General features: G+C 32.7%; 1 pseudogene; it reads right to left on the minus strand.

Moving 5' to 3' along the window:
* Positions 1-1,068: 1,068 nt before the first annotated feature.
* On the minus strand, positions 1,069-92,390 carry LOC124371587 (annotated as a pseudogene).
* Between the last annotated feature and the right edge of the window lie 51,789 nt (positions 92,391-144,179).

Raw genomic sequence — 144,179 nt, forward strand, 5'->3', positions numbered from 1 at the left:
ATAGTTCACTCTAGCAGATACCATATATACAAGTAGACAATCCTATGTTTACAATTCGAGGGCCGGCGAAAAACAGCGCGGCCATAGTTTCACTCTAGCAGTACCATATATACAAGTAGACAATTCTTGTTACCAATTCGGGGCCGGCGAACACAGAGCGGCCATAGTTCACTGTAGCGTATCTATTCTGTAAACAAGCCGTATTTCAGTCCAGTCAAATAGGAATAGAACCGAACCACTGTCCCTCTTCACCGCCCATCATATATTGTACGCGCCGGAGAGCAACTTGTACCCTCTCCCTCCTATCACACACCTATCATAAGAATACCAAGGCGTCTTCATTGCATTGATGGTCTCACCTTGTAGGAAACATTTAGAAATGACGCCATTTTGGATAGGATAAACATTTTGACGTCCGGTCTGTGACATCGTTTTATACTAAAAAGTCCTTTAATTGTATGTACACCTTGACTTAAACTCTCATTGTAGAGTACTCATTTATTAGACTAGGAAACTATCTGACCGATCATTATGAAAGTTTGTATGTATACGTATTATTTTTACACATAGAAGGTTTATATGCTATGCCTATTGATGTAACTCACCACCAGGCAGCCGCTGCAAAATATGTTTAAGTGCGCCTGTATACTATAAAAACTGAAATTACGAGACAATTATTAAATTGCGCAACACTAATCGGAAGCCGCTAAGTTTTTTGATGTATATTTATTATTAACTTAATTTCTCGCTGAACTTAAAGTGGTCTACCACTCAAATACAATAAAATACATGGACGCGTACAACGGCAATAAAAATACACTTTTGACATATGTTCTTGATCATGGCAACAAGGTAAAAACTTTACATCAGCGTTGGAAATATAATTCACTTGAACCAGAAAGTGCTCATATCACGGGCAAAGCTTACGAAAAGCGTGCGAATCCGCGGGAAACAGCTAGTATATAATATAAACTAACTAAAATTAGACCATGTGAACTAGCATGCTTTGAGATTACCTTGGAAACAAGGGACATGAAAGGTAAATAGAAAGAAAGGACTGTACTGTACCAGCCTGTTTGGCGGGCAGTGTTGTTGAAGTCCTGGCAGCGCTTGCTGTGCTCACCCAGGCAGCCGATGTAGGCGATCGCGTGAGGGAATGAGGCTGTGGTCCGGGGTTGCCGCTGAAGAGGTCGGTTGGCCAGGGGTCCCTGGGCCTAGGACCGGGACATCCTCCACCGGCGTGGGTCGCCCATTGCCGAGGCGCAGCGGACCCGTGGAACGGAGTTGACACTGGTGGTGTTGGCGGGGATCGATCTTGGAGCAGCGTAGCCCGGACCGTTACCATACAGCCATGGTGTAAGGAGGACAAGGGTGTGCTCATACGGTGGACGAAAACTGTGTCGGCGCGCGCGCATGACGTCACTCAGTCCGCAACGACACGCTGGCTTCCTGCTCTCTATTACCGTGCTCCGCAGTGGTTTCTCACAGCTGTCAGTTAATACAAGATTGTATTCTTTTGTTATATTGAAATTTGTTTTTAATATTAAAGTTTTTGTTGAATTTAGTCTTACATAGAAAAAGTTAGGACATTTATTAAATTAAACATTAAAGCTACAATAAGTTTAAGTTTAAACAATCCGATTCTTTAAAGGCCCCAAATAGTTTCTTTATTTTAAAATATTTGATACTGTTCACTTAATTATATAATAATTATATCCTCAAATTATCGGTATATATTATTATTTCATAGTACAAATATTCGTATTATTACTAAACAGTTTGCTACGTAAGTGAAACGTTAAAATACAGCTATGACAAAAAATGTGTAAAATAATTTCTTTATAAAAGTATTTAACATAATTAAGATTCTTAACATGTTAAGCTTTATTTTCATTATTCCTAATAAAATGTTAAAAATATCCGTGTTCAAAAGCTGTTTCACTTATACCTATTTTCTATGAACTCAAATATTAAATCTTATAGTTTCATATCAATAATGAAAATTTCGCTTTATATTGTTCTGATAGCTGACAGGTCTTTGAATGAACAATCCTTTTTTACAGATATATAAATTTTAATTGTTTTATTTTTATAAATTACATACTGCATATCAAAATACTTATGAAAAATAAGTGTTTATTGCAATAGAAAATCATGATACAAAACAGAAATATAACTGTCTAAAATGTTTAAATAGTAAATAACCTTCATGTCAATAAGAAATAAGAAACACTATGATAACACAAATGAAACATAAATTAATCACACATAGTAAAAATTAAGTTTTTAATTTTTTAACTTTTTTTTGAAAATTTCTTCTGGACCTCTTCTTTTTTATTAAGATCATATTTGTTTATGTGACGCAGTCTTATATATGTTCTAACTAAAATTAAACGACTTACAGCTTCATCAGGGATTTTAAGGTGACTTATTTTTTGGTCAGTAAGATTTTTAACTTTTTGTATTACATTGCATTCCTTACGCAAGTTTTTTAACCCATGAAACTTATTAAAATTTTCTTTCCACAATTTTTGAACACTCAAAAAAATTCATTGCTTGGGGTATTTAAGCCATCCTTTGGACATTTGTTTCTATCCACGAAAATTCTTCTGTAACTTGACTTGCACAGCTGCCTTTCGTACCTAGTGCGGGATACTTCTTCTGCAGTTTGAATGCCACCATACCCGGTTACGTATTTCAGACTCTCAATTTTCATATTATCAGAGTCTTCATCCAATTTTATGGCGCTCTCGGACTCTACTTCATCATGTGTAACGTATAAATCCCATGAGCCTTCTTCCTCTTCGTCATTACGTTGTTGGATAAGCGGAGCAAGTAGTTTAGCTGATGCACATTCTTCATCTGTTGCATGTGTTGTGATGTCACTACTGGCCAAATACTCTTCATTGTCGGGTTCAGTGTTATGTTTCACTGACATCACTGTTGTAGAATGCTTTCCCATAATAAACTCACCGCATTCTATACATAAACTGAATAGCGTCAGGATGGTCATGTGTACGGCCCATACTTTCGGTTGAATGAAAAGAAGTTTTTTTCTAATACATCTTGATTAAGTTTCGAAGTCAACAAGTATTGAAAGTTTTGTGACTCACCTAAATAGCTATACAAATCTATCAGGGATTTTATTCGTTACCAAAAGTCCTGTCTGAAAAAGGTAGCTTCTTTTTATGACCGTTACACAAGAGACTGCTCAATTAAAATTGGACATGTCATCTAGAATCTTCTTTTGGTAAGGTAAATGTACACCAAAAAGCGCATTTTTCTTTTAGCGATGTATATGGGGATACTAGAGTTCATTACATCGAACCAATCATTGAACATCTGTAAAATATCGGCCGTATAGTTCCAGTTGCCGTTTAGTAGGCCTTTACAACCATTAAAAATCGTAAGGCATTTGCATTTGCATTCGATAACAGTTGAGCAGCTAGTTTGACATTTTGTTTGTTCTTAGGAAAATAAATGTTCATTTGTTAGTTTGAATGAAATTTTTAAACCAGTTTGTTGTTTATGTAGTAATTGTTCAAGACATGACTTAGTTATGTGTTCATTGACACATTCCTACAAAGCCCTTTTCCAATAAGTGATTCCTTGCCAATTTTAAATAAATGTGGTACAATCTGCAAAAAACAAACACTTCTTGACGCGAACCGGGTTTTTGAAAATGAGTTACTTGTTGGGATTATTTGTTAAATCTTTCCATAGAGATCGATTTTCACCGCCCAAATCAGACGTTTACTGCAATGACTTTAAATCCAATTCCTTTCAACGGATTCTATTATTTCGAACAAGGACTGCTTTTGGTCATGGGTTTGTCGAAATCGTAGTAAACAGGACTTTTCCATTTTCCAGTCAACCCCTCGCCATTACGACTTGAACGTGATTATAAGGTCCAAAAAACACATTCGGTTTTCCGATCAAAACATACTTGTTTACTAATACTCATTTCATCATACGATAAAACAACAAAAACTGCTGTAGTTCAACTTAAATTGCTTTTATTGTGTTCCATAACCAATAAAACTTCTTTCAAAATTCCTGGTTTACACTCAAATGACGAAACCCATCTTCGTAAAGAACTCAGACCCGGCAAGGGATACTTTAATTTGTTCCTTAAGTACCGGTAGGCCTTTGCGCTAACGCCCCTTAATGCTATCGCACAACAAATATCTTCGTGGATCCATTTTATTTTACATTTTTTACTCGTTAAAACCTTTATTTGACCAGGCGAAAATACTTTACTCAAAATTTCTTTGGCACTGACATCAACATTGTTGGATATTTGAACATCCTTTAGTTGACAGTAGACAGAAGCCTTTTCAACTTCAAGCTCCTCGGTTTTAGTTTTTAATTTTAGAATTTCATCTTTAAGTTTACAGTTTTCTTCTGCAAGGATTTTTAATTTTTTTTCAATATCAATACAGTTATGTGTGATCTCAACGGGACTATCAGGATCGACATCGACAGAACTACCAAACGACTTTTTACTATTTTCGCATGGAGACTGATTATTTAAATTAGAAACATTTTCCAAAACTACTTTGATTATTTGTTTTCTCTCTTTAACCTTGTATCGCTGCTGCCGAGCGGAAGTATCCTCAATTGTGTCAGTACTCGGAAGATGTAGTGTTGGTATGGCATCACTTCTCAAATTTCGAAAGTTTGTAGGAGAATATTGCAACAACTTGTGTTACAATTGTTGAAAAAAAACAGTCACCTCTAAAATGAACTGAACAAATTCTGGGCTCTTTCAATATTTACCTTATCTTTCCTCCGAAAAGCCTGCATCCACTGCCTTGCCAAATCCTCATCTTTAGGGAACGTGTAATACTTCAAATCAGTTCCTTTTGTAGAGCGGTAGTAGTTATTGCAACCAAACACTGCACACCCAGGCATTATAAAGTTAATGTTTTAAAATAAAAGTAACATAAACATTGAAGAACGAACCACTAAAACAATATTGACAAACACCGTACAAACTGCAGTAAACAAACAACCACGTGGAACGGAGTAGGCCGGCACGTGGCGGCTAGTGAGATCTGCGGACATACCATACAGCAGGGTAGAGTAAGGCAGGCCGTCCATGTCTGACACCTTGGTGTCGGTTCCTGCACAAAGAAGGTCATCACTACCCAGACATTTGGTGTATGTGATGTACAAGTATCATGCACAACTACATATAAACTGTCTATTACCTATTTAAATACGTTAATTGTATTGAAGTTTGATTACATTTGACGTAGATGAAATTCTTATTACAAGAACCCTAATAGTTTAAGAGTTATGATTAAACAGATAAAAATATATTTAAGGTATCTCAATAAAGCGTATCTCAATGTTTCGCTCGATTCATATTGTTTAGTTAAGAAAGTAAAGGCTAGACTCCTATCCATGTCTAGCAGTTAAGTTTTCAATTATTTCAGCCATCAGTCAGCGCCTTGTTTGGTAGATATTGTGTAGTTAAGCAACACAACGCTATACTTTCATACGTTGCCAGCCATTACTTTCGTACTGTTATAGCTCTTACATATTTCAAGCATCAGTCAGCGCTTAGGGATTTATATTGTCCATTTAATCACTACAAAGCTATGTTTTTGCATCCACTGAAAAATTAAACCTTAATATCACATAAAAATCATTTCCTCCCAGGAATAAACAAACAGACTGCGTTTTGCGTGGATACTGAAGTAAAACATTCACGTTCAAATGATTAGTTGTACCCAGTTAAAACTGGAAGCTTTACTCAAATTAATTTTATTAATTTATTATGAAAATACGTGTTAAATCAATTATAATCTCAACAATTTCATATTTTTAGTATTACATTAATAACATTTCCCACGTCACGGTTAGTGTTATCATTTAATCACATTAAAATTATATTTTAAGAAAGTATAATTTCCTCAGTATTTCTTATTCAGATCTCTTTCATCAGTCGTAATTAGTTCTGTTATAATAGGCAACATTAGGCGATGATTACACACATAGCATTCATTTGAACAACTGCAGTCCAAGAAAATTCTGACGATTTAATTCAGAAAGTTATGTATTTGTGATTCAGTATAGCATTCTAATGTATTGAAAGCTTAGCTCACCAAGATATTAAACAACTGTTCAATCTACCTCTTTAAAAATGTGTTTTATCCATTATAATAATTTATAATTGTAAATTTATAATTAGTACCTACATATATTATAAGATTTAAGACTGTACTCTCCATATGTTAGATTCGTTTGTGTAATATATTTCACATGATTCATGTGATATAAACCAATAAATCACACAGATATTTCGTGACACATTCAATGAATCCACTACAAAGAGACTACTGCCAGTATCAATCTGTACCTAGTATGGGGTTGCCGAGCGGAGTGGACAGTCCACCGAACGTAAGAACGTGGGAATGGTCTGAAGTGACAACTGTAAGAGTCTCCAGCGGGTCCGTGACTGACAGGACTTCTAGCAGCGAATCCTCAAGCACCAAGGTCTCCTCTAGGGCTCCTTAAGAATTGTTGTAATGGTGAGCGTGATCGATCCTACTACCTGCAAAATCACTTGGCTCACTACAGATAAAACTTAAACTTGCTCATTTTTTATAGACAGTGGATAAGGTTATTTCCTTATTCTTTTATTTTGCTACATTAAAAGTTGTATTAACGTAGTTTGATAGAAAAGATTGTGGACTTTATATGAGTTAGATGAGTAAAATTTAGTTAATCTGATATTGTATTTATCCTCTATCTTGATGTTATCAACATCTTGTACCAACACCCTTCAAATTGCTTCTTAGGATGATAAAACAAAGTTACAACTCAAAGACGCCTCTGTTAACTATAGAATTAGGCCATCTCTTCTGAAGAGCATTAGTCTATGACCTCTAATAATCAGCAATTTGCCTAATCCATAGTTTTGAAATGAAGTCAACGTAACGCAACGGAAACTTTATCTCTTTAAAAGGAAAGTGGACAGTGAACCAATAATAAAGAGGCCCATTTCCGTTTCCTTTGTTACCCCCAACTTCTGCCTTGAACGGTTGTCGTTTTAAAATTGACCTTTGGTCAGTTCCCAGTGGTTCAGTCGCAGACCTGTTGTGAGCTATTTAGTTTGATTTTAATAGTTTTTTTATTAAGTACATGTTTTATAGATAAGTGGGCTTGGAGTTGACACACAACATAATTGTTATGATTCCTGACTTATGCGTGTCAAAAGCTTTGGTATGATTTGCTTATTTTTAAGTACATTGTAATTACATGTTAGGTTAGTAGTTCACCTGAGCAAGAGATTGTATTTCAGATATCGAAACTTATTGTCACTGATTTAATATATCACTAAATGATGGCAAATTGTCGTAGAATTAATTGTTGTTACTAGAAATCCAATACAACAACAAATACAAAACACAATTTTAAACTCTCAATCGTTCACAAATGAAGAGACTTTCATCCGGTATTTATAAAATAGAGTCATTTAAATAGATTTCTGGCTAATGTCTGTGATATTTAACATAATAAACTCTGAAACTGTAGAAACACCAACTTACTGAGAACGGTTCTGCTGTAGAGGAAGGTCTTCATTTTTTACATAAAAGGGTGTACAGAATAATAATTTGTTTCCTTTCAACATTATTGCATTTTTAATACTGAATTTTCTTAAAATACCGCCCCATACAGGACAGGCCACATGAGATAGTTTTCAAAGTGACACAGCCTAAATTCCAAATTCATTTCTATTAAGACTATTTATTTTTTTTCACCATGATGTAAAAATCTACAATACAATTTTAAAAGTGTAAGTTTTACTTTAATTTTATTCATTTTCAAATCTGTGTGCATCCTTTGCGATTGGCAAGATAAGAATATTAATAGTTGGATTTTGTTTTCATTCAACAATGCAGAATTAAAACCACCACGGGATAGATATAAAACGAATAGATATAAAAATTACTCAATTTTCATTCGATAACGGCAGTAGTAAACATTAAAATCTTCTCTCTCTTTAGACATTATCTTCTTAAAAATATTTTCAGGAGAAAAAAAATGGAAATCTCTTGATTTGAAATGGTTGAAGATGAGAATATGGAATTTTTTCAGATGTTGTTGAATATGACCGAAGGGAAGCCACGTTTTTCTAATTAAAAGTACATTCATAAATGAACACATAGTATATTAAGACTTATATTATATTTCAATTTTTATTTATTTAAGGTATAGTTCATTCAAAATACAATGTTTATCCATAAATCTTGTCTCCCAATATAATAATACATAATAATATATTCATACACAAACCTCAGGTGCAGGATACTCTGTTTCTTTACACATACATAATAGAATAAATTGTAAGTACATTAAACCACTTCACAAAAAATATATAAGTAGCTATTTTGATACAATTACGTAATTATTTTGAGTAGCTATAAGTTAGCTACATATAAGTAGCTATTTTGAGACAATTATTCAATTATTTTGAGTAGCTATTTGTTAGCTGTTCAATAAACCCAATAAGCCAAATTACAAAGCACATAATTTATTTATAATAAATTACTCGTAATTATTTCAATTATTATATCGTTTCTAAATATCAACCATAAATTTAAATACTGTCTGTGAGTAAAGTAAAAGATAGTGTGTGGGAATTACACTCATAGAATAGGTGGTCTGTTTATTTATTTTGTTTAAGATGGTGGATTGTGACAGGTATTTTAGGTCTGAATTTCTATGCATATTTTGCATTCCAAAACTCTTTAATTATACAATGTAAACTTCAAACTCCACTTGACAATATATTATACATACAAAGGATGGACAGGAGAATTGGATCTAAGAAAACGTATGGCAAAAATAGAATCGGATATAAAGTCGCTGATAACGTTTGAAACATTTTGGAGAACAAACTTTTATCTATGACAATTGCTAATAACAGTAATTTTATTTTAAAAATTAAATACAATATTTTACTAAAATCGTTTGAACAGTTTAAACTAATTTACTATTTTGTATAATAAACAAAGAAGTGCTAGTAATATTGAAAGCACAAATACAGGAATCGCTGACATAGACACTTAAGTTTTAAAACGTTAGAGATAAAACTTTTACGTATAAACAAAGACTAAAAACAATTGACTACAAAAACAATACTACATGTGAATAAATTATATTCAGTTATTTATTTCAAAAGAAAAATAATATACTTAAAACACAACCAACTCATTAGTAATAACACAAAAAAGGAAAAGTTATTAATACAATCATTTACTCACAATATATAATACAAAGCGTGCATTTAATATTATAGCACTGGAATACCTACTTCAATCTTAACTATTACTAGATCACCCCACTGCCACTTTGAAACAATTTTACACAATTAAAAATATTAAGATTATTTCAATATCGCCATGTTCAGTTAAAGCATGTTTAAAACAAAACTTACATCTGGTTTGGCACAATACTCACAAAACATCGCACTCGGAATTTATGGTGTCCCTATGGAAAAAATGAAGATATAGTAAGTGCAAGCGAAAGAGACAAGAAGGCAACTGGATTTGAACATTTGTGACTCGATGGTGGACGCTTGAAACAGAGTGGGAAATAAGCTAAATTGAGGCAAACCATCCGGAACAATAGTACAGTTCGAGAGGCATGCGGCAAAAGAGGAAATTCATCCAAAAACTGCTAAAGGAACGTAACTCCGGGTATGGGCCACATACGAGAACAAACTCACTGTCGGAGAATTCTCGCCATGACAAGGGCAGCCTGCAAAAGAAAAAAATACAAGTTTCATTATGTCCCGGAGTGCACAAATCTTCTTTCGGAGAAAATGCAGCCGTATATCTAGTACATGATCAAGCTGATTTTAGTAAACTTTAAACCCCACAAGGGTTACAATAATCTATGTTTGAATTCACTGTATTGTTTAGATTTTGGTTTTTTCATGTAAATAGATATAATTAACTTGTATATATGTTTAGTTAAAAACTAGATTACTTTATCTTTCATTGTGCTTAAACGTTTTACGTAATATAAACAAAAACACTGAGAAAATAGTAAATAATTAAATAATCATGATATTTCAATATGGTACGTCAAAACATAAGAAGAATAAGAAAAGATTTCCATATTTTTGTAGCTGAAATATTCAAGGCAAATTTAACTCGAGCAATAATAGTTATAAGGGAAATATGGATTATGCAAAATGAAAAATAGTTCTTTTGAATACCGAACTGTGTAAGTTTGATACAGTGTTAATAAGGTTTTAATAAGGCTGGGGATCATTTTTATAATATGTGAAAACAAATATTACGAAATCAAATCAAATTAGTGTTAGTAAACGGTATCTTTCAATTGCTTAAGTTTTTATTTAATTCGTTTCTAAAACGTATGTAATATTCCTTAGGATATTTTTATTTCGGTAATTAAATAATTAGAAAATGTTTTTTGTTTTCAATTTTGGAAGAAGTATAATAATTGGCCCACAGATAAATTATCTTCAAACATATATCTTCTACACTAATTACCTTTTTACTTTTATTGTCATAAATTCCTTCTGTGATAAAGTTAGTAAAATTATTTAAACTAGGAAATTGATTAAACGCATTCATACCGATTTTGAAATAAGAAACCGAAACTGAAATAAAACATGAACAATTATACGAGCCTTTTCGACTTAAAAAATCCAAATTAAAACAGCCGTACGCACTATTACAATGACTAGTCACCTGAATCGTCATCTTTTGGTAGGAAGATCTTTCCCATCAACCTCACTGGTACCGGTCATCACTGTCACCCTTTAGCAGCCTCCCCGTCCCCAAGAGCCGCCTCCTCGCTGGTATTAGGTCCTCGTTCACATAGATATAGTTGTGAGCCGTCCTGTTACCCATCCGATTATACGCATCAAACATAGAGTCCACGACGTCCATGCCCAAGGCCTTCCCAATCTCCTTAACTGCACTCAATACGTCCTCCTGAGGTTGCATAGGGACAACATATATTTCCACGAAATTCACTCTCGAGTACTTTCCATTCCCTTTATTCGTTTTTCCAAGAAACCCACCCTATTGCTCAGCTTTATATTACGTTTCAGAAGAATATCAGTGTATTCAAAAATCCCATTGAGCGCGTCATTTTCTACTTTGATCAACCTTGTATTGCTATCTAGATTTTCATTTAACAAGTCAATTTTTCTGTTAAAACTTTCTTCCTGACTTTTCTGATTTGCTTCAATTTTTGAATACTTTCTTAGTGATGTCTTCCAGGGAAAGCTTACCTTCCTGGCCATCTACATCGACTCGCCGGCGCTTCCTTTTCTGCTCAGGACAGTTTATGCATTTCCAAGTACCAGCCGTTATACGCTCCATTTTGGCTTTGTTTAAATCTAGACAATTGCAATGAAACTCCTTACCGCACTTACAGCATGCCAATGTCTTCTTTTGTTTAAGGGGCTTCATACAAATTCCACAACTGGCCATTTTTCTAAAAGGAGATGAAACTGAAAAGGTTTCAAAACCCACCACTTAATATTTCACCTGATCGCAAAAACTAAAGGCTTTATAAGTTCAAGACAGGAGCACGATCTCACGACTATTCTTATATGAACGCCGCCTACACAGCACTGTAACTAGATGCATAACCGATATAGGTAATGGGAATTTCATTACAGTTTTACTTCTTCTGCCGATAGTGGAGTATTGTGTTTTACCGACGATGCATGGAATTAATTAACTCACCTCTTGAACGAAGATTTATGTGCCATTCAATGGTGATAACGAACCATATGCTATTGTATCCAGAAGAAACTAAATTTATCTACTTAAAAATGGACGTACATGTTTTAAATAATATCCTACAAAAAATGTGCTGATTGTTGCTTTAACAGACACATTGTGCTCAGTATGGTTATATTAACAATACTAAATAATTATGAATTATTATTGATCAAAAAATAAATGAGAAAATCATGTAAGAAAAATCAAATAGCCATAAGACATGTTTTTATAAAATTATTGTACAATGCAACAAAGCAGACTATTTGATTATGGACTGTTTTACTGGTGTAGAACTAACTAAACTAATATGAATCCAATATTCATTCAAACTAAAGATATTTATGTATATTCTAAAGACTTTTTCCATAATTTTCATGTATGTTTTATGACCAAGAGCATTTATCTGTTTCCAAAACTACACCTAACTTTTCATAACATTTTGTTTTTGTTTTTTGTTTGTTTTTTTGGGACAAACATATTATTAATCGGATTCTAACAGATGTAAAAATTAAATTTATCTATTTATGAAAAGAATTCACTTTTCGTTTAAAATATTAGTAATGCTCATTTTCACATTAATTACAACGCATGGAATCTCTAAATAGGCATTTCTTTTCTAGCTGCCCTTATAATTTTCTAACATTGTCATAATTTAATATAATAGCAATTTATAACTAAAATTATGAATATCGTCTAGGAAATTACGGTTCAGATATCAAACCTTAATTTTGGTTTGACGTCTGACAATAGATTTAATACAATTTTTTTTATTTCGGGCTTATTGTAGAGGGTCAACTTAAATGAGAGTCAAGACGATAGCCGGTTGAGCCTAAAATATAAAGATTATTCGAATTGGGTTTAATAGTCACGTGACTTTACTAATTACAAAAAATCCTACAAAAACAAACAATCCTGCAAAACAAAGTTCAACGATTAAAATCTAATTCATATATTTGGCAGGGTTTATTGTATTGCTAAACAACATGCTTCATGAGAAAACAATAATCGAGAATTCCAATTATATGTTGCTCCTCCTGCTTGCAAAACTTTGCTACATTAATCTGGTGATTACAAATATTATTATTTAAGTATTAAAGTACATACTTAAGGTGTCGAGTACATGTTTACAATTGTAATTGTACATTTTCCTAATCCATAGTTTTCTCAACCCTATTAATTATTATCGTTTAATTTGATTCCATTCTAATTTTATTAACAAAATATAATACAATCTTTTGTTAAGTTTAGATCATAGGTAAAGATATAGTGTGTTGCTTGAACCCCTCCACACCCCACACACACACACACGCACGGACACGCACTCACATACACACAAAAGTTTTTGATGTCGTCATTTAATAGTTATAGAAATTATTTTTAAATCATTCTATTATTACCATGTACGATGTATCCTTTAAAAACAATGAAATTTGTGTTTATTAAAGTAATAACATTGATATTCCTACATAACGAAATATTTTTATACCTTATAACAGAAAATAAATATTTAGTTGGGATATTTTTCTTGATGAAAGCAAGCTTCATTACTAAAAGGAAAAATTTTCATTTATAAGTAATATATAGAACTGTTATAATAATTAAATAGATGGAAAAACTAAACAATTAATACGACAGTAAACAGCAATAAAATACTTAGTTATATTTTTTAAAGCGCAAAACTACATTTATTTCATAGAAATTAATTCTTAGCAATAAAAAATAGAAAAATATTGAAAGCATATAAATAAGCTTCACAGACCTAAGATGTCTGCCTTGTCTTTGTCTCTTAAAAATATCATACACGTTAAAAGTTCGCCCTGACTAGGCTAGACAAGTTTAAAGTGAAGCACCGCAAATTAAATTTCAACATATAGTGTTGGCTTCCGTATGAATTGAAATGAAGTCACACATCGGAAACCTCATCTCTTTAAAACGAATATGAACCAATAATAAAGAGGCTCATTCCCGTTTCCTGTGTTGCCCCCAACTTCTGCCTTGACGGTTGTCGTTTACAATTGACCTCTGGTCAGTTCCCAGTGGTTCAGTCGCAGACCTGTTGTGAGCGATATACTTCAGTTTGATATTAATAGCTTTTTTATTAAGTTCATGTTTTATAGATTAGTGTGCTTGGAGTTTACAATTGACCTCTGGTCAGTTCCCAGTGGTTCAGTCGCAGACCTGTTGTGAGCGATATACTTCAGTTTGATTTTCATAGCTTTATTATTAAGTTCATGTTTTACAGATTATTGTGCTTGGAGTTTACAATTGACCTCTGGTCAGTTCCCAGTGGTTCAGTCGCAGACCTGTTGTGAGCGATATACTTCAGTTTGATTTTAATAGCTTTTTTATTAAGTTCATGTTTTACAGATTATTGTGCTTGGAGTTTACAATTGACCTCTGGTCAGTTCCCAGTGGTTCAGTCGCGCAGACCTGTTGTGAGCGATATACTTCAGTTTGATTTTAATAGCTTTTTTATTAAGTTCATGTTTTACAGATTATTGTGCTTGGAGTTTACAATTGACCTCTGGTCAGTTCCAGTGGTTCAGTCGCAGACCTGTTGTGAGCGATATACTTCAGTTTGATTTTCATAGCTTTATTATTAAGTTCATGTTTTACAGATTATTGTGCTTGGAGTTTACAATTGACCTCTGGTCAGTTCCCAGTGGTTCAGTCGCAGACCTGTTGTGAGCGATATACTTCAGTTTGATTTTAATAGCTTTTTTATTAAGTTCATGTTTTACAGATTAGTGTGCTTGGAGTTGGCTAAAGGTTTAGTATGATTTACTTATTTTAAATTACATTGCAATTATTTGTTTAGGTTAGTTGTTTACCTGAGCAAGAGATTATATTTCAGATATCATAACGTATTGTTACTGATTTATTATATCACTGAATGATGGCAAATGTCTGACAAATTGTTATTACACAACAAATACACATACAATTTAAAACGCTCATCCATTCCTAAATGAAGCTTCAGTTTGAACTTTCAGGACATCCAGTATTAAATAAAATGGAGTCGTACAAAAATATTCTGGCTTATGTCCGTGATATATAACACAATAAACTGTACCACTCTAGAATCACACCTTACTCAAAACGGTTCTGCTGTAGAGGAAGGTCTTCGTATATTTACATAAAAGGGTCCACAGAATAATTTAAACTATGCATGGAGACTAGAAGTGTCTCCTCACTTTAACGTATTCGGTACATAAGGCTTTGTTTATTGTTTAAATATTCCGCAGTGGAGGGAGAGTTAACTCACCCTAAACCGGATATCTCATTATCAAAAGTCAATCAGTAAATCTAATCATATTAATAATGTAACTCGATTGTGATTCCCTTGTGTTATCTCCTGTAATGTATTTAATCAATGCTTTGATTATCATAACTAGATAAACACTCCCTACCAGTTAAACAAAATAATAGTTTGTAGAGTAAAACTCGTCATATCCGATCTTGACGGCTCCGAGCTGTGCTCGGAACAAAAAAAATCGGATAACTCTAGGAGCGAAACGTCATATTTTAAGAAATTTCGTGTATATATTTGACGCAGTCGATGCTTATATTAATGCACAAAAGTGCATACATTATTGCAGTTCTAGATTGTTTCTGATTTCTTCTACCTTGGAAAATGCCCAGATAATTTGGTTTCCTTTATAATGTCAGAATTTTTTATTTATCATCCGTATACAGGTTGAAAATGGGACTCGTCACGCCATTGCCAGAATTAATCAATTGCGGAGCGCGGCGTAATTGCATGAACTAAAGAGTACGCGATGGGCTTGGATGTTAAGAAATTGGCCCGTTATCGTACTAGAACTAGACAGCGCCGTTATCATCCATCAAAAGAAGCCGTTAAGGTTCTGAGCTAAGTTTGTCTGAGACTGCGTGAGCTGAAAACTGGAGATTGTCGTTTGTCACTCTCTTGTCTTCTCCTCTCTGATTGACAACTGAGGTGAGCAAAGTGAAAATATTATCTTTATTACCACTTCACTATATTAATAGTAAATACATTTCATTTGAAATGTAGATCAACTTAATTTAAAGGTTTAATATGTGGCTATTACGCTTAAAGCTATACAGAAAATCAATTTAGTTTGGAGTCTTTAATTGAATAAAATCCTAGTTTTATCAAGAGTGTATTAATGATACGTAACTAATTATTTACTAGGAGTTAAATTTAATCTAAGTAGATTAAACATGATTTAATTTAATTTAATTGATATTAACGTCTTTTCTTTGTTTGAAGGTTATTTTTGACGATGGAAGGATTGTGAAGGAAACAGGATTTTTCCGGACATTTGCCATCGTTCAGTGAAACAAGCTTGCTGTTTCCTTAACGTCTTTTACTTTCGAATACTATGCTGTTTAATAGCAGCTGTTTAATAACATAATTAATAAAATTCGCGAGCTTTATAATGCACTGTTGTTAAGTCGTGCTTTGAAACTGAATCTGGAAATACATTTCTTGAAACTGTGCTTTCACCCTAAGAAAAGGTTATGTTCTTTTTTTTTTAAACTTTAAGTTAAAACTAATTGTTTTTGTATTATTTTACTACTTATTACTATAAAGCTAGTTGTGTACAAAGATATTTTTAATGTTCATTATTAAAAGTTTAATAACCTATCTTATTAACTCTTCTAATGATAATTAATTTGTTAAAATAAGCGAATCTGTTATCATGAAAATATGTGGCTCTGTGGTAATTATAAATTAACTTTTAAGTGTTCTGGAGTTTTGGTACCCTTATAATTGTACCTGTATCATCCTCACAGTTACAATTAATGAGGGATGTACATGTGTACCGCTATCGCTGTATCGACCTATCATACAACAACCGATAAGTATATTAATGTAACGCAGCATATTATATGATTACGATTATTATCTATGATTAAATGAATATTCAAAAATCGCGAGAATCCGTTTAAAACTTATAATAAATTGTTTCTAGAGGGAGTTTGTGAACCTGTTACTGAACTGACAACTGTCAACCCTACGGCTTCTTTTATTGTGCAGCTTACGGTTAGAATGTTTAGGTATTTATACAATTTATTTGTTAGTGAATGTTATTGCAGTATTTATTATGTTTTGGTGGCCACCTAGTAGATATATTAAACTGAAAAATTTAATATTTATTGAGATATTTAATCTTTACAAGACCTAACGATCGCAATTCATTACAATCTAAGGAATTTTGCCTATTTAAACAACTATAAGATTTTTTACCTTTTGGCTGGAACAATTTTTTTAAGTCTTAACTCTGCTTTAAACCTCTGTCTATTGTTATTATTGATTTTACATCTGTATAGGTCAGTTATATAATTGATAATTATTCGACTATCAGCAAAGCTCAATTTAATCCAATTATTTCATAACCATAAAACGATAAAATAATCAAACAGATTGCAGTTCCCGTGGGTCTAAATTAATTTATAAAATCTACGGACGTCCGTATTCATTAAACATTCACATTCAAGACACATAAAAACATATACTGAAAAGCCGATCTAAACCGAAATCAATCTTTACGAAAGTCCTTTTACATCGCCGGCTACAATAAGCTACCGTAAACTAACTATAGACAGGCGGAGACAATTTCCTCATTCTCACCACGAGACACACTGCAAATGAGGTGGCGCCTTTTTATAAACAGCTATAAATACTTACAAAAATTCCAACAGCTGTCTCTTTATTGTGGCCTCTAGCAAAGAGTACAATATTCTCACAATACGCTTCAGTAATAAATGTGTAAATCTTAGACCAATTCATGCGTTTACTGATATTAAAAACGCGAAGAAAACCTGAGGACACGGCCTTAACCATAAGGGTAATGTCAAATGATTCGAGATGTATAGTTCTACAGTTTTTGCGATTTATAGAAATACATCATTTCATTTTTCACTCATCTCAAACATAGTTAATTATTTTTCGGTTATACGGATATTGTGCCTTTTTAATAATCTTGGTAGAAAGGTTTGAGATTCTAAATGTAGGGAAATACACCACGCACAATAAAATCCACATATACTGCAGTATTTAAAATTCATATTTTCTATCGCTAATCAGTTTTAAACTTTTATTTCGGTCACAAGCATATTTCTAATTATTGACATTTGTAAAGTTTGAAGGTTAAACTAAAACAAATTCTGAGGTAAATTAATAACTCTGTATAATACTACTACTTACCTTCTAGGAACAGAAAGAATCCTGTGGGGTGCTTCATGCATACAGAAAGGGCGGTCCTTGTCATGTCTGCAAATGAAGGGTCGCCCTCGGCCGTTCTGTCTCGATCGGCCTCGAACTCCATGTTTGAGAATGAGAACAAACCTGGAAAAAATAAGAAAAGGTTTACCAACACAGCAGTGTTATTTACTCCCTCTTGTTCACTTCATTGAAATTTAAATTTACTACAATCATCATGTATGTGCAGTAAGCGGCCTGAGTGGATGTATTTGTTCAGCGGGGGGGCGGGATTGGTGAGGGGTGAAGTGGAGGAACGTAAGTAATAGCAAAAATTATTGACTCAATTCTCAGTTGTTTATTACTCACAATTTCCGCGTTTTTTATTGTAAATTGTAAAAGATCGTCTCTGTAATGATGAAATATTCCTTACTGTTTGTAGTTGACACGATTATATTTTCTCACACATAGCGTATGTGTGAAGGGTTCATTCAATGTGAATGTTGAGTTAAGCTCCTTTTCACCTTCCACTTAGTGCAGCGTCTGGAATCTGACGCTGTGAAAGTATTGATTCTTGGAACCGAAGACATCCAAAACAATTTGGTGACCAAGAAGCTTAAGACGAACTTTTTACATCTTTCCTACACAGATAGTATCAAATAATATGTAATCTAGATAGAGGTTACAATTATACTTTATTAATTTTTTTAGAAATCGGGTTTTTCATTTTTTTCTTTATGTGGACAACTTTATGGTGATATTAAAAATATGTAAACAAATTAAATAATAACATGATAAAGCAACATTGCAATTTGAAGACTTCTTGTTTTTTGTTTTGAAGATATTATATATAGTATCAACGCAAAATAAATAAGAACAATCTAAACTTATATAGAACAATGCTAACTTAAAAAGTCCCAAAATCGTTTCTTTTTAATTCAGATCCGTTTAAAGATGATATTTTCTAGTTGTTTTTGATCATTTAAAAGTAAAATAATTGTTTTTTTTATGATGAATTATGGAATATTTTTAAGAAAATAGTTTTTATAGGAATTATTTATTATTATTGATAACGTATTACCAAACGTTAGTTTTATAACATTTGTATTTTCATTTAGAATTAAAAAACATTGAATATCATATTCAGTTGTTTAATGACGCTACACATGCAATACGACGGTAAAATACATCTCCTTAAAAAAATACAAAACGTGTACGCACACACACTTAATACACGTCACGTTTTCTTAACGTAATTCCTAGTCAAACTGGACACAATAGAATTAAATATTTATGCTAAACATTTTTGTTTATCTCTGTGTTTAAACGTTTTTTGTGGCTATGAATTGCATTACCAATGAATAATAAACTTCCCCATAGAGTTCCTTTTTCATTTCAGCATTGAACTAAACTATAGCTACAGGAATGGGTTTTTTATATCTAAATTACCTTTTTTTGATATTTTAAATATATTTTTATGTTAATTTTTTATTTTGTTCTGTTATTCGGTTTAAACATTACGTATGAAACAAATATATATGTCAAATACAATTATCATTTCTTTCTAATCATATTTAGACATTTAATTCGTTTCGTACATGCACACCAATTCAGCCTAATTCTTCATAATTCGTACCCCATAATATGATTTAAAATACGTTTAAAAGTACAAACATTCTTCAAGTAAAAGATTTCTAACTTATCACATAAGTCTTTAAAATCCAATGAGGTCACGCAGATTTTACACGATATACAGTATTTTAAATACTTCAGTTATATTCTTGTGGATATTTTTATGCCCCGAGTAATCTACAAATTCTTTATATTCCTTAAACTTAGCTTCTACCCAGAATGAAAATTAAACTAGTTAATTTAGTAATAAACTTTTAAACCACCGGTTAATTTCTAGCCCGAACAGAATTTGTTCATATATTTGGGTATTAAATCATCTTATAGAATAACTAACTTGCACTTATTTTATGTTCAAATATTCGTGTGGTAAATTATTAACGTTTATTTTTTTTATTATAGGATCTCCGATTTTTTATCGTTTATATTTACAACTCATGAACATTTCTGTCCCCCATCCACGTGTGTAGTCTTTGTGGGGGAAACATTCTCTAGTTAAGAATGTTTAAACATAGCGTTTAAAACTTTTGTTCTTAAATAATTTGTTTATATTAAATTAAAACAAATTATGTTATTTAAAAACTAACTGACATAACCAGTCTTAACTGATAGCTTACATACTGAAGTTTTAATAGTGTTTCTCAACGATTACAAATAAAATACATTATAGATATGAAGAACGTTAAACGGACATGGTTCAAAGGTTCCGTCCTAAAAATGTAAGAAAATTCTTTTTTGGTGCATTACAATTACAATGTGTTCTACAACATAGGTTCTGTATGGTTTCTTAAGCCTTGGTATAAGGGATAAATGAGAAAACTATTTATAACCCTAACATGAATGTTAATTATTAATTATGTTTATAATACACCAGTATTAGGTCTTTAAGTTACGTATAGTCTGTTTCACCTTCCTGTTTGAACCCACTCAATGAGGGACTCCACCCTCAGTGCAGTTTCCGGACTTCCCTCTGATGTCCAGGCCGACAGTCCAGTCTCGAAGTTCGCCTTTAACAACACCGCAGAGGTGTGCCGTAGCGCAGGCGGACGACTCGCCGATCTGAGCGTCGAGATGTTACGTCTAAAAATAGAGTAGTATAAATAAAGTCTTATAATGCAATTACCGGGAAGAGTTTTAATTTCGCTCTTATCGTTATCCTCCTCCTTAGAATATAATACATCCCAGAACCTAAGATGAAGTAAAGTAGGACCCCTCATATCCGACCACACGGCGTGACCGACTCCTCGGGATATCCGACCGAATCCGATTGTTCCCGGTATCAGGCGATAACTTTATTCATTAGTCCAATTAAAAGTATCACATTGCGTTTTATTTATTTTCATAGAGATAATATGAAACTAATATAAAACTAATATGAATTGTAATTAAAATCTAGTTCACCCCCTCAAATAAAAAGGAATATAAATAAAAATTGAATTTCCAAATATCATACAACATCATGTAAAACAATATTTCAACAAATTAAATATTCTTTCACGAAATGGTATACTTGGTTTATAAGGTACAACGTTAGGCATTGTTAAAGGATTTTATCGAACATCAATTTTTTAAGGTGTCTGTGCATTTATTTTTAAATTATAATGCAGAATAATACATTAGCTGATCCACAAGCTAGTGTAGTGCATAATCTATTGTGTTGTAGGAGTGACGTAGTTCATTTTTATGGAACTGCTCACTATTTATAATAAATATTAACTTCATACTTCAAAGGTGTATTGGGATAGAAGAATAAATTTACTTTTATGTATGAAAAATTGAATTATATGTCTCTCAGGATCGGAGTTTAAACATTATTTTCTGTAAGCATATAACTTTTGTGATTTTCATCAATTAATACTTTATACAGTACGCTGTATAATTTTATTTTAGCTGAAATCATTGCACTAATGATGAATATACTGTTACATACATTACTGTATGAGTGTTTATCTTTAAATATATGCACGATTTTTGCTATGGTTTTCGCTCATAAGGTTTCTCTCCGACGATGGCTCAGTGCCGTCAAGATCGAATATTACAACTTTTACTCAACAAACTGTTAGGTTTTTTTGGCTGGTAGGGAGTGTTTATCCAGCTATAATAATCAAAACGCTGATTAATTACAATTATAGAGGAGATAACACGAGGAAATAAATATCGAGTTACATTATTAATCTTATTTTATCTATTGATTGACTTTTGATAATGAGATATCCGGTTTAGGGTGGGTTTACTTTGACCCCCACTGCGGAATATTTAAGCAATAAACAAAGCCTTGTGTACCGAGTACGTTAAAGTTATGAGACGCTTCTAGTCTCCATGCACAGTTTAAATTATTCTGTGCACCCTTGTATGTAAATAAATGAAGATCTTCCTCTACAGCAGAACCGTTCTCAGCAAGTTGGTGTTTCTAGAGTGTTACAGTTTATTGTGTTTAAATATCACGGGCATTAGCAATACTCTCTTTCTACTACTGCGGTTTATGTATAATGGATGCGCTGAACGTTCCAACTGAGTATTATTTTGTGAAAGGTTGGGATTTTTTAATTTTATTGTGAAGACGTGTAGAGACACATTAAGTATTTTTTTCCGGACATTTTCCATCGTTTAGTGATATACAAAGGTAGGAGATCGCCACACCAAGTGTCGTAACAGACTTCGCTAAGGTTACATGCATTAATTCAAACCTGTAGCTCATTTTAATCCCGAGATGTTCGGCGGACATATTAATACATAGAAGATGTTGACAAAACATGACGCACCATAGAATTTATTCTTATAGAACTGTATGTTCATACAATAGTTAGAGTCTACATAGGAAAGTTTTACTGGCATATCTTGCTACAAGATTCATTAAGATTTTTGTTCAATAAATTGTGTTTTATATAAGTTGTTTAAATGATAGATGTATACACACAAATTCACTATAAAATAATTCTGTATGTGTTAGATTAGTTAGGCTGCAAGTGTTAATATGTCTCTAATGTTTTGAATCTCTTATGTTTTATTGAGTTTGTTTACACATATATTTATTTTGCTATTTTCTCGTTGCAATCAGCATTACCCATTAGACAAATGTAAAAATATTTGCCAACGCTCAGCAAAATCCCATTGAGTGACATGCACCATCACCGAATACAGTTTTCCACTTGTAGAAGTGAAGGTTCATACAAAATTGTAAGTCTATAGATTAGTTCGTGTATGATATATCGTGTGGGCAGAACCACGAGTGATAGGCTACGCTAAGGCTCAGCAAAATCCCATTGAGTGACATACACCATCACCGAATACAGTTTTCCACATGTAGAAATGAAGCTTCATACAAAATCTTGTCTTTAGGTCAGTACGTGTATGAGATATTGTGTGGGCAGAACCACGAGTGATAGACTACACTAAGGCTCAGCAAAATCCCATTGAGTGACATACACCATCACCGAATACAGTTTTCCACTTGTAGAAGTGAAGGTTCATACAAAATTGTAAGTCTATAGATTAGTTCGTGTATGATATATCGTGTGGGCAGAACCACGAGTGATAGGCTACGCTAAGGCTCAGCAAAATCCCATTGAGTGACATACACCATCACCGAATACAGTTTTCCACTTGTAGAAGTGAAGGTTCATACAAAATTGTAAGTCTATAGATTAGTTCGTGTATGATATATCGTGTGGGCAGAACCACGAGTGATAGACTACACTAAGGCTCAGCAAAATCCCATTGAGTGACATACACCATCACCGAATACAGTTTTCCACATGTAGAAATGAAGCTTCATACAAAATCTTGTCTTTAGGTCAGTACGTGTATGAGATATTGTGTGGGCAGAACCACGAGTGATAGACTACACTAAGGCTCAGCAAAATCCCATTGAGTGACATACACCATCACCGAATACAGTTTTCCACTTGTAGAAGTGAAGGTTCATACAAAATTGTAAGTCTATAGATTAGTTCGTGTATGATATATCGTGTGGGCAGAACCACGAGTGATAGGCTACGCTAAGGCTCAGCAAAATCCCATTGAGTGACATACACCATCACCGAATACAGTTTTCCACTTGTAGAAGTGAAGCTTCATACAAAATTGTAAGTCTATAAGTCAGTTCGTGTATGATATATTGTGTGGGCAGAACCACGAGTGATAGACTACGCTAAGGCTCAGCAAAATCCCATTGAGTGACATACACCATCACCGAATACAGTTTTCCACTTGTAGAAGTGAAGGTTCATACAAAATTGTAAGTCTATAGATTAGTTCGTGTATGATATATCGTGTGGGCAGAACCACGAGTGATAGGCTACGCTAAGGCTCAGCAAAATCCCATTGAGTGACATACACCATCACCGAATACAGTTTTCCACATGTAGAAATGAAGCTTCATACAAAATCTTGTCTTTAGGTCAGTACGTGTATGAGATATTGTGTGGGCAGAACCACGAGTGATAGACTACACTAAGGCTCAGCAAAAATCCCATTGAGTGACATGCAACCATCACCGAATACAGTTTTCCACTTGTAGAAGTGAAGGTTCATACAAAATTGTAAGTCTATAGATTAGTTCGTGTATGATATATCGTGTGGGCAGAACCACGAGTGATAGGCTACGCTAAGGCTCAGCAAAATCCCATTGAGTGACATACACCATCACCGAATACAGTTTTCCACTTGTAGAAGTGAAGGTTCATACAAAATTGTAAGTCTATAGATTAGTTCGTGTATGATATATCGTGTGGGCAGAACCACGAGTGATAGGACTACACTAAGGCTCAGCAAAATCCCATTGAGTGACATACACCATCACCGAATACAGTTTTCCACATGTAGAAATGAAGCTTCATACAAAATCTTGTCTTTAGGTCAGTACGTGTATGAGATATTGTGTGGGCAGAACCACGAGTGATAGACTACACCAACGCTCAGCAAAATCCCATTGAGTGACATGCACCATCACCGAATACAGTTTTCCACATGTAGAAATGAAGCTTCATACAAAATCTTGTCTTTAGGTCAGTTCGTGTATGAGATATTGTGTGGGCAGAACCACGAGTGATAGACTACGCTAAGGCTCAGCAAATTCCCATTGAGTGACATGCACCATCACCGAATACAGTTTTCCACATGTAGAAACTAAGCTTCATACAAAATTTTAAGTCTATAGGTCAGTTCGTGTATGAGATATTGTGTGGGTAGAACCACGAGTGATAGGCTACGCTAAGGCTCAGCAAAATCCCACGGAGTGACATGCACCATCACCGAATACAGTTTTCCACATGTAGAAACTAAGCTTCATACAAAATTGTAAGTCTATAGATCAGTTCGTGTATGAGATATTGTGTGGGTAGAACCACGAGTGATAGGCTACGCTAAGGCTCAGCAAAATCCCACGGAGTGACATGCACCATCACCGAATACAGTTTTCCACATGTAGAAACTAAGCTTCATACAAAATTGTAAGTCTATAGGTCAGTTCGTGTATGAGATATTGTGTGGGCAGAACCACGAGTGATAGGCTACACTAACGCTCAGCAAAATCCCATGGAGTGACATGCACCATCACCGAATACAGTTTTCCACATGTAGAAATGAAGCTTCATACAAAATTGTAGGTCTATAGATCAGTTCGTGTATGAGATATTGTGTGGGCAGAACCACGAGTGATAGGCTACACTAACGCTCAGCAAAATCCCACGGAGTGACATGCACCATCACCGAATACAGTTTTCCACATGTAGAAATGAAGCTTCATACAAAATTGTAAGTCTATAGATCAGTTCGTGTATGAGATATTGTGTGGGCAGAACCACGAGTGATAGGCTACGCTAAGGCTCAGCAAATTCCCATTGAGTGACATGCACCATCACCGAATACAGTTTTCCACATGTAGAAATGAAGCTTCATACAAAATTGTAAGTCTATAGATCATTTCGTGTATGAGATATTGTGTGGGCAGAACCACGAGTGATAGGCTACGCTAAGGCTCAGCAAATTCCCATTGAGTGACATGCACCATCACCGAATACAGTTTTCCACATGTAGAAATGAAGCTTCATACAAAATTGTAAGTCTATAGATCAGTTCGTGTATGAGATATTGTGTGGGCAGAACCACGAGTGATAGGCTACGCTAAGGCTCAGCAAATTCCCATTGAGTGACATGCACCATCACCGAATACAGTTTTCCACATGTAGAAATGAAGCTTCATACAAAATTGTAAGTCTATAGATCAGTTCGTGTATGAGATATTGTGTGGGCAGAACCACGAGTGATAGGCTACACTAACGCTCAGCAAAATCCCACGGAGTGACATGCACCATCACCGAATACAGTTTTCCACATGTAGAAATGAAGCTTCATACAAAATTGTAAGTCTATAGATCAGTTCGTGTATGAGATATTGTGTGGGCAGAACCACGAGTGATAGGCTACGCTAACGCTCAGCAAAATCCCACGGAGTGACATGCACCATCACCGAATACAGTTTTCCACATGTAGAAATGAAGCTTCATACAAAATTGTAAGTCTATAGATCAGTTCGTGTATGAGATATTGTGTGGGCAGAACCACGAGTGATAGGCTACGCTAAGGCTCAGCAAATTCCCATTGAGTGACATGCACCATCACCGAATACAGTTTTCCACATGTAGAAATGAAGCTTCATACAAAATTGTAAGTCTATAGATCAGTTCGTGTATGAGATATTGTGTGGGCAGAACCACGAGTGATAGGCTACGCTAAGGCTCAGCAAATTCCCATTGAGTGACATGCACCATCACCGAATACAGTTTTCCACATGTAGAAATGAAGCTTCATACAAAATTGTAAGTCTATAGATCAGTTCGTGTATGAGATATTGTGTGGGCAGAACCACGAGTGATAGGCTACGCTAAGGCTCAGCAAATTCCCATTGAGTGACATGCACCATCACCGAATACAGTTTTCCACATGTAGAAATGAAGCTTCATACAAAATTGTAAGTCTATAGATCAGTTCGTGTATGAGATATTGTGTGGGCAGAACCACGAGTGATAGGCTACACTAACGCTCAGCAAAATCCCACGGAGTGACATGCACCATCACCGAATACAGTTTTCCACATGTAGAAATGAAGCTTCATACAAAATTGTAAGTCTATAGATCAGTTCGTGTATGAGATATTGTGTGGGCAGAACCACGAGTGATAGGCTACGCTAAGGCTCAGCAAATTCCCACGGAGTGACATGCACCATCACCGAATACAGTTTTCCACATGTAGAAATGAAGCTTCTTACAAAATTGTAAGTCTATAGATCTGTTCGTGTATGAGATATTGTGTGGGCAGAACCACGAGTGATAGGCTACGCTAAGGCTCAGCAAATTCCCATTGAGTGACATGCACCATCACCGAATACAGTTTTCCACATGTAGAAATGAAGCTTCATACAAAATTGTAAGTCTATAGATCAGTTCGTGTATGAGATATTGTGTGGGCAGAACCACGAGTGATAGGCTACACTAACGCTCAGCAAAATCCCACGGAGTGACATGCACCATCACCGAATACAGTTTTCCACATGTAGAAATGAAGCTTCATACAAAATTGTAAGTCTATAGATCAGTTCGTGTATGAGATATTGTGTGGGCAGAACCACGAGTGATAGGCTACGCTAAGGCTCAGCAAATTCCCACGGAGTGACATGCACCATCACCGAATACAGTTTTCCACATGTAGAAATGAAGCTTCATACAAAATTGTAAGTCTATAGATCAGTTCGTGTATGAGATATTGTGTGGGCAGAACCACGAGTGATAGGCTACGCTAAGGCTCAGCAAATTCCCACGGAGTGACATGCACCATCACCGAATACAGTTTTCCACATGTAGAAATGAAGCTTCATACAAAATTGTAAGTCTATAGATCTGTTCGTGTATGAGATATTGTGTGGGCAGAACCACGAGTGATAGGCTACGCTAAGGCTCAGCAAATTCCCATTGAGTGACATGCACCATCACCGAATACAGTTTTCCACATGTAGAAATGAAGCTTCATACAAAATTGTAAGTCTATAGATCAGTTCGTGTATGAGATATTGTGTGGGCAGAACCACGAGTGATAGGCTACGCTAAGGCTCAGCAAATTCCCACGGAGTGACATGCACCATCACCGAATACAGTTTTCCACATGTAGAAATGAAGCTTCATACAAAATTGTAAGTCTATAAGAACCAGAAGGAAAATGTTTTGAAACTTTGTGTAGTGTTAAAATAAAAATTTTAGTAAAGAATACATTTTTATTTTAGAATAATAATTGACATTACAATTGTATAATATCTCAAGAATTGAAGTAAGTTGTTTTTGTAAGAAGTTAAAAACTAAGTTAATTTCCATATATTATTACAGAAGATTAAACATTTTTACAATTAATTGCATTATTCCTTAAAATAAATCATGTTATTATTATACAATAACATTTTTTTTAATTTCGAATATCTTCTTTGGAAAATTGATTACATAAGAGAGTAATTTTTGTTTAAATTCTAAAAATGAATATGTTACATTGTAATTAAATCAGTATGAATATTTAAACAAATAAAAAACAGTTTAAACGACTATAACACCCATTATTGGCTAACCTGGAGGAAACCTCCGTGAGCGCCTGAGGGTTTTTTCTAATTTTAAGCGCCTGATGGAGGGTTAATAAAACACTTATTATTTTATACATATCTATATTATTAAACGAACTGAAATACAAGTTACTGAATGAATAACCACTGAAAACTAAACAGAGGCCAATATAAATCGATTACAAACTAGAAACAATATTTAGGCAAATATATTAACTGGTGAGACTTTTATAACTGGTCCATTCTAACTGAACTGTTCAAAACCAAACTGTCATTGGTGTGATTTGTTTATTTTATCATAAATCTGTTCTGTTTAGGTTAGTTATCCACCTAAAGAGGAGATCAGAATGCATATCTCAAAAACGTAGTGTTATACTAATTTCTGGCATAAACTAGACAATAGCAGTCCAAAAAATCCTGTTTTATTCAAAATCTACCCATCTTCAAAAACAGGCTTAAAGCAAAGAAAAACTATTAATAACACTTATTATCGATTTAAAAATTACCCCACACTCAACAGAAATAAGGGGTATGGAGGAAAGTTCAAATATTATAAGTACGAAAACCTATCGATTAATCCTCCAAAATAAATGTCTTGATGAGATAAACCACAAACAGAAAAATCCGAACTTCTGATTATTTTTCCAAAATGGGTATCGATTTTAACAAAACTAAAACCATAAATTCAATCAGATTTTATGTTGAGTGGAGTCAACTTGAACTTAAACTTTCACCAGTCTTTTTCTTTTATTAAGACCTTAACATAGTTTGCTAACACTATTGTTGAGCCAAACAAAAACCGTCAACAACCGCAATTTTTGTTGACTTGCCCAAAACCGTATTGTATTAATACAGTTAAACGTATAATTTCTATTGACGTTGCATTTAATGTACTCAACCTAGAAACTATTTTTTACCGATCTCTTTTTTATTGAGACTTTTGAAATTTGGTGTCATACGACGACATATTTTCTTACGTAAAGGAAACAATAAAAAACATCTGGCTCAAAATTCCTAGACAGCCTAATATCTATTTACTGAACGCTTTAAAAAAATTTAGTTCAAGTATTTCTTGATTTCTTCTCAAAATGCTTTGAGGAAAAATACTTTTCATTCATATTTCTATTTTCTTATATTTTGTAGTCTGAATATAAAACACACTTGATCTACGTGGAAACAATGTATTAGTTGACGTTGTTTAGTTTTCCTGCTCAAAACTTTATAAAGGGAGAATAACCAACATTCATTGTACATAATTAGAGATTTAGCCTAAAGTACGATTAAGTTCCTGTATTCTCCGCATTGTTCGTTTAGTTGGGGTTGTTCTGTATTCCTCCTAAAATACTTGTACAGATACATAACAAAAGTACTTTTAAATACACATTTGTTGACCTGAATACTTACTGAAAGATCCATTTCTTGGCTATCCGTAACAAATAATTTACTTATGTTGATATTTATTCCTCCTAAAATGTTGTTAGAGGAAAAAAAGACAGAGATGTTTTATACTCTTAGCAATAAGCTGAGTACACTATTTATTTTATACGTTGTAAAGGCGTTAATTGAGGTTTTATCGTAGTCCTCAAAATGCTTGAAAAGGAAAAAATATTCAGCAATTATTTTGTACAATTTTGATTATTTTGTGCGCATTTAGACTGAGCCTTATGTACATTTGATGCACGTCCATAGCATACATTTGAAGGGGCTTTTTTATTTCTACACAAACTGCTATTAAAGGGACAATTTTTATTTCCTATTGCTTGGTATTTACGTTGGCGTACGATGCATGTTAAGTAAATCTCAAACAAAATTACTTTCAGGTTAGCCTGCATTCCTTTTAAAATTCTTTTAGAGATAATATACATAAGATATTTTACATATTTCTAGGACGTTTGTTTACGTTATTCTGTATATTTTCTCAGAATGTAATTAGGAGGTAAATTACACAAAATTGCTTTCACACCAATAGGGTTGCAGACTATATTGGACATTTTACGAGTACCACCGTTACAAACACTGGTTAAGATTGTCTTAAATTCATTCTAAAATGATTGTGTGAGGAAAAAGCCTAAACTTTTTCACGACGTGCTGGCGTAAATTTCACGTAAATCCTTAAAGTTTCTTTAAAGATCCTAAAAGATCTTTTATTCTTTCTCATAAAGATGGCCGATACATACATTATGATGCTATGTGTTTATAAAACTCATAGTAATTTACCCAGCCAATAAGCTGGCGTTGCTTGGCATCACACATATATTTCAAGATATAAACCAAATTTTACCAGATGAGATCCAATATTCTAATGGATATATTATAAATTTTTCATGATTATAGGTTCAACGTATGATCTAATTTATATAAAATATTTAAAAGTCAGATTACAATGTTGAAATATTATATTATATTATTTATCTTCTAACGAAGATAATCTGGAGAATGTATTGATATTACGGAACGTTCATATTATGGTAATATTCAGAGTTTTGGACAGAATCAGATTTCTGACAGTGAAACAAAAAAGGGGTTAGTTCATTACACAGGTTCGTGGACAGTTTATTAAACAGCATGATATTTCTTAATCCGCCAAACAATGCTGTACATGACAACAGAGCATTATGTAGCATGATTGGACTGACTGCAGCCTGTTCACCACTGAAATGTCTCTATTGTTAACCATGACTTGTGTATGGTTAAAAAACGTTATCTTCTTTTAAAGGGTGGCCAAGTGCCATGAATGTAGGCCTCGATGGTTAAACCCCTGAAATGTTCAGTTTGAACCCTAACTGTTTACAATATTATATGTAGGTATATAACAGCTTAAAAAAATTAACTCAAAGTTTCCTTAGAAAATTTTATATAATTTTTAAAAATTCCATAGATGGTAAAACGTCATGGAGCAGATCATGGCAGTCACAAAACAAGTGTTCTGCAGTACGTCTTGCTCATTACTTAACCTGCAGAGTGGGACTGCTTCTAGTGATACTTACTCTGTGAAGGCCATACCTCAGATATGCATGCCCTGTGATTACATCCACTATACTATAAGACAAAGACTAGTTATTCTAAGAAAACCAGATACTATCCTATTGGTAGGAAGAAAATTCAACCTTTCTCATCCATCCTTAAGCACAACAATGTTTTTCTCTTCTTGGGTGTTCAGAATTCCTCACATTTTGAATTGGATATTAAGTAGTGTAGATCTATTGTGACCTGTATTGTGTTGTTCAGTTTTAATAATTAGTGTTTAGTTTAATTAAGTGTATGTTTTAAAGTTAGTATGGATGGAATAGACACTCAACATGGTTTATGTTGTTCCCGACTTATGCGTGTCATAACGCTCTGGTATTTTTTTATTACTTTAACCTAGATTGTAGTTTTGTATTAGGTTAGTCATTCAAATGAGGAAGAGATCAGATTGCAGATCTCAAAACAAATTCCTGTTTCCTCTATAATCCTTCCATCTTCAGAAACAAACTCCAAACAATGGAATGGATATAAAGACTACACAACTGAGGACTCCACAGAATGGTTGAAGTTCTGTTACTTTTTCACTGAGTTAAGCTTAAAACATACACCATAGCTGTCATTTCCCAAAATCCCCACATAATCTATAACTGAACAAATAGTAACTTTGTTGATCGACACTCTCTAATAAAATAGCTTATACCAATTCTGGAAATCTTTTTACTAGAAATACAGGGGTTCGACTCTTTAAAATTTGCGTGGAAGTTATTGTCTTGCCCTGATACTTCAGACAAAGATTCCCACAAGCAAACTACACAGTTTGGAAAACTGCAGCAACTCATTTGGATCATCAGATAACTAACGTGCTCGACGCCAGCAATTTCCACCATATTCGTCTTTGACCCATTATTGTAAATTATTAAAATAGAAGGTTGTTGAAAGGGAGTCTCTTCATGATTTCTAGCATGAAGGAAGTTGGTAAAGAAGAGTTTTAGAATTGATATCAGATAAGAGGCCATATATCTCTGGGTTGTTGTGCTAAGTAACAGTGTCAACCATTGAGCCAGAGACGTACTAGTGTCCTTCCTGGGATAAGACAGCACTCCAAGGCAGTGACTGAAGAACTTTGTAAAGTTCCAGTGACAGCGGACATTAACCAAGTTAGTTACTCACTTCGACGTATTAGTTAAGGAAACTCGCTTAGCTCAAGTAACAACCACACAACTATTCCTGTGTTCATACGATAGTACTATACGTGTTTTGTCCAAGAAAAATTTTTCATGCCATTCCACTGTGCCATCATGTAACCTGCAGACATATAAATACGATACATATGAAGTTCGTACAGACAACAAAACTGTAATAAGAATAATAATAAGAAACAATTCCTATTCACGTATCATATCGAAACACAATATCGAAGGACTTACTCAAATAACATTGAATAAATATTGCCTACCCAATCTCCGAAAGTGCTCACTGTTTGTCCTGGTGTATCCAGGCCATCGTCAATTTACATTTTCTGTTGGTATCTGTCGCATTCTATATAAGAAGGCAAATTTTGAAAATTAATTAAATAAAATAATTAAAAACCACTCCCTTTCTTACATGTATCGGATGAATTTAACGTTCCTAATAGGAACCCAATATTGAGTTTTGTTTTGTTATTTATAAGTATAAGAGATTCTGAACAGAATGGAGTTTACAATGGTTTTCAATAAATTAAACGTTTTATTCACCAGCATAATTTTAAAATAAATTTAGGATATTTACCAGTTTTCATGACATACCTTTGCTAATGCGACTGCAGAGAACTTCTCCCATACCAGGTGGCTGCTCTCCCCCGGTTGTCCCTGCCGCTGCCCCTTGAAGATCCTCGCTGCCGTGAGTGTAGCCAAACCCAGTCCGTCCCCAACTAGGAGTACCACCACATTTTTCGCCGATTTACGGCGGATCTGCAAGGACAGGCGCCGCTTAAGCCCAGCATTAGCTTCCTCGAACCAGAAGTCTCGGTCTGAGTCGACAAGCGTTTTTGTTAATTTACAACTTAGCGATATTTTTTTGTTCAACAGTACAAATGTTCTGTTTATAACTCTTCATTACATTGTAACTGTTACATCGTTTGATAAAAATCCTTCTTTACAGACTGTCAACTAGCGAGTGATTAATATTAAATATCAACATTTACAAATAACTTAAACTATACACTTGAGCTACTCGTTGTTATAATAAGAGTAAACATGAATTTCACATTTTTAGTCTTGTATCACATCACTGTTTACAAATTTATTACTAATGATATAATAATGTATATATATAATTGATGAAGATTAATTGACCTTAATATTTAGTTTGGCATTTTTAAACCTCCCAATGCTCTCAATATATTGGCTCCAGTTATCGTGTAAATAGTACAGGCGAACGAGAAAATCGGAAAATTTGTTAAAAGTCAATTCTTATATTTGAATGGTAAAAATTTACAGAATATATATACTGTTTTGTTAATTTAACACTATGTTAAATTTAAGTAGGTTGACCAAGGATATTTTGCCACTACATATGCAAACATGGTAAAATTCGAAACATGTTAAGATTTAAACATAATTTTACCAGTAATTACATAAACATACATTTTCGGTACTTCTTTTACGACTTTTTAAATAAACGGCTTTGTCTTTATTTTTAGACAAAAACTATTAACACCTGCAGAGAGAGAACTTAGAATTTGTGAACAAGGTTTTACGATTCCGCTGGTCAAGTATGCAAGTGTTCCATGTACACTTTCCTACAGCTTTTGAACAATCACTGAAACCTACAAACCCAATGATTTGAATCATATGGTTTACATTATAAGAGGTCTTTTAAATAATTGAATTATAATGGAAGAAAATAGTAAAAGTTGAATGATGCTGAATAAATCTTTGATATATAGTTTTTAGAGTTGATTGATTTAAATTTATTTTGTAATTTCTCTTTTGTATATGGCATGCGTCATTTACATATAGCTAAAAGAAAACGAGTAATATTAAAGTACAATATACATACAATGTACAACATTGTAGATATTGATTGCCAACATGAGATACTCAACTAATCACTTTGTGCCACCTTATTTAACCACGGTTAGGGGGGTTTGAAATAAGACACGTATACAATCCGAGAACATTTAATACGTATAAAACATTATAATTCTGAACAGGTACATATATACCTAAGTATATATATATATAAAAGTCACCGATTATTAATTGCTTCCGAGGAGGAACATGTTTTGGAAATAAACTTTCCGTATCGGAGAAGGTGGAATCTAAGTTGAAGTTGGGAATTGCAGAGTTTATAGCAATGAGAATACCTTCGCCATCAGTCTTTTTATTTGTTGCAGTATATCTGCCACATGTTTGAACTGAGTGTTTATAGAAACCAAGTTTACTATCATAAATGTTGGTTAGTAACTAATGTACATTGAATTAACAAGTTTAATTGTATAGTGTTCATTGCTGCAACAATTATTATAAAAGAATAACAATAAAAAGATCCCAGTAAACATTTACTCTTTTATTTAGCACAAGTAACTTGTGCATATGTAATTTTAGTGTAATTCAATGAAAGTAAATTGGAATGGAATAATAACAAGTAAACAAAATAATGAACTCGAAAAATAAAAAATCGTTGATTCCTGAAGTTTAACAAACTCTACACCCAATTCACTTTAGAAAAATCTCACTCACAGCTTCATTTTAACAATTTTACTAAAACTATTTCTGAAATGTAATGGTAATACCACATTGTATTGAGTTTATACAAAAAACATTACTGTATCAGAAGACAAAAACGCTAAAAAGAATAAACTACAACAGTAAGCACTTCATGGAATGTTTGAAATGATTATTTGAAATAAATGGCGTTCAGTAAAACATGGAAGAGAACTCATTCCATTCTACATTAGTTTTAAAATTAAAAACATTCCTTTCAAGTATTAAAGTTTATTTTGGTAAATCAAATGGAATTTTTTCTCTCGAGATTTTTACCTAATCACTCTTTATATATCTTATCAGGTAGTGACCTGACTTTCCGAAAGCATCTCTCCGTTACCAAGGTATTCACAAGAGCATTGCCTATTATTCCTATTAATAATATATTATTCTGTGCAAGTTACGTGTCCTAAAGCGCCTCTATCAAGTCTACTCAAGAGTATGTCAAGTTCGATAGTTCACGTCCACGCTGTGTATTATAGCTGTCGTAAAGCGCCTCTATCAAGTCTACTCAAGAGGTATGTCAAGTTCGATAGGTCACGTCCACGCTGTGTATTATAGCTGTCGTAGAGCGCCTCTATCAAGTCTACTCAAGAGTATGTAAAGTTCGATAGTTCACGTCCACGCTGTGTATTATAGCTGTCGTAGAGCGCCTCTATCAAGTCTACTCAAGAGTATGTAAAGTTCGATAGTTCACGTCCACGCTGTGTATTATAGCTGTCGTAGAGCGCCTCTATCAAGTCTACTCAATAGTATGTAAAGTTCGATAGTTCACGTCCACGCTGTGTATTATAGCTGTCGTAGAGCGCCTCTATCAAGTCTACTCAATAGTATGTAAAGTTCGATAGTTCACGTCCACGCTGTGTATTATAGCTGTCGTAGAGCGCCTCTATTAAGTCTACTCAAGATGTATGTCAAGTTCAATAGTGCAGGTCCACGCTGTGTATTATAGCTGTCGCAATGTGTCAGCACATATATAATTTCAACGCTAACCTCTACTTATTAACTTTCTACAGATTAGTTCTAAGGGGAAGCTTTAACTCATTGTGGTACAGGTATGTTAAATACACCCGTTAAAATTTTTGTACGAATTAACTATTAACTCGCACACGGTGATTTTAGAGTACAATAACATTACATACAAAGATTGTACAGATGGCAAACATATCTTTTATAGTACTTTAATTAATTAATCGAAAAATCGTTAATTATAAAATATCCCTTACCGCGAAACCTATCAGTGGCAGATGCAGCAGGCCTTGTTGCGAACTTTAACATGTTAGTATGCAGTCAGCCTCATAGAAATATATCAGATAGTAATGACATTTGCAATTTATTATAAATATGCAGTTGATAACCTTCTTCAGTTCATGCCAAGTCAATTAGAATATTTAATAATAAGATTAATTTTATTTATTTATTATTTATCATCAATATGTTACGGCAATACCCTTATTAAATCATAGTGCATAGGATATGCCAGGTACATTTTATAAAGTACAGTTGCGTAATACAGTAGTGTTAAAACAAAGCTGATTCACTCACCAGCTGATGGCTAAAGTAAGAGTACCTGTGTCCTGCTAATCTTCCTGCATTTGTCTTTTGACAAACTTGTCTTATTTCGGCTCTCGTTTTGGGGGAAATAGTGTTTAGACTTTTATATAAGAATTATCTAACTGGAGCCTTAAATTGAAGTTTAAATCATTCATACTCCAACGTAGACCTCACATACAAACAGGACATGAGTTTGACAGTGTTACAGGAAACAGATGATCAGTCAGCGGACGGATGAGGTAGCACAATTTGTTTACAACTAATATTCTCACACGTCTCTTTTCTTATCTGTATTTATTAAAAATAATAGAAAGTCGGTAAAGTCCAGGTCATGTCATCATCGCACCTAAAGAAATAGGATAGCAATGGTTTGGATAATAAGCAAAAATTTGAGAAACCCTATGGTTTTTGTCCTTGAACTTAAAATTCCTAATTTTTTACAGTAATGACATCTGAAAACAGGACAATTCCAGCTTTTTATATTTTATTTTATTTTTGTAACGTATAGCTATGGCAAATGTCTGAAGTCCTTGTATACTTTCAAATCTATCAACAATAATGAGTTTTAAACAATAATCAGATTATATTATATTCATATACAATAAGTAACAAATAAATAACTGAGTGGAACAGGACTGCAAGAATCTGCGTCATATCTTAATAGCAAAAATAATGGATTCTACCCTTATCTTATAAGCAATCTTATCTTAATTGTTGCCAATATTATTTATTTAAAATTAGAAAAATTGGTATATACTGTACTTCAAAAGTACAAATTCTACTCATATTTTGTTGAACTAAAATTAGTTTACTTCCAATTTGTAAAACTGTAAAATAAATACTAGTACATATTTATATTCCTTGTAGATCGCTCTCATTTTATATATACATACTCAGTCCTTCTCCGGAAGTCATGAAATTAAAAAGCCTATAGTAACTTTATTTGACGAATAATAAAATAATTCTTATGTTTAACTTATTAATTAAGCTACTGGTTACTTTGTTAGTAGATCAAACTTTAAAATTGTCTGTTGGCCTCAATTTGATGACTTATATGAAGGCTCTCAACGAGATGTCTTTATGAGCTTGGAATTATTGACCTTATCTTTCCAATATATTCTCGATGTATTCATGTACTGCAGGTTCTGATGTCATTTACTACGTATTGTCCACTGGCACATTAATATTGGTAGGGACAACTTTATGGGTTCAGCAACATCGAACAACTGACTTTGAGAAACTTCCTTCCCAGGTTGGTGTCGCACTGGCTCCCTGAGAATATGAAACTGCAAAATTAAAATTATTTCAACGCTCTATTAAAATACTTCTTGGTGTGAAACACATTTATTCACTTGGGGAGTTTACGAGTGCACTGGAAGATTGATTCCCTGGCTCTGTTGCTTTGTTTGCTAAGTGTGAAAGAATTGAATATACGATATTTCTTTCCCGAGTTAGTGTCAGCTCGCTGCTCTTTGAAATTTTAACTTAAAAATCAATTTTTGGACCAAGAGAAATCTCTGTTGTAAGCTTAAAGTCTCTATAACCTTTCTCTCAAGAGTTATGGCACATATGAACAGGCCGACTCCGATTTTAAGAAGATCCTGTTTCGTTCTTTATATCTTATATTTGTCTGAACCATCCAGACAACAAACAATAAACCCTCCGAGTTCTACCACAACACTTTTGTTTCTTTGACTATTGTGTTTCAAAAATTACACAATAATCGTTAAATTGTTAGTATTTTGAGTTGGGATCAATACATCTTGAGAAGCAGTCCTTTCAATCTTAAAAAAATTAGGTTTTGATGAACAAATAATACTTCAGCAGATGATTTAATCTGCAATAATTACAAATATAATAAACATTTGTTATATTAACATTTATTATTTGTTAACTCTATTGAGTTAACTCTGAAAATAATTTATTTTTCTATACAAAATTATTCAATAGTTCAATACCTAGCCTGAATAAATATTTTCACTTCTGTTTGTTTCCAGTGTTTTGGAGAAAACAAAATATAACACTTAAATCCAAGGATCGTAAGTAAAAGCTAATGCAGTGGTTTAATTTTTGGGGTGAAGCCGCAAAACATCGGTAGAAGTGTAATTTTAACAAAACTCAACCTCGTAATAACATTTGCCACCATCTCACTGAAATAACAATGTTAGCTCCTTTTACCTCAGGTTGTGTTTCCAATTTCATCGTAGCTTAACATATTTGTTATTAATAGAGTGTACAATTTTATTCTTATGAAAACATTGTTTCTACCTTTATGATATAATCTATTATACCAACATTTGCTTTAAAATTGGCTCAAACTACACAATAATGATTATAATATGAGACCTTAAGTAAATGTCTAGACACATTTTGCCCTCTAGCAAGCTGTATTCTACCGATGGAGGATCCCATATGATCATTTAGTGACCCTAAATCTCATATTAATTATACTTCATTCAAATTAAACTACTTTATTAATTTATAACGGCTACTAAGCAGCTTAATAAATCTAATAACCAATTTAGTACATGTTATAATTTTCACTTTTTTACGTGTATTTTTTACATGTTTAATTGATTTATTTACAAACCCTTATTATATATATATATAGGAATAATTATTTTATCTTGTTTATTTTGATTTGATAGTTATGGTCAAGAAAAGTGGTGTTTTTCTGTGATGTTCGGTTTTGTAAAATTTAATTTTTATTCAGTTATCACATTGAAGAATATACATTATATTTAAGTATATATGAGTGAATACTCAATCCAGTCATGATGTAATTTAAGGTGGCCGAATACTTTAATCAATTTTTAATTTTAAAATCAATATTTTCTTTATATATTTCTCAGATGTTCATGCTTTATTTCTTTGTGCTTTCTTTTATGTAAATATAATATAGCAAATTGTAAAAAATATGTAAAGTGATGTGTTATTACATGTAAAATCTATATTGATATATATAATGTTTGTTTCGGTTATTTATCAAGTTTGTTATTACGTTTTTTATTAGTTTATAACTGATACAATTTATTTGGAATTTAAATTTAGAATACGAATTTCATCTCTACGTTTGTATTTTTAATTAATAGTTGTGCATGTGTGTATGATTTTTTTTCTTAGATTTTCCTCTCAAATAGCTTCATCTAGAGAGGATAAAAAATAACTGGATTGTAAAAAATGGTTAGTCTTGAATAAAAAAAGTTTGAATTTTAATTTCAATTATATAAGGAAAGTACTGCGTCAAATCTAACATAACGCAAGTGACTTGGGATATCTGTACATTTAGACTGTATTTGACTAAGATTAGATGTCACTTAATAACCTTTTATACTGTGTTTAAACAATTGTACCGTGATCCCCATTCCCTTACAGTGGCAGGACCGGCGCAGCTCAATATCGCCAGGTTTCCTAGATAAATTTAATTTTCATGTAATGTAAAGTTTTTAACACACTATAAGTACTTAGGGAGCACATCAATCGATTTGTTGCAGTTTTTTACATTTATAGAACTATACAGGCCAAAAGTCATCTTAGTTATAAAGCTACACGGCCAGTGCTATAGATATCATCGAAACATTGTTAACACAATTAAATTCTTAGAATATATTTCCCTCGCTAAGGCAGCATTTTCAACAAATATTTAACTGAAAAAAGCTGTAATAGAAACAGGATTTCTCAGGACATTTTATACCATCGTTTCAGTGATACAAGAATTAAGACACTCTGAATTTCGAGATCTGCAGTCTCACAAACTACAACTACAATATTAAAATGTACTGCTAAATACATAACTACAGTTAAAATGAATAATCATAACAAGGTGACGTGACACGTATAAGTCACGAATCAGAACAAATAAGTTTTGTGTCAATTCCATGCACACTAACTTTAAAAATGTATTTAATAAAAACAAAACACTTTTATTATTACTGAAAAGCTATAGAATACAGAATACAGTGTATCTGCACTGACAGACCATCCACTATTAACTGAGTGACCTATGCGTGTCACAACGCGCTGGTATGATTGTCCGTTGTTATTGTTGTTTGTTTCTTTTATCTTTTTGTGAGATGGAAATATCTTGTACTTCTAAAATTCTAATTTTGAATTAACTAATTTCAAAAAAATAAGAAAGTTTTGGAACACAACTTTAATGACCTTAACAATTTTGTTATTTAACAAACTATTTTCAGTGAGTTGGCTCGTACTTCGTTAGTAAGCACCTAACAAGAGGAAGGAGGAAGAATATTATCCACTACTCTATACGGCGTAGTGAGATTATTATTACTTTCAGTGATATAATTTCCTGCATGCATGTGATAATTATGCTGATCTTGTTAATAAAATGGATAACTGAGACATAACTTAGCTATGTTGAGAAGGGTTTATTTAATGCAAATGTTGAGTTTAGCTCTATTTAAACACTTAATTTGAAGTATAACAGTGAATAATCCTTTCCCACTATAGTTACATTATGTGTTGAAAACTCGGTTGCTTCCCCGTGACGGATGGTGTCCAAAACATCGTGATGCACTCAAGTGTGCACTTGTTCAAGTCGTCTCTTCAGACGATGAGAATACCTCGTCATCTAGAGTACACTTTACAGCTGCAGGTGAACCAGCCTGACTTCCATTGTGGTCTAGATGTCTTTCATGTCGAACCTATGCAAACAGTTCCTTTGGCCCAATTGTTTTGGATTTCTTTTGGATAACGTGGACTCCAGAGTCAAGGACAATGTCAGATCTCAGACGCTGCACTAATCACAGGCTGAAATGGACCTAAACTCAACATTTTCATATAATTTAGATGACGAATGTCTTTAGATGTCAATTCAGTTTGCAGTGTTGTTTAGTTATCAATTGTAAAGTATTGTTGTGACTATTTTAAATAATCATTCAGTGTATCAAATCCAAGCAAATTTTTTGTTTTGTTATAAGACAATAATGGCTGATTTTATGTGGAGATGTCAAGGAGTCAGATATTGCTATACTGCAGTAGTCAGGTACACTTTAATATCTATTAATTTGTATTAATTATCCCGTATGTAATCGAACCTCGATATGTTGAGGTGTGTTGTTAGAGAGGGCTAGTGTTATGTTCGTGAATGAGCTTCAGGAATTGTACAGGCATTGTGAATAAATCATATCTGTAAGTCTAAACTCAGAACATTGTACATTTAAACCACGTCGCTTTCCTGTGTCTGACTCACAAAAGGTACTTTAAGGTAGAGCTGATGACGTTTCTGTGTAAACAAACTTGTTCACGTCTCAAATAGTGTAGTAGCATTGTAATTACCGCTGACAATTTTAGCATTAATAATATGAGATTAGTATTTTTATATCACTTCCATTAATGATAAACTGAACTATAATTTATCTTTTACTCTAATTGCACACTGTTGTGCAGCTGGCGCGCCATGGCGTTCAACGAAAGCCTAACTATAAATTTGATCACTATGCTCTTTTATACTATCTCACCGGTTCCCAAACATCTATAACTTTCCAAATACACTCTCATACTTTCTCATAGCCCATTTGACTGATGAGGTCAAAATATGGATCAACTGAGCTATATAACTTGTTATTATTTTGTATTTGAAATTGAAACTAATGTCCACTTCTGGAAGTAACCTATAACTAGAGATTGACAAAAATTATATTATTAGTCTGCCCTCTTAGCCAATGACTGATTGATTGTTTATTTTTTCCGATGCAAATGAAATACTCGTAAAATATAATTGTTTAATGGCAGTATATCAAACAATACATAAAATTGCCTTGTGGTAGGTACCCTTCTCATACAGCAGAAAATAAAACCTGGTTTAGTGAGGCACAGGAACAACTGACATAAAAATATTTAAACATTGATTGGCGAATTAAATAAATATAAATAAGTAAATAATGTTCGCAAAATTACTTAAATAAAGGATATTTGAAAAACACGTAGATTTAATATTATAAATTTGTAGCTTGAAGCAATCCATTATATTCTTACGTATGACGCGCTTAGCACGATTCCGGCATTGTCAGTATATACTTACACATAAATAGTTAAAACGAAATAAAATAATAAAAAGTTCGCCTAGGCTGGTCGTGAAGGTAAAACAAAGTTTAAACATGGTAAAAGACAACCGTGCGACCGACGTTGCTTTGTTCGCGTACATGTCCTTCGCTGGTCTTACTTACGTTGTCTAGTTTCTATTCTTGGTACATGTTAATATTTTGATAAAAACATAATTTTCCTTTCAGATACTACCATTGTATTCTATTAACTCATCAATTTGCTAACAGGAACGCCAATTTTGCTAACAGTTTAAATCTATAACAACCAAAATGGCTGAACACTAAATTCACTAAATTACAATGCAACCTTTGCAACAACAAAACAGCAATGACACAATACAATTTTTAAAAACTGCTTCATATGACAAGAAAATGTGAAAACAAACAGCAACATAAATAAATACAAGTGTTAATGATAGAGCGTACAAGGCACTGCCGGCAGGACGTTACGTTCTCATTTGAGGACGTAATTCAACTGCTTACACGAGGACGATAAGTCCTGCTGGCAGGACCGTTCTTGGTCCCATTAGAAAGAGGGAAATGTAACGAATTAGCGCATGCAAGTCTGAAGTTGGTAGCTCTGACCGTTCAGAAATGGCGGCGATTATAGGAAAGGGTGACGTGTGTATGTTTTCGCTACTTATTTTGATATTCCAAATAGTGGAAATGCATGGAGTCGCTCATCATTGATGATATAAACCATATTTTAGTTTTTTCAAATGCTCATTTGAGGGATAGAAGAAAACCAATTTCGAGACATGAGTTTTTTCAAGTCAATTGGTATTTTGCACGCCATGAGTATAAATATGTTAGGGGTCCGCCGCAACTACTGGTCTACGGAAACCGACGGCCTCTTTCCTGTTCCAGCTTTTGGTTCTAGGTTTGGGATTGGTCTGCATCGTTTTGAAGAAATTTTAATGGCAATGGCATTTGACATGCCTGAAGATGAATCCATGTTTGCTTGGTACGGGAAAGGCAACTACCGTGAAAATGGCATGCCTGCTGTGATGAAAATTAAAAGGAAACATAAAGAAGTTGGTTGTGAAGTAAAAACTATTTGTGATAGCAACATCAAGAATCATGATTGGGTTGGAAATCAATGAGGGGAAAGAAGAAATAAAAAATAAAAAATGGCAAAAGGACTTTGGTGCCGGGACTGCAACAACGCTACAATTGACTGAACCGTGGCATGGAACTGGTCGAATAGTTGTAGGAGATTCTTGGTTTTCTTCTATAAAGACCAGTATTCAGTTAAAGGAAAGAGGTTTGTATTTTTTGGGGATGGTTAAAACCGCCTATAGAAACCATCCGCTGAAGCAAACTGTCCTGAGGTGCCCTAAGGAAAAGGGGTCTTTTATATCAGCTACAGCAAGCTCGGAAAATGTAGATCTTATTTGTGTAGGATGGAGAGACCGTAAGGTTCATACGTTTGTAGGTACCTGCTCTACAAGTTTACCTGGAAAACCATGTACAAAAAAAAAGATATGATGACGACGGAAAACCTTACACCAAAAAAGTAGCACGTCCAAAACTAGTAGAAGATTACTTCATGGGAGCTCCTGCCATAGACATACATAACCACATTCGCCAAGATGGACTAGCACTAGAAACGGTGTGGCAAACTCAACAGTGGCATCATAGAATGGTTGCTTGTATATTTGGTATTATGGAAACTAATGCCTTTTTAGCATATAACCTTCACAGACCTGCCCTTGAAAAGAAGTCTCACACAGACTTCACTAAGGCACTAGCCTTGCAATTAATAAAAAACCAATTTGGCCTTCCACCAGAAACAAGACCTGCAGAAGTAATCTCGCACGTCCTTGTTAACCTTTCTAAAGAAGACGAACGGAAGCGAGTTCAAAGGAAGTGTCTAATCTACTCGAGAGTGCACGGAAAGCAAATGAAAGCAAGCTTCTTTTGCAAGAATGCGGACCTAATGCTGCCATGTGTAGCCCACAAACTGGCAGAGATTGTTTTGAATACCATATAAAAATGGTATACCCTTACGTCTTAAGAACTAGATATGTATTGAAAAAGATGACTATGTAGCTATCAAGATAGAAATCATACTTTTTTGAATTTAGTTCTTTGAGATAGCTAAACATATTAGATAATAAGTCCCAAGATTTTCAATATCTTTCCTAAGTATATGAATACATAATGAATTTTACTAATTAGTTGAAATACTTAATAAAGTTTTCTTGGGTAGATCTTAATTTTTACTACTTATTCTATACTTTTAATTTATTCACGTATTCTCTCTCTGTTGTGTAACGGAACAAATTTATACTTCGTATGTTTATACATTTATTTTACATTTATAACATAGATTACAAGGCAGTTTTTTTAGTAAGAGTCATATTAAACAGTTTTACAAAATTTACAGTAGTTTATTGTTCGCCCAACACCATATCTGAAGTATTATTGCCACTAATGCGCTCTGGTTACCAAAAGTACTGCCGGAAGGACGCGTCCTGCTGGAAGGACAGTTCAAACATTCGCCATAAGTGCCTTAAGTCCTGCTGGCAGGACGCAACGCTGCGTACAAAAGTACTTCCGGAAGGTCCTTCCAGCAGGACGTGGGACTGTACGCTCTATCATTAAACAATAAATACGGCTATGCAAAATAAACAAATCGCGTTTGTGACTATCATAAATACCAAAATTAATTTAAAGAAATATTGATAAATATTTGAGAAGAAAGTAGTACAAATGTACAATGGTAAGGATACAACATCAAAATTTAAAAGGAATAATAATAATTCAAAAATATCTTATAAGCAAATATACGAATGCGAAATCCGAAATAAAGCTATCTAAAATGTCTAAACATCCACCAAAAACATGAACAGATAGTCTTAACTTGCTCTAGGAGCTTTCCGCATTGACCTACAAGTAGAGTTAGAATGGGTGTCACTTTCCAGTATATTTTATGCATTTTTAGTGATGTGTAATACAACATGTAACATAATAAAATATTTGTATATGTATATGTATATCATATATATGTATTTTGAAAAATCCTGAAAAATCTACTGAATTATTTCTAATTATTGTAAATGATTAGCTTAAAAGTTGATAATTTTTCATAAATAAAAAAATATTTTCGAAATAGAGATAACTTTCAAATCCTTAGTTAAGAAATTTTTCCTTTATAAATGGAGCGAAGTAAATAATTAATACAATTGTATTGAGTTTAATTAGAATGTCAATTGTTTAAAAATAATTTTTCATATATATTATTTAATGTTTACTACACAGTTTTAAAAATATTTTAAAAATAAACATGAATCCCGTATTTCGTCTACGTTCGAAGATTCTTCAAATTCTCAATTTATTTTATAGCATTGGATTCATCAGACTCTGAGTAGATAGTATACAAATGTTTTTTTTTTATATTGTTCATAGAAAAATGCATTCAAAAGTGAAGTGAAAATTTAGAAAACAAGTTTACAGTCACTTACTCACCACAGTACGTAGTGGACTGCGTACTTTCGATACTATAAAACTAAAATCAAGAATTTATTAATAATAATAATTTAATAAAAAAAGGCACTGAGAATATAAATTAAGAAAACTGGTTTACTTATAGTAATTTACTCACCAAATCAGGTAGCAGACGAGCTTTTAATACTTTGAACATTGAAATAAATAAATATTAATACAATTGAGTTTAATTAGAATGGTAATTTATTGACACACTTTAAATGAAGTTGATATCGAGAGCTGTTTTATCTGACACCAATTGACCTCAAATGAAAATAGTTTTATCTAAACCTAATTAATTTAGAGGTTGGTAGCTGTTGATCTAACAATACCAACTTTTACTTAAGTGTATCAGAGAATTATATTTTTTTAATTTTTAAATCATTTTAGTATAGCATTAGGTTCATCAGATTCTAACTGAATAAAAAAAATGTTTACTATTAATCACTAAGCAATTCCCTCAAATAGAAATTGTCATAATGATCCTTGCTGGAAGAAACCTTTGAGTCCTGTGGCGGTCCGCTGCTATATTGTGAAGTTGTATACACAGTCTGTGCTTTGTACCAATTAGAGTCTCCAACCGTCCATTTAGTAGAAGATACAAAACCACTCTGTACAGGTTTTCTTTCACCGTGAGTTCTTCGATAATATTCTTCATACGATTCTACTCTCGAATCCGGCCTGCAGTTATGTTGCGGCGGGCGACAATCCACTTCTCGACGCTGCGACACCTGATTTGCTCTTTGTTGATTGTCTGCCATAACTGAAGAAATTAAAAATTATTTAACTTAAGCACACATCACTATAATGACGTCCACGTTCAGTTAAAGTAATTTCAATATCAACCGAAGGTCAAGAAAATAGCGATTTAAACTAACGCGTGCCGATAACGAAAAAGTAAACAATAGTGGCACGTTTTTTATCTCAGGAATACGGAAAATGTCAAAGGTTATCTCCGACATGACTTATCTAAGTGTTTTTTTAATTGGGGTCAAGGTTATCTAGCACGTGTTTATCTCAAAAATGCGGAAAAGTCAAAGGTTATCTCAGATAAGGACCCCCTGCAGAGAGATAAAATTTGTTGAATTAGCTGTCCTAGAAGCTACAATATATTACTACTTAGGTAAGCAATGTCTTTACAGATTTACAGTATTATAACGATAATAGAATGGAAGTATTTGGATAAAAATTACATTAAGCAATTTTTTTTCCAATATTATTTCCTGTTGTAAGACATACGTAATTATTAGTAAAATAAAATTCATAGAATCAATGTACAGATAGTTGCTGGAAAGGAAGTCTTGTATTACAATTCGAGACAAACATCCTCCGGATGTAAGTGGATACGCAAAAAAAATCTAGGGCTGACTTCTACAGCTCTGCTATGTGCTCCATAAGTTCAGTAGTATAAGAAGATTTAGTAAATAATAAACTGTATAATTTCGACACAGCTGGACGATAAAGACATTTGCAAAAGCAAAACTATTTTTTTTTTCAAAATTACCATATAGATATTACCATAATAGCATAATATTCATCATATTTATTTTCAGATATATAATTTTTTGATCACATTTCCAGATATTGTTAAATATTACGTTTATGTTAAAAGGTTTGGTTTTCTAATTGCACGCAATCAAAACGTTCACTCCCACATCTTCTCCCACGTGCTACTCGCCATTTCAGTACACAGTGTGCAACTTGGCAACCAAATTTTTGTTGCAAGGTTCCAATCCATCTGAACTTAAACTACCAAACTTTAAAAAATATTTTTAAATTCCAAGATTTATTTAATTGTAGTCAGTTGGTATAACATTTTTTAATTTACACTTATTTAAAAACTGATAGTAAATAAGGTATTTTGCATTTTAATTTAAATCAAGTCTCTGTAAAGGTGATCAAGATTTTATAAAGCTATCCTATAAATATCATTCACTCTAGGTCTGACTCTATACCTCTGCAATGTGCTCCATAAGTCCAGTAATATAAGAAGATTTAGTAAATAATAAACTTTAATTTCAAAACGCCTGGACGATAAAGAAATTTGTAAAAACGAACTTAATTTTGTCTGAAAATTACTAAGAAATAATGTAGATTATCCTTGATTAAAGTATTCGTAATTATATAAATTAAATTTGATGACTGATCGAGGATGTTTTACACAGCAGACATTGAAACGTGGGGAATAAAACATTAAACAGATGATTATAAGACTAATATTAATGTCCTTGTTAGACAGTATATAGTTTTTGTAGATATTCTTATCTTGTTTTGGGTTCGTCGATACAGTTTTCAGTTTTTTAAGAGGAAAATTAAAAATCGACCAGCTGATTTGGAACGCATTGCACTACAACCCGCAAAACATTAAACAAGAAGAGTTTAACGCAATTCGAATTTGTATTAAACACGGACTTCTAGTGGCTTATATTATATAGTTTCTAACTTTTTTATATAAAAATAGCCCTTTTCCAATGTATTGACTCAATAGTTTATGAGCCTCGATTTTGAGTTTAGTGCCAGTTTATTGGGTAACCCAGGTTTATCCCGGAAGAATTTGGATCTTTAACGCTGAGAAACCTGTAAGTACTTCAGTGCTAAAGCTGAATTTAATATTTAATGAAAACAATTACTATATTGAAGACCCTTGAAGCAATTAAAAAAAAGTGGAAACAAGTGGTCAGTAAAAAAAAAAACGTTTTAAAAATGAGTTATTAAGTATTATTTATTTTCAATTAGTATATCATTTCAAGTAAGTAAAAAATATATTGATGTTGTTTTACCAACTAGTAATTAATAAAATTGATAAACTACAATTTTAATAGCCTATATAACAACGAAGCATTAATAACTAATAAACTATAAACTCAAATCCAGCAATGATGATTATTTATTACTTAATCTATTATATTTGTCAACTCAGTTTTTGTACATATTTACATACATACACATGAGTAGATATGAATATGAGGGTTCTAGGACACTTTTGGGACAGTCAGAAAATCAATGTAAAATACTGTCCATTGAACCATAAACAAATCTGAGAAATCAAACAGGAAATCACGAATGTTAAATAACCGAATCTTTAGCTGTTTTGCTGTTCAATGTTTGCTTCTACATTTATAAGCTGTTTTAATGAAAAAATCCAGAAATCTTAATAAAAAATCTTTACTCTACAAAGTTAATTGTAAACACAGTCTTTATCTTTAATAGTCTTCTTTCCAGTAACAACCAAGTGTAATTTATCATGTTTATTCAATTCTTTAAATCTTTTTTTCATCCAAAACAGTCAAAAATCTGTTCGGTAAGTGTACTTTACAATCTTCCAACTCGGCAATTATTGTCATCCCGAACTTATCTTTCATTTTCTCCAAATTCAAGATTCTATATCTGTTTTTTTCTTCCAATTCCACTAATTTCTTATATTCTTTGAATCTTAGTTCACCAACCTTATTCAACTCTTGTAACAGCGCCGCCATTTATTATAGAAAAATCTTTTAACTAAATTTAGTTAAAAGATTTTTCTATAATAAATAGAACAATCTGAAAACATTTGACCAGAAATTGTGCTGATTTGTGTCAAAAATCACTACTTCTCAAAATTTAATTTTACAAATTTTTTGCTCTTTAAATAGAACAATCTGAAAAACATTTGACCAGAAATTGTGCTGATTTGTGTCAAAAATCACCACTTCTCAAAATTTTAGTTTACAAATTTTTGCTCTTTAAATATGGAGCGGAAAAAGATAGAGTGCCCATACTGCAAAAAAGATGTTTTTGAACATCACTATACTCGGCATTATAAGTCCAAAAATCATCTAAAAAAACAAAGACATTTATGAAAAAGAACTAAATTATTTTGAGGACTTGGGCTAAAGAAAATCAAATTGCCGATCACCAAAACATGTATAATATAGAAAAATTGCGTGAACTAAAGAAAAATTTTAAGGAAAGTAAAAAAGATCTCAATCTATTTAATGATGAAAAAATTCATTCAATAGCTGAAAAAATTGGCTATCGAAACTAACGACAAAAACTAAGTCAGAAATGATCGAAGAAATTGATAAAACGATTAATGAGAAACCTGAAAATATCATTGATGTAGAAGTTTTATCCTCAATACACGGTCTATTTAAGCAATACATTTTAACAAATTTGAACGGACAATTTCATGTCAATTTACAAATATCTTTCTATTTTGCGCCCAGAAATTTAAAAGTTTAATCGAAAAATTTCAAGAAACTGTGAAAAATAGTAAAGGGATATCTCTCTTTAGAATGCGAATACGAACGAACTTTAGTGAACGGTGAAACACAAACTTGTCCAATGTACTTTACTATAAAAGCAGATGAGATCTTTGATGTAAACGACTTTATTTCTAAACAATTTAATAAATTAACACATCGAGAACAGACAAATCATCCAAATCGAGGTTCTGGATGGACATTAAAACGCTGTAAACAATTAGTTTTGAGCCTTAATAAACACGAATTTATGAACGCAGGATCATATATCGATTTACCACAAGAGATCAAGGTAAAGAAAGCTTGTGTAAATATCAAAAATGAAGATGACTATTGCTTTATTTACTCTATCCGATGTGCAATTGAAAAAATCAAAATTTCATCCTGAACGTGTAAAACAATATGAAAAATTTGTAAATGACGAGATATTTTCTGGGTTCGACTATCCTATGTCTTTAAAAGATATACAATTATTTGAAAAACGAAGCAGTAAAGCAAAGTATAATTATCCGAAAATGTCTGTAAATGTCTATAGTTTTGATGAAAAACTCAATATTGTTCCGTTGCAAATTTCAGAAGTTTATGACGCCAAATTAGAAATCAATTTATTGTATGTAAAACAAGATGAAAAATCTCATTATGTTTTGATAACAGATTTAAACAAACTTGTATTTTCCCAGTTATCTAAGTGTAAAAATAAAAAATTTCTATGCAGAAGATGTTTAAGCCATTTCTACAAATCTGGAGATTTAACAGATCATTTAGAAATTTGCAAGCAACACGAAGTTTGTAAGCCAATTATGCCGTTTCCAGGTCAAACAACAACATTTACTAATTATCAAAAGAAATTTTCTCATCCTTACGTTATTTATATGGATTTTGAGAGCATATTAGAAAAAATTCCGACATGCAAGAACAATCCACAAAGATCGATTACAACCAAGATTCAGAAGCACATTCCTTATGGTTTTACTCTATATTTAGTGTCAAATGTGACGAATCGCATGTATAAACCGATATGTTATCGAGCCGAAAATGAAGACGATTTGCCTAATGTTTCCTGCAAAATTGTATGAAGAACTCAATAAAATATCAAAATACATAGCTAAAAGGTATAATTCTAAGAACAAAAAACCTATGAAATTGACCGAAGAAGAAGAATTAGCGTACCAAAATTCTAGTCTTTGTCATATTTGTGAATGTGAGGGTTTTGATAATCAAACAAGAAAAAAAGTACGAGATCATTGTCATTTAACAGGTAAATTTAGAGGTTCAGCTCATTTATCTTGTAACTTGAATCTCAAATTTCCTCAAAATATTCCAGTTTTCTGTCACAATATGTCAAATTATGATACTCATTTGTACATAAAAGAGTTGGCAAAACAGTATGGTAATGTTGATTTGATCGCAAACACCGATGAAAAATACATAAATTATTCAGTAAATTCAGGATATGGGTATGAGTTTGAAGATGATAAACCAAGAAAGTTCATCAAGTTTTCTTTCGTAGATACGTTCAGATTTATGGCATCGTCTATAGAAAAGTTAGCTAAAAACCTCAAAAAATATGATTTCAAACATACAAATCATTTTATACAAGATGGTCTGAACGCAATTCTAGATAGACAACCAAATGACGAAGAAGAAATCTTTAAAATTCTATCTGGAAAAGGCATATTTCCTTACGAATTTATCGACAGTATCGAAAAACTTGATTACACAGAAGAATTGAGAATTCAAGATTTCTATTCACTTTTGACAGACGAGAGCATATCTGAGAAAGATTTTCAACACTACTTAAATGTATGGAACAAATTAAAAGTAAAAAATCTAGGAAATTACTCCGATCTCTATAACATTCAAGATGTTCTATTGCTCGCTGATATCTTTGAAAATTTTAGGAATATTTGTTTGAATTGCTATAAACTTGATCCAGCACACTATCTAACAGCTCCCAGTCTTGCATGGGATGCTATGTTAAAATTAACGAAGATAGAATTACAATTAATTAGTGATTATAATATGTATTTGATGATCGAAAAAGGTATTCGCGGAGGCATTTTCTCAGTGTATTAAACGATATGTGAAAGCAAATAACAAATATTTAAAAGATTTTGATAAGACAAAGCCCGAAAACTATTTGTTGTACGTCGATGCAAACAACCTTTATGGGTATGGACTTATGCAAAAACTGCCGTATAGTGATATCAAGTGGATGGATCCTAAAACGTATACAAAAGAAGAGTGGCAAGAAACAATTTTAGAACTTACAGGAGAAGAAGATTATGGATATATTTTAGAAGTTGATCTTGAATATCCAACAAATTTGCATGAACATCACAAAGATTTTACCTCTTGCTCCAGAACATTATAACAACAAACTTTGCACAACTCTTTTAAACAAAACAGAATATGTTGTTCATTCTAGAAATTTGAAATTCTATCTAGAACAAGGTATGATTTTAAAACATGTGAATAGGGTTATTGCGTTTGATCAGAAACCTTTCATGAAAGAATATATCGATTTTAATACTAGTATGAGAACCAAGGCTATAAGTGACTTTGAGAAGGACTTTTATAAGCTTATGAACAACTCGGTTTTTGGAAAATCTATGGAAAATGTAAGAAATAGATGTGATATTAAACTAGGAAACGAAGAATTTTCAATGAAACAAGCTAAGAAAACGAATTTCAAATGTTTCAATATCTTTGACCACAACTGTATAGCGAGTCACATGTACAAACAAAAGGTTAAATTTAACAAACCGATTTACATAGGATTTTCAGTTCTCGACCTCTCAAAAATTGCTAATGTACGAGTTTTATTACAACAAATTAAAGAAGTTTGATCCAGATTTGAATCTGTGTTACATGGATACAGACAGTTATTTCCTAGAATTGAAACGAGATCCCTTTAAAATTATTAAAGAAAATATAGATGATTTCGATACGAGCGACTATCCAAAAGATCACGAATGTTTCACTACTAAAAATAAGAAGGTAATAGGGAAATTCAAAGACGAATTGAACGGCGAGATATTAGAAGAATTTTGTGGATTGAGATCAAAGATGTACTCGTACAAATATCTAGACAAAAATCCAGTAAGATGTAAAGGAATTAAGAGAAGCGTTGTAAATAAAACAATAAATATCGAAAACTTGAAGAGATGTTTGTTCGAAGATAAAGAAGAATTTAGGGAGATGACAGTAATCAAAAGCTATAAACATGATTTGTATACCATCACCATAAACAAGCTGGCACTGAACGCTAAAGATGATAAGAGAAATGTCCTAGAAAATAAGATCGATACAGTACCGTATGGCTATAAAAATGAAGCAAAATCTGATATATTAGACGAATTAAATAAACTTGGAAACTTTGATATGTAAATGGAAGATGATTTAATTCACTGTCACAAGTGTAAAAAGAAAACGAAAAATATAGATTCAAAAATCGTTCAAACTCAAAACGGGTTGTATAGAATTGCAGCAAAATGTTCAAAATGTAAGACAAACAAGAGTAAGTTTATAAAGAATCCAAATCCAAAACCTGTTAAGCAAGAATTGAAGACTAAAGATGAGATAGAGATTGAAGCTCGAGAAATTCATGCACCAGTACGAAAGAAGTTTAAAAAGAGAAAAAATTATAACATTAGGAATTGACGATTTATGGGCAGCAGATTTAGTTATAATGTCTAACTATTCAGATCAAAATGATGGATTTAAGTATATGTTAAATGTTATTGATACTTTCTCAAAATATGCTTGGTCAAGAGCTATCAAAAGAAAAAACGGCAAGGATATTTCAAAAGCTTTCGAAGATATAGTTAAAAGATGCCATAAGGATCAATCACAAACCTCCAAACCTACTTCATACAGATAAGGGTTTAGAGTTTAAAAATAAAGAATTTAACGATGTTTTGAGAAAATACAACATTAAGATTTATGATACTGAAAACGAAGAGAAATCAAGTATTGTAGAGAGATATAACAGAACTCAAAATGAGAGAATGACAGTAATTTTTGAGATTAATAAAAACTTTAAATGGATCGATATTCTTCAAGAAATCGTAAAGAAATATAACGATACTGTTCATAGCACAATCAAAATGAAGCCTAAAGACGTAGATAAAGATGCAGAAAAAGAGTTATTAGAGTCGGTTTTTAAGTATGTTCCACCAGAAATTCACACGAAAACTAAATTTAAAGTCAATGATCATGTAAGAATTGTTAGTAAAAAAACAAACATTTTCGAACAAATATAAGAACAATTGGTCAAGAGAAATCTTTGTGATTTATCAAATTAATAACACAGATCCTGTAACTTATAGTATAAAAGATTTAAATAATGAAGAAATAACCGGAAAGTTTTATGAATATGAATTGAGAAAGTCAAAGATTTTTTCTATATAAATGGAGGCCCAAAAGAAAATGTTCAGTGTGCAAAGAAATAAAAGGTTTTGAAGCTTTTTATAAAAATAAGATTAAAAAAGACGGATTTGAATATTATTGTAAGGATTGTCGTAAAAAATATGAAAAGAGATTTATACGATACAATGGAAAAATTAACTTTAGAAGAGAAAGAGTGTCACATTTGTAAAGAAATTAAGAATATTTCTGAATTTAATAATCGACATTATAGTAAAGATAGAAAGGACGCTTTTTGTAAGGAATGTGCTAGAAGAATGTACCGAGAAAGTCAAAAGAAAGAGACTCATTGTGAATGTGGAAGAACTCTTCAGTGGTTACCTTATCTTCAAAAACATTTACAAACAAAATTTCATAATTCGAGAGTTTAATAAGATTTATTAACATTTTCATCGTGTAATTTAGATATTCTATAAATCAGTCGAGATTCTGCCATATTTGTAGTAAAATGATTTCCGTTGTATAAAATATTCAAAGATTCTTTCATTTGGTTTATACAGATTGATAGAATTTGGTTCGTCATCAATGAACAAAATCTCTAATTCAGGATAATTTATTTTTAGATGTTTTAATCTTTTCGGTATTTCTCTCTTTTGAGCTCTGATAACGTAATAAGGATATTCCCACATGTGATTCTTCTTAATTAACACAAAAACATGGTGTTTTTTCTTATCAAAATCTTTACAAACAAGGTCTGGTTTCATCAAGTCAATTTTTACACTTTGTTTTGCGATTATTTCCGTTTTGATTTCATCTTTAATTTGCAAGTGTTTTACTTCATCCTCTAAATATTTAATCTTGTTTTCAAGTTTGTACTCACCAAATTTATGAATACTTGGCAAAACTTCTTCTAAAACCCAATCTTGAAACATTTCTGCTATTTTCATTTTAGATTTCAAGATTAAAGAATATATGCCTGCTTCATTAATGAAAACAGCGTTTTTTTGAAAGTTTGAAGGCGGGGGCGAATCACCCCTACCTTCAGAATGTATGTTTTCGAAGCTTTTTTTATATTTTTCTTTAACATGTTCTTTAATTGCTTTCTTCGTATCTTTATATTCTAACACCTCTGCAACATCTTTCGCCTTAAACCAAAATTCATTATTTTCATCAACAATTGTAAAGATATGTTTGCTTTTAAATCTAAGTTGATTATTGAGTAGGTCTACAACTGACTCCATTTAGATAGAAAAGAAATTTAACTAGTAATTTTTATTTCGAGAATAAAGGCTAGATTCATTAACGAAAATAGTGTCAGGATGAAGATTTTGAAAGGGTCTATGGCATAGACTCTTGTAATTTATATATTTAAAGGCTATTTTCTAGTCATTATCAATATTATTTATGATAGCTTGTCTAGTATTTTCATATTGTAAAATTTCTGCAACATCTTTAGCCTTAAACCAGATCACATTGTTTTCGTCTACAATCGTTAAGATATTCGTGTTATCGAATGTAAGTTGATTATTTCTTAGATCTATGACTGACTCCATTTAGATAGAAAAAAATTTAACAAGCTATTATTTGAGTGTAAAGGTCGAAAATAGTGTCTGGATGTAATTTTTGTAAGAGTCGCGATTCGATACCCTTGAAAAATGTATATCTTCTAGTCTTTTCTTGAAAGTTTAAAGGTAGTCTATTCAATAGACCCCCTTGATTCATGTCCGTTGCTTCAACAATCTTAAGTAAATTGTAGTTTTACTCTCATTTTTCAATAAATTACCTTCAGAGTCTTGAACAGTTAAGACGATTTTTTTGAATTCTTTTCATATTTTTCTAATTGGAATATAGTCTATTTCATTCGGTTTTGCACTAATTTTTGATCCATAAGCAACATTTGGAAAGAAAGTGTACAAAATTTCCGATTCTTTGTGAAGATGTTCGGTATGATTTTCAAAACTAGGTTCAACGAGATTACAATGTACTTCAATTACATCAAACGGTCTAAATTTTGGCGTTTTATTTCCTAAATATACCTGATTTGGCTCAATAGTTTCTTGAACAAACCCTAACAAATCTACAATAATTGCTGAAAACATTATTCTTACTGGTGATTTTATTTGAATTTTATTAGAGAGATAATTTTTTTGCATTTCAAACTTGTTTTCGTCAAAGTTTAAAGATTTATCTGATTGTTTGAATGTTTTTAGATAATTTTTAAGGGAATTTTTTATTTGATCGAAAGTATAATATCCTTTGTTTAAACCATAATATTTTGTTATGTTCTTCTCACTAAATCCTATACAATAAGGAGAACTTTCACTAATATTTATTACAAAATTGTCAGAATAAAAACCGCTTAAACCGATGAAATAACTTGATTCTTTGAACTTGTAAATGAATAGAATGTTCCAAGTTTAAAACTAATTTAGAGCTTTCTGAAGTCAACTTGAATAGCTTCATTTTCGCAAGCGTTGCTTCAAGATGAAAATCTTCTATTTAAATGGAGAAATTTTTAAAGCAAAAAGATCAGATAAAACTTCAAACGTTTGAAGAAAACAAGAAAGATCAACCAATCAGATTGTTAATTGTTGGTTCAAGTGGATGTGGAAAAACAACATTACTTTATTATTGAATTTTATCTACAATAGGTTGATTCCTTATTCCAATTTGTATGTTTTTAGTAAATCTTTAGAACAAGACGCCTATAAAAAATTACAAGAAAGATTTGAAAATATTGAGAAAAACTTAAACAAAAAAATATCACATTTTTATAATGCTTCTGAGGACATAGTTCCATTAAGCGAATGTAAACCAAATTCTTTAATCGTTTTCGATGATTGTATTTTAGAAAATCAAGACGTTATTAAGGAATATTTCGTAATGTCCCGTCACAAAAATATCTCTTGTATCTATCTTTCTCAATGCTTTTCAAAGGTTGATAGACAAGTTATAAGAAATAACCTGAATATGTTGTGTATTTTTAAGCAAGACGATCACTATTCGAGAAAGATTTATAACAATTATGTGGGATCTGATATGAGTTTTAACCACTTTATTGAGTTATGTGATAAAATTTGGAAGGAAGACTACGGATTTTTAACTATTAATCTAACTTTGAAGCCTAAAAATGGTAAATATCTGAATAAATTTTCTAATATAAATGCTGCTCAGTGGTCTGACAAATCTACTTGATAAAATATTTGTTACAATTATTTTTATATTATCTTTAATTTTTATTTACATTATGAAAATAAACAGAAAAACGGTAAATCTGTTCACGTTCCACGTTCACGTTCATGTTTCACGTTCATGTTTCACGTTCGTGTTTACGTTTCACGTTCATGTTTTACGTTCGTGTTTACGTTTCACGTTCATGTTTCACGTTCGTGTTTACGTTTCACGTTCATGTTTTACGTTCGTGTTTACGTTTCACGTTCGTGTTGCACGTTCGCGTTCACGTTCTCGGACTTTTGAATGATTTTATCAACAATTTACCTTTTGAATTACACGTACCAACTTATCAGTATCTGGGGCCTGGCACAAAACTCGAAAAAAGACTAAAAAGAGGAGATACTGGTATAAATAAATTAGATCAAGCTGCTATGGAACACGATATTTTTTATGCAAAACATAGAGACACAAATTGCAGACATATCGCAGATAAAGTTTTGCAAGATAAGGCAATGGATAGATTTTTATCAAAAGATGCTAGTTTAGGTGTGAAAGATTTGTTGCGCTTCCAACAGCTGGAGCAATGTTTTTGAAGAGAAAACTAGGAATGGGAATCGAAGAGAACTTGAAATTTTAACTATATAAATGGAGGTGAACGTAAACTTCAGCAAAAATCAGAAAGAAAAAATAAAATCCGCTTTTAAGAAGAAAATACCCGTTAGTATTCAATTTAAAATAGATCAACTAAAAAATGGCGAAGATAAGATATTTTTAACAAATAGACAATACAATAAACTCGAAAAACATAAGAAAAACAATAAAGGAACCAGAATAGAATTTTCTTATAATCAGTTGAAAGAACTCAAAAATGGTGGACTTTTGAAAGATTTATTAGATTTTGGAGAAAATATTCCAGTTGTTAAAAATGTTGTTCCTTATGTTCGTAAAGCTGCTCCAATCGTTAAAAAGGATGTGATTCCTATTGTTCGAAACATTTTAAATTGGTTAGATAAAGAGTTGGAAGATGTTACAGGATCTGGATTAGATGAAAAAACTTTGAATTACGTGAAATCAAACATTGAAAAAAAAATTTAAACCTTTAACATTCGGGGAATTGGAAGAAATCTGCAAAAATATTAAACATTTTAGAGGAATCTTCATGAGAGATACATTACCTGAAAAAGTTAAGAAATTTGAATGTGGAATTGTGAATTTAGACTCGATTATGGGAAGTGGAACGCATTGGATTTGTTATTATAAAAATGATAAGAATGCATGTTATTTTGATTCGTATGGAAGAATTGAGGACAAACCACCTATAGAATTGATTAAATATTTGAAAAAATCAAGCGTCTACTACAATGATTCTCAGATTCAAGACTATAAAGATCCCCCAATTTGTGGTCATTTATGTGTTTTTGTTTTGAATGAACTGAGTACTGGTAAAGATTTTAAAGAAGTTGTTAACAAATTATTACTTAATAAATATGGATTCACAAAATATTTTTGACGTATTTGGAACACAAATTATTCAAAATGTAGATAATAGTTTGAATTTTGATAGTTTGAGAAATGAGTTTGATAACAAGTTAGAAAATGTATTACAAAACCTTCCAGATTCAGATATGTTTGCTGTCGAGATTGAAGATTTTAAAGCAGAATATGATAACAAAACTTGCAAATTTCTTGAGTTCAAATGAAGTTGCTGATAAAATAAAAACATTGGAAAAAGAAGTTGATGATGGTGTAAAAAAATTATTTACCAATTTAATGTCTCATATCGAAAAAGCTGATAAAATTACTGAAGCGATCAAAGTTGAAAAGAATTATGTTAGTTTGGCTAATAAAAAAAGAATTGTCGGTGTTCGACCTGGTATTGACAAACATGATGTTGTTGTTAAAGAACAAATTTTAAAACCTCTAAAATTATCAGAAAACATCGATATTGTTGATTTACATGATCCGAATGTTAAAAATGCCTTAGATTTTAAAGGAAAAAGAATTTGCAGTGTTAGTAAAGGAATTAATCCATTTGATGTTGTTGTAATGATTCAATTAGATGATCCTATTAAAATGTTTAATGAACTAAAACAAAATTATGAGAATCATAAACAGCATGTTAAAGATTTTACAACAGAAGTCTATGACAAGTTAGAAGCCAGAAATAGAAGATCAGTAGACGATGTTGGTGAAATTAATGAAAAACTTACTAATTTTAAAGAGTCTTTTGATAAGTTTAGTTTAGATGCTACGAAAACTTTTGAGAATATTGGTCATAAATTTGTTGAATACAATGATTCTAATGCTGTCAAATTTCAAAAATTAGAAGAAAAAATTAATAAGTTCGAGGAAAATCTTAATATAATTTTGGAAAATATTGATAACAGATTTAATAGATTAGGCGGCTAAGATGACTAATTTTCCCTAAATAAATGGCGCTCATATATTGTGTGAGATGTAAAGAAAAAACTGCAACAAATGATATAAAATACTATGCAAATATCAATGGAGTTAAAAGAGTTTCTGGAAAATGTGCTGAATGTAACACTAAAAAGAGCCAATTTATAAAAAACTTGAAATTTTTTCTTAATAAATAGAGATGGCGGGACATTACAGTGCTTTCGATCTTTTTATAATGCAACACGAAAGAGATTTGAAAAAAGAACATTGGGATGACATTTCTCAAAAATATGAATTATCCGAAGATATGATGAGATTATACGTAAACAAATTGAATTGGTATAACATTGCAAAATATCAAAATCTATCCCCAGAGTTCATTCAAGAAAATATACATTATCAATTAAAAGATCATATGTCTGTTCTTTGTCTCTATCAACACTTGAGTATAAAATTTTTGGATGAAAATAAAGATACAGTTGATTGGAACAATATTATAGATAGCGGTTACTATCCTGTGCAAATTTTATTGAAATATGTGACCGAGATCGCAAAATTTAAGGAAGAGAATCCCGAATATGACGAAGTAGATCATTAAAAATAACTAAAATTTATATCTTTTCTTATAAAAACGTACATTAGATCGATGAAAAAATGATACATGATGTTTAAAATTTCTCTTATTAAATGGCGGACTACAGAAAATATGCTAGTGATATTGAAAGGGCGGAGTTTAAAAATTTCTATCCAATTAGTAAACAACATTTGAATGAACCGAATAAAAGATCTGAGTTTTAATATTGATTTTGGAGATAACTTTTGCTCGTCTAACTTCCAGTTTTATATTTCTGGAACTTTAACAAAACAAGATGGTCAAGCATATCTTGGAACTGATAATGTTAGATTAATCGATAATTTTATACCGTTTTTATTTTCTAAGATTGAAGTAAGAAAACACAATAAATTGATAGAAGAAGTCGAAAACTGTGGTCAGTTAAGCACTATTAAAGGAACTATTTCGTATTCAAAAAGTGATGTATTTTCAAACAGTTTTGAATCAACTTTTAAATTTGGACAATTTGAAGCGGTCGGTGATTTAGCACATTTCGGCTTAGGATTCTTTGAAAATGTAAATTTTCCAATCTATAAAGGTGGATTTTACATTAGTTTCATAAGAGCTGAAGACGATGATGTGATTCTGAAGACTGCAACTGGAAATGTTATGCCTGTTGATGGCAAAATTACAATTAACGAGTTTTTCATTAGAGTTCCGATGATTGATTACAAAACCACGAGTAAAATTCAGTTGATTGATGAAATTATAAAATCTCAAAACATCACGTTTAATTTTCTAGATTGGCAATGTATTGAGCAAAAAGGTATTTCCGGAACAACTTATTCGTTCGATATCACAAATATTTATAGAAATATCTTCAATCCCAAGTTCGTTATCATTGGTTTTCAAACAGATAGACAGAATAATCAAGAAAAAAATCCTTCAAAGTTTGATAGTTTGAATGTAAAAAATATCACAGTAAAATTGAATGGTTCTTATTATCCAGATGAATTACAAAATTTAAACATTTCCGGTGGTCTTTTCAGAATCATGTATCAGATGTATCAAGATTTTAAGAAAGTTTACTACAAAAATATGGAAATGTATTACAACCCCAAAGAATTTATAGCAAATAGACCCATTTATGTCATTGATACAACAAAGAGTTTGACAAATATTTCTAGTTCAAAGAAACGATATAATTATCAATATGGATTTTCAAAATGCTGTTACAAACGCGATTTGTTATGTGGTTGTGGTTTCTGAGAAATTTTTAGCCTATGATGTGATTAAGAACGATATTAAAGAAATTCAGTAAAAATCGTCTTATTTTCTGTTGAGCGAATGTTAGCAAATTTTCATTATTTCCGTTTATAGATTTTTCATTAAGATTTCTGGATTTTTTCATTAAAACAGCTTATAAATGTAGAAGCAAACATTGAACAGTAAAACAGCTATAGATTCGGTTATTTAACATTCGTGATTTCCTGTTTGATTTCTCAGATTTGTTTATGGTTCAATGGACAGTATTTTACATTGATTTTCTGACTGTCCCAAAAGTGTCCTAGAACCCTCATATTCATATCTACTCACATGTGCACATATAAATTCATAAATACATGCATACACATAACGTGAATATTTCATTAATTCATGCAACGTACTTAAAGTAGAATCGAAAGATAACGCTATTTTTATTACCATTATCAATAAACAATATTGCATAAAAACCAATTATTTTAAGGATCTTTTCAATAATTTAATTAAGTTTAACATTATTAACGGTCGAAACTAAGTGTAAATCACAAAATAAATGTAGAATTAAAAAGCGGAAATGAAAGAATAAGAAATGGTTACAGAATACTGGTACTTAAACTAAAGAAGATATTTACCTCAATGCACTAATAAACATTCTATAGTACAAACATTCAAAAAGCCAACGTCTCAATCCATCGAGGAGTATATGTATATTATTTCATTTGTGTCATTTCCAAGGTTAAATTATATAAAACATTTAAATGTGTATAAATAAAACATTGTTCAAAAAGCTATAGGCCATTGTTTCTCTAAATATATTACGGACAATCCGTATGTTTCGTTTTTACTATAAGGTCTAAAATATGTTTACTCCAGTTTAATTTATAATGAAAAATCTTCCTATGCATTTTAAAATATATCTTCTTATAAATAAAAACATTTATAATATTTATTTCTTTTAGTACTTTTTTATTATACACTAAGTTAAGCAAACTTACTTTTCCAGAAAAACATATACATTATTATAGAGAAATTGTATATTTGACTTTTTTGTGATGTGACTAAATGAAATTGGAAGTGGTTACACAATTTCACTTTATGTAACACCAATTGATAAGACTTAAAATTTTTTTCGCAATACTTTTTACAATACAATTTATAATATGTTATAGAAATAAATTTAAATCTTTACAATTGGTTGAACAGTTAGTTAAAATAAATACATATATGTGAGTCTGCACAATATAAGATAGGATTCCTAACAGATCCCTTACAGTACATTTTGGTGGATATTTGGAGCGTATTTAAAAAACAGCTGTGGTCAAAAGAGATAACAAAAAGAATAATATGAAAATGGAGATTACAATAGTTTGGTAGACTACAATGTATAAACTTATTTCACTTACCTGGTTCGAGTAAAATTGAAAAGGATGTTGTCTATTTGAACTTGCAATGTTGAACGTTCTCTGAGGTATGGGAGGTTCTTCTCGAATGGGAAGAATCAGAACACGAAAGTAATAACCTGTCAAATAATATTTATGTACCGTAACAGTTGTGTTCTGCTTTTTCTGTTGAGAACAATGAGTAACCTGTCAAATAACATTTATGTACCGTAACATTTGTGTTCTGCTGTTTCTGTTGAGAACAATGAGTAACCTATCAAATAATATTTATGTACCGTAACAGTTGTGTTTCTGCTTTTTCTGTTGAGAACAATGAGTAAACCTGTCAAATAATATTTATGTACCGTAACAGTTGTGTTCTGCTTTTTCTGTTGAGAACAATGAGTAACCTGTCAAATAATATTTATGTACCGTAACAGTTGTGTTCTGCTTTTTCTGTTGAGAACAATGAGTAACCTGTCAAATAATATTTATGTACCGTAACATTTGTGTTCTGCTGTTTCTGTTGAGAACAATGAGTAACATGTCAAACAATATTTATGTACCGTAACATTTGTGTTCTGCTGTTTCTGTTGAGAACAATGAGTAACCTGTCAAATAACATTTATGTTCCGTAACATTTGTGTTCTGCTGTTTCTGTTGAGAACGATGAATAATCATTGATAACCTGTCAAATAATAGTTATGTTGCGTAACTTGAATAAACTTTTAACGAAGGGAACAGCACTTAATTAACTAACGCCATCCATATATGATTATTTGTGAATTATTTCTTGTTCAGCAATCAAAACCGAAATATAAATCAACACCGATTCCAGTGAAAATGTAGAATGACCTGTTCAATTCGAAAGTAGGCCTGATGTCTTTGATTATGTGTCATCCGACTGAAGGTGTTTTGAGTTCTAAATATTAAGTTCTTTAGCTGTCCTCATATGTTATGACTTATATACAAAATCAGCCTATTGCAAATTTTATGTTCCGAATGGCAGGACCAAAACGTTTCTGCATATCATCACCAAACATGATCTCCATAACCCAAAAACCACCCTTTAAAAAATAATGTGGAAACAATGACTGTTCCAAAAAGAGCACAACCAAGTTGAAACTTAAATATAAATATCCTGGGTATATTTCTCGGCCAGTTTCATATTGCATTTTGTTTCAATATGGCTGCTATTCTAAACTGCAAAATTCAACTCCGATATTTGTTAACCTAGGTAAAATGGATTTGGAAACGCTTATAACACTTCAAAAAGATTTTTTAATTTGAAATTTTGTTGTATCTCAAGCGGTTTTTAAGACAACTGAGAATAAATATATCTTTAAATTGCTATAACATCTACCTACTTTTTCTGACTGAGCCGAAAGGACTATTTAATAACATCATGTTGATTTAGGGTAAGATATGAGAGCCCTTATTCTAAGAGCAGGGCCGTACTCAGGATTGGCGGGCTCCGGAGAAGATATTCGGCCGGCCTAATGTACCGCCGCTCACCCCCGTACAAGTGTAGCGGCCTTAGCAAATGTTCCGAAAAAATCCGATCTGCGTATAGGTCAGATTAAGAGTCTAATACTTAATCCAGGACTAAATAAAATGGCTCTTTTAAAACTACAATAATCTGTCACAGTTCCTCCAAACACCAGATTTCCCATGTTTAAAAATAAAAATGAAATCTAGAAACTGTTTTTTCAGCTAATATATGAAGCTGACATATTCTGCTACACCTTAACGTGTTCTTCTTCGCAGATTTTGGGGTGACAGAATATTGTAGATGGGCCAAAGTCAGGGTTTGTAACCATGGTGGTATGACTGGGTAGTGAGAACTATCTAGATAGATAGAGATATAGAATTCTTTTATTGCACGGAAAAATAACATGTATTGCATTGCAAAAGTTAAGTGATAATTTTGACACGCACACCACAATTTTCTCACTGAAAAATACAAGGATAGTACGAGTACATTCATTCGACTCAACCATTCGCCAATTTTCCAATCAAAGTCCCAGCTACGGAGTCAGTCACCCAAATGGGCTGTGAGTCATGCCCAGTTATATGCCTAAGTAACTAAAGAGCGTTTTTAACGCATTTCTTTATAGAATCTGGTAACCTGTTAATGAAGTGATCACCCGCTTGTGGGGGAAAGTGTTCAGAAACTAACAATATAAAATGCAAATAATAAATAACAAACATTAAGCTAATAAATAAAACGCACAAAGAAGATAGTTATTAAACCCATAGCGTCATAAGAGTTCACAGTACATACATCTGTGTAGCTTGGTCAAACTCGACACATGATACACAAAGTAAACGAACACAAGTCGGAGGGTATAGAACACTACCAGAATACATAGCAGACACCAGACATACATACATAAATACATAATGGAGTCACTGAAAATGTTGTGTGCCCAGTTTGAAGGTGATATAGAAATACATAGAATTTTCTGGTACATAGTTTTCATGGGGCATATGGTATAATTGGACTTCGCGTGCACTGATTTAGTTTGTGTTGATAAAGTAACATTACAATTGAATAATGATTTATTATATTTTATAATCAGCAGTGAATTAATGAACTCTTTTGTTTTACAAAACTATTCCTTCACCTTACATTGGATAAACTATAAGTACATGTTATATATTTTTAATTTAAGTTATTATTGGAGAGGTGAATTTAGAATACAATAGCATTTTGATATTACCCCAGAAATTAATATAATGGGGCAAATTAATATAAGCAATTACAACATTTTGAACTAAGTATTTCTTCAGTTATGATATATTATGAAATTTAAATTGTGTTTCGTTTATATAATTTTTTTTCTATGAATAATTCTGCTATGCTTTCTACAACGACAATCCTAATAGTAACTGATACCCAGTAAAATGATATTTTATATTGTTGTAATACGCATTTTTACAAACGAATCTAGACCTGAGCAACTTTTTGAAGGTTATTCCTTGGAAATTGCTTAATTGCATATAAATACAAGAGCATAACGTACAATTTGTATAATTGTTATTTTGGTGCAGAATATTAATTTTATGTCCTATTTATTTTATTGTTAATGTTGCGAATTTTAAGCACGATTTACCTATATGGAATTGTTTTATAATTATATACAAAACATTAGATTCCCTAACAGAATACATTATTACTACTGTAATTCTTCTGTCACAAAGAATTTATGACTCATAATTAAACAATGGAGACGATAGATTAATGCACACCTCATACCGTCAGTAACTGTAATTAATTGTTTGAACTATAATCTAAAACAAACAACTAGTTTATTTTCACTTAACTATTTAAATATATTTCTTCTCTATAAATTCACAAACACACATTTTCCGTATCAGACAGAAACAATCTGATAAACTTATCAGCGCAAGTCCAGAAGCTCAAAGTGCGATTATAAGTTTCGACAAGGCCATATTGACTTTCCCACTCCCATCCAATTATACCATTTGAATGAAACAAAACAGCTAAAGGACGCACCAGAAGCCGTCTTACTTAGTGAAGTTCTTAGTTTTGTTGTTTCAAGTTTATTGACTTCCCTAGTATTTCGGCAAACTTCAAATTGATTATTATTAAAAATAATAATCTTTACAATATTATATTAACAATGTAAATTGTTATCGCAATTGTCAACAGATTTCTCAATTCAATAGGAAGTCCCTTAATCGATACATTCACACATTCAGACTTACAATTATACATGCATACATTCAACACACAGTCGCACTTACTTCAGATCCATCACTTTCATATATAAGTTAAAGTTATGTTTTATCATTGTGCGATCCATTTTAATCAGTAAATAAGAAAACTCGTTAATATCATCCTATCTTGAGATAGCGTCATTGGTGTATTTTGAACTTACATTAGTCTGAATCGACTATAAAGCGCTCTTAGTTTAAGGTATCGTTTGGATGGATTAATCTCTTAATTTATAAGACTCCTTATTCTAGGTACAGAACTTAATTTCTAATTACTATTCTTACACACAACCTTAAATCCTACTTATTACTATATGCTAGTGTTCTTACTTGTTACCATTCTTGTATTGGAACTTTGTAATACTACACAATATTCGTTTAATGCCTTTAATTTGGTCTATTGCAGATTTTTTAGCATTATTTCACTATCACCAATACATTTAAAACGAATATGTGGGATATTTATTTTATTTTATTTTTGTTCTTGGTATCTTATATGAGCCAGGTATTGCAACCTCTTAAAATAATAAATTTATTGAAAGGTGGGCTACAGTATTATGTACCTCTGAAATCAACTACTAGTTTATCAAATACTGGAGTATCAGTTTATATTCGGCCAAACTAATTCTAAATAACAAACATGTGTTTTTTAACAACAGGTTGCTTGTGAAGCAAAGTTTGAAACGTACAAATAAACTATTTCTTTACACCTAGTAAATTAAATTTCATTATTTTTTCATTTTTGTATCCTTCCCAACGAGACACATCAAAAGGAATAAGGAACACTCTGAAAAAGGATCAAGTTCCTGAACCTATCCATGATATAACCTCTCCCTGAAACGTTACTAAGCACATATTATAGTACCGATGATATAATATATAGATATAGTATATCATATAGTATATATAGATATAGTACCGATGGTTGAGTAGTCTAAGGAGTCAGATTTAGGATCGACGTTAGATATAGCGGAGGTTCAAATCTTTGTATGTGTGCATTGCATTTTTTATCAGTACTATCGAACTTGTATCGATCTATGAGGACGGACAGAATAAGGCTTAAAAGGCCTCAGCTTCTCCTTAAAAATAGCATCACCGTGAAAACGCTATTGCATTGTTATGTAATCTTACGCTACATTTGTTATTATTTAAGAGAAATAACAGAAGAAAAACAGTAAAATTGGGCTGTTAATGCATAGGCGGGGACTCTTAACATTAGAAACTGAATACATTCAACCCTTTAACCTATATAAAACATTTTATACAATATTGTATTACATCGTTAGCATTAATTGAGACTTTTAGGAAAATAACATTGACAAATTGAAATGACAAAAATAACAAAGATTATGTTTGAACAGTTTCAGGCGTATTGAGAAGACTACTATTATGTGCCGAATACTATTAGTGTTAATTGATATAACATTAGCCTGTAACGAATCTATCCCCATGTATCGCACATAATAAGTTGATGTTCATGTTTCCTATTGTAAGTTAGATAGTATCCAATTCCTTATGCTAAAGGGTTCTGGCATATATGGCCAGTCGTTGTCCTGAGAACAGCACTATTTGGTAGTGTTTTGGATATCTGCCTCTTGGCCACCGCTTGGTCTGATCATCTTTGATTGCCCAAATTATGTCGGATTGGAACTTCTTCTGCAGTAATTCCTGGACTTTGAGGCACAAAATAATACGGTCAAAATAATTTGTCTTGTACTGTTCTATATAAAAGCATAAATGACGAATTTTAACATGTTCAGAGTTTTATTACTTTTATTCTAATAAAAATAAGAAACGATTTATAAACTTATACCGTTTTATAATCATACTAGAGAACAGTTATGTAAAATTAAAATGAACGCTTCGATATTATTTCTTGTGAGCTAATTCTATTAATTTCCGGTAAAGCCTAATGGACTCGTGATTAAGGATATAATAATATAAATGTAATAAAATCTAATATTGAAATGGAAAATATTAATCCATCGAATTTATATGTAAAGGAAAATTAAATTAAATTATATTATTTATATTTATTCCAACGCGCGACAAAAATAAAAACCCATCATAAACTCTTATCTGAATTAAAGCAGATAAATATTATCAGTAACGCTGTGTCAGTATTCGTGTTAGATATCCAACTCAACTAATTTAGTGAAGTTGTGTCAAAGATAAATATGTACAGTAAGTTATGTCACAGGATCAGCTTATTGGATCCTTAACTGAACAGGAAGAGTTTGGAGGCAAGCTAGGAACTATCCTGGACAAATAAAAAACATACTACTTAATAAGTGATAAAAGGGATTGATTAAGTTCATACTGTATCAGCTGAAGGTGGTAGACGTACAGTAAACATTGTATCAGTTTGTGACATCACCAAGCTTACTTCATAAATTGGCATATCCAGTAGTATTCATGTAAAGCATAATTTAAGATATTGACACACACACACATATATATATATTTCAATTTAAATAATACAAAATATTAGTGGTTTTTTATTAACCACAATTAATTAATTTTGCCTTTTATAAATGTTTTATCCATAGCATCTGAGGAATTATAAAAGTATCAAAATTATGAATATGAATTTTATGACAATATTTAAGAAGATATATAGTAATGTAAAAACGAACATTGCAAGTAAGCGTCGTATACTTTTACCAAGAGGGTTGGTAGGTTTAGTTTATGAATTTTTACAGATCATCAATTTGAAGATCATCCAGGTATCGCTATAACTCAGCACAAGGTCTTCCAATATTTTTATATACCAAATATAAATTAACTTATTAAACAACAAGTTATACGTATGAACTTCCAGACTTGAATCTACCAACATGACAGCAGGACCAAATTTTGAGTCTGCCGTCCGCAGAGCAAAATTCATGACATTTGACTGTAGTGCTTGTTTTGAGAATGAGGCTGTTAAAATATTGATTTCAATTGTTGATCTCAACAAAATGTCTGTTTTTCCAATAGAGATTTTTGATTTTTCCACTGAAACAGAGAGTTGTGTCATCAGCAGACAACTGTACAACTTACCGTGCATTAGTGATTGAACCTAATGTCGTTTATATAATTGAGAAGAAAAAATTGGACTGAGAATTGGATTGAAGTTTTCGCTTTTGGATAGGTCAACTCGTAGTTTAAACGCACACACTACATTTGTTACACTATTAATTACACTTTCACGCAATTAAATAATCGGATCATCATGTAATTGAAAAAACACAATTATTATACAGTAATAATCCGCTTTTTGTCACGCCTCGGCCAACCCCCTCATTACCGAGAACACCTCGTGCACATGAATTATCAGTGAAAAATACACAATAAATAATCAGTAATGAAGCACAGTATAGTTAATTTGTAATGATATCATCTTAGAACTGTCTTGGTATTGGGTTACAACGTTTATTAAGAGCAGCATCTTACAGGGTCAATCTATCGGTCAGTGCCGCTCGATCGGTCGACGACTGCCGATAGCTTATCTTATCATAGTGCGTCGCGTGTCAAAGCCTGCTATTCGTCTACATTAAAGCGTTATTTAGTGTTTAACAAACTCGTATATTAATTGTAAATAACAATTGCTTAAAATTTCATATCTAAATTGTATTGGAAAACATTTTTGCTTTCATTTACATAAACAGATAAACTCAAATCCAAGATGTAAATTATTGCGAGAACTGCAATTAGATATATCTTATCCGTGAGTTTATTGAAAGTCATACACTGTAATATATAATTTAATTAGGGATGTATTTCTCGATCGGGTTGAGGGAACTGAAAAGTAAAAACCAAAACTTTATATGTAGTATTCAATAGCGTGCTAAAATAGAAAAATTGTGCGTTTCACATAATTTTTTAGGAATACATTTTTATTTGCCATCTTTTAAAAATAAAGTATGTATTAACTGTTTTATACGTTAAAAATTTTCCTAATGTATAACAAAAGAATTAACGCATGTTTGTGTTATTTAGACTAATTAGTACTATAAGTAGTATTAAAAATTGTAGAATTGATATAATAGTGGCATAATATACAATAAAATCGGCTTAGATCCACTTGTTGCACATATGCTTATGTTATGAAGAGGGTAGTAGTTTGTTTGTGTGTTCGTGGTGTGATCCCAGGATCTCCCAATCTCCATGTTAGGCTCTCATGCACATCCGGGCAAGTGGTATATCCTGATTCGAGTCCTGTTGGAGCGAAATTAATTAGTATTGAAATTAAATCTTAATCCTTTATGAAATTGTATATTATACACACACAAAAACGACTATTGCAGTCATTGATTCTCTTTAATGCGTTTCTCTTTTCCGTTGAGATTAACATTTCGTCCAACAAGTTCTTTAGAACATTACCCAATCACTGTCAAACAGCTTTTTGAGGTCATGAGTAGCGTCACGCTAAAGTCGTTTAAAAACTTGTCTATGCAGGCGCCGATTTTTCATCTTCCTCTTCCTTTTCAGTCATAGAACATCAACATGTAAAGTTACTCAAAATCCATTGCACAAGTGATAGTGTGTCTACCATTCTCGATCAGGAGTTCGACTTACCCTGGGTGCAGACATCACCCAAGTTCTCGGGTTCGGCGTTGTGTTGAGCGTCAGGCATATACTATGTTTTAGTACTCGCTGACATTGCCTTTAGGAAGTCAATGCCCGTGGAATTCTTCCTTGTCTTTATCTAGACTCAGCTTTTCCCAAATCTCCACCCGATCGAACATTTGGGTCAGGTTTCAGAACATCTACCACAGCATGGAGTGATGGGTTTAAGTTGTATACACTAAACTTGGTTTTTACCAGTCATGCGAACTCAGTTCAACCGCTTACATGATGTCTCTTAGAATTATTTAGAGGACTTGGACAATGCAAGATTATGGTAAACAATGCACAGCATGAGTGGTAGGTTTAAGTTGTATACACTAAACTTTCTTTTACCAGTCATGCGAGCTCAGTTCAACAGCTTACATGATTTCTCTTAGAAGTACTTAGAGACTTGGACAATACAAGATTATGGCAAACAATGCTGAGCTAAATGTACGAAGTTCAGCAATGAACTACAAAGCGGGAGAAGAAGTTAAAGTTGTCGTACCGACCAAAAGTGGAGAATTGGTGTAGACCATATAAACTAGCCCAGCCTCAACCTACAGTCCATTAAAGGCATAACGCAATAATCACTCCATTTTGAAAGCCTTTACTGTACTTAGTATTTATATATTCAGTTGTTCTTGCATATATTTCATCAAAATAAGTTTTTCAGGAAGTAAAACGAACAAACAATACATAAATATCTCCTCCAAATAGTTAAGTTTGGTAGTTGTCTGACTGTATTTGTATTTTTTAAATATTTTCTCAATTATCCTTAACTCTGTGGTAAAACCTTATGGATTGGATTTGCCTATAAATGGCCAAATATTTTGTGTTTTGACTTGTTTTACTTGTACATTAAAAAATTGCTTTTGCAGTTTTTTTAATGTCGTCTTTTTTAATCGGATACCAGCAGGAAGTTAATGTTTGGTACAACTGTGTTAAATAGGTATGATAAAGTCATTGCCGAGTTTTCTTAAACTATCTAAATAGTTATAGAATTATTTGTTGGTAGATCCAAACTTATAGATATTTGGATTTTATTACAGATTTAACGACCAAGGGATGGGTAATATATCTCAGGGAATAGATATTCATTCTCCTACATAGAGACATTAAGGTTGAATTTAAAATATCAAAATTAGAATAATATTGCAATAATAAGATTAGTTCCACAAGGATTCAAAGAATGTTATTAGGTCAATAAATATGTATTAACCCATTACGTCGTTTGTTTGTCATCTCTCCTTATAGGATTATTAAAGTCGTTTAAATTATTAAACAGCATCTCGTGCCCGCCTACACTTAATATTTTCAATCATTATATTACAGTAAATAATTAGAATGGTAGGATATTGTCAGACTTGTGATAAGCAACACAGAAAGAACCTGGTTGTTGTGGGGGGAGGGTTAAAACAGAATGACTACATGTCGAGTTTCCTGCTAACCTTTTTGTATTGGAAAGTTTTGTAAGGCAGTAAACAGCAGAAGTATACGAGAATGGAGTTTCAATAAATAAGATACGTTTTTACTGTATAACGTGGACTAGATACAACGAACAATAGACAACCTTCGATGTGTCAGACTGTTTTACGATTTGGCTTTAATAATTTAATAGGTTATTTACTACCCATTGTTTGATATTTGCAATATGTATAGTTAGAGAAGTCTCTAGTTTTCAGTACTTAGAATAAGACTATTAGCTATAATTTAAAACAGTTTAGAGCATTCCTATGTAAAAAGTTCGATGAGCCGGTTTAATGGACTTTGGCTTTGTCGTCCGATGTGACGGCTGTTTCTTATTGGTGGACTGATATCGCGTGACGTCATTTTTAGATCGACCTTGTCTGACAATTTCTGTTTGACTAAACAGCTGAATCCAACACTGTGTGCAGGGAAATATCAGTCAGGTTTACCAACTATCCCTATTAAAAATTCCCTTCACACAACCATACAAATCTGGATTTTATGAATTTTTTCATGCGAACAGAGTATTCGATAGTGTTTTTAAGAATAAGGCAAAGTCGAAAATTCAGCTACTCCTAGGAATGGAATTTTTGCTACAAGTCTACAAATGTTATACAGGCCCTTGAAGCAAAAGTAATAAAAGTACACCTGCTTATTTAAATTATGATATATTGTATGAGACTTGCGTTGTTATACTGAGCTACTCGAGCATAGGCACAATAAACACGTTGGATATACTTCTCCTCCCTTATAACTTGTGACAATGGCACAGTGTACCAGATACTGCGGTTATCGATGTATTGTATGAGACTTGCGTTGTTATACTGAGCTACTCGAGCATAGGCACAATAAACACGTTGGATATACTTCTCCTTCCTTATAACCTGTGACAATGGCACAGTGTACCAGATACGGCGGTTATCGGTGTATTGTATGAGACTTGCGTTGTTATACTGAGCTACTCGAGCATAGGCACAATAAACACGTTAGATATACTTCTCCTTCCTTATAACCTGTGACAATGGCACAGTGTACCAGATACGGCGGTTATCGGTGTATTGTATGAGACTTGCGTTGTTATACTGAGATACTCGAGCATAGGCACAATAAACACGTTAGATATACTTCTCCTTCCTTTATAACCTGTGACAATGGCACAGTGTACCAGATACGGCGGTTATCGGTGTATTGTATGAGACTTGCGTTGTTATACTGAGCTACTCGAGCATAGGCACAATAAACACGTTGGATATACTTCTCCTTCCTTATAACCTGTGACAATGGCACAGTGTACCAGATACGGCGGTTATCGGAAGATAACAGAATCGCGCAACGTCGAGCATGGCTGCTGCTTGGATAGAAGACCCCTGAGCGATCCTGTATTTGCAAGCAGTCTCCTCGAAACCATTGGTCCATAGGTTAAGTATCAGAGAGAGGGTGTCTCAGCCCTTACTTCCCTGGTAAAATAAGACATCCTTTGACTTTGGACTATTTTGTCACATCAGATATCTCAAGCACCCATCAGACAAACAGTACTTCCTTCCAACGGTAATCCAATTATCCCAGAATTACAATTAAAATACAATCGGTACAATATCATTTATGGTTATCTCTGCATCATAGGATAGATTCAGCTGAACGTCATCAGCATTGATACACATAATCCAATTGCAAAAATGATGTTTTTTAGCAAATTATTTCTGTATGAATATGCCAATCCCTGTAGCCATATTTAATATACTAACTGTAACATAACTATATTAATATGTTTCACAATAGCTTCAATGGTTTTTCCTTTGGGCCTGATTATAATCTAATAATCTCTAAATTGTAATTCAAATGCGTAAACTTCCTGGTGGAATGTTGAAAAAGACTTTTATCCATTTTCCGATCTTGGGGGGAACGGCTGTAACTGAAGTTTTTTTTATTAAAAATATCACAATCTAAAACCCATTTGGCCACCAAAAGGACGAAAACCGAAAGTACTATCCATCACAAACGTTATGCATCAAACTATTTTTTGGTTATAGCTAAAATGTATTCACAATACATGACAGTCAAAGAGATGCTCGAGGTGAGAAGTCATGGTTCACCGCCATTATCTGGTAATTAATGTAGTGGTTTCCTAACAACAACAGAACATTGTTTACAAATTATACCGCAAGGCAAAGCGTCGACATAGCTCTTGTTTGCTATGGTAGTTAATACTCAGAGATAAACGCGCATTGTTTACAGACAAAGTTTTGAATGGTTTTATTAACTTGTAACGTTAATGGTTGTTCAGGAGTTAGACATACTAAATTATTGATAATAGTAACAAACAAACAAATATAAATATAAAATGTATGGCGTTTCGAAGTGATCTAAATTGCACAATTTATTAAACAAGTTTGTAAATTTATGAATTTATCTGAAGTGATCTACTAATATGAATCTATTGAAAGTCACTCCGAAACTATGCTAACACGATTAAATTCTGTAAATATTTCCGCTTAAATATATACTACTTGTAATGAAAGAAACAGCAGTTAAAACTTAAATCGAAAGCTTATTAAATCTTAAACGCGGATGCCGAAGTTAGAATTGTTTTCCACATTCCAATAAAGCCGGAAACAATAAGAGCTTTTGTAAATAATCGATTAATGTATCAGTTTCTTTCGCTTTTTATCCTCCAAAATAATATATTCTATATTGCTTCCTTCTCTCCGAACGATTAACACACATAAAATGTATATAACGAGAACCTGTATTTTCCGCCATAATTATACCAGAAAATATAATGTAGGTATAGGTATTATAGGCATTCTCAAAACACCTTGTACATATTTAAAAGAATAAATATATTACCAATAAATATGGTGCTAACGATGTCTCTTGAAATTTAAATTAATCAAATCAATATTTAAGGTAACTAAAGCATTTAAAACAAAAGGAAAAGACAAATATACAGATATTTCGTGGCCCAACCTCTGCTGCTTACATGTTTATTGCACACGCTGTCATAACTTCAGTATCGTAATGTGAGATAATGACACAACATGTCACATTTTGTGATACTGAGGGTGGTTTCATCTTAATACAAAATTCTGGAGATATTCCGTTTAAGAATACATATATTATAAAAAATATTTCGTATGTCTGACAATAAAATTTCACCAGTGTTACCAATTACGACTTAATAATATTAAAAACATTATTTAGCTATTTAGTATTTCACAATTATTACTTCAACTCCACTACTTACAATTTACACACATTTATAACTATTAATACTGTAAGAGTAGTTAGCTCGCATTTGTTTTCAAGTAAAATAATAAACACAGACTGTACTATGATGTAATCAGATTAATTATAACGTTGGATTAATTATCTGTACTGATCGGAGTTGATTACGACCGTCACAGATAAATCCTATAAAGCCTTAGGTAATTGTTTCATACATAATAAACAACATGCTCACTATAACGCCCTATTATAACCCTACAAAGTCTGGGCTTGCCTCAGTTCTAACAACTGGAGTAAGCTGACTGTTATTATATAACAGCATTACTAAGTAAACAATATTGTAAATAAAACATAAACTGGAACATCACACATGCTCACGTAATATGGCCCTAGATGCAGATTTATATTGGTTAAACATGTAAATGTTGGTTGGGCCGCAATTGCGGTCTTTAGTGACTGCGGTCAGCCGAATATTGCCTCTTACAATATTTAGAGATTGCCTGAGCTGCCTCAGTGCTAACATACTGTTGGCAAGTTTGGATAACACACATACGGTGAAGCTACTGTACCAGACTCTTACAATATTTAGAGATTGTCTGAGCTGCCTCAGTGCTAACATACTGTTGGCAAGTTTGGATAACACACATACGGTGAAGCTACTGTAAAATACTCTTACAATATTTAGAGATTGCCTGAGCTGCCTCAGTGCTAACATACTGTTGGCAAGTTTGGATAACACACATACGGTGAAGCTACTGTAAAATACTCTTACAATATTTAGAGATTGCCTGAGCTGCCTCAGTGCTAAACATACTGTTGGCAAGTTTGGATAACACACATACGGTGAAGCTACTGTACCAGACTCTTACAATATTTAGAGATTGCCTGAGCTGCCTCAGTGCTAACATACTGTTGGCAAGTTTGGATAACACACATACGGTGAAGCTACTGTACCAGACTCTTACAATATTTAGAGATTGCCTGAGCTGCCTCAGTGCTAACATACTGTTGGCAAGTTTGGATAACACACATACGGTGAAGCTACTGTACAATACTCTTACAATATTTAGAGATTGCCTGAGCTGCCTCAGTGCTAACATACTGTTGGCAAGTTTGGATAACACACATACGGTGAAGCTACTGTACCAGACTCTTACAATATTTAGAGGTATATAATAATAATATGGAAATAAAAATATTGCGTATATCGGAAAATTCAAGTATATACATTGTTTAATTGACGAATTTCTACAAATAAATTTGGTATTGGCTGTTCTAATACCTAGATACAGAAATAAACTTCCTAGGTCATTTTTATAATATCCACTGTTATAATATAATTTTGTTCAAACATTTATACAGAGTGGCCATGAATTACTCCATAAAATATTACCGTATGTTTTGCCAGATCAAAATAAGTAAAAAATGTCTCATTTAGTCATATTTTGCTCAGTTGTCTGCCTGTCAGATTTGTTTTGTACAACAATATATCATTAAACTTAATAAATGTATATAATTCAAATTTGTATTATAATTAAAAGCCGTATTTGTAAGAAGGTACATATAAATATCATCTCAGGTTTGAAATGGTTCTCATACAAAATCTTTTACTAACTTTAAAACATAATGTGCAGTATTGTAGTTTACATTAAATTAACCAATATCAAGCTTACACTCATGTTAAGAAGTTTAATCTATTGCTTATTAGTGCCCTGTTATACATTATATAATTGTGACGATTTGGGATTGTTATAGTTTTAAAAGAATAGTCATACATCCATCTAACATGTGCAGCCTTAAACTATTTTTTTGGGGGGTACGTGAACCCTGTCTTTCCATTTTGCACTATAAAGTGTTAAGACTAACCATAAAAAATTGTGAATCTGGTGTTATTCACTGACAGTTATATTATTTCAATAATTCTGAATTCTAAGCATCTGATATTTCAATGCATTTATACATTATAGAATTTTACAAAAACTAAATTAAATTAAATATTTAGTAGTTGGCAATACATTCAGAAATGGGATAATTTTTTGTGTTCAGCAAAATAACTAGTAAATAAATACATATACACTTACTAAATATAAATTTAAATTTAAATTTGAAGAATAAAGCCGTTTTAATAATAAATTATGAAGTAAAAAAATATATGTGAAATTTAACAACCTTTCCTTTAGTTTTTCTTGAACATTTTCTTCGGAGTTGTACAGCGAATCAGTAATTATGGACTTTACCACTGCGGAAGTGCGCCTGCAATAACCGGGAATACTTCAGTTCAACTTAAGTTATACAGATTTGCCACCTTTAATACCAGTGCTGATAAAAATGTATATAAAAACTGACTAAATGACTGACATTAAATATTTCCTGCTGCCTTTATAGACATTTATAGTCTGAAATCTGCCATAAATCTTGTCCATGGGACGTACTGAAAATCAAATGAGTGTATGTGGTTACCGTCTCCAGCTTTGACACATGCTTTAACAAGAACACTATTATTCTCAAGATGTTCTAACCTCATATATTTTACAATAGCGTGACATTCATCATAATGTCTGTGTGATAAAATAATTATGGCGAAATGCTCGCAGTACTTTTCATGCGTTTATTACGGGCTTATAGACCAATAAAACACAGCTACAGCCACATGGACTGAAATCATGTTAAAACCATTTTACCAAAATGTTGCAAAAGAGTATTAGTCACAGTTCATTTGAAAAACATTTTTATTAGTTGTGAGAAAATTCATTTGTAAGAAAATACATTATATTATAATAATAAATCAAAGTGAAAACCAAAATCATCGGTGGATAGTAAAGTAATTAATGAAATGTTGATACATGACATTTTCTTGCTTTCTTTGACCGAAAATACCTAATAACGTCATCAGAACTGATGGCAGATAGCATTTCTGTATTTGCATTTATACTAGTCGGCCTTTTCAATTTCCATCTGTAATCAAATTACGGGGCTAATTTTTAACTCTTTTAAAATACTAAATGCCACTTTACCATAGGCATCTGTTGGCATCACGGATTAAACACATATGAAAGCTACATCAATGTTAGGGAAAAGATTTGGTATTTGTGTTGATTGAGTTTCCAGAACTTAGTAGGAAAATGATGCGTTTAACGTTTATATTAAGTGGTTCTACAAATTCTTTAAAATGAACACATTTTTCTTTATAATCTGAGGCAAGATCATGGATCAAAACTTCACTGTTCTCGAAATAAATTTTCAATGTATTTGTCTAGCTTACTGGAAATATTATCGATCATATCAAAATGTAATAACAATCATGTCTGTCCCCCGTCGCTTCTGATAACATCATAATGATGATGTCTGGTGACAATAATCACCTGATTCGTTGTGGAAAGTGTTTCTCCTTGTTTACCATTTAGAGTCTAGATGATAGACGGCAGCCTTACTTTTACACACCTCCATGCACTTTGTCTCGTAATGATCAAATCTTACTCATTAGCCTTTACTTATTCTTCAAGAGAATTGTATACGTTGTAAATAACTTCAAGGTTAATGTTTGGTATGGTTTTGTTGGATGCATCCAGTATGAAACACATGTCCTCAAAGGTTTTGCTGTGGAACTGGATTTTGGCTTTTCCTGTGAGGTTTCAAAGATTCTTATTTTTTGAAACTAACAGTAATGATGCAGTAAAACTGTTTATGCCAGCCATTTGGCAGCCCTTGTTATATTGTCTCTTAGGCTATAGTTGTGTTTATTTCATGTTTTAATCTTTATCTTAATCATAGTATCAATCACTGATCATCTCTTACATAAACATAAACAGTTTGATTGAAGAGATCAATTAGCTGCGCGCGTGTCCACCACATTGGTCATGTCCATCGGATTATGAATTACGATTTGTGTTTTTACGACAAATTTGCGGCTTTTTCATACGACTGGCTCCTCATAACTTTAATAGACATGACCAGTAATAAAAACATTTTCAAGAATATGTCTGCCTTTCAGCGTCAGTATAGTTTTCTATACTTGAGAACGTAACGGATATTTTCACAGCACAGCCATTAAGACATAGCGAGCAATAAAAGTTAATTGGTCATCATAAGTTTTGTCGAGGGTTGAACCAACTTGAATGGTATTTGTTTTCTTTTAAGTCCTCTACAGTTGTTGAAATAATCTTATTATAAATTTTTCCAATCGTTGCCATTAGTATAAGATATACAGATTCAGAGCCCAGAAATACTAATCCACGAGCAATGAGAAACATAATTACGTGAACAACTTTCGTTAAACCCTGCCAGTAATCTTAATTTTCAACTACTTGAAGAAAAGTAAAATCGATTTTGATGAATAAAAAATATTTTGTTTCTCATAACGCAAGACTATGTGTTAATCATACACTCAGAACTTTTCTTATGTTTTGAAAATCTATAATAATTTTTTCCAATCATTATAAGCTTGAACAAATCCCTTTTCGGAAAGCTTGCACAGCACGTAATAAAAACGTCCTGTATTGCTTGAATAGATCAATTACTCTTTTCTTTGTAGTTTATTTTGTAAGCGAGTAAGTAACAAAGTTTTGGTGGCGTATCTTATCTTACATGGATAAATACGCTTAGATTGGGAAAATTCTTAAATACAATAATGTTTACAATTGTAGTGGCAGATGTTTTATAATATTATCTGTTAAATAATTGGTTGAATTTCCCCACATATATTTGATTTAACATAAAAAAATTAAAATCAGCGTTTTTATCTTCTATCACTGTACTAAAATCGTGGGAATATTCAGTACCGTACCTAAATACGAAAGTTTCAGTAACGGCAGTAACACTTAAACTAAGCCTAATTAAAATAAGATTTTCAAAATTATCATTACCTGTAATTTGTACATACTTTAGAACTTCAGATGCACGATCACTTAAGTTAAGTGCATCGTCCAATTCAGTAATTTTAGGATCAGTTTTTTTAAGCAGATGATATTTTAAAGACCTTATTTAACTTGACAGTGTTTTGTGGAGATTTCAAATGAGCATCTTTAGCGTTTATAAACTTACGCTTGTAAGCTCCACTGGTAGTTTGTAAATTTTTACTCTTGATTAATTATTCTTCTGTAGTTCTACTGCAAATATTTGATAATCGTTCACAGCTACACTAGAGTCACTTGTCATCAGTAACTAAATTAACATTAGCAAAACTTGTGTAATTACATTTAAAAACACTATTGCGGCTCCACTTATAATTTTACAACAAACTAACCATAAAATATTCAAGTGTTTGACGTGAACGTTGCAGCGGAGGGTGGAGGGTGGAATTATGACTGATCCATCATAGGAAATCGGCGCCACGGGTGCGATGCATTGCTTTTACAGATAATCACGGTGAAAACTGACAAGCAATCGTAGTTAACTGCCTCCTTAGCACCACTACTTTGCGTGTATATACAGTTTGAAGATAAAATGTTGATAATGTGTTATGGAAATATATTACACAGGTGGAAGTCACAGGAAAACTTAACTGATAATAGATACTCACATCATTCCTCCCTTGTTAGAATTCAACCACACACAATGTAGGTCCAGAATTATTATCCACAATTAGACTTCACCAATACTTTTGAATTGGCAATTTTGTATTCATCCTGAATTGAAAACCATTTTTAAAACTTTTAAGTTCCGCTTATGATAAAGTATATATCAAGTTCTTTGTACATATTTAAACTTGCCGCTGTTAGTAGTAGGATTATAAAAGGGCAATTTTTTCTCAGCCGTCACTTCTCACAATGAGTCATACGAGGTGCATTCGTTGTGAGCTTTTTAGTCACCGAATTTCTTTGAATCTCTTTAGACGAACAAGACCCTAGATTCCAGGAGTCAAGTCTGAGCAACGTCAGATACCAGACGCTACAATGAAAAGAAGGTGAACTGGAGCTAAACTCAACATTTAAATAACATGTACGTTTACCAATTACTACCCAAAAGGCCAACATAAACGTTTAGAACTCTTTACTTTATTACCAAATGACCCAAAATTAATTGGCAATGTTTCTGGGTATAAGAGAAACCAATGTTCTAAATCTGAATATTGAAGGAACTTTATGTCCAGAATTATCACATAGACAGACACTCTGATACGAAATAAATGTCGGCTTCATAATAATGCAGTGACTGGTCAATATAATTTACATAACTGAACGCAGCTAATACTAATTTAAGTAGAAATTATGTACATCGTAATTAGCTTTTAAAATGACTAAACTTGAATTTTTTTAATAATTTTTAATGTATAATTATTTTAATAATAATATTTGTGTAACACATGAAAAAACTTTTTATTTTATCAGCTACATTAAAATACGCTTGCTTTTCAACCAATTGTTATGCGTCCTTTTAATTTCAGCCCCCTAATAAAGATTTTAAACTTTAAAGACATTTATCATTTATTTTTTAATCGGATAATTATGAATGAAGTCTCATTTGAAAATATGGTTACATATCCAAATGCATTTTAATTGTTTATATTTTATTTTTGTTTTTAATAAATAGCTCTCAATATAATTGTATTTAATCGTTGCACATTTTATTTTATTTACATAAATTATATTTGGTTTATTGTGTTCACAATATCTCACAGTGTAAGAGAGGTAGAATATGCAGAGCGTGGAACGAAATGAGTGTAAAACAAAGATAAACTCTGACTTCACGGGTTTCCTGTTAAATACGGATAACAAACGACGTTCTTAACCTTCTTTAATGACCCTTGACGGCAATCGGTATTAATACGTAGAAAGTCCTCCTCTACAGTTGGTATTGTCAGAAACACTTTCTAAGTTCTCTACAGGTTAACAATAATATAAGAATAGTACAACAGGACTTGTGAGCAAGGTCAAACCACGCACTCGTACAGATACAAACTGGAACTACGGAACTTTAATTATACTGCGGAAGAGATATTGGGCATGATAAGAAGGTAAACTCAGAATTAAGGTGGTTAAATTCGTTAACACCATTCCAGGACGCGGTTTTCTTAAAATCAGGAAACCTACGGACGATCATAAATTACGAAATAGTGCAGAAAATCCATTGACATTACAATTAATTTGGATTTCATTAAAAAATATCTAAGGCGTGGCTGAATGGCTACGGTTGTTTAGCCCTTAAAGCTGTTAGGTTGTAAGCAAGGTCAAACCATGCACTCAAGCAGATACAACCTGGAACTATTCAACTTTATTTATACTGCCGAAGAGATATTGGACATGATAATAAGGTAAACTCAGAATTGAGGTGATTAAATTCGTTATTTAATTTTTAAGAAAACCGCATCCTAGAATGGTGTTAACGAATTTAATCAACTCGATTCTGAGTTTACCTTATTATCATGTCCAATATCTCTTCGGCAGTATAAAAATTCCAGGATGTGGTTTTCTTAAATCAAGACCCCTTTGCACGATCATAAATTACGAAATAGTGCAGAAAATCCAATGACATAACAATTAATTTGTATTTTATTACAAGATATCTAAGGCGTGGTTGAATTGGTATGGTTGTTTTTAAGCTGTTAGAAATTTAGGGCCCTTTTTAATCCGGAATAGGAATTATACAATGATTAAATGTACTCACGTTTTGATGTAATGTATACTAGTTCATAGACGTCCTCAAAGGCAGTCTGTCAATTTATTTAATAATTATGGCATAGATTTATTCCAGTCACTTTTAACAATCAGTGCTTCTGTTAATTAATACAAAGAGACAGGTAACGTGCAGGGCATACTAGCTTAATTAACGTGAATAAACGTCAACATCACGTGACCGCAAAGTTAACCGCACCTTATATCTATCCCTCTCTTTATTACCGAACCGCAATACCGGTTGTAATATAGATATTTATACACAGTAGCATTTTAATTCAGATCCATAATGTACACATACTTTATAGTGTGCGTAATACCGATCTTCCTGATGGATAAGGTATAAATTAATAACCGTATCCCTCATGTTAACAAATGCTTAGATTCCCTTCCTTGTAGGAAGGGAGCTTCATGATAAATATATTAATTACGATGTTCATACGTAAATGAATGTCAAGTTACCGGTGTATAATCAATAGATTCACTCTAATTATAATGCTGTAGCTTCGTAGTTAACACAACGCGCAGGTTATTAATCCAGATAAATGCTAAACCTAAAATGGAAACCTAATTAATCATTTCCTAACAAAAAACAAGCAACAATATTTAACTGTGAGAGTGTTAGGGAACATGGAAAGTTAAATCACAGTTATGTTTTTTTCAATAATTTCTAGCATTTAATTAAATAAACTACAACGAAATAACAAACAGATTAAAACTTTCTCCCTATCATATTTTTACACATTTAAGATTTTCGGTCTGTATTCTTCATTTATTTTATTTTGTAATTATTGATTTAATAATATGTAACTAATTGCCAAAGAAAGATAGAAGATTGGCTCTTAGTAATATTTAGGTTTTATTAATTTTCAACGAATTTATAAACCATTTTTTTATTTATCTTAATAACACGTATAATTTTTGTATATAAAGCATCTGGTATAGATAAGGAGCGACTGTCAGGTGTGTACGAGTAAACTGTGCTTCTGTGAACATTATTCTTTAAGATAAAGCTGGTAAACAATTATTCTTTCTCTAGTGCTCAGTTGAATTTGGAAGATATTTGTAATTGTACTGTTGTGTTATTTAGGCCTAGTTAAGTATTGTGAACTGACTGAAGTTATCTTTGTTTCTAGCACTTTTACCCTATTTTACTTACAGAATTGATTATTTTATTTATTTGTCACCTTCAAAGTTTTTTGAAATTCGATTTAATCTAATCTATCTAAAACATTGATACATTATTAAAGAATTACTAAATCAAGAAAAGAAGAAAAAAAAGTAAAAATAAATATATATATTGTAAAAGTGACTTTAAAAAAACATTCAGAAAATTATAAAACCATTATTGAATCAAGAACATAAACTAGCGTTTAAAACTTATATATTTCACCTTATGATATAACAACATAACCAAAAATGCAAAATCAATATTTTAAATTTTATAATACCGGTATTTGTATTGTTATCGCTGAGAAAGGATATGATCTGCCTCATTTATCCCAAACATAAAATGTTAGTTGTTTATTTTGTATATTATTACTAGAACACTACATTGTTTCTATATCACTAGAACAATGTTTGTGTTAGACCTACCCAACGCACATCACACTCAAATAGTTATTTTGTATATTATTACTAGAACACTACATTGTCTCTATATATCACTAGAAGCAATGTTTGTGTTGGACCTACCCTACGCACATCACTCCCAAATAGTTATTTTGTATATTATTACTAGAACACTACATTGTCTCTATATCACTAGAACAATGTTTGTGTTAGACCTACCCTGCGCACATCACACTCAAATAGTTATTTTGCATATTATTACTAGAACACTACATTGTCTCTATATCACTAGAACAATGTTTGTGTTAGACCTACCCTACGCACATCACTCCCAAATAGTTATTTTGTATATTATTACTAGAACACTACATTGTCTCTATATCACTAGAGCAATGTTTGTGTTGGACCTACCCTACGCACATCTCTCCCAAATAGTTATTTTGTATATTATTACTACAACACTACATTGTCTCTATATCACTAGAACAATGTTTGTGTTAGACCTACCCTGCGCACATCACACTCAAATAGTTATTTTGTATATTATTACTAGAACACTACATTGTCTCTATATCACTAGAACAATGTTTGTGTTAGACCTACCCTACGCACATCACTCCCAAATAGTTATTTTGTATATTATTACTAGAACACTACATTGTCTCTATATAACTAGAACAATGTTTGTGTTAGACCTACCCTGCGCACATCACACTCAAATAGTTATTTTGTATATTATTACTAGAACACTACATTGTTTTCTGTATCATTAGAACAATGTTTGTGTTAGACCTACCCTGCGCACATCACACTCAAATAGTAATATTGTATATTATTACTAGAACACTACATTGTTTCTATATCACTAGAACAATGTTTGTGTTAGACCTACCCTACGCACATCACACTCAAATAGTAATATTGTATATTATTACTAGAACACTACATTGTTTCTATATCACTAGAACAATGTTTGTGTTAGACCTACCCTACGCACATCACACTCAAATAGTTATTTTGTATATTATTACTAGAACACTACATTGTTTCTATATCACTAGAACAATGTTTGTGTTAGACCTACCCTACGCACATCACACTCAAATAGTTTATTTTGTATATTATTACTAGAACACTACATTGTTTCTATATCACTAGAACAATGTTTGTGTTAGACCTACCCTGCGCACATCACACTCAAATAGTTATTTTGTATATTATTACTAGAACACTACATTGTCTCTATATCACTAGAACAATGTTTGTGTTAGACCTACCCTGCGCACATCACACTCAAATAGTTATTTTGTATATTATTACTAGAACACTACATTGTCTCTATATCACTAGAACAATGTTTGTGTTAGACCTACCCTACGCACATCACACTCAAATAGTTATTTTGTATATTATTACTAGAACACTACATTGTTTCTATATCACTAGAACAATGTTTGTGTTAGACCTACCCTGCGCACATCACACTCAAATAGTTATTTTGTATATTATTACTAGAACACTACATTGTCTCTATATCACTAGAACAATGTTTGTGTTAGACCTACCCTACGCACATCACACTCAAATAGTTATTTTGTATATTATTACTAGAACACTACATTGTTTCTATATCACTAGAACAATGTTTGTGTTAGACCTACCCAACGCACATCACACTCAAATAGTTATTTTGTATATTATTACTAGAACACTACATTGTCTCTATATCACTAGAACAATGTTTGTGTTAGACCTACCCAACGCACATCACACTCAAATAGTTATTTTGTATATTATTACTAGAACACTACATTGTCTCTATATCACTAGAACAATGTTTGTGTTAGACCTACCCTACGCACATCACACTCAAATAGTTATTTTGTATATTATTACTAGAACACTACATTGTTTCTATATCACTAGAACAATGTTTGTGTTAGACCTACCCAACGCACATCACACTCAAATAGTTATTTTGTATATTATAACTAGAACACTACATTGTTTCTATATCACTAGAACAATGTTTGTGTTAGACCTACCCTACGCACATCACACTCAAATAGTTATTTTGTATATTATTACTAGAACACTACATTGTTTCTATATCACTAGAACAATGTTTGTGTTAGACCTACCCAACGCACATCACACTCAAATAGTTATTTTGAAGTCGTTAATTGTTATTTGTTGTTTTTTAATGTTTTGGTTGAACATACTAAATTTATTGTAAACCGATTTTTCCCTATCAATTCAAATTTATTACTACGACCATTGAACATTTATCTTTGTTTTTCCTTTTTTTTTCTAGTTTGTTTGAGTACCAAATTTCCTGATCCCAGAGTTTATTTATAAAAGAATGTAAGCACTTTTGAAACTCAAAACTTGAGTTGCTCGTGACTGTTTTGATGACAAAATTAAAATATGTTAATGGAGCCAAATTAAAATAATTTTTTTTTAGATTCAAGGAAAGTTATAGTTATTTAAACAATTGTTAGGGTAAGTTTTTCAAAAAATAATTTAAATAATACCAAAAGAATATTTCAAGTTCTTATTATTGAAATTACTACACTACCCTATAAAATAATATAATCTTTACCTAATATAAATTCAATAATATATACTGTTATTAGACTTTAAATTATACTGTAACACTGATATTGTTATATAGTAATAACTTTTATAATTTCATAGAAAGTTAATGAACTTTTAAAAATTATAAATTTAAATAATGTTAGCTAATTATAAAAATGAGTAATTAATATATATATATATATATATATATATATATATATATATATATATATATATATATATATATTATATATAGTTAAATAAGGTAGCGGTGCCATACTACTTAAAACTTAGACATGAGACATTAAATTAAATTTTGGTAAATACTTTACTTTTAACCTTTAGTGTATTATCTTGTGAGTGATTTTATCACGTTTGGTACAATATTCCTAATAGTAGCTGGTATTTTATAGCAGGCTATATATACATAAATAGTTCCAACAGACTCAGCTATACTTTCTACACATAGTTTTTGAAAGTAAACAACTTCACCAACTCTGCCTACAATATGTATTTATTAATGAGTTATACGTTGATCAATCTGCGTTTGGCACGTTTTGAAATAGTTGCTGTGAAATTATTGTGACTCAATACTAAAATATTGTTTACACATATAATATGCTATATAATACTTTATTTGTGCTTTCAAATATTTTAGTTTATAAAACATATACTTAAGTATCACTGTTTTTTCTAGAATAACATATAACCATGTAAAATTATGGAATACGCTCCTTCCGCCCCAATTCAATTGCGTGCCTAATAATGTTAGCTATAATTTAAAAGAGAAGAGAACTATAATTAATCATTCCTTGATGTAATTATATTAACCTTCTGTGTGTGTTTTTTTACTGTATGCCTGCTTAAAAGATTAGTTATTATATTGAGGTAGTTTTAGCACTTTGTAATATCCATAAAGACTTACAGAAACATAAAAAGGTGGTATACAAGTGTTTTATGTTTAACTTTATTGTTATGGAGCTGATATCATGGCTGCCAGTATAACATCTCTGATTACTAGCATGACTTGGATTTTTTAACAATACAAATAACATGTTTAATGGAGTTTGTCTGTTACAAATGTAACTTGTAACAGAATTTAGTGTTTCTCCTTAAACAATGTTGATATGGCGAGGTTATTACTCTTGTGTAGGCAAGCCAGAGTTAGAAAGTAGAATTACATTAATTACAAATGATGAGTCGCTTAGAACTCTCCTGCTGAAAACACTCCACTACAAAGTAACAGTATTCCCTCTGGCTAACCTTTGTAACATCAAAACTACTTACATTTCATAACTTAAATTACTGTTGTTTATTCATTTAAAACAACATTTTAAATTACTAAGAAATTATAACCTGTGCTAGTAAGTTGTATGTGTTAATATGAGTCGTATAAAGTAAGGGGATATTATTATATGGGATATACTAAATGATATGTAATATAAATACAGGGTGTCAATTAAGTCTGGAACCTCTTTTAAAATTTTTAAACCACAATATAAAAAAATACCAAAGTTCACACGTGCTTACTGGTGATAGTAACGCACATATCTGCCCAACTACCGACCAGATAATCCCTTTAGGGGACGGTCCACAAGGAGTCAGACAAAATTCTTAAATAGCAGCATAGGTCAAGTTTGGTATCAAATTAAAAGTCTTACTTAGCAGAGTACAATGCCGCAAACCGGACTTCAAAGGGTGGATTCATTCAGTAGTTATAGCTATTTGAATTTTAAAACAATTGAACAATGTAAATTATTAAGTATTACAAGTAAACACCAATTTTTAAGTACCTGTGATCAAAGTAAGTGTTCAAAATGTTCCCCTACCATCATCTGACAATGTAGTAATCGAAGCCAGGAATCAATAATTATTACCAATAACACAACTACTGTTAGAATGTGAAAGTGGCAGATTGAGTCAAACACAGCATCCACAGAAACTTAACGTTTGGGCAGGTATTATAGGAAATCAAATTATGGGCCCATTATTTATCAATGGTAATTTAAATGGTGACTCGTATCTAGCAATACTCCAAAATGAGATAATTCCTGCACTACAAGCTGCTCTTGGTCGACAATTTCAAAGATTATATTTCCAACAAGATGGCGCGCCACCACACTTTGCTCTCCTTGTTAGAGAATACTTGGATACAATATTCCTTCACAGATGGATTGGAAGACGTGGTGCAGTATAGTGGCCTGCTCGGTCCCCTGATTTATCTCCGCTGGATTTTTTTCTTTGGGGATACCTCAAAGATAAAGTTTATCGTACTAAGCATCGAGATTTGGCGCACCTAAGAAATCTCATAGTCCAAGAAGCTCAAGATATTCCTCAAGATAAACGAAAAGACTAAAAACAATTGACTACAAAAACAGTACTACATGTGAATAAATTATATGCAGTTATTTATTCCAAGAGAAAAATGCGATACTTAAGACACAACCAACTCATTAGTAAAACACAAAAAAGGAAAAATTATTAATACAATCAATTACTCTCAATACATAATACAAAGCATGCGTTAATAATATAGCACTGGAATACCTACTTAAATTTTGACTATTACTAGATAACACCACTGCCACTTTGAAACAATGTTAACACTATTAAAATATTAAGATATTTCAATCTCGCCATGTTCAGTTAAAGCATGTTAAAACAAAACTCACACCTGGTTTGGCACAATACTCACATAGCATCGCACTCGGAATGTATGGTGTCCCTATGGAAAAAATGAAGATATAGTAAATACAGTGAAAGAGGCAAGAAGGCACTGGATTTGAACATTTCTGACTCGATGGTGGACGCTTGACACAGAGTGGGAAATAAGCTAAATTGAGGCAAACCATCCGGAACAATAGTACAGTTCGTGAGGCATGCGGCAAAAGAGGAATTCATCCAAAAACTGCTAAGGAACGTACTCCGGGTATGGGCCACATACGAGAACAACTCGCTGTCGGAGAATTCTCGCCATGACAAGGGCAGCCTGCAAAGAAAAAAATACAAGTTTCATTAGGTCCGGAGTGCACAAATATGCTTTCGGAGAAAATGCAGCCGTATATCTAGTACATGATCAAGCTGATTTCAGTAAACTTTAAACCCCACAAGGGTAACAATAATCTATGTTTGAATTCACTGTATTGTTTAGATTTTGGTTTTTTCATGTAAATAGATATAATTAACATGTATATATGTTTAGTTAAAACTAGATTACTTTATCTTTTATTGTGCTTAAACGTTTTACGTGATATAAACAAAAACACTGAGAAAATAGTAAATAATTAAATAATCATGATAATTTCAATATGGTACGTCAAAACATAAGAAGAATAAGAAAAGATTTCCATATTTTTTTAGCTGAAATATTCAAGGCAAATTTAACTCGAGCAATAATAGTTATAAGGGAAATATGGATTATGCAAAATGAAAAATAGTTCTTTTGAATACCGAACTGTGTAAGTTTGATACAGTGTTAATAAGGTTTATAAGGCTGGGGATCATTTTATAATATGTGAAACCAAATATTACGAAATCAAATCAAATTAGTGTTAGTAAACGGTATCTTTCAATTGCTTAAGTTTTTATTTAATTCGTTTCTAAAACGTATGTAATATTCCTTTGGATTTTTTTATTTCGGTAATTAAATAATTAGAAAATGTTTTTTGTTTTCAATTTTGGAAGAAGTATAATAATTGGCCCACAGATAAATTATCTTCAAACATATATCTTCTACACTAATTACCTTTTTACTTTCTTGTCATAAATTACTTTTGTGATAAAGTTAGTAAAATTATTTAAACTAGGAAATTGATTAAACGCATTCATACCGATTTTGAAATAAGAAACCGAAACTGAAATAAAACATGAACAATTATACAAGCCTTTTTCGACTTAAAAAATCCAAATTTAAACAGCCGTACGCACTATTACAATGACTAGTCACCTGAATCGTCATCTTTTGGTAGGAAGATCTTTCCCCTCAACCCCACTGGTACCGGTCATCACTGTCACCCTTTAGCAGCCTCCCCGTCCCCAAGAGCCGCCTCCTCGCTGGTGTTAGGTCCTCGTTCACGTAGATAGAGTTGTGAGCCGTCCTGTTACCCATCCGATGATACGCATCAAACATAGAGTCCACGACGTCCATGCCCAAGGCCTTCCTAACCTCCTTAACTGCACTCAATACGTCCTCCTGAGGTTGCATAGGGACACCATATATTTCCACGAAATTCACTCTCGAGTACTTTCCATTCCCTTTATTCGTTTTTCCAAGAAACCCACCCTATTGCTCAGCTTTATATTACGTTTCAGAAGAATATCAGTGTATTCAAAAATCCCATTGAGCGTGTCATTTTCTACTTTGATCAACCTTGTATTGCTATCTAGATTTTCATTTAACAAGTCAATTTTTTTGTTAAAACTTTCTTCCTGACTTTTCTGATTTGCTTCAATTTTGAATACTTTCTTAGTGATGTCTTCCAGGGAAAGCTTACCTTCCTGGCCATCTACATCGACTCGCCGGCGCTTCCTTTTCTGCTCAGGACAGTTTATACATTTCCAAGTACCAGCCGTTATACGCTCCATTTTGGCTTTGTTTAAATCCAGACAAGTGCAATGAAACTCCTTACCGCACTTACAGCATGTCAATGTCTTCTTTTGTTTAAGGGGCTTCATACAAATTCCACAACTGGCCATTTTTCTAAAAGGAGATGAAAGTGAAAAGGTTCAAAACCCACCACTTAATATATTTGACCTGATCGCAAAAACTAAAGGCTTTATAAGTTCAAGACAGGAGCACGATCTCACGACTATCCTTATCTGAACGCCGCCGACACAGCACTGTAACTATATGCAAAACCGATATACGTAATGGAAATTTCATTTACAGTTTTACTTCTTCTGCCGATAGTGGAGTATTGTGTTTTACCGACGATGCATGGAATTAATTAACTCACCTCTTGAACGAAGATTTATGTGCCATTCAATGGTGATAACGAACCATATGCTATTGTATCCAGAAGAAACTAAATTTATCTACTTAAAAATGGACGTACATGTTTCAAATAATATTCTACAAAAATGTGCTGATTGTTGCTTTAACAGACATATTGCAAATGCTCAGTTTGGTTATATTAACAATACTAAATAATTATGAATTATTCTTGATCAAAACATAAATGAGAAAATCATGTAAGAAAAATCAAATAGCCATAAGACATGTTTTTATAAAATTATTGTACAATGCAACAAAGCAGAGTATTTGATTATGGACTGTTTTACTGGTGCAGAACTAACTAGACTAATATGAATCCAATATTCATTCAAACTAAAGATATTTATGTATAATCTAAAGACTTTTTCCATAATAGTCATGTATGTTTTATGACCATTTTTTAGCATTTATCTGTTCCAAAACTACACCTAACTTTTCATAAAATTTGTTTTTGTTTGTTTTTTTTGGGACAAACAAATTATTAATCGGATTCTAACAGATGTAAAATTAAATTTATCTATTTATGAAAAGAATTCACTTTTCGTTTAAAATATTAGTAATACTCATTTTCACATTAATTACAACGCATGGAATCTCTAAATAGGCATTTCTTTTCTAGCTGCCCTTATAATTTTCTAACATTGTCATAATTTAATATAATAGCATTTTATAACTAAAATTATGAGTATCGTCTAGGAAATTACGGTTCAGATATCAAAACGTAATTTTGGTACAAAATTTGTCAAAATTTTTAATACAATTTTTTTTATTTCGGGCTTATTGTAGAGGGTCAACTTAAATGAGAGTCAAGACGATAGCCGGTTGAGCCTAAAATGTAAGATTATTCGAATTTCGTTTAATAGTCACGTGACTTTACTAATTACAAACAATCCTACAAAAACAAACAATCCTGCAAACAAAGTTCAACGATTAAAATCTAATTCATATATTTGGCAGGGTTATTGTATTGCTAAACAACATGCTTCATGAGAAAACAATAATCGAGAATTCCAATTATATGTTGCTCCTCCTGCTTGCAAAACTTTGCTACATTAATCTGGTGATTACAAATATTATTATTTAAGTATTAACCTACATACTTAAGGTGTCGAGTACATGTTTACAATTGTAATTGTACATTTGCCCTAATCCATAGTTTTCTCACCGCTATTAATTATTATCGTTTAATTTGATTCCATTCTAATTTTATTAACAAAATATAATACAATCTTTCGTTAAGTTTAGATCATAGGTAAAGATATAGTGTGTTGCCCATTATGCTTGATCCCCTCCACACCCCACACACACACGCACGGACACGCACTCACATACACACAAAAGTGTTTGATGTCGTCATTCAATGGTTATAGAAATTATTTTTAAATCATTCTATTATTACCATGTACGATGTATCCTCTAAAAACACTGATATTCGTGTTTATTAAAGGAATAACATTAATATGTCTACATAACGTAATATTTATATACCTTAAATACAGAAAAGAAATATTTAGTTGGGATATTTTTCTTGATGAAAGCAAGCTTCATTACTAAAAGGAAAAATTTTCATTTATAAATATATAGAACTGTTATAATAATTAAATAGATGGAAAACGAAACGATTAATACGACAGTAAACAGCAATAAAATACTTAGTTACATATTTTAAAGCGCAAAACTATATTTATTTCATAGAATTAATTTTTAGCAATAAAAAATAGAACATATTGAAATCATGTAAATAAGTTTCACAAACCTATGATACTACTGCTGCCTTGTCTTTGTGTCTTAAAAATATCATACACCTTAAAGTTAGCCCTGAATACGCTAGACACGTTTGAGAGTGAAGCACCACAAACTAAATTTCAACATATTGTGTTGGCTTCCGTACGAATTGAAATGAAGTCATACATCGGAAACTTCATCTCTTTTAAAACGAATATGAACCAATAATAAAGAGACCCATTTCCGTTTCCTTTGTTACCCCCAACTTCTGCCTTGACGGTTGCCGTTTACAATTGACCTCTGGTCAGTTCCCAGTGGTTCAGTCGCAGACCTGTTGTGAGCGATATACTTCAGTTTGATTTTAATAGCTTTTTTATTAAGTGCGTGTTTTATAGATTAGTGTGCTTGGAGTTTACAATTGACCTCTGGTTAGTTCCCAGTGGTTCAGTCGCAGACCTGTTGTGAGCGATATACATCAGTTTGATTTTAATAGCTTTTTTATTAAGTGCGTGTTTTATAGATTAGTGTGCTTGGAGTTTACAATTGACCTCTGGTCAGTTCCCAGTGGTTCAGTCGCAGACCTGTTTGTGAGCGATATACATCAGTTTGATTTTAATAGCTTTTTTATTAAGTACATGTTTTATAGATTAGTGTGCTTGGAGTTTACAATTGACCTCTGATCAGTTCCCAGTGGTTCAGTCGCAGACCTGTTGTGAGCGATATACTTCAGTTTGATTTTAATAGCTTTTTTATTAAGTGCGTGTTTTATAGATTAGTGTGCTTGGAGTTTACAATTGACCTCTGGTCAGTTCCCAGTGGTTCAGTCGCAGACCTGTTGTGAGCGATATAATTCAGTTTGATTTTAATAGCTTTTTACCAAAAATAAAAAGGAGTCGTACAAAAATATTCTGGCTTATGCCCGTGATATATAACACAATAAACTGTAAAACTCTAGAATCACACCTTACTGAGAACGGTTCTGCTGTAGAGGAAGGTCTTCGTTTATTTACATACAAGGGTGCACAGAATAATTTAAACTATGCATGGAGACTAGAAACGTCTCCTCACTTTAACGTACTCAGTACACAACGCCTTGTTTATTGTTTAAATATTCCGCAGTGGAGGGTAAAGTAAACTCACCCGAATCCAGATATGTCATTATCAAAAGTCAATCAGTAGATCTAATCAGATTAATAATGTAACTCGATTGTGATTCCCTTGTGTTATCTCCTCTAATGTATTTAATCAATGTTTTGATTATCATAACTAGATAAACACTCCCTACCAGTTAATCAAAATAATAGTTTGTAGAGTAAAACTCGTCATATCCGATCCTAACGGCACCGAGACATGGTCGGGACAAAAAAATAACCCTAAGAGCGAAACCTCATATTTTAAGAAATGTTGTGTATATATTTGACGAAGTCGATGCTTATATTAATGCTCAAAAGTGCATACATTATTGCAGTTCTAGATTGTTTCTGATTTCTTCTACCTTGGAAAATGCCCAGATAATTTGTTTTCGTTCATAATGTCAGAATTTTTATTTATTATCCCTATACAGGTGGAAAATAGGACTCGTCACGCCATTGCAGAATTAATCAATTGTGGAGCGCGGTGTAATTGCATGAACTAAAGAATACGCGATGGGCTTGGGTGTAAATAAATTGCCCCGTTATCGTCCTAGACCTAGACAGCGCCGTTATCATCCATCAGAAGAAGCCGTTAAGGTTCTGAGCTAAATTTGTCTGAGACTGCGTGTGCTGAAAACTGGAGATTGTCGTTTGTCACTCTCTTGTCTTCTCCTCTCTGATTGAAAATACTGGTATGTTCATGAATTGTGATGTGAGCAAAGTGAAATATTCTCTTTATTACCACTACCCTATATTAATTGTAAATACATTTCATTTGAAATGTAGAGCAATTTAATTTTAAGGTTTAATATGGGGCTATTATGCTTAAAGCTATATTACTATTAAAGCTACTTATTACTATAAAGCTAGTCGTGTTCAAAGATATTTTTAATGATCATTATTAAAAGTGTAATAACCTATCTTATTAACTTCTTTTATGATAATTAATTTGTTAAAACAGCGAATGTTCATAATCTGTTATCATGAAATATGTGGCTCTTTGGGAATTATAAATTAATTTTTAAGCGTTCTGGAGTTTTGGTACCCTTATCATCCTCACAGTTACAATTACTGAGTGAGGTAGATGTACCGCTATTGTTGACTCGACCTGATCATACTACGGATGTCTATTAATACAACGCAGCATATTATATAATAAAGATTATTATCTATGACTACAACTTATATGTGAAAACAAACTTGTTCAGGCCTCAAATAGTGTGATAGCATTGTAATTACCGCTGAGAATTTTAGCATTAATAATATGAGATTAGTATTTTTATATCACCTCCATTAATGATAAACTGAACTATAATTTATCTTTTACTCTAATATGTGCAACAGTAGTGCAGCTGGCGCGCCATGTCGTTCAACAAAATCCTAATTATAAATTTTATCACTATGCTTTTATATACTATCTCACTTGTTCCCAAACATCCATAACTTTCCAAATACACTCTCATACTTTCTTCGCGAGAACTGTAAGTTTGTAATCCACAATTTGTCTCATAAGCCCATTTGACTGATGAGGTCAAAATATGGATCAACTGAGCTATATAACTTGTTATTATTTTGTATTTGAAATTGAACTAATTTTCACTTCTGGAATAACCTAACCCACAACGAGAGAGTGACACAAATTATATTATTAGTCTGCCCTCTTAGCCAATGACTGATTGATTGTTTATTTTTTCCGATGCAAATGAAATACTCGTAAAAGAGAATTGTTTAATGGCAGTATATAAAACAATACATAAAATTGCCTTGTGGTAGGTACACTTCTCACACAACAGAAAATAAAACCTGGTTTAGTGAGGCACAGGAATAATAGACATAAAACTATTTAAGCATTGATTGGGCGAATTAAAAAAAATATTAATTCGTAAACAATGTTTGCAATACTTACTTAAACAAAGGATATTTGGAAAACACACAGATTTAATATTATGTATTTGCAGCTTGAAGCAATCCATTATATTCTTACCTATGACACGTTTAGCACGATTACGGCATTGTCAATATATGCTTACACATAAATAGTTAAAACGTAATAAAATAATTCAAAGTTCGCCTAGGCTGGTGGTCAAGGTAAAACAAATTGTAAATGTGGTAAAAGACAACCGTAAGGCCGACTTGAGCGCCGTCGTGCACGGTCTGGTTGCTTTGTTCGCGTACATGTCCATGGTCTTACTTAAGTTTTTCAGTTTTTATTCTTATTACAACCTTAATATTTTGATAAAAACATGATTTTCCTTTCATATACTACCATTGTATTCTATTAATTTATTAATTTGTTAACAGAAAAGCCAATTTTGCAAAAAGTTTAAATCTTATAACAATCAAAGTGGGTAGACAAAGCAACATTTGCAACAACAAAACAACAACGACGTGCAATACAATATTAAAAAAATGCTTCATATGGCAAGAAAATGTGAAAACAAACAGCGACATAAAGAAATACAAGTGTTCAACAATAAATACAAGTGTTAAACAATGTAAAAAATGTAAGAACATCTTTTGCTACACAAATGAAAAATTTAGACGGAACAATAAAAATTCAAAATTATCTCATGAGCAAATATACAAATGCGAAATCCGAAGTAAAGCTGTCTAAAATGTCTAAACATCCACCAAAAACATGAACAGATGTTCTTAAGTTGCTCTAGGAGCTTTCCAAATTGACCTATAGAGCTGGAATGGGTGTCACTTTCCAGTATTTTCAATGCATTTTTAGTGATGTATAATACAGCATGTGACATAATAAAATATTTATATCCAAGTACACAAATACATATTTTGATTTAGTTCTTTTAAGAAAGTACACAATTTGAAAATTTTCCATAAGTACTTAATACGTTTGTAAACAATATTTAAAATATAAATATGGGATGATAATGAGTGAGTGCATGGCTCAAACAATTTTCTGAAACTCGTTTTCCATAAGTAGCTTGTTTTGATTGAATAATAATCCTTATATTCTAATAATTATCTATTTTTCAAAAAGTAAAAATTTAAAGTTGGCCAGCAGTTCAGACATAAGAAGTACGTTTATTTATAAACACCGGATATCCTCCTGAAAATAAAGGGAGATAAAGATAGCAGCTATGTAACTGAATACTTGTAAGAAAATATTCAGATTGAAAATATAAGGTTGAAGTGAATCGAAATTAAGCTGTTTGTTGGAATTTTAATAAATCAGATTGGCAGAAATGTGGCAGTAACAAAGAAGCTATTGATCTGAGCTTAAATAAGGAGCGCTATGGGGACAAAGAGGCTCTGTTTTCTCTAACACAAAGAACTCTAGACTGAACAACGTGAACGATTGGAAATTAGTTCTCGAAAGTTATATATAATCGATTAATCAGATTTCCGTTCTTTTTTTAATGGTTGAAAATAAACTAAGCACAAGGAATGATTCTCTGATGCAATAAAATTATCTATCCATTATTTAGATATCACGGTAATAATAACCATTGTTTTGTAAAGTTGGGGCCATGTTTGTTTACCATATATGTTTGGCTGCGTTAACTATTATATTTGCTTTGAAATGCGATGAAAATATATTTTACTTGTATTAGAATAAATTTTGATAATAAGTTCATATAGAACTAAAATATCAGCCATGATTAGTTAAAGACTTGAATTGTTCGATTATTTAAACATTATTGAAGACGTTCGAAGAACTTTTATTGTCGATTGTTTCGAATAATCACATTAAAGTTTTGAGAAGGTTTTTTATGAAATATTTCTGTTACTAAAACATTTATTGAACACTTCTTTTGGAGTATCATTGTTTATGATTTTGTTAGTCTTATTTCTGACACTTCAAAACAGTACGAAGCTTAACGTATCTATGGTAGGAAGGGATGATTCAAATTAATTCAAACGAATCAACAATGTACCTGATGAAACAATGAGACTACCACGTCAGCTATTTACAGGTGTCTCTGATGTCGAAATGATGTAAATTTTTCGTTTTGAGCTTCTTCGTCGTCGACTTTCTTTCGATCCAGATTCCAGGATTCAAGTCCGAGACAGCGACAGAAAACACACGCTGCAATAAAACGAAGAAGTACTGGAGCTAAATTAAAAAATCAGTACTAAGCTCTTGTCATTGTACAAAACAAATTTATACTATTTGCTTTGAATATGCTTTCTTTCAATTACAAATATACTTTTAAAAATATACAATATGTATGTATCTACATTGTTTCACAGTATGTATAATGATATAGATGTACGAGTATAGCAAGTGATAATGATAGAAATCTGAGAATTTAAAGTATGACAATTGTCTTATTTAAAAAAAAAATAATTGAACATTTTCCAATCAATTAGTGTATTTATCAACTCATAAATAAATAATAGATTATTTAGATGGATTATTTGTTAGAGTGCTCCAAAATAATCAAACCAGAAGTTTCGATTGTAAAATCTGCTCAATCATTCCATCCCTATGAGACAAACTGACAAATCTGAATTAGCTATTGATGAGCTTCTTGTTATTTTATCTCCACAATACCTATACACACACCGGTATATACTAGTAGCATAGTGTAGTGCTAGAGTAACTAAAATCGTTGGTGCTATTCAATCAAGTAACATGGAATAATGCTCAGAAGTCTGAGATACTTTATCTGTGCTTTTAAACACTGTTTCACTCTCAGACCTCAGAGCCCGAAAAACTGCTCTTTAAATTAGTACAAGAATTAAAATTTAACACATATATTCGTGAAACATTTTAAATAGTACGCATAATGCTTCTGGCGACAGTAAGTATTAAAACGAGGATTATCCATCTAGAGTTGTAATAGTTTGAAATTTACAAACAGCACAAAACACAACAAATAAATAAGTAAATAACGTAACACATTTGATAGGCTTAACTTAGACGGATATTTAATATGACACGATATCGCAACCAGAATAATACAGCAAAGTTCAATTATTCTGAAACGGATCAAGAAATTGGCAAATCCTCCAATAATCATTTATCGCAGGAGTGTTTAGTGTTCTTTTAAAAAATCATTTCCCTGTTATTCAGAAGAAAATTGCGTGCATAGCCGCGGGAAGCTGCTAGTATAAAGTGTTGTATACATATACCTGTAGATTGGTATCATAATCTTTTCTTTTCTTTTACCTCTCTGTTAATTTATGTATCTTGTAAAATGCTAGTCGTCTTACTCCTATAACGCGCTTTTCACGCTTTTAGACTTTCACTCCATAATGGCTGTGACTTCTGCCAGAAATACTATGGAATAAGGACTCATAGACTACATGGTGTCACCCCCACAATTCCGGCGCATGTGCAACGTTTGTTTAGGAGCCGTCTGTAAACCATTCAAGCTCCGCTAGGTGAAAAGGTTTCTTTCCCTCCGAACAAGCCTCCCTAGAAGGTATGACAATACTGAAGGTTTTTTCGAAGGAAAATCTTTGTTGCATCTGATCCTATATCATGTACAGAGCATTCCCCTGAATCAAAACGCTAATTCTGCAGTGCCCCGTGCTGCAGCCTGAGGACGACCAAAGCCCCACCTACTGAAGACAGTAGGCACTCCTTCTGGCCATAGCCCAAATGATAATGTACAGCGAGGCGTGGTTGAGGCAACAGTCTAGAGATACGCTCGGCGTACTTGGAAAAGCCCCAGTGAAAGTAAGGAAAGACAACCTTTGGATGCTAGCTAGACCAGCTACTGCCATCTTGGCGTCCGTGTTTGGCCATCAGACAACAACCCCAAACACTAGTGCAGGTCTAACCACAGATACATAAAGCCAATACAACAGACTCGGCTTCAGTCCCAAACCACCTATCACTCGCCTGCATTGCTTAAAAGACCATTTACCTCTGGTGATAAACCTTTCCAGATGGGGTCCCCAGTTCAGGACTCTATCAAGGATTACACACAGGTATTTAACTTCGGACTTCAACTCAATGGATGAGCCTCAATGGAATGGACTAATACCCACCAGCTGACGCCTCCTGGTAAAGGCAACCATAGCAGTTTAGGTGGGGGTTGACACTAAGGCCCATCCTATCGCACCAATTTCCCACCATGTTCAAAGCAGTATTGGTCAGTTCCGTGACTGTTGCGTTGGACTTGCCACTCACAAGAATCACAATGTCATCCGCCTACCCTTGTTCAAAGACACGAGCAGATCGTCTGCAACTATGTTCCACAAAGTGTTGTTAGTTTGCATTCATAGTCTTCACAAACACAGTAAGCAAACCTTTCTATAAATTGGTTTCAAACCAGCTGTAAAGTTGTACATAATGTACAGTAAGTTGTAAATTTATACAAAATATAAATGCAGTTAAATTTTGTAAACGATTTAAATTTGACAATGCTTACAAACCAACAAAACCTTAACTTATTGTTATGATTATTTTTACTTCATTTATTAATGATAATCACATAAACTAAATAAATGCCCAAATTCATGCTGGGCAAATACAAATGTTCGGTTTATATTTTTATTATTATCTAATTTATTTTAAAATTGTATTCAATAGTTAAGTATTATTAATAATATCCCATGCATTCTCTTGTTATTGGCTGTCACACCAAGCTTACGTGATATGCAGTTATGGATGGGAAGGGAGGGGGGATGCAGCACGATTGCCAATTTAAAGAGCCCGTAGTAAAAGTTTACACCGGGGATCGCACTAGCTAAGGCCTGCCCTGAAATCGCCTTAGGAAAAATCGAGTTGACTGATCAGTTATATTTATAAAGTTAAACTTCGACACAAAAGGCATTTCCAAGAATTTTATTAAGTAACAATAAAAACCCACTTAAAAATATAACGTGGTCGATTTTTAATTTCTGTTAGGATGTTTTATATTTTATACTCTACACGATAAATGTGTCCTTTCCTCTTAGTTCCACTGAATAATATTTTCTCATAAAATATAATTTCTCAATAAATTAAAGTTAATGAAAGGTTATGTTAGTAAAATGCTATAAATATATCTCATGTTTCAAGCTGGTGAACAAGCATTTCTTATCTCTTTAGTGTGTTTTTACCAGAGAACTGGGGTAATTACCGTAGCTAACTTTTATATACGTAATTGTCTTTTAATTAAAAGTTCTGCTAACTTTTATTGTAGTTGTATGTTATTGTTGTTGTATTGTACAAAAAAAATGTATAGTATTATGTTACGGTACTAGGAATAATAGATACAATAATTTTATTACATATCTAATTAACTATTCACTGAATCTCATATGTTACAGATATAGGTTTAAGTGTAGTATTACACTATATATCTAATGGTTTTATTCCGCAAGAGTGGTCCATTGAACTTGAAACTAAAATTACAAATATTTAAATACTATATCTAATGAGTACACGTGAGTTAGTTTTTACTATAGTGTAAACCATAGTGTTTATACTACTCGTGTACCGTATAAAGATTACACCACTGAATGTGGAACTGTTACGCCGTATGGCTTTATAAATCCTTTTATAATATTAACTGTTTATTGTTTACAGTACAAGTATTTAAACTGTATATAATTAAATTATAAAATCATAAAGTATATTTCTACACATAACTTATATATGGTAGGAAGGGTTCAATCATTTTGAATGTTTAGTTTAACTCCAGTTGATCTTCCTATTAGTGCAGCGTCTGAAATGATGCTCCAACATGCTTATAAAAATTGTTTAAATCATCGTATTGCACCAATTGTACACGTGATGAGATATTTTGAATGATTATGCTTTATAGTCTAGGTGTCTCTGATTTCGAAACGATTAAAGAGTTAATTTTGAGCTTCTTCGTCACCGACCCCTTTGTCCCTTCAGACGAAAATGACTGCAGAGATTGCAGGAGTTAAGTTTGAATTTTGAAGTTTGAAGTCAAAGTTCAACTGGAGCTAAACTCAACATTTGTATTGAAGTTTAATGCAAATAATAAAGATAATGAACAAGACTAATTGTATTTAATTCAATAAAATTTCCAACTACAACGCCCAGATAAGTGAAGCAGTCTGTAATAAGCTGATAGGGATGTAAAGGGAGTCGATATACACCACCGCAAAACTCTAGAATGAAGTGCTCAACAATGAAGTAACATTTCATCCCAATGGAACAACACAAAAATATGAGAAAAATTTGCTCAGTTTCAAAATACCTTCAATTTAAGATATAAAACAGCCTGTCTACGCATTTAAAACTTAATTTTAGTTCATCCAAATTTTAAGTTTTCAAATTTAGTGTAGGAGGATTTACCCAAAGGTTTTAGTAATATGGCCTTCTGTGTTATCGTTTGGAAGGATTTGTATTCATCGTTTAGTCTGGTGTCCATGATCTAGATTCGAATGTACATTAATCCTTCTATACACATAAATTCTATACTTAGTCTCAATAATATAATAGAAAACTTGAAAAATTTACATTTATATACAAAATCATATTTAACGTGCTATATAAGGTTTACGGACTTAAACTAACTAATTATTATAAGTATGGATTTTCAAATATTTCCTCTATCGGGTAAAAGATTTACGGAATTAAGATTTCGATTAAGAGGAGAACTTCAAATATGCTTATGAAACTTTTTGATAAATTTATATAAGGTTGTATCATCTGACAGCAACTATATGTGATCATTTTGATTGTTACATGAGTAATTAACAGTCTTAAAGTATTCATAACGTTGGGAAGTATTGAAATACATAGTTTACAAACATGTTGAAGCACATAATTAACTTACGTAAGGATAAAAACGAACATGTAATCCTTTGGCAAGTTAGTGCTGGTAATTTTAAATGATTAGGAAGGCGGTTCACTGCCTTGAATTGATCGGAACTTGACTTGTTCTGCAGTTACGTTAGATCTGAGAAGGCTATTGTTCTTGAGTTGGATTCGGCTGAGCCAATGAGAGAACGCCGCGGATGTCCATCAGAAGGGGAGGAAGGGGACCTATAAAACCGCCAGCTCATAACTTTTGCCCTTCTTTTGGTTATTATTGTGAATTAAGTTGATTACAGAGCGCGGTGTTTCTAATATTTTTCCGCGAGGGATTTTGAGGTAAGCACCAAATTTATTGTACGTTACATTGAAATAGTCTTCCAGATCTGATATTAAATAAATTTTGTTGTCTTTTTATAGGAAAAATTAATTTATAGAAACTACAGAGCAATCTGCATAACTGATTCTTGATGAACAATAGATCACAATAGAATCAAACAAGTTACATTTGGTTCAAACTTGCAAGAAAAGTGAATTAAAATTGAATTTTGTTAATAAATTTTATTGCATTCTAGAAATTTAGTAATGTATTAATATTTAATTCGAACTGTTTTGTTGTGGTTTGTTAATTGGAAATTAATTGAACTTTAATAATTGTTTGAGAGAGTAGTATCCGAATTGCAAAGACTTGAAAGTTAAGGTCCAACTAATGGATAGAAGTTAGATTTTTTATTTTTGAATTGTTAGTGAACTTAGAAGTGAACATTTTTATTTTAGTTATTTCTAAGTGGTATTTGATTTTTATTCCTAGCTCTGATTCCTAGTTTAATATATTTGACTGAAATTTATATTTCTTGCCAAAGGACCTTTTAAAATTACTAAACGGTTTGTCAATTCTTTGTAGAAAATAGAGTGATGAAAATTCTGAAACTTTGAACTTTAATAATTTGCCAGTTTAAAATAAATCCATTATTTTATTTAGAACTGGTGATTTATATTTAAGACAAACCAAATAATATTTAATAGTCAAACAAAACTAGTATTAAAATGTTACTGAATATTCACGTTCGGAGCTTACTAATCAAAAAATATCTTATATCGTCTTGGATGTTTGAATATTAATATCTACAATCCAAGTCGTTAAAACGAACAATTTTCTAATAGCATTATTAAGGTAAGTTATAAAAGAAAATTAATCTTTGACAGTTCTGTTCCCTTTTTACGTCGTTAACAGTATCTGTTACTTACATGCGTGAAATTATTATAAATTGGACAATTGGATAAAGCAATCTTATCATGATTGGATACACGTTTTTCTAGCAACAATTAATAAAATAGTAAAAATATTATCTGAAGACATAGACTCTTCTCTCGACCTATTATGACTCTGTGGCCTATTATGACTTCAGAGTTTCTAAAGTTCTTCACAAAGGACTTCCCAAGGCCCCACAAGTATTCTCTGTCATAACAAATTTTGTATTTATTTCTCTAATGTTTAGATATTGTGTAATTAAATATCGCTTTCTATTAATAAATGATACTGAACTTAGTAAAGGTATGGAATATTCGCTGTTTACACAACATTTTTAATACGCCGTTATTGTGAAAATTTTAATTTAGGTTGTGACTTCTTTTTAAGTTTCTTGTACAATAAAGAACATTTTGTTTTTCAGAACATTTTTTAGATATTAGTTTTGTAATTAATACAAATATTTTAAATACTTGGTATTGCAGTTACGTTAAATGTTATTCTTTTTAGACGTATAATCTAGGCGAGTATTTTTTTTGGGTGCAAAATCATTAAATACAAAATTCTGTATTGAAATTCGCAGTATAGTTACACTCTTCTTATAATACTGCAATTTTATATTCCTCTTAGACAAACTCAATTCATTTCTTAATTTTTCAAAAATAATGAATTGACAACCATGATTATCTTGTTGCCACTTTCTGAATCTGATTACGTAAAATTGTTCACTTGGCATAAATTTCAGTCGAAATGTTGAGAATATCTTATACAAGCCCATTTATACAAATTGAAGTCAAATATTTTACAAAGTGACGACGAACATTGATCATCAACAGTAAATTTGACTTTGTTCCCTTTTATTTATATGAAAGTGGAAGCAAAAGAAGCGACTCGGGACTTTGAAATTACTAAAGCAAACAGACTGGTTAATCTTATAAGACACTGCCTTTCAGCTTATACAGCTGGGTAAAAAAGTACTTTCAGTGCATTAAATGTGAAAAGCATTCTTTTAGTTCAGTAAGCTTACCTGTTGAATAATTTAATCCTTACTCAGTTGAAATATCAAAAAATTCTTTTTAAATAACGCTTTTGTTTCAGGAGTAACTACTAACGCTGTTATTAATTTTCTATTACATTTTTATATATTTTATGAAGAAAATACATTTATTTCTAGCCATAAAAAAGATACACCAGCACATTAATTTCTACGCCTAGAAAAGGTCCCGGATAGGTCATACTGTGTGCGAGAATCATGTCTGATGTCTATGATCAGTTTATTAATGTGTGAATTGATATATTTCTATTAATTAGTAATTAGTTTATTGATTCTTTGTTTATAAAACAGGATTTAAAAACGATATCCCTGTTTGTATATATGTGTATGTGCAGAAAGCAAAAAATATGTAAAAAATCTACACTCCATTGAAAATATAAAAGTTTTGTTCTACGAAAAACATTTTAAATTGCAAAAATTTCACATTTGTAGGACCACCTAATTTACGGTACAAAAATCTTTCGTATTTCACACGTACTTACATATATACACACCTGCACACACACACACACGCACACACGCACACACAAGGACACACTCGCTATACGTAATCCCCTGTTAGTTATGATATTTAAGACTGCCTTATCACATCAGTTCTTCCCCCAATGGGTCACAACATGATCAAAACATCTAACTTAATGAATAGGCATAATGAGGGCTCTAACAATTTATTTGCCTTTACTGGTGTTCTGGTGAAAGAATTAAAGGGTCGATGAAATAATTCATTAACATGAAATCAACTGCTCTTTCTCCATTGGTTATACGTCTTACTACTTTACTACCTTTTTCATGGCAGTCTATCCTCCATCTTTATAGTAACTAAAATTATTTTGTTCCAATTTAAAATCATTAGATTTTATCTATTTCATTTAACTTGAGTGTAACTATTCAGATTAAGCTTTGTTTTCTAGGCTCATACCAGTTACATAGATTGAGATTTGGGCAGTTATTTTATTTGAATAATTTTTTTATTTATTCAATATTTTTATATCGAGATATTTAGATAAATTCTGGAGTGTGATAGAATTATTCATTTCACGTTGATTTTTTTTCTTGTTTAAAACTTTTCTTAATTGTCAGTCAGGCAGCTTTATTTCTAATAGCATCAAATTGTGTAACGTTAAGACTAGTCTTTTCTAGTAAATTTCTGTCATACAAATGAAGCATTACTCTATATTCAGAAATTATCTATCAATTATTTTTAAACACACAGTGTTTGCCTTCATACCGGAGCTTCAAACACACAACATTGAAATTAAATTAAAGTTTTGCACTTAAAACAATCAAACCAGTTAGGTACAGTTTTATCACAGATTTGCAGGCAATAATTATTTTGCAACATAATCCTTTTATATACTTATTTCTTGAACTGGTAGAATCCTCTGTGTGATGTACCGTATCACAGAGTATTTAAGTTTTTAACGCACAGGGTGTTCTGCTCGATGTTATGGTCAGCAAACAATAATCAAACGAATGTCTCTCTTGCTGCAGATTGAACCTTACATGCTGAAGCAGCTCATCCTACTCTCCATATCGGAGTGTCTATGATCACTAATCGATGTACTCTCGATATCTTCATAACTTTCGATGTTAATCCTTGTAGTCGTCTAGAGATACATACTGAACTCTGCCAATGTTGTAGTGAGGTATTCTTTTATATAGTGAATAGCCAACTGTACATATTATTAATCAAGAAATCTACATAAAACGTGTACCAATTAATAAATTTGGCGCGTATCGTGACTCTCCTTGGTTTTCTCGTGAGTTAACGAATGAAGTTTTTCAAATTATATATGTTTCAAAATAAACTGAATTTAGTAGAGTTCGTCAGCAACGCTGAATGTTAAGATTGCACGCTAATTAGCTGCTGGCCGCACATCTGAGGCTCCGCTTTTATCGTAGAAAGCAATTAAAAACTCTCTCTTAAGTAGGAGTTCGTCTCAAAACCATAAATGTTTCACTATATAATCTTAGATTTTAATGTCTCGGTTCTACCGCATTGTAAAAATAATCTTTACCTGTTAATAATGTTAATAGCACTAGAGTTTCTTTTGGCAAAACAAAAGAAATCATAAATAGTAGTATCAGCAAATAATTGTATTATAATTAAAGAATGTGTTCCTCCAGTAAAACACTTATGATTCTGAGACGACCTCCTATTTTAAACGCAGTTATAATCATTAGCCCCATGTTAAACACAATGTCTCAGATAAGCGGTCGACAGCTTTAATTTTGACTGTAATATCAAATATATAATGGTCTCTTAATTAAGTCTGTACCAATGAATATGAAACCTTTATGGAACGCAATCTCTATAATATAAAACATTGATCTGCTTCCTTGACTGGTAAAGTATAAACAGGGTTTCATTTATTATAAACTAGATTTTTACTCGCGGCTTCGCTCGCATTGAAGCTATTGAATAAGCATCGGAGATCATTACTATAGAAATGAAGTAATATTATAACTATATTTTATTGCTTGGCCAGGATTATCAATTCTCAAAAATTACTACACAGAATGAAGTTTCAAATACGTAAAATATGCTTTATTAAATCACAACAACATATGTTAAAATATATTTCACTGCAACAAAAATAAATAATTTTTTAATTCTAACAATTTAAAACATTTAAAGCACAATATCAATGTAGAATATGTTTTTTTTAGAATCCGAGGTATAACACTTGGTCCCTTACCGAAACCTGTTAAAATATTAGAACTAAGTATATTCTGCCCCAATTTCATTATCCGCAGGCTAGTTCCATTATATATCAAAGGAGGACTTAGATTTCCCATAAGCATTACTGGTACTTTTATTTTCAATTTAAGTTCATGCGACGGTACAACCGACAGTTCAAGTGAATTTAAAAACTCCACAGGATATTAAGTACAAAGTTCCGTATCCATAATTGTATCCTCCTTCACTTCCACAGCCGAAACGCCTTCTCTCAAAACACTTTGTCGCTGTGCTTGCTGTTGTCTTCTCAGCTCTGCGTGAACCGCAGGTAGATTCTTGATTCTGTGCAACTTTTGCTGCACGAGCCCGCGACGAATTTTTGGATAGACCAGATTTCTGCTTCCGAGGCAGTTTTAAAGAAGAACAGAATAAGAATTGGAACCAGTGAGTAACATCTAAAATAATGAAATGGCATCCAGCCAAAAAAATGATACTTAACCTCAAAGTTTCAACTAGTTTAAAAATGCGTGTAATAATAACAGAAGAAGACAAAATTAAATACAGAATAATTCCAAAACAGCGGAATTTATAATCAATTGGATTGATGGATGGATTGGATTACATGTTAACGTGACCATCGATAATACAGTGTGACGGTATTACAGTACGCAGAGTTGCAACTTCGTTACTGGAATGGTAGATGGCGTTGAAGTAGCTCGATTTTCAGATTTTTTGAATTTTTTTTTTATTTTTCGTATAAAAATAAATTTTGTTTATTAATAAATGTATGATATGTTACTTATAATACCTCCAAAAATATGTGTAAAAGGTTTCGTGATGATCGGTTAAGTAAAAGCGTGTCAAACTAACTTACATTCCCATTTATATTATTAGTAGGAATTGTTTACTGGATGAAATAAAAAATGTAGTTATCTAAAACAAAATATCTACATTAGACCCAAGAGCTTACATTTTGGCTTGGGTCACTCAGTTTACTGTTTATTGGAAGAAATCCATATAAACACTGGCAATAGAAATAAATTGCACTAGCCCTTAATTCTCTCCTGTTACCATAAAAAAACAAAATCATCTCATGGACTTGATCATTACAGATATATAAAACGTACGTAATATTTTTTAGGATAAATTCCCATGCACGCGTCCTATCACAACTCGTTGCATTAGCCCTTAATTTTGTCCTTATCCAATACAGCCGTCTAGTCACACATCCCATGTAGTCACAACTGCTATGGCGTCACAACTGCCTTGTTGTCACAACTGCCACGTACTCACAACTGCCTTGCAGTCACAACTGCCTTGTAGTCACAACTGTCATGGCGTCACAACTGCCGAGTAGTCATAACTGCAATGTAGTCACAACTGCCTTGTAGTCACAACTCCCTTGGAGTCACAACTGCCTTGTAGTCACAACTGCCTTTTAGTCACAAGTTCCATGTAGTCACAACTGCCATGTAGTCACAACTGCCTTGCAGTCACAAACTGCCTTGTAGTCACAACTGCCATGGCGTCACAACTGCCGAGTAGTCATAACTGCCTTGTTGTCACAACCGGCGTGAAATCACAACTGCCATGGTCACAAGTGCCATGTAGTCACAACTGCCATGTAGTCACAACTGCCATGTTGTCACAACTGCCATGAAGTCACAAGTGCCATGTAGTCACAACTGCCATGTAGTCACAACTGTCATGAAGTCACAACTGCCATGTAGTCACAACTGCCATGTTGTCACAACTGCCATGAAGTCACAAGTGCCATGTAGTCACAACTGCCATGTAGTCACAACTGTCATGAAGTCACAAGTGCCATGTAGTCACAACCGCCGTGAAGTCACAACTGCCATGAAGTCACAACTGCCATGTAGTTACAACTGCCAAGGATTTACATACTACCTGGTTGGCCCGGTGGTATTTATCCTCCTGGAAACAAAGTATATAAAAAAACTATTTGGTTTTGTTCTGTAAAAGGAAGACGCCAATGGATCCACAGAATTTAGTATACTGTACCATATAGACCTAGAACTCAGCGCCCCAGATATCCTGTCATGGAATTATCCGATGAGATGTTCCCTGAATGTTATTATCTGTCAAAAATTGTACGCGATGTAAACACATCTGTTTAGACGTGTCGGTGAATATTGTACATTTTCCGATCTACGAATGCTAAGGTTCTATTAAATCCTCTAACTTGAACCCTACAAATATGTAAGACTGGAAATATAAACAGCAAGCAAGCAAAAGTTCGCTAACAACATTCCAGGGCGCGGCTTTCTAATAATTAGGAAACCTATGTATGATCATACATTACGTAATACTGCAGAAAATCCATTGAAATTACAGTGAATTTGGATTTTATTACAAGATTTATAAGCCAATGATTGTGTGGCTACGGTTGGTTTTAAACTGTTATTAATTTAGGGCTCTTTTTAAAATTATACAATCATTTAATTTACTCACACGTTTTTATGGAATGTATATGTATATTGGTTCCTAGACCTCAAATGCAATCAGTCAATTCCCTTAAAAATTGTAGCAATAGATTTATTCTAGTCCCTTTTAGCAATCAGTGTTTCAGTTATTTATAACAAAGAGGCAGGTAACGTGCAGGGCATACTAGCTTAGTTAACGTGAATAAACATCAACATCACGTGACCGCAAGGTTAACGACACCCTTTTATTCTCTATCTCTCTCTTTATTACTGAACTTCATTACCAGTTGTAATATAGATATCTATACCGAGTACCGTAGCACATCTGATCCATACTGTACAAATATTTTATAGAATACGCAACTTTAATCTCCATGATGGATAATGTACAAATTAATACACTCATATCTAATGTTAACAAATACTTTGATTCCATTCCTTGTAGGCAGAGAGCTTGATGATAGATTTATTAATTATGTTTTTAAACGTAAAGTAATGTCAAGTTACTGGTGTATAATTAATCTAGTTATAATGCTGTAGTAGCGAAGTTATTAATCCAGATAAATGATATTTGAAAACCTAAATAATCATATCCTAATAAACAAAAAGCCAGGATATTTAACTATAAGGGTATTATTAAAACTAATATATTTCACCTTATGATACAAACAACATAAACAAATAATCCAAAATCAACTCGTAAACCGTCTATCACTGACAATTTGTATTGTTATCTCTGAAAACGGATATGATCTGCCTCATTTAAGGTTATGCTCGTGTCAGTATCGCAAGATCGCATGAGGAGCATCGTTTCCTGTTCTCTTACTGCTATAAGCAGCCACTGGCCCATCCCACCTCCACTCCTATTACTGGGAATTAGTTATCTGCCCCATCTGTTCATCTCTCTCTCAATCCTCCTGAACCCTAGACCTGGCAGTTTCTATAGTAGCTGAGTACTATTTCGTGTTTTGAATGCGTTCTTTTAGAAATTCACAAGAACTATTTTTATACTCTAAAGTAATTGATGAAGGAAACAGAATTTTTTCCTGACATTTGCCATCGTTCAGTGATAAAAAAGGTCATTAACACTACGTTTAGAGAACTGCTATCTCATCTCTTCTTCAGGTACAGACATATCTAGGGTTAGTTCTTTACCTGAAGGAGAGATCAGACTGAAGATCTCGAAACGTAGTGTTACTGATTTGGTGTATCACTAAACGAAGGCCTATGTCCGGTAAAATCAAATTTCCATCACAAACCTTCAATCGTCAAAAAACAAACTTAAAAAAAAGAAATAATGGGTATTTTTTTAAAAGTCTGAAAATTTAGTATAAGCGGAATTTAACAAACATAGTTATTATGCGTAATTTTTTTACTTTTTTATCGGGGACTAAGAGATTAAATACTTTATAAGTATCCAATTTCGTTAAAGAATTTGTATAAATATATGTGACTTTGTAACACTTGCACGTCCTTTAAATAAAGATAATATCGATTTAGCTACTGAACCGAAAGTCAAGCCCTATGTTGGATTGTATCAACACGATAGTATATTGAGGTTTACGATAGTGTATATGACAACACGATAGTATATTGAGGTTTACGATAGTGTATATGACAACAAGATAACCTTTCATTAAAAATAATTCCAGTAGACAGAGACAGTTATATTTTTATTACGTTTTGACCCAGTTTTTATTACAATTTTATATTTTTATTACGACCCATTTTAACCCGTTTTCCAAATTAAAAAAGGTAAGGTGGCGTGTATAAAGTTTAAGTTAAGTTAGTAATATCATCATTTTCACAAAATACAGAAATTTCACCTTTAATTAAAGTTAATATTACTCATAATTTCTTTATCATACAAGTTGCCATGTTTGCATAACCCAGGGTAATTTCATATAATCACATATTAAAAGCATTATCGAACTGTATCTTGTTTATACACATACAAACTAGGAGACGCCACACCACGTGTCCTAAAGTATTCTTCGACGAGATTGCAGTCAAAATTTTAAGTCTATCGCTCATTCCATTCTTGATATACCTTGAGAACAGGGAGACAGAAAATAATACAGAAAATAAACTTCCTTCCCCTCGGTAAACAAACAAGAAATTGTATCAGTGATAGGCTTCAATGACGCTCAATCAAATTCCATGATTGGACATGCACCACCATGGAACTCGATGTTCCTTGTACAAAAATGAGGTTTATGCAAAACACAATGTGTAAGCGTCAGTTCATTTTTTATATAGCATTCGGACAAGCAGGCAGACCAAAATTAATGACGACAGACCTTGAGGACAGGCCGTCAACCTCAGGTTAATTTTTCAGTGAATAACTCTCTTTGAGAAGTGATCCAGTAAAACCAAATTTAATACAAAATTATACTAAAAAAAGGCTAATTTTTTGGGTAATTGTGAGGTGCGCTTGTATTTGAATTTCTAATATCTGGTGAATCTCAAACATTTGCTCCTCCACCACGTTTTAAAGTCCGGCACCATCCCGGAAGACGAGAAAGATTTGAACATGGACCATAACAGTCGTAAGAGGAAAGCCTATTGAAAATTGATAAAATATTGAAAAAAGCGTTATGAACTTTCATTTCATAGTACTTTGTTATTGATGACTCCTATTAGAAATTACAACGATGGTTAATTATTATTTAAGTAGTCAATTATTGTTACTAAGTTATTACCGCTCGTTCCTGTTGATAATTAACATTATGAAATGACTGACTACTTCATTAGTAATAGATACTTAATTTAATCATATTATATTCATATATATATATATATATATATATATATATAAAATTTATGTTTATATTAGTTTTTTTTATTATGTGAAGTGAGGTGCTAAAACTTGTATTGTGTTTCTCTTCTGGTTGCAACAGTACTTGATTTTTACGCCATTTTCAGTGTACCATAGTGTAAAACAAAACATAGACGTTTTACCTTATAACTGTCAATACTTAAGAAAGAAAAAAATATCCAAAGTGTGAAGTAATTGTATATTGTTTATATATATATATATGAAGAAGTACCTTTTGTATCATATTTTTACAATAGACATAATTTAACATATTATTAGGACATTAAAAAGAACCCGTGAATATCATTCAAAAGCACGGTCACCTGAAATACGACGTCTACTTGAAATTTGATAATACTATGAATAACGTGTTCATGACTGAGATAACTATTAAATCAAGGTTGATTAAAAGGTATTATATGAGAAACAATTTCAAGCTGACAAGTCCCGCGGCCGTGTCGCTCCCAGTAATTGCCTGCAATTTACCCTCTCAGCTCTCTACATTGATCAAGATATGGTTTGTGTTGTGGCTCTATCACGAACATGATCATTTAAAATTTTAGTATCAACATAATATTGCGTTATAGAGACTGGCACAGGTATGATGTGTGGTGAGAAACAATTTAGAGTAGACAACTACCGCGGTGGTGATGCCGCCGACTGCCTAGTTTAGTCCTCCTCAGTGCTCTTTTGCTAATCATGTTATGGTTTGTGAAATCACTCTTCTCCAAACACTGCGATGGAAACTATAAACTTCAGTTACTATATTTGCACATTTACATGAGTTTGCACATGTAGTATTTAACTATGCACAAAATCATCAAATAGTTTTGAAGGTTGATTACTCTATATTTCTACATTCTAATTAACTCATCAAATTATAAATACAGTTTATATTTTGAAACCTTTTCTTTACACAACTTAGATACACATGACGTAGCTATGACGATAAGAGTTTATTTAATGTGAATATTGAGTTTAGCTAAATTTCCAGTGTGAATTCCAGACGCTGCACTAATGGGTAGGTGAACTTGAGCTAAACTCAACGTTCACCTAACTATGATAATTCACCGGCCGCCGGCTCTAAAACAACTGTAGAGGCGCCACCCCACTCCAACACACCACACAACTACAGCTAGTCTATAGATATAACTGAGTCGTTTACTGATGTATCAGACGTGTGGAAACCAACTAAGTTTACATACTCAGAAATAATGTTGTAGTTTCCCGCATTCAACAGTCCCGCAGTTTTAAGCTACACCGGGAGTGCAGCCTCATTACCTGAGGATTAACTTTATGACTTAGGTAAATAGCCAGGCTTATGGTATTATTGATATTTACTGTTACAAAACCATTATCAAGCATGACTATGATTATGAATTCTACGAATACAAAACGCCTGGTACCACGAGCAGGTAGAAGTTACCATCAACAGATACATACAACTCAATTTTATATTTATTTATAATTTTGTTCATAGAAATATTGGAATAATTTTGGTAACAATTATGCTGCCCTGCAAAAATGCGTATTAACTTTCACAGATGACTTCTATTGTTACAATCGCATTAGCTGAAGAACCAATCACAAGCATTTATATTATATACTTAAAATGGTGGTCTACTAGCTCTGTTTGTGCCAGTATTAATTCAGTATGTAAAATTATTTTGATCATGAAAGTAGAAAGGTATCCTATTAAACAAAACCAAAAACGTATTTGAAGGCCTGCAAAAATGTATATTTACAAATAAATAAAATGTGTTAAGTATCTATATGCTCTGCAGACAAATGTTACTTCAATTACTCTGCGAACGAATCTAGGGTGACCTTATTAATGAATAATGTATTAATGAATAAGTATAAATGATAAGTGATATTAACGAGTTACTCTTTTGGAACTGTCGATACAACTTTAAGTAAACGTATTGTTAGTGTTTAAGTATTAAGTTTTAGTGTCAACACAAAAGTGTGTGCTGCTTGGTTTATTTTGGACATTGGTATCTAAAATAGCATCAAATAATGTAAGAATTTGCATTTAGGATAAAACGAATACTTTAAAAACAGTTTGAAAGGAGTTCAAAGCAGTTGGTTTTTATATGAACATTTACATTTTTGATGATAAATCCTAATCCTTAGAAGATCAATAAAATGTGTACCTGCTCTCTTCCACATTATGGGATTCAGTGGCGGATGTAAATACGTGGGGGTCAGTCGCACCTTGGCCTTTTTGGGCACCTTGTTGGCAACTAAATACTAATATTTTTTAATTACCCATAGGAATGAATTCGATACATAAGACTTATAGTGTAAATTCGTTTATTCATGACTGGTACTATAGTATTAAACTGGGAATTTTTGTCAATTAAATCATATTGGCATATAGAAAAGCAATATTTAATGTTTTAAGGATTCATTGAAAATAATAGTCGTTCAAATTTAACGATATTAAAATTGTACGAAACTGTAGCTTATTATTAATATTTAAACTTTGTAGAGCAAAGGCTAAATACATTTCGTTCCGGCTTTTTTTTAGCAGCAAATGTATCTAACAGTTTATCGTAGCTTATATTTTTCAAAGAGTTACTTTCAATGCAGAGAATTTTCTATTCATTCAGGTGATCTTCTGAAAGCGTTATGCGAAGGTTTTATCGTCTTCAAAGCCATAAGGGATCTCTTGCCAGAAGCATTGGATATTGGAATTGTAAGAAAGGTTTTGAAGAAAGTTCCCTGATTGAGAAATGTTCTTTAAGTACGTTGTTTGATGCAATATGCGTATAACATTTTCTTACCAATTCTTACTCACATTTACGTCCAGCCCTTCAATTATGGTTGACCTACATTTTGCTTTGGTTTCTTCTAAGATATTCAAGAACTTAGAAAATGTTTTAACTCCTCTAACAACAATGACCCGTCAATGTCATTTGAATAGATTCGGATATATGGTTTGAGTGACTAATTGAAAGTTAACTGACTTGAACAGAAAACATGTTCTGAAAATAGTTTATACCATGCTAAAGAGTTCCTTGTGTTTTATAATTCAGAAACAATTATTTCACAAACTTGAAGATTGAATATTTCCACTCCTTCTGTATCTTTTCCCTGTAATATTAATTCATTATATTATGAGGATAGAGTCTCTTTCTTATAATTGATTTATTTATCCGTTTATATCGTTTTATTTCATCATATCTTTATTGAAATGTTTCTTTCAACATTTTCAATACACTTTAGGCTTCTCTTTCCAGTTTTGGGAAATCCTCACGTACATCTAAAACATAGATTTTCAATGGCACCAGCAGATGTACTGCCATCTTAATGTTACCATCTTCTTTTTGTAAACACTCATTGGTTCTAGTCAATCTTTCAAGCAAGCGGTTCTATACAATTATCACAACAGCAATTTCGTAAGAGGTTAACTCTTCGGCTAGCCCTAAAACTTGCCCTTTAATTTTTTTATGTTAGCCGCATGTGTTTCTACAACAGGATTTTGAATTTCTACATAGCCTTTTTAAGAGCTAAGGGAGCATCTGCTCTGGTAATCCACCTAGTTTCACCCAGTCGTTTTAAAACTAGTTTTTTTGGCTTAAGGTGCAACATGTGTGTACCCTATCTAAATTTTGAAGCACTAAAGAAAGTATAAACCTGTTGAAACCAAGTTAAAATAAATAACGACCCACTGCAACTTTCGGCAAAGTTATTGCCAACCAAGTTTAAAGTTTGAATGGTGCAAGGCACGTACGAAACTTTAGTACCCCTGACATATTTGCGGAATTATTGTAGCACTGACCTAGATCTTTCAATACTTTCAGTACTGTATCTTTCACGTATTCTGCTTTGGGTGACTTGACAGTCTATTAATTGGACATCCATGAAGTGTGACGTATCGTATTACAAATTTCAACTAGTTTACGTGACTCAAATCGGGTGTTGAATCTTCAGTTATGGAATAATGTACAGCTTCTTTACCTCCGTTACTTAGAGTTTATTTTAGGTCTTTTGCCTTGAGGGTTAAAATCTAACAGCAGAGCCGATGAGACAAGTAGTTAGTTTTACCAGGACCACAGGATTTATATTTCAATAAATGTTTCTTGCAGAAACTGGCTGAGAAATTTCCAGTTTCCTCATACTTGTAAATGGTTTCATGACGGTCTTCGAAGGATTCACTGCAAGTCCTTCTCCATCACACCATCGCTCCACAACGGTGTTTTATGCTTCATTTCCAGGCACGTTACCATATGCTTTCCACTAACTAGTGTGACAACATCATATGCATAACCTAGGGCATCCATGCCCTGTTCATACAGTGTCCAGAGTAAGTCATCCACAACTATGTTTCACAGGCTTGGTGATAATACATCTCCTTGTGAACATCCTCGCTGCGTTTTAACCTCTCTTGTGACTCCGCAAAAAGGTGCCAGTGCTCTTCTGCTACTAATCATGTTCTTGTACGTATACTGTACATATATTTCTAAATTTATTTTGTTCTTTAGCATAATGTGTTTCTTTTTTATCTTTCTTTCTATATGCAAACGTGAAGGGAACTGTGATAGGTACTCTGCTGCCCTAACAGTGTACAATAAAAAGGTGAGAAGAGCTAAGAGAATTTCATGGAGGGAATTATATCAGAGTCAATACAAGGTACCTTACTGTGCAAAACTTCAAACAGACCTAGCTCGAAGCCCCATAATATTATGGAGCTATAATACTATGCTATAATATTATGAAAAGCTCCTTCTATATCCCGGTTACTGCTAAAGCAGTACAGTACAACCTTTTGTACAATAGCTTGTTCAATCTTGAAAACCAAACAATTTAGGTCTGTTTCACAAGATTTACCTTTCTGATAAGCATGGTATTAGGATGTAAGGACAGTTAATGAGGAATTTGTCCCTTAAGTGCCTATTCAGAACCTTCTCCATGGTCTTGAGCAGAGGTTCTCTCTCTAGGATGTCGCCGGAATTCACTAATGACTGTTCCACTGGTCTGGAAAAATCCTGGGAAGTGTGTGTGTTCAGTAAACACTGAAGGGAGTCCTTAGGATCCTTAGTGTCAAATCCATCTTCACTAAGTACACAATTCACTACATTTATGGGGCTTCGAGCTAGGACTGTTTGAAGTTTTGCACAGTAAGGTACCTTGTCAATACTCTGACAGAATTCCCTCCATGAATGTCTCTTAGCTCTTCTCACCTTTTTATTGTACTCTGTTAGGGCAGCAGAGTACCTATCACAGTTCCCTTCACGTTTGCATATACTATATGCTCTAAGAAAGTTTTCCTCAAGGTTTCCAGCTCCTGGTTCCATACCATGCTTTTTCCCTTTTTCCCTTCTGTTAAGGGCAGGCTTTGTGGTACGATTGTTTTATGGCGTTTTGCAGAGAGTTTCGTTGATAACGCATTTTATCTTACTCGATTGATTTTTAGCTCATCATTACAAGCTACCCAATGATTTCTTTGGATTTGGATGCTTCATCAAGCACAATCCAGTTAAAAGATTTAGTCGCAATATAGTTGCTAGCCAGGGTAAGACCTCTTCTCTTACCCCTTTACCTATTCTTTGTACAAAAGTTGGTTTACTGTCTTGATTCATAATAAATTAGTTAGATTGTACTAATAAATCTAAGAGGCACTCACCCTTATTGATGATCTTGCTGCTTCCCCAAGCAGGGTGGTCGACAATCGTATCACAGGCCGACAATTAGATGCCTCTTCGTAAGGGTTTCGAACTCCACAATCCTCCTCATCTCGGCAGTTGGCGGTGATTCTAGAGAATCGTATGGGAGGGAAACCAATGCAAACAGGATTCTGATGTTGCCATCACCTGCCTGCAAGTGAAACTCTGTCACGGCTGTGTCTCAAGAACAAATTTGTGCATTTCTTGTGATTTGATTTTGTTACTGACATATATACACGCCCCAAGGTTGTTACTGTCAGAATCATATATCAAATTACCTTTAGCGGTGATCATCCCCATCACACGGCTGCCAACGGTCCATAGTTCTTAGATCAGGACCACACCTATGTCGTCATGATGGGCCAAGGACTCTTTATTTATAATTCGTAATAAATGTTATAGAGAAGGAATGATATTCATCAAATATATAAAAATATTTTATATCACTAGTCATAAATTAGTAAACGGTGATGTGTAAAACGAATATAACGGATCTAATTCATGCTCCAGCTAGTTTTATAACTGTAATGTCGAAAAGGTAATACATTGCTTACTTCCGTCGTCTGTATTCAGTTGTCAGTTTTATTCTTCAAATTTTGCGAATAAATTAAAACCAAGACATACGCTGGCCAGACATACGCTTTATTCACATAGCGACAGCGAGCATATAATACGACCGGATATTGGAAGAAAATAACGATAAAGCTTTTGCGATTTTAAGCTTTCCCAGTTTAATTATAAATCTTTTGAAAAATCTTTTTTTCGTAAATAATTTGGACATTTATTTCTAAAAAGTATATTATAAATACGTCAAAATTAATCCAATGCTAGGGTTTAATACTTATTTTAAACATTGATATTACTAAACTACAACAAATAACATTCTACTTTGGTTCAATTCACCTGTCTAAAAGTAAGTATTATGAACAAATATCACGTCATAATTATCATAGCAATTACTATAACAAAGAATAAAGCGTAAAGTTTAATAGACAATATGATGTAGAAATGGATTAAATATGTGATATTTGTTAAAATTAGAACATAACTTTTCCACAATTCTACACAAATAAATTATAAATAACAACTAAATGGTATTATACTTTAATAAAAAAGCAAAAAGTTATGGAGAATTTAATTTATACACATATGATGGAAAAACATTGAGGCAGTCCAAAACCCTCTGTGGAAATTGACAAATAGCTTTCTTTGAAATCATAATGAGTGATATTATTGATAAGTACTGGATGCCACAACATTAAAATTTCGAAGGAAAGAAAATAGCAATAGGCCAGAAGTGCCATTCTTCAGTAAAATAATGGCTACACACGGCTGACTACTTGAGGAAAACATTGTTTAACTATTACCTTTCACGTTTTTGGACCCTTCAAAAATCGCTTAGCGGCCAGCGTTTTAAAGTCAACGAAGACTTGGATGCGTTTGTGCTCTAATGGCTAAGAGATCATCGAAGAACTTTTTATTATGTAGAATAAAAAAAACTCCAATTCGATAAGGAAAATGTATTTCACGGTAGAAATGATGAAAAAAGGTATTAAATATTATTACTTATGAATAAATAACAAATTTAAAAATAAAAGCCCCTATAATAAATATTTGATAAATCATAGTATATGTCTGCAAATGATCAGAGATATATAATGTTAAAGATAGTTAAATCGATATCACTAGTTATACATTTTCCATAGGTTAAAAATATTTTTACACTATAAATGTTTGTTATTAATTATAATTTGTAATCACCCGTGCATCAAACATATTAAACTTTATTTAGGTTGTCTAAAATTTTTTATACATCCCCTATGTGATAAATACTAATAAGAAAGTCCTGGTACATGGGTATCTCTTGATCAGAAGATGAAACTTTTTGATTTTAGGGTTGAATATTAAAAGAGCATTAAGTCCGTCCGTCTGTGCGTGCGTTACCTCTTTGTGACGTTCTGCCGTATCATTCAATAAAATTATCAGTTTATGCCATTTCATGTCATAAAACCTATTCATACAAATATTTCAACTTCCAAGACCCAAATACCTGCGGCACTGGGTACTTAAAATACTGGAGTAATGAGTGGTAGATTATGTAGAACTGTTACCCAAATGGTCCAACTATCAATTCCGTCCACACTATATAAACTGGCATGTGACATTTGTAACGTTTATAAAATCAGTTTCAGTGCTAAGAAAAATTGCCAAACTCTTTCTAAAGTGGTGAGGAGGGCCCAAGAAATGCTTCATAGCGCGCATCTAACGGATCAGTGAACCCAATTACATGTGGAAACAGCCACTAATTCTGTCTGAATAGTAATGATCATGTATTGTTGTACATAGAAAACCCTGTTATACCCGAGTATAGGGAGTCAAAGGGCCGATATTTCACGTAGCGTGATTGAAAATGCCTCAACTCTTTAAAGATTGTAACTTTGAAGCAACATTTGTTTCGTACAATTCATGCCTTTAGAGTAATTATTTTAATAGATTATTACCAAAAATAAAGCTAGCGAAAATATTCTTGTATTAAAAACAATTCCGAATGGTAGACTGCCATATTGATGGACATCCTAAGATTATTTTAGTAGTACGGTGAACAAATCTTGTAGTTTAAAAACTTTGATTAAGCTTTATGAGAAATATCGATTAGGTTATACTCGTATGTGTAATTCATTGATGTTTTATATGTATGTACTAGTGAAGTTTCAAATTTAACATTATTTTGTTACAATTCGCTTGAATAAACGTTTCATTACTAGTTTCGAATGTGACCTATTGTGCAGCGAAGCCAAACGTGTAGCTATCGAGCCCTGCAACAGAACTGTCTAGACAGTATGACCTTTCATCTGGATGTGAAGAAACCCTCATAGTCTTGTGACTATTCTTCCATAAGGAAACGTGACACTAATTTATAACTATTTTTGGTGTTAAAATCAACTATTTGAAGATAGTGCTGCCAAATTAAATAAAGGAATCACAATGATGTATTTAAATATAAAACATGTCCGCTATAATAAAAGTAAAAAAATGCAAAAGCCTTCGATGTGACAAGAAACCTAGCTTCTTCTGAGATATCACATAATAGTTATGAAGAAACTATAAGTTTGTGGAATAGTGCAGAGTAAAAACCCAAGTGACGGATGGAGAGAGAGAGAGAGAGAGAGAGAGAGAGAGAGAGAGAGAGAGAGAGAGAGAGAGAGAGAGAGAGAGAGAGATGCCCATTACCATATAGGGATAATAAATATGTTTATTAAAAAGAACAGCCGTATAATATATATATATATATATATATATATATATATATATATATATATATATATATATATAAATTAATCGACAATTAAGTCAGCCCTTACCGGAAAATACTAGATTGAGTACTTTTTTAAACGCAGTTATAATCATTAGCCCCATGTTAAACACAATGTCTCAGATCAGCGGTCGACAGCTTAAATTTTGACTGCAATATCAAATATATAATGGTCTCTTAATTAAGTCTGTACCAATGAATATGAAACCTTTATGGAACGCAATCTCTATAATATAAAACATTGATCTGCTTCCTTGACTGGTAAAGTATAAACAGGGTTTCATTTATTATAAACTAGATTTTTACTCGCGGCTTCGCTCGCATTGAAGCTATTGAATAAGCATCGGAGATCATTACTATAGAAATGAAGTAATATTATAACTATATTTTATTGCTTGGCCAGGATTATCAATTCTAAAAAATTACTACACAGAATGAAGTTTCAAATACGTAAAATATGCTTTATTAAATCACAACAACATATGTTAAAATATATTTCACTGCAACAAAAATAAATAATTTTTTAATTCTAACAATTTAAAACATTTAAAGCACAATATCAATGTAGAATATGTTTTTTTTAGAATCCGAGGTATAACACTTGGTCCCTTACCGAAACCTGTTAAAATATTAGAACTAAGTATATTCTGCCCCAATTTCATTATCCGCAGGCTAGTTCCATTATATATCAAAGGAGGACTTAGATTTCCCATAAGCATTACTGGTACTTTTATTTTCAATTTAAGTTCATGCGACGGTACAACCGACAGTTCAAGTGAATTTAAAAAACTCCACAGGATATTAAGTACTAAGTTCCGTATCCATAATTGTATCCTCCTTCACTTCCACAGCCGAAACGCCTTCTCTCAAAACACTTTGTCGCTGTGCTTGCTGTTGTCTTCTCAGCTCTGCGTGAACCGCAGGCAGATTCTTGATTCTGTGCAACTTTTGCTGCACGAGCCCGCGACGAATTTTTGGATAGACCAGATTTCTGCTTCCGAGGCAGTTTTAAAGAAGAACAGAATAAGAATTGGAACCAGTGAGTAACATCTAAAATAATGAAATGGCATCCAGCCAAAAAAATGATACTTAACCTCAAAGTTTCAACTAGTTTAACACTGCGTGTAATAATAACAGAAGAAGATAAAATTAAATACAGAATAATTCCAAAACAGCGGAATTTATAATCAATTGGATTGATGGATGGATTGGATTACATGTTAACGTGACCATCGATAATACAGTGTGACGGTATTACAGTACGCAGGGTTGCAACTTCGTTACTGGAATGGTAGATGGCGTTGAAGTAGCTCGATTTTCAGATTTTTTGAATTTTTTTTTTATTTTTCGTATAAAAATAAATTTTGTTTATTAATAAATGTATGATATGTTACTTATAATACCTCCAAAAATATGTGTAAAAGGTTTCGTGATGATCGGTTAAGTAAAAGCGTGTCAAACTAACTTACATTCCCATTTATATTATTAGTAGGAATTGTTTACTGGATGAAATAAAAATGTAGTTATCTAAAACAAAATATCTACATTAGACCCAAGAGCTTACATTTTGGCTTGGGTCACTCAGTTACTGTTTATTGGAAGAAATCCATATAAACACTGGCAATAGAAATAAATTGCACTAGCCCTTAATTCTCTCCTGTTACCATAAAAAAAACAAAATCATCTCATGGACTTGATCATTCCAGATATATAAAACGTACGTAATATTTTTTAGGATAAATTCCCATGCACGCGTCCTATCACAACTCGTTGCATTAGCCCTTAATTTTGTCCTTATCCAATACAGCCGTCTAGTCACACATCCCATGTAGTCACAACTGCTATGGCGTCACAACTGCCTTGTAGTCACAACTGCCATGGCGTCACAACTGCCGTGTAGTCACAACTGCCTTGTAGTCACAACTGCCACGTACTCACAACTGCCTTGTTGTCACAACTGCCATGTAGTCACAACTGCCATGTAGTCACAACTGCCTTTTAGTCACAACTGCCTTGTATTCACAACTGCCTTGTAGTCACAACTGCCTTGTAGTCACAAGTGCCATGTAGTCACAACTCCCTTCTAGTCACAACTGCTTTCTAGTCACAACTGCCTTGCAGTCACAACTGCCTTGTAGTCACAACTACCACGTAGTCACAACTGCATTGTAGTCACAACTGCCTTGTAGTCACAACTGCCATGTAGTCACAACTGCTATGTAGTCACAACTGCCTTGTTGTCACAACCGCCGTGAAATCACAACTGCCATGGTCACAAGTGCCATGTAGTCACAACTGCCATGTAGTCACAACTGCCATGTAGTCACAACTGCCATGTAGTCACAAACTGCCATGTAGTCACAACTGCCATGTAGTCACAACTGCCATGTAGTCACAACTGCATGTAGTCACAACTGCCGTGTGGTCACAACTGCCACGTAGTCACAACTGCCACGTAGTCACAACTGCTATATAGTCACAACTGCCTTGTAGTCACACATCCCATGTAGTCACAACTGCCTTGTAGTCACAACTCCCTTTTATTCACAACCGCCATGACGTCACAACTGCCTTGTAGTCACAACTGCCTTGTAGTCACAACTGCAATGTAGTCACAACTTCCTTGTAGTCACAACTCCCTTGGAGTCACAACTGCCTTGTAGTCACAACTGCCTTTTAGTCACAAGTTCCATGTAGTCACAACTGCCATGTAGTCACAACTGCCTTGCAGTCACAACTGCCTTGTAGTCACAACTGCCATGGCGTCACAACTGCCGAGTTGTCATAACTGTCTTGTTGTCACAACCGGCGTGAAATCACAACTGCCATGGTCACAAGTGCCATGTAGTCACAACTGCCATGTAGTCACAACTGCCATGTTGTCACAACTGCCATGAAGTCACAAGTGCCATGTAGTCACAACTGCCATGTAGTCACAACTGTCATGAAGTCACAACTGCCATGTAGTCACAACTGCCATGTAGTCACAACTGTCATGAAGTCACAACTGCCATGTAGTCACAACTGCCATGTTGTCACAACTGCCATGAAGTCACAAGTGCCATGTAGTCACAACTGCCATGTAGTCACAACTGTCATGAAGTCACAAGTGCCATTTAGTCACAACCGCCGTGAAGTCACAACTGCCATGAAGTCACAACTGCCATGTAGTTACAACTGCCAAGGATTTACATACTACCTGGTTGGCCCGGTGGTATTTATCCTCCTGGAAACAAAGTATATAAAAAACTAGTTGGTTTTGTTCTGTAAAAGGAAGACGCCAATGGATCCACAGAATTTAGTATACTGTACCATATAGACCTAGAACTCAGCGCCCCAGATATCCTGTCATGGAATTATCCGATGAGATGTTCCCTGAATGTTATTATCTGTCAAAAATTGTACGCGATGTAAACACATCTGTTTAGACGTGTCGGTGAATATTGTACATTTTCCGATCTACGAATGCTAAGGTTCTATTAAATCCTCTAACTTGAACCCTACAAATATGTAAGACTGGAATATAAACAGCAAGCAAGCAAAAGTTCGCTAACAACATTCCAGGGCGCGGCTTTCTAATAATTAGGAAACCTATGTATGATCATACATTACGTAATACTGCAGAAAATCCATTGAAATTACAGTGAATTTGGATTTTATTACAAGATTTATAAGCCAATGATTGTGTGGCTACGGTTGGTTTTTAAACTGTTATTAATTTAGGGCTCTTTTTAAAATTATACAATCATTTAATTTACTCACACTACGTTTTTATGGAATGTATATGTATATTGGTTCCTAGACCTCAAATGCAATCAGTCAATTCCCTTAAAAATTGTAGCAATAGATTTATTCTAGTCCCTTTTAGCAATCAGTGTTTCAGTTATTTATAACAAAGAGGCAGGTAACGTGCAGGGCATACTAGCTTAGTTAACGTGAATAAACATCAACATCACGTGACCGCAAGGTTAACGACACCCTTTTATTCTCTATCTCTCTCTTTATTACTGAACTTCATTACCAGTTGTAATATAGATATCTATACCGAGTACCGTAGCACATCTGATCCATACTGTACAAATATTTTATAGAATACGCAACTTTAATCTCCATGATGGATAATGTACAAATTAATACACTCATACCTAATGTTAACAAATACTTTGATTCCATTCCTTGTAGGCAGAGAGCTTGATGATAGATTTATTAATTATGTTTTTAAACGTAAAGTAATGTCAAGTTACTGGTGTATAATTAATCTAGTTATAATGCTGTAGTAGCGAAGTTATTAATCCAGATAAATGATATTTGAAAACCTAAATAATCATATCCTAATAAACAAAAAGCCAGGATATTTAACTATAAGGGTATTATTAAAACTAATATATTTCACCTTATGATACAAACAACATAAACAAATAATCCAAAATCAACTCGTAAACCGTCTATCACTGACAATTTGTATTGTTATCTCTGAAAACGGATATGATCTGCCTCATTTAAGGTTATGCTCGTGTCAGTATCGCAAGATCGCATGAGGAGCATCGTTTCCTGTTCTCTTACTGCTATAAGCAGCCACTGGCCCATCCCACCTCCACTCCTATTACTGGGAATTAGTTATCTGCCCCATCTGTTCATCTCTCTCTCAATCCTCCTGAACCCTAGACCTGGCAGTTTCTATAGTAGCTGAGTACTATTTTCGTGTTTTGAATGCGTTCTTTTAGAAATTCACAAGAACTATTTTTTATACTCTAAAGTAATTGATGAAGGAAACAGAATTTTTTCCTGACATTTGCCATCGTTCAGTGATAAAAAAGGTCATTAACACTACGTTTAGAGAACTGCTATCTCATCTCTTCTTCAGGTACAGACATATCTAGGGTTAGTTCTTTACCTGAAGGAGAGATCAGACTGAAGATCTCGAAACGTAGTGTTACTGATTTGGTGTATCACTAAACGAAGGCCTATGTCCGGTAAAATCAAATTTCCATCACAAACCTTCAATCGTCAAAAAACAAACTTAAAAAAAAGAAATAATGGGTATTTTTTTAAAAGTCTGAAAATTTAGTATAAGCGGAATTTAACAAACATAGTTATTATGCGTAATTTTTTACTTTTTTATCGGGGACTAAGAGATTAAATACTTTATAAGTATCCAATTTCGTTAAAGAATTTGTATAAATATATGTGACTTTGTAACACTTGCACGTCCTTTAAATAAAGATAATATCGATTTAGCTACTGAACCGAAAGTCAAGCCCTATGTTGGATTGTATCAACACGATAGTATATTGAGGTTTACGATAGTGTATATGACAACACGATAGTATATTGAGGTTTACGATAGTGTATATGACAACAAGATAACCTTTCATTAAAAATAATTCCAGTAGACAGAGACAGTTATATTTTTATTACGTTTTGACCCAGTTTTTATTACAATTTTATATTTTTATTACGACCCATTTTAACCCGTTTTCCAAATTAAAAAAGGTAAGGTGGCGTGTATAAAGTTTAAGTTAAGTTAGTAATATCATCATTTTCACAAAATACAGAAATTTCACCTTTAATTAAAGTTAATATTACTCATAATTTCTTTATCATACAAGTTGCCATGTTTGCATAACCCAGGGTAATTTCATATAATCACATATTAAAAGCATTATCGAACTGTATCTTGTTTATACACATACAAACTAGGAGACGCCACACCACGTGTCCTAAAGTATTCTTCGACGAGATTGCAGTCAAAATTTTAAGTCTATCGCTCATTCCATTCTTGATATACCTTGAGAACAGGGAGACAGAAAATAATACAGAAAATAAACTTCCTTCCCCTCGGTAAACAAACAAGAAATTGTATCAGTGATAGGCTTCAATGACGCTCAATCAAATTCCATGATTGGACATGCACCACCATGGAACTCGATGTTCCTTGTACAAAAATGAGGTTGTACAAAACACAATGTGTAAGCGTCAGTTCATTTTTTATATAGCATTCGGACAAGCAGGCAGACCAAAATTAATGACGACAGACCTTGAGGACAGGCCGTCAACCTCAGGTTAATTTTTCAGTGAATAACTCTCTTTGAGAAGTGATCCAGTAAAACCAAATTTAATACAAAATTATACTAAAAAAAGGCTAATTTTTTGGGTAATTGTGAGGTGCGCTTGTATTTGAATTTCTAATATCTGGTGAATCTCAAACATTTGCTCCTCCACCACGTTTTAAAGTCCGGCACCATCCCGGAAGACGAGAAAGATTTGAACATGGACCATAACAGTCGTAAGAGGAAAGCCTATTGAAAATTGATAAAATATTGAAAAAAGCGTTATGAACTTTCATTTCATAGTACTTTGTTATTGATGACTCCTATTAGAAATTACAACGATGGTTAATTATTATTTAAGTAGTCAATTATTGTTACTAAGTTATTACCGCTCGTTCCTGTTGATAATTAACATTATGAAATGACTGACTACTTCATTAGTAATAGATACTTAATTTAATCATATTATATTCATATATATATATATATATATAAAATTTATGTTTATATTAGTTTTTTTTATTATGTGAAGTGAGGTGCTAAAACTTGTATTGTGTTTCTCTTCTGGTTGCAACAGTACTTGATTTTTACGCCATTTTCAGTGTACCATAGTGTAAAACAAAACATAGACGTTTTACCTTATAACTGTCAATACTTAAGAAAGAAAAAAATATCCAAAGTGTGAAGTAATTGTATATTGTTTATATATATATATATATGAAGAAGTACCTTTTGTATCATATTTTTTACAATAGACATAATTTAACATATTATTAGGACATTAAAAAGAACCCGTGAATATCATTCAAAAGCACGGTCACCTGAAATACGACGTCTACTTGAAATTTGATAATACTATGAATAACGTGTTCATGACTGAGATAACTATTAAATCAAGGTTGATTAAAAGGTATTATATGAGAAACAATTTCAAGCTGACAAGTCCCGCGGCCGTGTCGCTCCCAGTAATTGCCTGCAATTTTACCCTCTCAGCTCTCTACATTGATCAAGATATGGTTTGTGTTGTGGCTCTATCACGAACATGATCATTTAAAATTTTAGTATCAACATAATATTGCGTTATAGAGACTGGCACAGGTATGATGTGTGGTGAGAAACAATTTAGAGTAGACAACTACCGCGGTGGTGATGCCCGCCGACTGCCTAGTTTAGTCCTCCTCAGTGCTCTTTTGCTAATCATGTTATGGTTTGTGAAATCACTCTTCTCCAAACACTGCGATGGAAACTATAAACTTCAGTTACTATATTTGCACATTTACATGAGTTTGCACATGTAGTATTTAACTATGCACAAAATCATCAAATAGTTTGAAGGTTGATTACTCTATATTTCTACATTCTAATTAACTCATCAAATTATAAATACAGTTTATATTTTGAAACCTTTTCTTTACACAACTTAGATACACATGACGTAGCTATGACGATAAGAGTTTATTTAATGTGAATATTGAGTTTAGCTAAATTTTCAATGTGAATTCCAGACGCTGCACTAATGGGTAGGTGAACTTGAGCTAAACTCAACGTTCACCTAACTATGATAATTCACCGGCCGCCGGCTCTAAAAACAACTGTAGAGGCGCCACCCCACTCCAACACACCACACAACCACAGCTAGTCTATAGATATAACTGAGTCGTTTACTGATGTATCAGACGTGTGGAAACCAACTAAGTTTACATACTCAGAAATAATGTTGTAGTTTCCCGCATTCAACAGTCCCGCAGTTTTAAGCTACACCGGGAGTGCAGCCTCATTACCTGAGGATTAACTTTATGACTTAGGTAAATAGCCAGGCTTATGGTATTATTGATATTTACTGTTACAAAACCATTATCAAGCATGACTATGATTATGAATTCTACGAATACAAAACGCCTGGTACCACGAGCAGGTAGAAGTTACCATCAACAGATACATACAACTCAATTTTATATTTATTTATAATTTTGTTCATAGAAATATTGGAATAATTTTGGTAACAATTATGCTGCCCTGCAAAAATGCGTATTAACTTTCACAGATGACTTCTATTGTTACAATCGCATTAGCTGAAGAACCAATCACAAGCATTTATATTATATACTTAAAATGGTAGTCTACTAGCTCTGTTTGTGCCAGTATTATTTCAGTATGTAAAATTATTTTGATCATGAAAGTAGAAAGGTATCCTATTAAAACAAAACCAAAAACGTATTTGAAGGCCTGCAAAAATGTATATTTACAAATAAATAAAATGTGTTAAGTATCTATATGCTCTGCAGACAAATGTTACTTCAATTACTCTGCGAACGAATCTAGGGTGACCTTATTAATGAATAATGTATTAATGAATAATGTATTAATGAATAAGTATAAATGATAAGTGATATTAACGAGTTACTCTTTTGGAACTGTCGATACAACTTTAAGTAAACGTATTGTTAGTGTTTAAGTATTAAGTTTTAGTGTCAACACAAAAGTGTGTGCTGCTTGGTTTATTTTGGACATTGGTATCTAAAATAGCATCAAATAATGTAAGAATTTGCATTTAGGATAAAACGAATACTTTAAAAACAGTTTGAAAGGAGTTCAAAGCAGTTGGTTTTTTATATGAACATTTACATTTTTGATGATAAATCCTAATCCTTAGAAGATCAATAAAATGTGTACCTGCTCTCTTCCACATTATGGGATTCAGTGGCGGATGTAAATACGTGGGGGTCAGTCGCACCTTGGCCTTTTTGGGCACCTTGTTGGCAACTAAATACTAATATTTTTTAATTACCCATAGGAATGAATTCGATACATAAGACTTATAGTGTAAATTCGTTTATTCATGACTGGTACTATAGTATTAAACTGGGAATTTTTGTCAATTAAATCATATTGGCATATAGAAAAGCAATATTTAATGTTTTAAGGATTCATTGAAAATAATAGTCGTTCAAATTTAAACGATATTAAAATTGTACGAAACTGTAGCTTATTATTAATATTTAAACTTTGTAGAGCAAAGGCTAAATACATTTCGTTCCGGCTTTTTTTTAGCAGCAAATGTATCTAACAGTTTATCGTAGCTTATATTTTTCAAAGAGTTACTTTCAATGCAGAGAATTTTCTATTCATTCAGGTGATCTTCTGAAAGCGTTATGCGAAGGTTTTATCGTCTTCAAAGCCATAAGGGATCTCTTGCCAGAAGCATTGGATATTGGAAATTGTAAGAAAGGTTTTGAAGAAAGTTCCCTGATTGAGAAATGTTCTTTAAGTACGTTGTTTGATGCAATATGCGTATAACATTTTCTTACCAATTCTTACTCACATTTACGTCCAGCCCTTCAATTATGGTTGACCTACATTTTGCTTTGGTTTCTTCTAAGATATTCAAGAACTTAGAAAATGTTTTAACTCCTCTAACAACAATGACCCGTCAATGTCATTTGAATAGATTCGGATATATGGTTTGAGTGACTAATTGAAAGTTAACTGACTTGAACAGAAAACATGTTCTGAAAATAGTTTATACCATGCTAAAGAGTTCCTTATGTTTTTATAATTCAGAAACAATTATTTCACAAACTTGAAGATTGAATATTTCCACTCCTTCTGTATCTTTTCCCTGTAATATTAATTCATTATATTATGAGGATAGAGTCTCTTTCTTATAATTGATTTATTTATCCGTTTATATCGTTTTATTTCATCATATCTTTATTGAAATGTTTCTTTCAACATTTTCAATACACTTTAGGCTTCTCTTTCCAGTTTTGGGAAATCCTCACGTACATCTAAAACATAGATTTTCAATGGCACCAGCAGATGTACTGCCATCTTAATGTTACCATCTTCTTTTTGTAAACACTCATTGGTTCTAGTCAATCTTTCAAGCAAGCGGTTCTATACAATTATCACAACAGCAATTTCGTAAGAGGTTAACTCTTCGGCTAGCCCTAAAACTTGCCCTTTAATTTTTTTTATGTTAGCCGCATGTGTTTCTACAACAGGATTTTGAATTTCTACATAGCCTTTTTAAGAGCTAAGGGAGCATCTGCTCTGGTAATCCACCTAGTTTCACCCAGTCGTTTTAAAACTAGTTTTTTTGGCTTAAGGTGCAACATGTGTGTACCCTATCTAAATGTTGAAGCACTAAAGAAAGTATAAACCTGTTGAACCAAGTTAAAATAAATAACGACCCACTGCAACTTTCGGCAAAGTTATTGCCAACCAAGTTTAAAGTTTGAATGGTGCAAGGCACGTACGAAACTTTAGTACCCCTGACATATTTGCGGAATTATTGTAGCACTGACCTAGATCTTTCAATACTTTCAGTACTGTATCTTTCACGTATTCTGCTTTGGGTGACTTGACAGTCTATTAAATTGGACATCCATGAAGTGTGACGTATCGTATTACAAATTTTCAACTAGTTTACGTGACTCAAATCGGGTGTTGAATCTTCAGTTATGGAATAATGTACAGCTTCTTTACCTCCGTTATTTAGAGTTTATTTTAGGTCTTTTGCCTTGAGGGTTAAAATCTAACAGCAGAGCCGATGAGACAAGTAGTTAGTTTTACCAGGACCACAGGATTTATATTTCAATAAATGTTCTTTCAGAAACTGGCTGAGAAATTTTCCAGTTTCCTCATACTTGTAAATGGTTTCATGACGGTCTTCGAAGGATTCACTGCAAGTCCTTCTCCATCACACCATCGCTCCACAACGGTGTTTTATGCTTTCATTTCCAGGCACGTTACCATATGCTTTCCACTAACTAGTGTGACAACATCATATGCATAACCTAGGGCATCCATGCCCTGTTCATACAGAGTCCAGAGTAAGTCATCCACAACTATGTTTCACAGGCTTGGTGATAATACATCTCCTTGTGGACATCCTCGCTGCGTTTTAACCTCTCTTGTGACTCCGCAAAAAGGTGCCAGTGCTCTTCTGCTACTAATCATGTTCTTGTACGTATACTGTACATATATTTCTAAATTTATTTTGTTCTTTAGCATAATGTGTTTCTTTTTTATCTTTCTTTCTATATGCAAACGTGAAGGGAACTGTGATAGGTACTCTGCTGCCCTAACAGAGTACAATAAAAAGGTGAGAAGAGCTAAGAGAATTTCATGGAGGGAATTATATCAGAGTCAATACAAGGTACCTTACTGTGCAAAACTTCAAACAGTCCTAGCTCAAAGCCCCATAATATTATGGAGCTATAATATTATGCTATAATATTATGAAAAGCTCCTTCTATATCCCGGTTACTGCTAAAGCAGTACAGTACAACCTTTTGTACAATAGCTTGTTCAATCTTGAAAACCAAACAATTTAGGTCTGTTTCACAAGATTTACCTTTCTGATAAGCATGGTATTAGGATGTAAGGACAGTTAATGAGGAATTTGTCCCTTAAGTGCCTATTCAGAACCTTCTCCATGGTCTTGAGCAGAGGTTCTCTCTCTAGGATGTCGCCGGAATTCACTAATGACTGTTCCACTGGTCTGGAAAAATCCTGGGAAGTGTGTGTTCAGTAAACACTGAAGGGAGTCCTTAGGATCCTTAGTGTCAAATCCATCTTCAACTAAGTACACAATTCACTACATTTATGGGGCTTCGAGCTAGGACTGTTTGAAGTTTTGCACAGTAAGGTACCTTGTCAATACTCTGACAGAATTCCCTCCATGAATGTCTCTTAGCTCTTCTCACCTTTTTATTGTACTCTGTTAGGGCAGCAGAGTACCTATCACAGTTCCCTTCACGTTTGCATATACTATATGCTCTAAGAAAGTTTTCCTCAAGGTTTCCAGCTCCTGGTTCCATACCATGCTTTTTCCCTTTTTCCCTTCTGTTAAGGGCAGGCTTTGTGGTACGATTGTTTTATGGCGTTTTGCAGAGAGTTTCGTTGATACGCATTTTATCTTACTCGATTGGTTTTTAGCTCATCATTACAAGCTACCCAATGATTTCTTTGGATTTGGATGCTTCATCTAGCACAATCCAGTTAAAAGATTTAGTCGCAATATAGTTGCTAGCCAGGGTAAGACCTCTTCTCTTACCCCTTTACCTATTCTTTGTACAAAAGTTGGTTTACTGTCTTGATTCATAATAAATTAGTTAGATTGTACTAATAAATCTAAGAGGCACTCACCCTTATTGATGATCTTGCTGCTTCCCCAAGCAGGGTGGTCGACAATCGTATCACAGCCGACAATTAGATGCCTCTTCGTAAGGGTTTCGAACTCCACAATCCTCCTCATCTCGGCAGTTGGCGGTGATTCTAGAGAATCGTATGGGAGGGAAACCAATGCAAACAGGATTCTGATGTTGCCATCACCTGCCTGCAAGTGAAACTCTGTCACGGCTGTGTCTCAAGAACAAATTTGTGCATTTCTTGTGATTTGATTTTGTTACTGACATATATACACGCCCCAAGGTTGTTACTGTCAGAATCATATATCAAATTACCTTTAGCGGTGATCATCCCCATCACACGGCTGCCAACGTTCCATAGTTCTTAGATCAGGACCACACCTATGTCGTCATGATGGGCCAAGGACTCTTCATTTATAATTCGTAATAATGTTATAGAGAAGGAATGATATTCATCAAATATATAAAAATATTTTATATCACTAGTCATAAATTAGTAAACGGTGATGTGTAAAACGAATATAACGGATCTAATTCATGCTCCAGCTAGTTTTATAACTGTAATGTCGAAAAGGTAATACATTGCTTACTTCCGTCGTCTGTATTCAGTTGTCAGTTTTATTCTTCAAATTTTGCGAATAAATTAAAACCAAGACATACGCTGGCCAGACATACGCTTTATTCACATAGCGACAGCGAGCATATAATACGACCGGATATTGGAAGAAAATAACGATAAAGCTTTTGCGATTTTAAGCTTTCCCAGTTTAATTATAAATCTTTTGAAAAATCTTTTTTTCGTAAATAATTTGGACATTTATTTCTAAAAAGTATATTATAAATACGTCAAAATTAATCCAATGCTAGGGTTTAATACTTATTTTAAACATTGATATTACTAAACTACAACAAATAACATTCTACTTTGGTTCAATTCACCTGTCTAAAAGTAAGTATTATGAACAAATATCACGTCATAATTATCATAGCAATTACTATAACAAAGAATAAAGCGTAAAGTTTAATAGACAATATGATGTAGAAATGGATTAAATATGTGATATTTGTTAAAAATTAGAACATAACTTTTCCACAATTCTACACAAATAAATTATAAATAACAACTAAATGGTATTATACTTTAATAAAAAAGCAAAAAGTTATGGAGAATTTAATTTATACACATATGATGGAAAAACATTGAGGCAGTCCAAAACCCTCTGTGGAAATTGACAAATAGCTTTCTTTGAAATCATAATGAGTGATATTATTGATAAGTACTGGATGCCACAACATTAAAATTTCGAAGGAAAGAAAATAGCAATAGGCCAGAAGTGCCATTCTTCAGTAAAATAATGGCTACACACGGCTGACTACTTGAGGAAAACATTGTTTTAACTATTACCTTTCACGTTTTTGGACCCTTCAAAAATCGCTTAGCGGCCAGCGTTTTAAAGTCAACGAAGACTTGGATGCGTTTGTGCTCTAATGGCTAAGAGATCATCGAAGAACTTTTTATTATGTAGAATAAAAAAAACTCCAATTCGATAAGGAAAATGTATTTCACGGTAGAAATGATGAAAAAAGGTATTAAATATTATTACTTATGAATAAATAACAAATTTAAAAATAAAAGCCCCTATAATAAATATTTGATAAATCATAGTATATGTCTGCAAATGATCAGAGATATAATGTTAAAGATAGTTAAATCGATATCACTAGTTATACATTTTCCATAGGTTAAAAATATTTTTACAACTATAAATGTTTGTTATTAATTATAATTTGTAATCACCCGTGCATCAAACATATTAAACTTTATTTAGGTTGTCTAAAATTTTTATACATCCCCTATGTGATAAATACTAATAAGAAAGTCCTGGTACATGGGTATCTCTTGATCAGAAGATGAAACTTTTTGATTTTAGGGTTGAATATTAAAAGAGCATTAAGTCCGTCCGTCTGTGCGTGCGTTACCTCTTTGTGACGTTCTGCCGTATCATTCAATAAAATTATCAGTTTATGCCATTTCATGTCATAAAAACCTATTCATACAAATATTTCAACTTCCAAGACCCAAATACCTGCGGCACTGGGTACTTAAAATACTGGAGTAATGAGTGGTAGATTATGTAGAACTGTTACCCAAATGGTCCAACTATCAATTCCGTCCACACTATATAAACTGGCATGTGACATTTGTAACGTTTATAAATCAGTTTCAGTGCTAAGAAAAATTGCCAAACTCTTTCTAAAGTGGTGAGGAGGGCCCAAGAAATGCTTCATAGCGCGCATCTAACGGATCAGTGAACCCAATTACATGTGGAAACAGCCACTAATTCTGTCTGAATAGTAATGATCATGTATTGTTGTACATAGAAACCCTGTTATACCCGAGTATAGGGAGTCAAAGGGCCGATATTTCACGTAGCGTGATTGAAAATGCCTCAACTCTTTAAAGATTGTAACTTTGAAGCAACATTTGTTTCGTACAATTTCATGCCTTTAGAGTAATTATTTTAATAGATTATTACCAAAAATAAAGCTAGCGAAAATATTCTTGTATTAAAAACAATTCCGAATGGTAGACTGCCATATTGATGGACATCCTAAGATTATTTTAGTAGTACGGTGAACAAATCTTGTAGTTTAAAAACTTTGATTAAGCTTTATGAGAAATATCGATTAGGTTATACTCGTATGTGTAATTCATTGATGTTTTATATGTATGTACTAGTGAAGTTTCAAATTTAACATTATTTTGTTACAATTCGCTTGAATAAACGTTTCATTACTAGTTTCGAATGTGACCTATTGTGCAGCGAAGCCAAACGTGTAGCTATCGAGCCCTACAACAGAACTGTCTAGACAGTATGACCTTTCATCTGGATGCGAACAAACACTCATAGTCTTGTGACTATTCATCCGTAAGGAAACGTGACACTAATTTATAACTATTTTTGGTGTTAAAATCAACTATTTGAAGATAGTGCTGCCAAATTAAATAAAGGAATCACAATGATGTATTTAAATATTAAAAAAATGTCCGCTATAATAAAAATAAAAAAAAAACCTGCAAAAGGCTTCGATGTGACATGAAACCTAGCTCCTGAGATATCACATAATAGTTATGAAGAAACTGTAACTTTGTGTAATAGTGCAGAGTAAAAAAACCCAAGTAACTGATGGAGAGAGAGAGAGAGAGAGAGAGAGAGCGAGAGAGAGAGAGAGAGAGAGAGAGAGAGAGAAAGAGAGAGAGAGAGAGAGAGAGAGAGAGAGAGGAGAGATGCCCATTACCATATAGGGATAATAAATGTGTTTTATTACAAAGAACAGCCGTATATATAATGTTTCATTGTTATATTAATCGAAAATTATGTCAGCCATTACCGGAAAAAAACTAGATTAAGTACTTTTCTATTTAAAGGGTATAAATAGCTTGATTTAAATTCGTTTTAAGAAATAGTTTCTAATCGTTTTTGTTGTTTCTACCTTAGAGTAAAAAGCTCGTATAACAATTTGAGAAGTACCTTTGTAGAGATATGACTAGTAGACTTCTAAATCATTCTTAGTTTTTCTTGTAAAGGCTATAATTTTTTTATTCATCATATAGTACATTTTTTTATTTGTCTTCGCAACAACCAATAAAAATTAAGGCTTAAACGTGTCTGCATTTAACAATGAGATAAAAAACAAGAATGCTGCCAGTAAAGCTGCCTTTTAAATCTGGTCTCTCTTAAAATTTCTTTCCTTTGTGGAAAATGTCCATGACGCAATCTAGAAGTAAAAACTTACCCAAGATTGAATTCCGTACCAAAGTTATAGTAGTGTATATTTTTAAATACGATTCAATCAAGTAATATTTAGTGGGTTATTAGTCGTTATTAGTTTTTTTTAATTCTATATTTTATAATATAAAGGCTTTTATTGTTATCAATAGATGATGAGTAAACAAAGGAGGAAATTTCACTGTTTTTCATGTTCCAGACAATGTAGCAGTTTGTATTTAATGTGAAACCATCAACATGTAATGTAAGCCAGGGAACTGACAGTTTAATTGTTCAGTTGGGAATATAAACGAATGGTAGAGCAGAGCAGTGTGCTTCCGTACAGTATCACGTGTGTCTCAGAGATATACAGTATGCAAATGAGGTGACACTGAGGGAATACAGTGTCTGCTGTCTGAGACAATAGTCTATATTATATACATGTTTGTTTTTTAGATTTGGAGGAATACAATACAAAATGAGGACAATTCTGAAAATCCAAGTATAGAAAACAATTGTGCTTAAGAATGGAAGAGAAAACTTTCTTTTCTTTCCTACCAATAGTAAGGTATGTGATTTTGTCAGTAAAAACCAATCTGACGAAAGGCCTTGACAGAGTAGGTATATCTAGAAGCAATACACTATGCAGGTTAAGCATTGTTAGGTTCCAAACTGAAAATTTCAGGGGTTCAACCTTCGAGGCATACATTCATGGCAGTTGGCCACCCTTTAAAAGAATATAAATTTTTAACCACAAAAGTCTTGGTTAACAAAAGAGACAATTCAGTGGTGAAAAGGCAGCTGTCAGACCAATCATGCTACATAATTCTCTGTAGTATTGCACACAATTGTTTGGCGGATTTTGAAATATCATAGTGTTTAATAAACTGTCCACGATCATGTGTAATGAAGCTAACCCTTTTTTGTTTCGCTGTCAGAAATCTAATTCTGCCCTACAGCTCTGAACAGGATCGCAATATGAACTTCCCGTAATACGAATACATTTTCGAGATTATCTTGTTGGAAGATAAATACTATAATGTTATATTATGTTTACTATATTATATAAAATTAGATCATACATAGAAACCTATAATCATGATCATTCAATTTAATAATCGTCAGGAACGTTTGGACCTAATGTGTTAAATTTTGTTTGTATCTTTTAAATGAAAGTACAAATGCCGAGCATTGCCAGCTTATACGTTGGATCAGTTATTAGGAGCTCAAACTCATATCACTAAAATGTCTGTATTGAACATCTTTATTAGAAGGAATAAAAAAGGATGTATGTAAAATGTACACCAGCAAATTGTAAGAAAGTTTTGAATTTACCTCATTTAAGCATTTCAGAATGAATAGAAGCCAATCTTAACCAGTGTTTGTTACAGTACTAGCATGTAAAATGTTCGATATAGCTTGGAACCCTATTGGTATGATATAATCGTTGTGTATTTTTCATCCTTTATTATATTCTCAGAAAAGATACAGAATTACGTACACAAACGTAGAAAAAATCTTGTGTAAGTTATCTAAAAAAATTTAGAAAGAATACAGACCAACCTGAAAATAATTTTGTTTCCGATAAAACGTATCGTAAGCTAGCAAAAAGCCTAAGTACTAGGATAAATATTGTCCCTTTGTTAGAATTTCGAGAAGAAAAGTAACAGCTTAAACAAATGTTTGCCATGGACCTGCATAAAAACGTACGTTAAGCTCATTCTAAATGCGCACATTCTTTGTGGAAACAAATTGTTGAATAATTGTTCCTTTCAAAGGATATTGAGGACTACGATAAAACCTCAACTAATGCCTTTACAGCGTATATATTGAATACTGCACTCAACTTATAGCTATCAATGTAAAACATGGCCGTCTATTCTTTCCTTAAAAAACATTTTAGGATTGATAAAGAACGAAACAAACAAATTATTCGTTACGGGATGATCATTAAATGAACCTTTCAATCAGTCTTCGTATCAGCAAATGTCTATAAAGTATTTTTGTTATGTACTAGTACAAGTATTTTTAGAACGAATAAAACAACCTAAACTAATGAACAATGCGGAGAATACAAAAAATTAATCGTACTTTAGACTAAAGCTCTAATTATGTACAATGAATGTTGGTTATTATCTCTTTTATACAAGTTTCAGAAGGAAAAGTAAACAACGTCAAGTACAGTTCGAGGACATTAGCTGTGGCGCGTGTGTGGTGATTTCCGGGAGGGGTGGTGGGGTAGCATTATGCGCTGCGTCCCGAAAACATTTTCTGTGACTCATGAGTAAAACCCTCTTTTCGGGAATCGTATTGGCCCAAATAACTCACCATACTCGCTACAATCAGTTTGTTTTGTGACAGTGCTGATTGTGGCGGAATTAAATAATAAGATCATACCGAATAATAGTATTAATAGGACTTATCCTTGTTTTTTTAGTTGTTATAGTGTTGTTTAACGTGTTTTTTGAAAATAACGTATTCGTCAGTACTAATCTGCAAATCGAAATCGTGAGTTTAAGCGATTGTTGCGCCTCGTCTCAGCGCCTAGCACGTAAACGCAAACCGCTACACAGATAGCGTTTATTTGTTGAAAGGGTAGTATTAGGGCCCTACGAGCACAGCTAAATTCCTCCAACTGTAATACTTTTTTTACACGTACATGAACCAAAATTTTAGAGGTCTCAGTAAAAGTAAGAGATCTGTGCAAATGGTTTCCAGGTTGACTACATTCAATATAGCGTCAATAGAAATTATAAGTTTACCTGAGTTAAAACAATACGATTTTGGACAAGTCAGTAAAAGTTGTGGCTGTTAGTGATTTTGGGTGGCTCATTAATAGTGATAGAAAAGCCAGCTAGGTCTCTCGTTTATAATATTTGAACTTTCCTCCATATCACAAAATTCGGGTGAGTGTGGGGTAATTATACATCTATAAATATTAGAATAAAATCCATTTGCACCAGTCATTTGTACGGTACATGTGGTGTGCGTGATCCCCACCACTTATAGGTTGCGTTTTTTATCATGCACATAAAGTCATATTTCTTTAGAATAAATGTAATATCACTTAAATGAATAATATTCTGATCACACGTTCCCACAAGTTCTCCTACATCAAAGTCCAGTTAAAATTAATTTGGTCTCATTACGCAAAAACTAACAGGGCAAATTACAATACGTAATATTTTACATACATTATTTATTGAAGCTGACTATTTATTTTTCTGGCTATATTCCACATTTTAAATAGTTTTAATATAATACTTTAAATTTATTTTAATGATTAAATTCTTCCAGGAGTTTAGAATAATTATAATTGATTCTAGTATATCATGGTGAAATATTTTCAGGGATTCAAAAAATTAGTTTTGAATAAAATACTATAGTAAATTGTATTTCACATGTTTCTCAAACTCCGCTTGTATTCTTTTGTAAGTTTTTTGTTTGTAATAAACTTTAGCGTTTGTTGGTTCACTGTTTTCAAGAAATTTATTTCAGAGAAAAATTTTCGTATAATAGTATAAATTTCATAAAGAGATTTCATAAAGTTGTAATAATTTGTTTTTTTTACATTTCATGTGCTTTTTACATTATAACAAAAAATAGGATTCTAGTATTTATGATTTTTTATTGGTGTTAACCAATTTATTTATGAGGAGGCATAACAAATTGTTCCGAGAATGATATTTAACTGGCGCAATCTACTGATATGCATTTAGTACAATCAATGTGTTATGACTTGAGAGAGTAATACACTTCATTGTATTTTAACTCGATCAAACAGACGTCCCTATGTCACGGTTTTACAGATGAAATTAAATAAATATACATTCACTAGCAAAAAAGATAAAAAAGTATGTACTAGATACAGACCAAGTAATCTGTCCATTCCAGACGTATTCGGCCTTGAGTCCCCGACGTCTCTTGTCTCTCACCCTGTTGACAGGTGCAAACAATATATCATGGTGCACACGACTAAAGCTTTGGACAAATCGTGGAATATATCACCTATAAGTGGTGGGGATCACGCACACCACATTTACCGCACAAATGACTGGTGCAATTGGTGTTGACTGGTGCAACAATATTTCTTGTTGCACACGACTAAAGCTTTGGACAAATGGAGGAATTAAAAATGTTGTCTTTAAGCAATCTAATAATAAGCTGTGGCGCGTCATTCAAAATTGACGACGTAATGACAAGAATGACTGTGGAAATAAACAAACCGGCGATAATTTA

The sequence above is a fragment of the Homalodisca vitripennis genome, unplaced genomic scaffold, assembly GCF_021130785.1.
Source record: "Homalodisca vitripennis isolate AUS2020 unplaced genomic scaffold, UT_GWSS_2.1 ScUCBcl_1667;HRSCAF=5579, whole genome shotgun sequence".
Taxonomy (NCBI): Eukaryota; Metazoa; Arthropoda; class Insecta; order Hemiptera; family Cicadellidae; genus Homalodisca; species Homalodisca vitripennis.